This window comes from Tachypleus tridentatus, chromosome 10 (genome assembly GCF_004210375.1).
Source record: "Tachypleus tridentatus isolate NWPU-2018 chromosome 10, ASM421037v1, whole genome shotgun sequence".
NCBI lineage: Eukaryota > Metazoa > Arthropoda > Merostomata > Xiphosura > Limulidae > Tachypleus > Tachypleus tridentatus.
In genome coordinates, this window is record NC_134834.1 from 78,874,242 (window position 1) to 79,009,403 (window position 135,162).

Below are 135,162 nucleotides of genomic sequence, written 5' to 3' on the forward strand. Positions count from 1 at the left end.
TTGTCAGATTTCACACAAAGCTACAAGAGGTCTCTCCTTTGAACCACTGTGAAACATAATGGTAAGATTTGACTGTCACTCTTATGACACACCCACAACCCCAAAGAGCAAAGTGTGATTTGTTTGTCTTTCTTTTTGATAACTGGACTCGATCAATGGGGCCTCAACTTCACAGTCTAACACACTAACCACTGAGCCACTCTTTGTTTGCTGAATTTCACACAAAGCTACAAGAGAGTTATGTGCACTAGCCATCCCTAATTTTGAAGTGACAGACTACAGGGGAGGTATCTAGTCAACACCACCCACTGACAACTCTTGTGCTACTTTTTATCAAGGAACGGTAGGATTGATAGTCATGAAATAACACTCCCAAGGCTAAAAGGATGAGCATGTGTGGATACAGGTTTCGTTACCATAAGTTGCAAGTTGAATAATCTAACCGCCAGGACATGCCAGTTACAAAGGACTGTGTTCAGCCAAGGAAGCCAAAGAATAAAAAAAGTTTCTACATATGTATCTGTAAAATTGTGATATATGAAAATACTTCATTTTGTTTCATAACATTTTATTACTTTAACATCACAAGAATATACGTTTGTTTCATCATTTCAAATAAACGATATCTGGCTCAACTTCCAACTCTCGGATACACCACCATATACCTATTACAATAAAAAAACCATCAAGGAAAACAAGAGTTTCATACGTCTGAGATATTCCCTTACCGATGATAAAAAAGTAGTAAAATTGACATATTGGTGTTTCAGTTTTTATTTTTTACAAACTTACTGTAACAAAATAAATTTACATTCTAGAAGTAAGAGCATTGATTGTTTGTTCTTTAATCATTAAATGTGCAGGATTCAACTCTTAGGGAAAAAAAATCAATGTAAACAAGAAAGAAGTACGCCTTTAAATATAAAAGGAATATTAAACAATTTAAGTGTAAAAAATTGTCCATAATTTTTTGATAATTCCAGAATTTGAAATGGGTATTTTAATAAGAATTATACCTTTACAAATATCCACCACATTTCCTGCAGTAATTGCTTTCAACTTCTCTTCTCTCCCAACAACAACTACTCTCAAAATTTCTATCAAGAAACATAGCCCTAAGAGAAAATTTACAATGAAATTAATGGTTTTAATTCATGTATTTTCACACTAAAGACAAATGAATGCCATTTTAGTAGAATATGAACTTGAATAAATAATTGGGGGAAAAGGCAAAATACATTATAAAATCACTGATAATCTGTATTTACTGCTGGCAAAGCCAAATAAGGGAAACTAGTTGGTTTTATTATTGTACTATAAAAAAAGGCCATGACATAACTTCTAACATAAATCTATCAAAATACTAAACTTTTTTTTGTGATTGATAATTCTTAACAATAACCATCTGAACTGAAGACTCACTTTTACAGATTGGGCGACACTAGCTTTCTCCACTGAACACATTTTGCAATGTTCAAGTTGGAAATACTTCCACTAGATATCAGATTTTGTCACAATAATGAGATGGGTTAAAAAATAATAAATGTGAAATGCAAAAGTATGGTTGATGTATCCCAAAAGACATATATGAAAAGGGAGTGTCTTGAGAATTAAAGGAATACTGACAGGTTCAAACACAGCAACATAAAGCTTTACAGAAACCTCAAGTATTTGACACTTGTACAAATGGATACAGTTCTGACAGTTTTGAATGAAATGTTTGTGAAGCTAACTTAGTGTTTACCATGATAACTTCTAAGATGTTTAAGTACTACATCTCAGGTGTTCATATAAAATTAGCAAATAACATAAGAAAACTAACAGAAATGGAATACAAAGAGAAATGTTTTTGATGCCTGAAAATAATGTTGTATAAATCATTTATAGCTTTTAGCTACCTCTTTCATTATAATGTTGAGCTAGATATAAAATATATAAAGAAACATTCAATGTATTCACTGAAAACATAATTGTCCTACCTGACTTCCAAGTCTTTTAAATGGATCATGTCTGAAGACTTGATGTTGAGCTAAAATATTCTGTATACTTACAGAAGAATGAATAACAAAATATCAACTCAATTAAATTATACTGCAAGAAAAATACCATAATTTTACACACACTTAAAACTCATTACTTCATAAACAAACTAGTTACTTCATAATATATACATCTATTAAAAAATATTCATGATGCATATTGAACAATAATGAAAATAAATCTTGGAATGAGCATAGAGAGCTATCAAGTGAATGATATTTTCAAGTGATCTTTGAAGCTCCAAGTATAACACCTATATATGCAAGACAATTTTACATATAAAGTTTGGTGTTAGTTATTATTCTATATATAAATAGAGACAGTAGTTTTAGTGCCACGTGTGATGACTTTAAACCTACTTTCCATTTTCATATATACAATGCACCAAAATAAATAAACAAGAATGTTCTATCCAAGTGACATTAATCAAAATATATATAGCTATTATATTAATAAAAATAATAAAATATAATAATCTTTACAACAGAATATAAAGGTGAAATCAAACTTAATTATCAGCAGGGGAAGTATTCTAATAACAATATGACTGGAAGATATGCTTAGCAATTTGAAATTGGATTCCTCTTATTTTAATAAGCAAGGAAACCACATGTAAATAACTTTAATACCTATATATAATTCAAATATACGATTGCATAATTTTCAAAAATTAGTTTTGTCTCTGGCAAAATTAAGTACACAAAATTACTTTCCAAAATAAATTATTGTCTAGCAATGAAAATTATTTAGCTCTTTGAGTGAAATGGTATCTTGAAACAACAGAGAATTAATAATCATACCAGTCTATGATTATCCTGGTATAAACCAATTTGAATGTTTATATAAGATATGTGACTCATATGAGATGCAAAACATGTCTAAATTTGTTTGTTTTTAGTTAAGCAGAAAGCCACACAAGGAGATATTTGTATTGTGACCACCACAAATATTCAAAACTTGATATTTGGTGTTATAAACCAGACTTATAACTGTACAACTGGTGGCAAGCATATGTACTAGTGAGATATATTTCAACACCCAAAACAACCCTTATTATAAAACAAAGAAGTTGGATTTTATTTTCTATTCTAAAAAAACAATTGGCAAATTTTATGCCAGTTTCTATTTGCAGTTATACAATCTGAATTTCATAAAAACAACTAAAGAATCTCTATGATTAACTGAAAAAATAATTCAGCAACATTGTTAAATAAAACAAGAAGAAAAATATAATTGTAACTTCACTTCTTGTTAAATATAATCTACCAGAGTACAAATACAGTATTTTTTCTTTTACAAAGAACTACACAATCATGTATATATATATATACACACACATACACAAAATATATGCAATATGGAAGAAACCTAAACAGCAGCAGTTTTCTTCTTATAATATCTAGAACCAATTCTTTGCAAAAACAATTGAACTCAATAACCTAAGCCAAATGTGTGAACTATTGCCACTGAACATTTGCATTTGAATGGCACAAATATAAATAAATTATCATTAAATTAATATCTTTGAATAATGTTTGAAAATATCATGCTTATTTTTGGAATGTCATGCAAATATTCTGAGGCTTCTTTTTTTAACATATAACACAAAAAGTGAGTTATTTCAAGATCATAAAAAACATCATAACAGTATTGAAGAGCAATAAATATCAAGCATTAGAAAGGAGACTGCAGGTATCTGCAGTTTCCCCATCATTTTGGTCAACAGTGTCATGATCTGCACAGTTAGAGGAAATATTAGTACTCTTGAGACGGTGATAAGATCCCAAAAGCATAATCTACAAAGAAAACAAAAAAACCTAATTAGAGCTCTTGAAAAACACTGGAATGTAGAGAAAAGTTAACACTTTGCACATGTAAATGAGTTTGATAAATAGATAAATATATATAAATACACAAACATACTGCACATGAACACTCAGTTCTTTGACTAAAAATTATAATTTGTATATTTGAGTGATGGTAATTAAATTATTCAAAATGTTCATTCAAATACTTAATAAATAAATACCACAACAAAACTACCAATTATAAACTGTGGTGAAATATTCATCTTACTAAAATTCCACCATAGTCTAAAATCTAGAATCACTTAATTTGCATGAAATATTTTCCATTAGTTTTTGTACTGAAAAAAATATAACAAAACAACTATTTTACCAATCAACTTCACTAATAAAATTTCTAATCAGTTTTCACAGTAAACCTGAATAGCTATATTCAATTATTAATTTGATTTTTAAGCCCAGAAATGAAGAAAACTATTTTTAAGATTATACAATCTGTTCTCACATTATAGACATTCAGGTCATGGAAATTCACCCATTCAGAAATTATAAAGCATGACTGATAAATTTGAGGTACAAAGTAAATTTTCCCTTATGGAATTTTGCATTAAATATTAAACATTTCTAAATACAAAATGCAAAGAAAACAATCAATTTGGCCAAAACCATATGTTTTTAGAAATGTAGATCACACTTCCAAGAATTAGTGACATAGGTGGCACATTCTGTTCATATCAACAAACACTTCTGCTACGATTGTCATACAGTCACACACTTATTCTTTGCCTTGTTTTTTTAGACTACAGTGTATTACCCTTATTCAGAGGCCATCAAGTTCAGGTGCAAGTAGTATACCCAAGAAAGCACAGAAAGGAATTACTTTAGATGTTAAATGTGATGTTTTGAGGATGTTTGATGCCAGAAAGAAACTTAGCTCTATTACTAAAACTTTTAGGCTTGCTAGCTCTACAGTAGGAAAAATATGTGACAATAAAGAAAAAATTAAGGCAAGTGCTAAAGTAGATTCTCCTCTAAGTGGCAGGTACATTGCACTTTTATAGAAGTGAAGTGATACTTAATATGGAAAGGCTTCTGAGTGTGTGCATTGAGAACCAGATCAAATGTAATGTGCCATTAAACATGATAGTTAGAGGCAAAAAGTGGTAGCAGTTCTGAAGAAAAACCCATCCTGGCAAGTGAAGGATGGTTTGATAGGTTCATGAAGTGCTTTAATTTGCACAACATAAAACTAAGCAGTGAGGCAGCCAGTGTTAATATAGAAGCTGCATAAAGATATCCTAGTGAACTTAAGAAAATTATTTATGAAGGGGTTTACAGTCCACAACAATGGGGCTGTTCTGGAAATCAATGCCAGATAGAGTATTTATTATACAGAAGAGAAGTCTGCATCAGGGTTCAAGGCTTTAAAAGATCATCTGATTCTACTTGTGAGTGGCAATGTTGTTGATGATTTTAACTTTAAACCCTTACTAATGTACAGTTTCAAAAGTCCAAGGGCTCTAAAGGGATATGCCAAACATAATTTCTCATGGCTTGGTACTTAAATAAGGAAGCTAAGATGACTAAGTATTTTTCCTTCTGTCCTGCTTTTGAAAAGTGCTGTATCAAATGAAATATTTCCAACAAAGGATTGCTGATCTTAGACAATGCACCAAGCCACCCACTGAACTTACATGAACTTTCTAATACTGTAAGAGTTGAGAACATCCCTAAGAACACAACTGTATTCCTTAGCAAAATGGATCAAGGTGTTATCTCTCAAGAGATATTACATATAGAGAACTATGAAACAACTGATTAAAGCTCTGATGGAGAGGATAAGTCTACAGTTCATGATTTCTTGAAGGAATATAACATTATGGATGTAATAGATAACATCACATCATCAGATAAAGTGAAGGAGTCAACTATGAATGATGTGTGAAAAAACACATAGTTATAGTATACCAACAACTTTACAGGGTTCTCCAAGGCAGAAAGTACTGGGAAAGTTCACCAAGACACTGAAACACTTGCAAGATAGGATAGTTTTGAAGATATAATAGGAAACAATGTGGTTGAGTTATTAAAGACCCATGGAGAAGATATGTCAAATGATGATATGAAAATGTTAGAACAAGAGTGAGCTGCAAAAGAGTAGGACATTACTTAAACACTACCCAAGCAACTTTAGTTGATTGTGCTTCAGATAAGTGCTTGGTAGTCAAGCACTTATCCAAATCATCTGCCCTCATAGGGTGGTGCAAATCTTTAGTGCTAATGATCCTAGCTGAAAATGCAGCTTAAAAGTTACAAGAGAACTACATGATGTCATGTACTGTTACAAGAAAAAGATGCAGCAGGAAAAGTAAACAACCCTCAATACATTCTTCATCAAAAGAGCTATGCTTACACCACACCAACATGACGATGATTATGATTTACAGGGTGAGATAGATGTCACTACCAGTACTGAGTTGTCCTCTCCCTTCCTGTGCATACTTAATTATTTTACCGTTATTTTTGGTGAGTAAAACTATTAACCTATATCAGTTACATTAAATGTCTTTAAAAATATTTTTTTACAGTCATAGGTGTGCTTTTATTACCTTTATGGATCAAAAAAATTCTGCAAGAATGCATCTATACGTATAAAATGGGAATCATATCCATTCTGTAACATGGAGGTCAAATGTAATAATAACCATTCAAAAATAAATAATGATGTAACAGTTTATTTTCTCCAGAGGAGTCTTATTTACATCAAGAAAAATATTGAAATGTTAACATATTAATATATCTCCCTCCAATAAATAGCCTAAACTGTAAACTCATATTTTGAATTAGCACAGTATAAAAACCTTAGAGCTTCTACTTATAATGGTTATAAATATTTTAAATTTGAAAGCTAAGAATGTTTACATAAAACAAATTTGACTGAAGGTGTAACTTACCGTAATGAGAAAACAGACTGAAAAAGGAACAGCAAACAAAACATAACGAAAACGTGGTTCAAGCTCAGCACCTCCCCACAGTGGTCCAATAATACATCCCAAACTCACCATAGTTCTTCTTAAACCTTGACTTAATGCTACAGAAGGAATAAAAACACTTTTATTTGCTTTCAGTTTATATTTCAAAAGATTATATGATAATAACAGAGATGAAGAAAACTTTGAAAGCAACCTTCCCAAATTCTGCAAAATATATGCAACTTATAACTTAATTACATATATGAATATCATGAATTCTATGGTCAATGCAATCTGAAATAAATAATCATAACAATGACTACACTACTATTAAGTCTTCTTAAAATGTTTTACATAGCTATATAAATAGCATTCTTGTGCAAGATGAAAAACATGTACTTTTCAACAATTTGACTAATTTAATTCAGTATTTCTGTACTTTAATTCAAATTATCATATTAAAATTTTAATCACAGCACTGTTTGGAGACAAACCATAATTCTAGGCTAAAATTACAATAAAACAGAAGAGTCAAACTGTTACTACTATATTTTATATAAAACCATTAACCCTAACAGTGCAAGATGCAAAGAGTGTTTGAAACAGCACTGAAAGGAATGAAAGGTGAATAGGAAAATAATGATGAAAGTTTCAGTATACTTTGTAATAATATAAACTAAGATTAACAAGGTACAGGAATTAAGACAAAGTGTTGCAGACAACTAATTAAAGGAAATACACTGATTCAACACAATCCTTTTCATTACAACAAAGACTATAACATCACTAGAAACTTTGTAAAAGCTTCAGTTTTAGAACAAAACATTGTTTGAACTTTACCATACGTATAGAAGTCCAAATCAATGTTCCCGATAATTTTAGTAGCAGTACATGTTTATTTTGTACCTAATGAATATAATATCAAGGCTAAGAATACTATACCATTGTTATTTGTAAGTAGCATATGAATGAATTTAATAACTATATGACACATATTCAGAACCAATTCATTTTATACTCAAAACTTAACCTTCTATGGCCACTTCACATTTTTGTAAAATACCAGTTAGTAACTGGCTTAAAAGAAGTCAGGTTTAAGCTGTTGCTCATTTTTTGGCTGGCAACTGAAAACAACAGTAAAGGTGAAAAAAGAACAACAAACACCCAACATGTTAAACGGTGACCATCGTTGAGAATTGTAACGATGGCAAGAAAGTAAAACGTGGCTGATAGTGAGTTGAGTGTCACACAAACTACACATTGGTACATCAGTTCCAGATAAAAGAAATGATAAGTTAAAAAACTGTGACCAATGCATAGTCCAGTTAGAACAACTTCCTCCTTCCAAACTTTACGGAAGCTAGACGGCCAAAGTCCAGTATAGGGTTTGATTTGAAAAAGCTTGTTGTCGCGTTACTCACTCCAAGTGGACTGCCAGCTGGCACGGAGCCGAGCCTTGAAGACAAGACCATAGTCCATGTACGGAATAGGCACAGGGGTGATAGTGCCGGAGCAGATAGATTTATCTGCCGTGTCTGCAAGCTCGTTCCCGCGAATATCAACATGGCCTGGTATCCAGAAAAACTGGATAGAAGTAGCTGTTAATGAGAAATGGGCCAGTCGGTTTTGAATATCAGTGAGAATAGGATGTGAGCCAACGTAAGGCAATTCCAGGGCCAGTATAGAACTAAGCGAATCAGTATAAATAGTGCAGTTTGAGTACTGCTCAGCTGCAATATGATCCAGGGCAAGAGATATGGCATACAGTTCAGCAGTGAACACAGAAGCTGTAGAAGGGATTCTGCATGCAACAACTGAACCACAGCAAACCATAGCAGAGCCCACTGAATTACCTGATTTGGAACCATCTGTATAAATGGGAACTGAATGAGTGTTCGAAAGATGTTCATTAAATAAAAGACGGTACTTCCAATCTGGAGTATCTGCCTTTTTTAGATGACTGAAAGAAAGGTCACATTTGGGGGCTGAAATAAGCCATGGTGGGATGGGCTGACCTGTGGATTCTGCAATGTTATCCAAGGACAGACCAAATTCATGCAATTGCGCCCGGATGCGAAGGCCACACAGAGCAATGACAGATTGTCTGTTCTGAAAACATACAGCCCACCAAGGAAGGAAAACACATCCCCAAGTGGGATGCTTTGTTAAGGAAAAAAGTTTCGAAGTATACTGTAAAGATAGTTGCAAACGGCGAAGGTGCAGAGAAGGTTCATGAGATTCAACGTATAAGCTTTGAACTGGAGATGTATGGAAAGCCCCAGTGCAGAGTCGAAGTCCTTGGTGATGAATGGGGTCCAGCATCTTTAAGGCCGAGGGTCTGGCAGAGCCATAGACCATTGATCCAGTCGAGTTTTGATCGAATAAGAGCACGATATACCTTTAACATCGAACATCGATCTGCTCCCCAACTGGTAGAAAAGAGGACACGGAGGACGTTCAGTGCTCTTGTGCATTTGACCCGAAGCTGCTTTAAGTGTGGTATAAAGGTCAGCTTATCAAAGATAAGCCCCAAGAACTTGGTCTCCGGGACCACTGGCAGCAAAACTTCACCAATATGAAGTTCAGGATCAGGGTAGATACCCCATTGACAGCAAAAGTGCATGCATACGGTTTTAGAGAGAGAGAAATTAAAGCCGTTCGCCATAGTCCACTTCAGTACACGATTGAGGGCAGTTTGCAGTTGCCGCTCAATATATCTCATGTTCAACGACTGACATGAGATGTGAAAGTCGTCGACATACAGCCCATTCGCAATAGTGAGAGGGAGTTGTTCAGTGATGGCATTTATCTTTATACTGAAAAGTGTGACACTCAAAACACAGCTTTGAGGGACTCCAAGTTCCTGTACAAAAGAACGGGAAAGTGTCTAAGCCACACAAACTTGGAATCTCCTGTCCATTAAAAAATGTTTAATAAACATGGGTAAATGGTCACGTAACCCATATGTATGGAGGTCTCGCAAAACGCCATACCTCCATGTTGTGTCGTAAGCCTTCTCAATGTCAAAGACTATTGATGCAAGATGTTGACGTTTGAGAAGGGCTTCTCTGATAGATGTTTCAAGATGAATTAGGTGGTCTGTGGTGGAGTGCTGTCGTTGAAACCCACACTGGGTGGGCGAGAGGAGGTTGTTTGATTCGAGGAACCAAACAAGACGAGCATTAACCATCCTTTCTAAGGTCTTACAGAGACAGCTCGTCAAAGCAATTGGATGGTAGTTTGAAGGAATCTTGGGATCTTTCCCCTGGCTTAGAGAAAGGTAAAATAATAGCCTGGCACCAGGCATCAGGAAAAACATTCTCCTGCCAGATCCGGTTAAAGACAATCAGAAGCACATCAAGAGAAGCAGGAGATAGATGGTGCAGCATGTCATAATGAACATCATCAGGTCCAACAGATGTACTGGCAGACTGATGAATGGCCATTTTAGTTCCACCAATGTAAAGGGACAATTATAGTCAAAGCAACAGTCAGTTCAAAAGGAAAGAGGTGAACGCTCTGCCCAAGTCTTGATGGCCAAGAAGGTGGAGGAACAAGTAGAAGTGCTAGATACCTGGCAAAAGCTTTCACCTAGAGTATCAGCGATGCTCCAGACATCAGCCACCTCCTGACCATCAGAGAGTAAGATCAAGAGGGGGACAGAATTGTAGTGCCCATTAACCTTTCAAATCCTGTCCCATATGAACTTGGAACTGGTGGTAGAAGATATGCTAGTTGTGAACTTAATCCAAGATTCCTCCTGGTTTTGACGTCTTACCCACCTAGCATGTGCACGGTACTGTTGGAAAGCGACACGGTTTGAAAGTGTGGGATATCTAAGAAAAGTATCCCAGGCCCGTTTTTGAGCCTTCCGTGCTAAGTGGCAAGCAGGATTCCACCATAAACGAGGATATCGTGGAAAATGTGTCGAGGTTTTAGGAATACACTGAGCAGCTGCTTGTATAATACAGCCAGTTACCGCTGCCACACAGTCGTCTATTGATGGGTGATTTACGATGGCAGGATCAAGTTCTGCGAGAGCAGTGAAAGTGGACGAGTCTGCCTGATCCAGCTTCCACTAGGGCATGCGGGTTGGGTGACATCGACCACACCAGTCTCTCTGAAAAGGATAGGAAAATGATCACTGCCTAGTGGATTACTGTCAACCTTCCATGAAAAATGGGAGAATAATGAAGGGGAGCAAACCAAGAGATCAATAGCGATAAAGGACTGACTAGGTGCATGAAAATAAGTGGAAGAACCAGTATTGAAAAGAGAAAAATTGTGATCAGAGAGCATACGCTCTACAGATCGACCCCTCCCATCAATAACAGCACTTACCCAGAGGTATGATGTCCATTAAAATCCCCCAGGATTAGAAATGGAGACGGCAACTGTTCAACGAGAGCATCAAAATCTGATTGCTCATATGTCTCTCCAGGGGACAGGATGAGAGAACAAACAGTGATGGTATGACCCAAGGAAACACAAATGGCTACGGCCTCCAAGGGTGTGTTGAGTGACAAAGACATGGTGGGCACATGCTGATCAACCAATAGTGCCACTCCTGCATGTACTCGTCCATCACACAGCCTATCATTTCTGTACAGAGAAAACTGCCAAATGGAGACTGTATCAGCAGGTTTGAGAAATGTTTCTTTTAGGGAAAGACAAACAGGATGGTAGGAAGCAATCAGTGTTTTGATATCATCCAGATTAGAACGTAAACCTCGACAGTTCCATTGTATCAAGGTGGCCATTTTTAAGAACGGGTAGATGAAGTGGCTGGAGAACCCTTCTGTTTACGACCACATCTTTTTTCCTTACTGTCCTTAGTCGGAGGAGGTCTATCAACCTCCATGGATCCTGCCCTGGGTCGAGTGGGCAGGTCTTTGTTATTGGAAGGGGATCCAGTGACTGAGGATGTGAACGAATGATTGTTTTGCCTTGTGGGGTGGGAGAAAAAGATGTACCAGAAGAAATGCCTGTATTCAAAATTGAAGGACGTGGATCTTGAGGTTTATTGGAAAGTATGGGAGGAACAGAGATGGGTGTAGAAGTCGATTCATCAATCTTTTTAACCACGGAGGTCAAAAGACTTTTCATTTGTTTTGAAAATGATTCTCTTGGAGGCGCAGAGAGATCTGTCTGCACTCCTACTGTAGTTGTGGAATGAAGTACAGCAGCATATGTCCGAGATGGAGTGGTGGGCAGCAATTTCCGAGCCTCAGGATAACTAATGTTATGTATCGCTTTCAAATGCTGCACCTCTTTTTCCTCCAACCATTTTGGGCAAGAACGAGAGTAAGAGGGGTAAGAACCATTGCAGTTGATGCAATGTGGATCCATGTCACATTCATATGCATTGTGGTCCTTGCCCCCACAACGAGCACATGTCAGGGAACCACGACATGATGTCTTTGAGTGGCCGAACCTCTGACACTGAAAACATCGGAGAGGGTTTGGAATGTATGGCCGAACCCTGCAAATTAGATAACCTACCTTGATGGTGGCAGGTGCACGTGATGATGTAAATGTCAAAACGAGGGTATTTGTTGGCAGTGTAACTCCATCTTTGCGAGTGGAGATGCGCCTCACTGCAGAAACTCCTTGAGTGGAGAGACCAGCAAGAATCTCTGACTCGGGGACGTTCTTAAAATCCCTCTCAACAATAACTCCTCGTGATGAATTCAAAGTAGCATGAGGTGTAACCTCAATAGGTATATCCCCAATTGCCTTTGAATTCAAGGAGTTCACTGTGTTGGGATGTGGATGTTTCAACCAATACGTCTCCAGATCAAAGCTTCTTTACTGACTTTGGAGAGCCAGCAAGTCCCTCTAGTCCTTTCTGAATAAAAAATGGAGACATTTGCCGTAAAGGTTTTTCCAAAACAGAATGTAAGATAAGAAAATGAGGTACGTGTATTACAGATGTTGAAGATTGCTGTTCAGAGTCTTCAAGACGTGGTCGCTTACCCATTGACTGTTTTTCAGCAATTTTATTTAAATTAGTGAAGGATCCATAGGAAAAAGGAAAAATTTGGTACTCACTGACCCCACCCACCATGGAGCCCTACAAGGGGACGCACTACAAATTCATGCAAGGACAATGCAGCAATGCCAGGGTTTCGTGAGCACTATACCCAAACACCAGCATCAGGCACAATGTCCACAACACCCGTTGAGAACTTCCAAAACTGGTACTTGGTTGACTCTAGCCCAAGTAGACCAGCCGATTGACGCAAGGGGGGCTACCCAAAGGCCGCCCGTCTACAGGAATTCAAGGCCAAAGTGGTGTGTCAGGGTTGGACCCCTCAACCGTCAGGATCCTCTCCTCCCCTTCACGGGTCGCCACGCACGGCAAACACGTGGGTGGATGTTTAGATCCCAGAGAAGGTAACCAGACAGAACAGAACCTTCCCTGGGAGGTCCCTCACCACGAACAGGAATCCACACCGAGGGGCTTTTAAAGTGAAAGTATCACAGATTGTATTGCAATAACAGAAAAGAGAAAAATAAGCTATCTTGTTAAAGAGTGTTCTAAAGTAACTGAACTAGCCTTTTGAACTATGATGAAAAATTATTTAAAGCTGTGGATACAACTGTGATAGCAAACAGTATAACAAAAATATGTACATGCTTGACTTGATTTAATACATTGTTTTAAAACAAGTGAAGTGTGTGCTCTTTTTTATTGTTTAAGTTTATTCTCAACAAGTCACAGACATCTACTGTAAAGAACCTGGCCATATACAAGACCTGACAGTAAATCAAGTCTTATTCAAATTTGTTTAACTGCAAAAGTATGCCTTACTGTAATGAAAATAGTTTCATCTATGAGAATAATTAAGTGTAATGTGTGTGTATATATATATATATATATATATATATGTGAATGAATATAAAGAATATATCAACATATAACAGTATAAAATGTGAGCAATAACTTAAAAATCCTGATTGACAATTATAACAGCTATTACCAACCAGTTTGAGCACTACATAATCAATTTTGTTAATAAATCTAAGAACACACACATTAAATAAAATGCTTTCATTAATGAATTTGTTTCTCTATCAAACAATTTTTTTTTAAATCTTGGGCTTATAAGTATCTGAAAAAGTGACCCAAATAAATTTTAATAAACATAACACATTTCTGTATTGAAAGTAACAAATGAAGAATACATGTATCAAAGGATACACAATTTAACTTTACAAACATAATTATTCTATTAACAGAAGTAAAATATTCTAAGCAATACCTTGATTTTTAGTGCTTGTCACCTTAGAGAGAAGAGAAGTTGAACAAACAAACAAGAAAGGAATCCCAATTAAATCAATAACAATTCCCACAATGAGATATGGTAAAGATCCTTTATCATCTGAAATCACAAGGCATAAACTTTATACAATTTGCCAGATTTTAAAAAATGTTCATTTTTTAGAGGTTAAAAAACACATTTTAAAATCTGTTACCATGATGACAAAAGTGACTGAACATTTCTACTGATATCACTTCAAAGAGAACTTCAATGTACTCAGCAGCTATTAAACAATTGAACTCTAGAATAATCAGTGGGTCCATCTGGAAACATTAAGGTTTCAAACACTTCTCCAAATTATTTATGCATGAAATTATTTACAAGTCCAAGATTTTGTTGGTTACAGAGTATCTAATAATACACAAGTCATACAAAAATTTTAAACAAAATTATCATGGCTACTGCAATTAAATACCATTAATTACTGATGTAGTCCTCTATTTAACTTAACCAGATAAATAGCAATTTCACTTAGTTGTTTGATTATTTTTAAACTGAGTGTTAAAATAAGCAAAAACCAAAAATGGCTCATTATCTGAAACAAGTGAAATCCACAGGTGTAAAAACAAAGTTATTATCATGAGAAATACTTATTTTGCAAATAATGTGAAATAGTTAACTTAATAAGTTAATTATTGTAAATGACACTTTCAGAATGAAAGTAGAACAACCATTTTTCTTTTCTCACCAAGGACAGTAGCAAGCACATTATAAATTCAAACACATCTTTGATTCCTTATTTTAATTTTTAGCTGTAGTATGATCACATTTGAAGTTCGGATTTTATTAAGCCAACCATTTGGTGTTATTTTTAACTACACTTATTCTTTAGTTGGTTAATGGACAGTAAGCAGGTGCTTAAGGATTGGAGCATTACAAAAGTGACTGCTTCTTTTAAATGAGAAAACACTTGCCCCACAAGTATATAGGCCAGGCACAGTTTTGTAGTGGGAGATAATGAAAAATCACCTAACAAAATTTAAAAGACAGCCAAAATCAATACACTAAAGAGAAATCTTGCCAACTGACTCGTGAACTTTTTTAGGCTACAAACTGTTAATGGGATATTGGAAAGTATGTGGATGTGGAGTACTTACGTTTTTTAAAGGCCTGTATTAAGGTACCTCATAGAAGATTAGCTACAAATTACACTGATATGGATTGAAGAAAGAATAACTGATTGGAATATAGGATGGCTGGGTGAAAGGAAAACTTGTTATTAAAGGAATTCAGTAAAACATTGCTTTTGTTACTATAAGTGGGTCTCAATTTTCAAAAAATTTTGTTTTGGTTTCTTACTTACATTAAGGATATTGATAAGGGCATTATTAGTAAATTTTGCCAATGACATTAAACTCTTAAGTATTTTTAGCTACACTGAGGATGCAGAGGTATCACAGAAAGATTTGGATTCATTCATAATTGGATAAATAGTTAACATGTTACTTTAGCTATGGCAATACCAGGTACTGCATTTTTGTTATAACAGTTTAGGATACATGCTTTAAAGAAACGAGATTCCACTGAACAGCAAAATGTCTTGGTAAATCAGCAGATAAAACAATGAGATGGTGCTTTGTTACTAATTGTTAAATTAAATGAAACAAACAGAAACGTTTTTTCACACATAATCAAACTACAATTAATGTCTGATAGTGCAAGAACACGTTATATTTTTATTTTACATTTCAGATAAAAAGAAGTAATTATCTCTACAAAAACTGCAGGTTAGGCCTCACTCAAGGTAATGTGTATAGTTTTAGTTTCATTTTCTAATGAAACATATTGACTAAATAAAAGGAACTAATAAGACGGTTACAAAAATGATTACAGAAATGAAAGTTAGATTAACATTAAGATCTTTCAATTATTTTAACTTGAGAGACAAAAAAGAATAAGAGGTGATCATAGTGATATTTAGAAGAATATCTGGTAGATCAATAAGATAAGGGCCTCAGGTTCCTTGTTCTGCATCCTCAAGATAGCAGTATGAGAAGACACAAATTAAATATTTGGAAAAAAGACAGGCTAGGCTTCAGTTAAGATATTTATTTGTTGTAAAATTCACCAGCTAATGGAATTACATGTACTCAGCAATTAAAGAGGCCATCAGATTGTGAGAGTTTGAAAGTAGAAATGATATATTCCTGAAAAATAAACAGTTTAAATATTTACTCTTCTTTTCCTCAAGGGTCTACAAATCAGCTTTGAATGACCAAATGGTCCCTTTTTACTTATAAATAAATTTTTCTTGTGATTTTTCAAAATTGACAATTTTTTGCTATTTAAATTCTTATTTGTTCCAAACTTTGAGATATACTACTAAACAAACCTCACAATTACAAAAATAATATTTTGCTATATTTCAGAGCACAAAAAAAAGGAGACGTATATTGTAAACATAATTTTTCTACAACTTTTGTTCCAATAACAAGCATTTTACTGTATAATGAGAACATACAGGTTCAGTAGAAGGTTATAACAGACAGGGATTGAAAATGTCGAAAATAATAATTGCTGTATAAAATAGAATTTATTAGCAGTTACAGTACTTCCCATATGCTAAATATCTAAATGTTCAAACATAAGTAATCCAACTTAGAAAAAATAATAGTACAATATCCTCAGTATAATAGCATCAAGGTTTTCACATAAATTCTCATTAAAATTTTGATCGTTAACCATGAAATGTATTTCATCCGAATATACATAGAATTGTGCGTTTCCTTAAATATTTATTTTTCACCTTACAACTATCCAGTTAACATTATATAGACTTATCTGAATCAACTGAAAATTTCCAGTAATTACAATTAGATAAAATTATTCTAAGTCAGTAAATTTAGCACTTACTAGGTTTGGCTGTAGGTAAACTTGCCAAAGACCATCCTAAAGCTAGGCATAGTATTGATACTCCCATAAGTAGCATACTTCGGTCAGAAAACCTCTTACTTATTATTCGAATCACAACAAACACAAGGATGATCTTTTAAAGAAAGGAAAATATTCTTTAAACACAGTTCTTATAATCAGAACAAAGGTGAATATAAGTTTAGCTGTTAAAACTGTATCTCCAAAAAAGTTTTAACTGAAGAAAATGTTAATATTTCATTTTTAAAATATTCTGATTGATTACAGATGATTAAGTACATTATATTAAATGCTTTTGAATATGCAAATCAGTAAGTTACAAGACAATGATAACCAATATAAAGTTGAAGTGGAACAGAATATATCAGAACTACATTTTGAAAATTTATGGCATTTGGTAGATAGTATTGTGTGATAAAAATTTAACACTCTGAGGAAGACTTTGCAACAGTCTTTTCCAATGCAAAATATTCATAAACTCAGATTATAAAGATGTGTTTAAATGAAAGATTTAAAACTTCCAAGATGTGAAAATCTATTATATTCAAGGACAATGGCAAATAAAAGGATATTGATTAATGTGGGATAACAGGAAGAGATCTGCAATATTTCATGATCAAGCAAAGTGTAGCATCTTGTAACAGGGAAAGTTCATAAGTTCAAAGGTCAGTGGCAAAAGCTGTTCATGAGACCCAGGTAGTAGAACATAGTATAGCTAAGAAGTCTAAGTGCTTTAGACATGACTGTCTTACAATGAAAGCTTTACAACATAAATTATAATGCAGAACTTTTGTAAAAATGTATAGTTTTCAGACAAAGCATGATCAAACATGATGAGGATCCAAAATCATTTTAATATATGTATTCAACTTCTGTATTAAACTAATATTATCTTATTAAAATTTCCATGTTTTGATATAAAGTATTAGCTATTACACAGAAAACTGTTCTATGATTTAATAGTTATGGTTTTTAAAACTCATTCATTAATATCTTAGCTGTAAACACACAATTTAAGTAAATCTTTACTTACAGCTTTCTCAAAATTGAGTCTACTTTAGAAATTTTAAAATAATGAGCTAACATATAAAAATGTTTCACATGATGCCATTTTGTAGTAGTTAAAAGTAAGTAAGGAAAGCACACAAGCTCAAAAGAAATACTTAATAAAACAAAATGTATGATATCAAAGGTTTATACAGTCAGAATTTTCATTTATGTTTTAACTGTAATAAAATGTTCAAATTTTTCTCCAAATGAATATTAATTTAATACCATCACTCTGATAAAATTAGTAGAATGACATTACTGTCCTGTAAAGCCACAGGTGACTGCTTGGGGTTTTATGCTTTGAAAGGACTTGCTATAGTGACTTTAAAATAAGAATGAAAATAAATATGTGATATTTCAATCTTTTTAAATACCAGATAAGTTCCTTATCCAAGTTCTAATTATGAAATATGTCTTGTTTTAGTGAGAAGGAAAATCACCCTAAAACCATTGCTACTACATAACCTATTTATTAGTAAATTGAATAAGTCTAATTTACCCTGCTGCTTGAGACCACATACTTGCTAAGGCTATATGGTTAACACTTTATAGTGAAATCATAACATAATGATGATAGTACAAATATATCAGCACTTTTGTTCTATATGATTAAGAGTTGAAAATACATGACATGATAGATGTACAACAAATAGAGATATTAATATAATTATGTAACTGAGACTATAGACTTAAAAAATTTCCTTAAAGTGCTGGAAGTCCATTGATATATGCATTACTAGTTGCAGACTCTTGGACAAACTAAGGACCTCAAACTTTGGTTAGTTCAAAAGTAATACAAAACATTTCACTTTCAATTAATTATGCAAATAATTTCATTAGTATGCACATATTAGTGAGTTCAGTTTCAGGTTATTTAAAAACACAATATCTCGACAACTAATAACACTACCCAACTAACTTATACATCAATTTAACAACAGAGGAAAAACATGAACCTAATATCACAAATGTCTTACAATCAAAGAAGAAAAACTAAAAAAAATGCATTTATTTTCAATACAACAAATCAACCCTCCAGTTGACGTCTTATGGTTACAGAGTAGTTTTATAATCCATGATTTAGCTTATTCCCCTAGCATTTTAGGGTGAATGCTATAGGGAAAATTTAATTTTCAGTTTAGGACTATGATTTCCAATACCATTTTTGAGGGATATGTAGGGATGTTTTAACAAAATGTGTTAGTGAAACTAAAAATAGACATTTTACAGTAGAAAATACCTACTTTTCAAAAATGGTGTAAACGTTTTTAAAATCAGCTAGAAATATCTTAAAGAAATTTATATAGATGAGAAAGAAGTGTATAGTGTAGTAGATATGGTTTGTTGTAATTAAGCACAAAGCTACACAAGGGGCTATTTGTGCTGTACCCATCAGAGGTATTGAAACCCAATTACTAGTGTTGCAAGTCCATAGACATATCAATATGTGTCGCTAGGGGCTAGTAGATATGGAGTAATTGTGTCTAATAACTTGGACAGAGAAGTGAATGAATAAATAATATTTGGACATACCCACATATATAAAGAAATATGCTGTAAGAAAGAAACAGACAGAAAGAGGAACAGTCTTTCTTTAAAATAATAAAATTATATACGAGAACATATGAAAATACATAAAATTAAGAAAAAACAAAGAGAAATACATCTAAATTTTGTCGTTGCTAGTGAAGGTAGCTAAAAGAATACACACCATACATTTCACACACCACTTACATGAGACACTGCTATGATATAAAATATATTTATTCGATGGACTATGGAGGGTTAATCATATGTAATAAGAGCAAGGTTCCCTTTTCCATATCATCCTTGGAACTGTTTGCTCCATTACTGATTTTGTTAAATCTGATAGTCACGATGAAACACTATTGCACTATACTGCCAGCTTCTTGAAAGAACAAATCTTTCACTAACACTCTACTATATATGGATGTTAGTTTTCAAAACTGTTTCTAAGTAACCATATGTGAAAAAGTCAATGGAAGGCAATCAGGTGCCTTCAAATATGTCACAGTGAGAGATAATACAAACATCTTTTTCATTCTTCAAGATTTGCAGATATGCTGCTTTAAACATAAATATGTGATCTAACGCTTTTATCCTCACAGACCTTCTTGATATTCTGATCATACAATAATTTCTTCTTAAGTAATTAGTATAAATCTGATGCCAGATAGTCAGAATTGTTGTTACTTTCCCTGACCCAAAACCCTGCTCAAGAAAACCAACATAAAAAACTTTTTAACACACAGTTACAGCTATACAGCAAAAAGTTCATGACTTGAAGTTACGTAACTGGGATTCAAACAATGCACTACATCACTAGCACAAAATCACCACTATATTAACTTCAAACACTTTACTAGTCTAAGCGCAATTAGTGTAAGTACAAGCCAGTTTTTATCAGAAACCAAATTCATGAAAATTCAACTCAACTTATAACTGTGATCTATGTTCTGAGATGATTAATAAACATATGAGCTATTGTAAGGTTGCTGATCTCATTTTCCACCTATGACCTGCAGATGTCCTGTTGGCCTCAGTTACAAAAAAGCACATGAAAAGCTCAGTTTATATAACTTTTACACAGTGATAATCCCTGGAGGGGCATTTCATAATTTCAAAGATTATCTAGAAAAACAGTATGTGGACTGTGGTATTACCTAAAATAAATCTCTCTTTTCTTAGTATTTAGATATAACCAGAAATAATAAAACACTTTATCGTTTTTCTATTACTACTTTTGTGCTTCAAGGATGGTTTTTATAGGCAATTAGAGTAACCAATACATATACAAATTTTACAAGAAAAACTGCAAGTTTCCTGAACTAAATGTAGTTAACAAAAAATTCAAATAGCATTAAAAATGTTTTAATATATTCCTTAACCATGAACTTATTATAGAATTCTGTACAGTAAATCCCTTGGTGAGACGGTGGTAAGTCTGCAGACTTACAACACTAGAATATGGTGTTTGATTCTCCAGGGGGTGGAGGAAGAGATAGCTCAATGTGACTTTTCTCTAAGACAAACTTCTGCATAATATATTTTTGTAGAAAATTATAATGTTCATATTAATAAAAATGAGTATCTCACCTCAACACCTGCCACAAAATATATTATACTATTTTCTAATTCTCCAAAATTGTACAGCTCTTGAGTGAGTGGTGTAATAACTGTCTGAAAAATAAGAAATAAACAAATGAAACACTTTACTCCAAATATTGTAGCTAAAATAGAAAAGTTTAATTATTCCTTTTAAAACAACACAAGTCAAAATTTGGTAAAAAGTAACAAGAGATAAAAATCTGGTTCTGTACCTGCAATAATAATTTTAAAACAAGATAACTTTGATATATATATATATTTTCTTTGATAGCATCTACAATAAAATGTTTATCTATCAGTGGGTAGAAAATTGTGTATAAAATACAAGAAGTCACTTCATGATTATAGTGTTGTAGACATATGACACACACACAAATCTTAAATTTAATAATTCATTGGTCCATCGTGCACAAAACATTTACATTATTGCCAAACATATTTTATTGATCAAGATGTTGGTATTAAAGAGAACTTCAAACAGCTCATATTTACTAATTAACCCTCATCAGCACACCTTTGAAAAGTTACATCGTGGAATATCTGAGGTGCAACTAGACCCCATCACAAAATTACAATTACAGAAAGCTCTGGATCAAAATTCCAAAAACCAATTGCATTACCAGTTTTATTAGGGTTAGCATGCAATGAGAATAATGTAAGAATATATGTATTCTAGAAGGAATATGTTGACAAAGAAAGAAACTACTTTGTTCCTCAGTATACAAATAAGTTGTATTAAGCTATTCCTACTACAAACAGTGTATCAAAAATTATCAAAGTTTTATTACACTACACTCTGATATCCATTACCCACCAATATATGATGAGATTATCACAATAATACAAAATGCAACTCAAAGTAAATTTAACGAGTACATTTTGGGTTATCTTGGGTCCAACCAAACCCCAACACAGATCTATCCTTATAATAGGCTATAGATTGAAAATCCAATTAGCAAGTTTTTAATACGATTATCAAAAAAAGGTTTCTATACAATAGAGTGTTATAGCAGAGAAAACACTTGTCACGGAATGAGAGGCACATACATGCTTACCATAATGGTGTTATAAACAAACAGACAAGATAATGTACTACTTTGATGTAGTATCCTCTAAAACAGCCTAAATGGTGAAATAAATGTTTAGAAATTTATTTTGCATGCTACAGGGCAGCTATATGTACAGTGACAGTCAATGATAGTTTGGTGTCTATGTAGATCCCATATAAATATTAGATTACAGCTATCTACTCCTTCTGTCTGTTTGAAGAATAATAATGTCCTACTGATCCAAAGTTTCTGACTGATGATTACATTAGCTGATACAAATCTGTCATGATTATGTACAGAGATATACAACTGCAAAAGCTGTTGGAGTCCATGTGGATGAGGGTTAAGTAAACTACAATAATGAAAAAAAAACAACAAAAAACCTTGAAACAGACATACTTCTAGCGTTGTTTGGCAGAAAGAGGAAATAAAAGCCATGCCCAATAAAACAACAACCTCATCTCGAACATATTCTGAAAGAAAGAAAAGATGGCACCATTAAAAATATGTTTATTCAATAGTATCTATATCATATACAATGTAGAGTTTCTTCTACACCAGCTAGTTACTTTTACTAAGGAAATTAATAGTACATAACAACCATAAATCTCTAAGAACATTACATAGCTTCTCCTGCACAAACTATAACACTTGGATAATGTAACTGGACAATATCAGTAACTCTGTCAAACATATGTAGTTTCTCATATTCCAATGGGATAATCTTTATAATGAGTAGTATCTATAAGTCTAAACAAACATGTATAGCTTCTGCTACATTAACTACAATAGTTAACAATGCTAAGAAACAAAAAATCAAGTGATCAAACTCAAAGAAAAACTGAAGTTCACTGAAAAACAAAGTTAAAATCAATGAGCATAATGAATTTTAAACTAATAATATCAAATTGGACAACTGCCTCTATTTTACTAATTGGCAGATTTTTGTAAAAAAAATGTTTTAACCTTATTTATTGTAAGTAAAAGCTAAGAGAGACATGATGTAAACAACAAATTCAAAATGGGGGCAGACCTTAACACATTTTAGACTACTTAACTACACCTGTAAAATACAAAATCTCAAACATAACTACAGACAAAATTGGATTATTCTTAATTAAACTTCATTGATAAGCAATAAATCAAACAGAATGTTCCAACACATCAAGTACAATGTGTATCATACAATTATACATACAGGAATTCAAATACTTGTAGCCAAATGAGCAATACAATTTTTTGCTACACTGTTTTAAATTACTGACCAACAACCCAATTTTCTTTTGACTTTTCAAAAAGAAAAAGAAAAAAGCAATGGACAAATAACTAAGTGAAATCAGTATAAACCTAAATATGTGTCATCAACTTTTATAATACACTAAAGTTTCAATAAAAGTTAGAATTGGTACAGGTTGGAACTCACAAAAGAGTACCTTTCACCTCTCATGCCATTTTAAAACTCAATACTGGTACATGTTTTCTAGATAAGTGCTTGAACAAAGAAAATATCTAGTTAATTACAAAGCTATACTAGTTATTTATTCCACAAAACCTTGTTGGCTGTAACTACAACCAGTTAGCCATCATTTGTTACAAAAATGTGTAATTGTACATCATAAAGAAGCTCATACTTTTCAGAACAAAGCAATGATCACTGTTAACTGCTAAAGAGTCATAGATGTATAGATATACAAAGGAGATAATTATTTGGGAGTTTCATACTTGACTGATTCTGGTTCTGACAGGATATCCATCAATAGAACAGGTGATATGAATGTTTATTAGCTATGAGTAACATGAGGAGGAGACATTAATTTTTTTAGCATGAGGTAATATTGATATGAAACAAATTACAAAAGGTTTAAGAGCACATAGTAACACTTGTCTATGTTTGTACAAGTTTAAAGAATCACAAGTTTTGTGCTGATAATTATAATAAACCTGATCTTGTAACAGATGGATGTCATGATGCAATTTTATCAGTTTCATATTTAATACTTAAATTAGTTTATAGTACTAAATAGTAAACAAGTGCATTTGTCAAGATTGTATTACTGTTGGCATTGATGAGTAGCTCGTCAGCTTCAAGACAATTTTGATTTAACTGAGAACAGTGCATGGAGGTTTGGTTGTGAGTCGAGTTTGATTCCAGTTAGGGATGAACAAGGTTATTCATTGTCAATTGTATTGAAATTCTCTACTTTTAACTTGCTAGGAGTATTGTGAAATTCTGATTTATATAACAAAACAGTAGATCCTAGTTCATGTTTTTTGGATTAATCTAGTTATTTTTAACATCAACTCACTACCAAAGTTCCATGAAATTCAAGGTTTTTTCTATCATGCCTCTTATTCATTCCAGAATGGAAATTAATCCTTTTTTTTGGTGATGTTGTTGCCCATTATTAAATCAAATTAAGGTTGTATGCATTACAAAAACATTTTAAAATGTTGTAGAGTGGAATGCACTCAATCTCTTCAACAATTTTTAAGAAACTGGAATGTATGGCAATTGCCTATTGTAAAAACACAAGTGTAGAAGACATTTTAAAAGTCTTCCATTTTGTGTCTTCAAGACTTTCGACACATCATCCCCTATTTTTGGTATTCTTGCAACAGGCAGTTGCTGTGCATTCCAGTTTATTCATAATGAATACTGTACCTGAACAATGTATCAAACAATTTTGAAGTATTTTGTGAAATGGTGATTCTGTTACACTGGCAGACTGATCTTTGGAATGCTAAATAAAGTCCCATATGAACGCAGTCCACAGATAGTATAAATGCAATTAAGATATACATTGAAAACAAAGCCATTACCTTTGAGGTACTGTAGATGATGAAAAAATTTAATTCCTTTAACAATTTTATTTTGTGTGAATGAAAATACTATGAAATAAATGTGATAAATATTGTTTTTCTAATTGCAATATAACAATAGCAGGTAATTCTTTTGCTATTGCCCTGATGAATAACACTGATAACATGATCCAAAGTAACTATCAGTTTCCATACAATAATATTAACAACTTTTAACCTGTTTGTGTATCCTCAAGAACTTTTTCAAGCTTTTAGTAAATATTACAAGGCATTTGTAAACAAAAAAAATCAATTTTTAATTAAGCATAATTACTAAAAATTTCTCAATGAATATAAGGAGTCAGAACCTTGACTGCTCCAAGTATAAAACAATTTATGTTAAGATTAAATATGTTTTCATCTGAAATTTTCAGATTTCATTTCATTTGCATCATCTCTAAAATCCCTTAAATAAATATCAAACTTCTTCTTGTGAAAAACTTTGTATTTTTATGTTATTTTATCAATCTTAACTCTATATGGGGTTGATCAATTTGACCAACCTTGTAACCACCATAAAACTTCAAAGGTTGTTCAAAAAGGCAAACTAAAGTGAGTAGTACTGTTCTATCTTTTTAGTATTGACCAAGAAGTTACAAAGCACTTATTCTGAGTGTTTCTACTTCTAAACTTTTCACATATATTTCCTATGTTTATTTTACTTTTAGGGGCTGAAGTATGTGCCAAATATAAGGAATGAATCACTGCTCCTGCCTTTAGACTGTTTACGTGTCACCATAATATGGCCCTGTCAATAGTAAATAAGCTTATGTGGCACAAGTACAGAACTTTTTCATGGAGTTAATCACAATTTCAGCTCTGAGAACACATTGAGAAAAGACATCTTTTTGTTCACGAGAACAGTGGTTGCAAATATAATTGTTTAAGTATGGCTCTGTACAAGTTTTGGTCAATTCAATAAACTTGGTAGATATTTGGATGTTAATTATCTTCCCAGTTATCAGAAGTTAGAAGCATAGCTGTACAAAGTGTATAAGTGCTTAATTTTAATTACTTTTCATAAAATATAAAACAGCTTTTAAAAATATATACAAAAACAAAGAATTATAGTACTTTTGATGTTACAAACTTATTTGTATTCATGAGTTGTTCTTGCCAAGCCTCGTTTATTCTCTCAAGTGGAAGAGAATGATAAATCAATTTTTACAGATTTCAAAGATGCATTTTAGAGAATCAACAAATTTTAACATTTCCCTTAAATTGCAAATAAATTTCCAATAATACTTACCTCTGCTGACACTTACAGCTATTATTTGACCTTCAGGGTTTCTATTTCTTTGTCCATCTAAGCACTGTGCTGATTTTTTCTTGCTTGCTTCAGTCTTTTACACCCAACTCAATTGCTCTTGGTAATATGTTTTCTTCCTACATCAAAATGCTCTCTATCCTGGTACTTTTATATAAGCACTTCCTTCAGATAATTTTATCACTTTTTGAGACTGACCCAATCTGCAGTTTTAAATACCAGCTCTTAGTAGGGAGGAAGAGCAGGAAAGTGTGAGAGGTGTAAGTATTATTGGAAATACATTTTTTGTTTAATAAAATAACAACTTCCAAAACATACATACTTCCACTTACACCACAGCGAGAATACCACACTGATAAGGTACAGGGGCTGGTGAGGGCATCATCTATACAGAATACAGCTGCATAGATCATGGTCATACCAACAGAAGATCAGCACCAGAGTGGGTGGGAGAAGAGACTGCACTACCTTGGGAACAGGCATGCCTCTTTACATGGAAACTAAATTGCATACTTAGGATGGAATGTGACATGACCTGCTATTACCAGTGATGTGTTCTGAGCTACCAAATCACAATGAGAATGTAAGTAACATCAAAGTAGACAAACCCTTTCCTAAACCTGAAGAAGTATGAAGGGCAATACCTCAAACTTCGAATGATGGGATTGGTTGATTGGTTTGGTGTTTTATGGCACAAAGCAACTAGGCTATCTGTGCCAAACATCTGGTATAAAGTAAAATTATTAAAATTCATAAAAGAAGATGAAGATAAAACAAATCAAAGATTAATTTTTGAATTAAAAACATAAATAGCATTAACTCCAATTTTTACATCTAGTCTACAGCATTAAGAGAAAAACTACAGTAATACAAGTTGTAAAGGACTTTCTGTAGCATAATTATCATAACTTGCCAGAATAACTAACAGAGAATTTCAAAAATCAGTGTTAGTCACCTGAAGTTGACCTTTACAATCCTGGTTTCAAGTTATTTAACTTTATGGCCATTTCTAGAAAGTAAAGTTTCAAAAGACTTGTAGTAAAATTTTAATTATAAGTCACCAGGATGATTAACAGGTAGTTCAAACATCAGAATTAGACACCTGAAGTTGTCCTTTCCAGTCCTGATTTTGAGTTATTTGAAGTTACAGCCATTTTCTAATTTCAAATGGAACTAGATGGACTTTGGTTCTTAAAATTGAATCACATTAAAAAAGCTCTAATGTACAAATTAAAAAAAAAACTTAAATAGCATTGAAAAAATTAATGGTCTTTAAAAAACTAAAAATATTTCTAAGGTGGACAGTGTCACCAACACCAATAACACTGTCTAACGTTACAGATAAACCTTGGGACAAAACATGTTTAAAATGGTGCCGTCATTGGGAGTCATAATGATGGCAAGACAGTAAAATGTGGATTATTGTGACCTGAGTGTTACACAGACAACACAGTGGTGCATCATTCCCAGATAAAAGAAAATGATGTGTTAAGAAACTATGACCAATGCATAGCCTAGTTAGAACAACTTCCTCTTTCTGATCCTTATGGAAACAAGACAGCTAAAGTCCAATAGAGGGTTTCATTTGAAAATGTTTGTTTTCACGTTGCTCACTCCAAGTCGATTGCCAACTGGCATAGAGCTGAGCCTTGAATACAGGACCATAGTCCATGTATGGAACAGGCATAGCAGTGATAGTGCCAGAGCAGACAGATTTAGCTATGGTGCTGGAGAGCCAGTTCATGCAAATACCAATGTGGCCTGGTATCCAGAAAAACTTGATAGAATTAGATGTTAAAAAGAAATGGGCCAGTTAGTTTTGAATATCAGTGAGAACAGGGTGAGAATTAATGTAAAGCAATTCTAGGGCCAGTAGAGAACTAAGCAAATCAGTATAAATAGTACAATTTGAGTACTGCTTAGCTTCTTTGTGATCCAGGGCAAGAGAAATGGCATACAGTTCAGTAGTGAACACAGAAGCTGTAGAGGAGATTCTGTGCGCAACCACCAAACCATGACAGAGCCCACAGAGTCACCTGATTTTGAGCCATCTGTATAAACAGGAATGGAAGGATGATATGAAAGATGTTCAGCAAATAATAGACAGTATTTCCAATTGGGAGTGTCTGATTTCCTTAGATAATTTAAATATAGGTCACATTTGGGGACTGTAATAAGCCATGGTAGAATGGACTGACTAGTGGATACAGCAATGTTATCCAAGGACAGACCCAATTCATTCAACTGCACCTGGATACGAATGCCAAAAGAAGCAATGGCAGATCTTCTGTTCTGAAAAAGCATGACCCAAAGAGGAAGAAAAACACAACACCAGGTGGGATTCTTTAGTAAGAAATGAAGTTTTGAAGCATAAAGACAGTTGCAAACAGCAGAGGTGCAAAGAAGGTTCATGAGACTGTGTATAATCTCTGAACTAGGGAAATGCAGAAAGGCCCATGGAGAGCCAAAGTCCTTGATGATAAATGGGGTCCAGCATCTTCAAGGTCAAGGTCCTGGCAGAGCCATAGACCAGTAATCCAAAGTCTAGTTTTGATCGAATAAGAACATGAAAAATCTTTAGCATACAACATCGATCCATTTCCCAAGTGGTGGAAGAGAGGATACGGAGGATGTTCAGTACTTTTGTACATTTGACCAATAGCTGCTTGAGATGTGGTATAAAGGTCAGCTTACGGTCAAAGATAGGCCCCAAGAACTTTGTCTCAGGGACCACAGGTAGCACAACTTTACTAATACAGAGTTCAGGATCAGGGTGAATACCCCGTTGGCCGCAAAAGTGCATGCAAATGGTTTTAGAGAGAGAGAAGTTAAAACTGTTTGCTGTGGTCCACTTCAGCAAACAACTGAGGGCAGTCTGTAGATGCCACTCAGTATACCTCCTAATTGATGACTGACGTGAGATGTGAAAGTCGTTGACACAGAGACCGTTTGCAACAGTAAGAGGGAGTTGTTCAATGATGGCATTAATCTTTATACTGAAAAGTGTAACATTCAAAACACAGCCCTGAGGGATTCTAAGTTCCTGTAGAAAAGAATAGTAAAGTGTCAAACCCACACAAACTAGGAATCACCTGTCCATTTCAAAATATTTACTAAAAATGGGCAAATAGCCATGTAACCCATATAAATGGAGGTCTCACAAAATGTCATACTTCCATATCGTATCAATAAGCCCTCCCAACATCAAAGACTATTGATGCAAGATGTTGACGTTTGAAAAGGGCTTCTGTGATTGATGTTTCAAGTCAAATCAAGTGGTCCATGGTGGACTGCTGTTGTCAGAACCCACACTGGGTGGGTGAGAGGAGGTTGTTTGATTTGAAGAACCAAACAAGATGAGCATTAACCATCGTCTCTTAGGTCTTACAGAGACAATTCATCAGAGAAAGGTAAGATAATAGCCTGGTGCCAGGCATCAGGAAAAACATTCTCCTGCCAGACCCAGTTAAAAACAATCAGAAGAGAAGCAAGAAATAGATAATGCAGCATTTTGTAGTGTATATCATTAGGTTCGACCTATGTACTGCCAGACCAATGAAGGGTCAGTTTGAGTTCCACCAGTGTAAAGGGACGATTATAGTCATAGAGACAATCAGCTTGAAAAGAAAGAGGTGATCACTCTGCCTGAGTCGTGATGGCTAAGAAGGTGGAGGATGAAGCAGAAGTGCTAGATACCTGGCAAAAGCTTTCACTTGGAGTATTGAAAATGCTCCAGGTATCGGCTACTTCCTGGCCATCAGAGAGCAAGATCGAGAGGGGGACAGAATTATATTGCTCACTGAATTTTTCAATCTTGTCCCATATGACTCTGGAACTGGTGGTAGAAGATATGCTGGTTGTGAACTTAATCGAAGAGTCCTTCTAGCTTTGACGTCTTACTGGTTGAGCATGTGCACGGGCCTGCTGGAAAGCAATTTGATGCGAGAGTGTGGGATACCTATGAAAAGTGTCCCAGACCTGTTTTTGAGCCTTCCATGCCATGTGGCAAACAGGATTCCACCACAGATGAAGAAATTGTGGAAAATGTGTTAAGGTTTTAGGAATACACTGAGCAGCTGCCTGTATAATACAGTCAGTTACTACTGCCATACAGTCATCTATTGATGGCTTACAGATGATTGCAGGATCATGTTCTATGATAGCAGTGAAAGATGACCAGTTTGCTCAATCCAGCTTCCACTGGGGCACCCAGGTCAGGTGGCATTGACCACAGACAGTCTCTCTCAAAATTACAGGAAAATGATCACTGCCTCGTGGCTTACTGTCAACCTTCCATGAAAAATGGGAGAACAGTGAAGGGGATCAAACTAAGAGATCAACAGCTGTAAAGGACAAACTACATGCATGAAAATAAGTATAAGAACCAGTATTGAAAAGAAAAAGGTTGTGATCAGAGAGCATATGCTCTACGGATCGACCCTTCCCATCAATATCAGCACTTCCCCAGAGGGGATGATGTCCATTAAAGTCCCCAGGATTAAAAAGGGAGACATCAACTGTTCAATGAGAGTATCAAGGGCTGATTGATCATATGTCTCTCTAGGTGACAGGTAGAGAGAATAAACAGTGATGGTACAATCCTAGGAAACATGGATGGCTACAGCATCCAAGGGTGTGTCGAGTGGCAAACACAGGGTGAGCACATGCTGATCAACCAACAGTGTCACCCCTCCATGCACTTGTGCATCACACAGCCTGTCATTTCTGAACAAAGAAAACTGCTGAAAGGTGACTGTAACAACAGGTTTCAGAAATGTTTCCTGTAAGGAAAGACTTACAGGATGGTAGGAAGCAATCAGAGCTTTGATGTCATCCAAATTAGAACATAAACCTCTACAGTTGCATTGTATCAAGGTGGCCATTCTTATTTATGTGTAAGTGAATTGGATGAAAAGCCCTTCTGTTTACAACCACATCTTTTTTCTTTATTGTCTTTATTCGAGGGAGGTCTCTTGACCTCCACGGATCCTGTCCTGGGTTGATTGGACAGGTCTCTGTTGTTGGAAGAGGATTCCAGTGACTGAGGACATGAACAAATGATTATTTTGCATCTTAGGGTGGAAGAAGAAAATGCACCCAAGAAAATGCCCATACCCAAAACCAAAGGAAATGGATCTTGGGGATTGCTGGAATATATGTTAGGGATAGAGATGGGCGTTAAGATTAATTCATCAACTTTTTTAACTATGGAGATCAAAAGACTTTTCATTTGGTTTGAGAAAGATTATTTTAAAGGCACAGAGAAATCCATCTGCACTCCCACTGTAGTAGTGGAATGAAGTGCAGCAGCATACATCTGAGATGAAGTGGTGGACAGTAACTTCTAAGCCTCAGAGTAAGTATTGTTTTGAATCACCTTCAAATGCTGCCTCTCTTTTATTCCAGTCATTTAGGGCAAGAACAAAAGTAGGCCAGGTGAGAGCCATTGCAATTGACACAATGAGGGTCCCTTTCACACTCAGAGGCATCGTGGTCCTTACCACTGCAACGAGCATACGTCAAGGAACTACGACATAATGTCTTTGAGTGACTGAACCACTGACACTGGAAACATCTGAGGGGTTTGGAATGTATAGTCATACCTTGCAATTAAAATAACCTGCCTTGATGGTGGCAGGTGATGTAAATGTTAGAATGAGGACATTGTACAGCATCATAATAATATCTTTGCAAGTGGAAAGTATACCTCACTGCAGAAACTCCTTGGATGTAGAAACCAACAAGAATCTCTGACTCAGGGATGTTCTTCAAATCCCTCTCAACAATAGCTCCTCATGAAATATTCAAAGTAGCATGAGGAATAACCTCAATAGGTATATCCCCAATCACATTTGAATGCAAGAGGAGTTCACTGTGTTGAAATGTGGATGTTTCCACCAATATGCCACCAGAGCAAAGCTTCTATAGTGGTTTTGAAGAGCCAGCAAATTCCTCTAGTCCCTTCTAAATGAAAAAGGGAAACATCTGCTCTGAAAGGTTTGTCTAAAAGAGAATGTAGTATAAGAAAATGAGGTACAGGTGTTACAGATGTTGGAGCTCACCTATGGACTGTTTTTTCACTACTTTATTTAATTTCTATTTGGAGGATACATAATAAAAAAAAGAATATTTCAGTGCCCACCATGGAGCCCTATGAGGGGATGCACTACAATGTCAAATAAGGACATTGCAGCAAAACCAGGGTTTCATGAACAATATACCCAAACACCAGCATCAGATACAATGTTCACAACACCTGTTGAGAACATTCAACATTAATACTTGGTTGACCTTAGCCCAAGTGGACCAGCTGACTGACCCTAGGGAGCCACCCCAAGGATGTCTGTCTACAGGAATTAAAGGCCAAAGTGGTGTGTTATGGTTGGACTCATCAATCACCAGGATCCTCTCCTCCCCTTCATGGGTCACCACACATGGCAAACACATAGGTGGATGTTTAGATCTCAGAGGAGGTAAACTGAAAGAATAGAACCTTCCCTGGGAAGTCCCCTCACCATGTACAGGAATCCACACTGATGGGAAAATGATGGGATCCTGTATGCCATAATCAAACTGAGGAAACAGAAAAATACAGTCTAGAATTATAAATACTTATCTTCACCCCCCCCATCATGTGGGAAAGGTAAATTTCACTTATACCTTAATCCATATAAAAAATAATTTCTATTGATTCCATTGTCTTCTAATTATTTATATCTCTAAATTTTCAAATACTTTGAACTATAGAATGTAATATCAAATCAAATATCATAAAACAATCACTTTTAATTTGTACTTAAATGAGTCAAAAAGAGCATGGAAGCTCAACTATATAAAAAAAAGGAAAAAGTGTTAATTAGATGAAAAACACTATCATAAATGCACTAAAACAATATAAAGTAACTTTCAAAATATTATTAGATAAGTTACTAGAAGTTCATGTGCCTGTAAAGAGATTTCTGAAGGTTTCTGTCTTTTCTATGTTATCAGAAATTCACAGGCATAAACAAAGTTGTAAATCTGAACTAGCCTAAAATAGGAACACTTGGATACAAAAATCTGAATCTGAGAAGAAAAACACGAATTCTGAAACCACAGAGTTAATGAATACTAGGACAAACAGTATTCATTTCATTAATGTTCCATAGGCATCAAGAATGTTTTTTTTAAATCTTGTATATTTATTATAAGGTGTAATATATATACATACAAATACATACAAAAATTAGCAATCTACTGGTGCAATTTAAGGTTCAAATAATTAACTTCTGAAGATTTATACTCACCATCTAAATAAATGTTTTGCCTTGTTGGGTTTATAAGAGAAACACTGGAAGTATTTGACTGTGTTCTAAGAATACCCTTTGTTTTCCCCTTGATAAGATGTCTTGAATGATGTACATCATGACTAGAGGACTGGGTCTGAATGTTGCCTGAACCCTGAGGAGCAGCATCTTCCCTGATACTTGATGTTAGGGGCTTAGTATCTGTTTCTAATACTGAACATGAATGACTGATTATAAATTGTTCTGCACTCTCTATCATTAGATCTGAAGTGTTTTGCCCTGGTTCAGCATTTGTTACTTTATTTTTATTAATGATTTCTTCATTTGTGGTTGAATCAATATAATTCTCTCCAGTAACGGCTTGTCGTTGCATGTCTGAAAAAAAAGTTTTATTCCAACTACAATTATTATATCACTCAACACAATATTACATTCCTTTTACATTTTTACATTAAAAAAATATAGAACCACAGTGGTTCTTAACTAAATCCTTATTTACTAACTGAATAAAACTTCCTATTTCCTCCTCATTTAGCAGATGATAGACAAAAACAAATGTTTGTCAAAGCTTGGATAATATTTTATGACATTAAAACAAATATATCATATACATCTGTAATTTTATGATAAACAATTTATAATGTTAAACTTGAAGAAATAAGCACTGCTTAAGTTTTAAAATATATTTAAGTAAAGACTCTGTGCAACAATATTTAGTCTAAAATAGAAAATGAAATGAAAGCCTTCCCTTAAATAGAACTTTTCAGCATTAAACTTTAGATTTCTTACTTAAGTTTTAGCTACTACTCTTCTGCAATGTTTGCTTGTTTTGTTTTTGGAATTTTGTGCATAGCTATATAAGGGCTATCTGCACTAGCTGTCCCTAATTTTGCAGTGCAAGACTAAAGAGAAAGCAACTAGTCATCACCAGCCAGCACCAACTCTTGGGCTACTCTTTTACCAACAAATAGTGGGATTGACCATAACATTATAATGCCCCCACAGCTGAAATGGGAAGCAAGTTTGGTGCAACAGGGATTCAAACCCACAACCCTCTTTTGCAATCTGTTTGGAAGAAAACCTAAGATTCATAAAAACTAATAAATGTACTTCACTGAAATTTGTTAACACATTTTGATGTTAGAAATTCCAGATATTATAAAAATAATACCCTGTGTGCTGTGTTATTTTCTTTTGCATGTCTTAAGGTGGTATTTAAACTTTTCTATTCAACTTTTAATTATTCAGTTTTACAACTCCCTAAAAAGTTTCCTAACATTTTCATTACTATTCATTTTTGAGTGATACAAATCTAAGTGTTGTTTTTAAAATGTATCTTTAAAAAATATAATTAAAAATCCCTTAACAAAATGTCACATTTGTGCTACAGAAACTCTCTCACATAAATATTTCTTTGAACAGATGCTCATGATGCAGATTTTGCTGTATGGCCAAAAAATTATGCACTTTGTATTTTTTTAATAATATTTTTTTTCATTAAACAAATTTCTACAAATTTGAAACCAACTGTAAAATAATTAATACACAGTTCTGTGTTGGGCTTTAATAGTAATTACAAGTACTGACAGAAGTTTAGTTTCCGAGAAAAAAAATTCGAATATTCTCATTGCATAGTTATATCTTAATAGTCCAGAGATTTATAAGCATTAAATAATTTACCTTTAAGCATAAGACTTAGTGACATGATGTTGTAATTGTGAATACATAAGCAATATTAACTGATTTCAATAAGGAACAGGCAAATTCCAATATTCCATTTAATGAAAGTTTGAGCAATGAACACTAATTATCATTGGAACATTTTTTTCATTTAATGTATTTGAATTACATTCACAACCTAGTAGTCTATCTTGAAAAAAGCAGGTCCTCTAACCAAAAAATAATTATGAAGTAGAAAGATGATCTGGATAAATGTTTATTACTGAAAGCTACTGTCTATAATTCAGGTAACATAACTTAACAAATGACATAAAATCAATAACCTTCATGAATAGTTGAATAAGTAAGTTAACAATGAAGGGAAGCAAACACAAATGAAAACAAACGGTTCAAGCATTTAACTAGAGGTGATGAACTTTGAAATTACACTTTTACAGAACTTTAACCATTATTCATCAAATCACATTCTGTGAGTAAAATTCTGGATTTGATAACAATAATCTGATATTAACCTGTAATTTCTAACCCCAGGCACAATTTAGAAATGAGGCATACTTTAATATTTTTTATTTATGCAGATACTGTAATAGTATTTCTCAAAAAAAAAGTTTAGGTGGTTGGTTGTTTGGTACACACAATTTAGCAAAATAATCATAGTGAAAAAAATATTAATAAAATATTACAAATGTGTTTTCAGAAAATGCAAATTGGCCTACTTATTATTCAGCTTTTATCTGGCCTGCACTTACTAGTATTATATATATTGTTACAGATATGATTAGTGTACTAAAATATTGAACTTATGTGCAGGTTTTATTTGTTTGCTGCTTGTAGTCAAGTACAAAGCTATACAATGAGCTATGTTGTGCCCACCATGAGCATTGAAAGCCAGATTTAAGCACTTAAACCTTCAGACTTACCAATGTACCAGTGGGAGACTAAGGGAAATGAAAGCAGTTTTAAAACATTGTAAGTAAATGGTTCACATTAGGCCTATTTATTCATGAGTATTAACAATTTTTTTTCTTAATCATACAGTGAAATGTATAGTGTTCGAGCTGAATGCTGTACATTGAGCAAACTGGCCAAGTAACCAAATATTCAGAAACAAGTGAGACACACAGAAAAATCCAAATGCAGAATTTTGAAAAAATGTAAAGAAACAGGAGACTGAAAATGGTTCATATAATGATTCTAATGAATACACATATTTTACTTAGTCATGTTTAGTTCCATAATTGCAAATATTTTTGTACAGAGATGGAGTTTTACATAAAAAAAATTAATCTTGTCTGTACATGCCCATTCCTTCTTTAATACTGAAACTCTTTAATTTTAAGTACTGAAAAAAGGATATCTGAATTACAAATCCTAGGGAGAAAGGAAGTGAAACTGCAGTGTGTTTTCAATAAATTATAAATGATATGCTTGATATACTGATATGAGTGCCAGAACCATCAGAAGAGGGGGTGCATTGGGTGTGACTGTACTCTTTTTTTTTTCAAGTGAAAATTTTCCTCAGTATTAAGATTTTTATAAACAAAACAAACTCTCTATCTAATAAAAATGATGTTGCCAACAACAAAGTTTGATATACAAAAAAAAACAAACGAAAATGTATTTATAATAATTAAGACCAGCATTGAGAAGTGCCAAAGGCCCCTTTAATAACAGACAGAAAAGTATCCCTATATATATATATATCAATGGGACACTGGTTATACACACTATACGTTAATTTGAAATAAGCTTATTAGTACATAGTTTTCTTAAGAAATTACAAGCATAAACATAATGAATATAAGATTATACATTATGAATAAAATTCCTTCAAAATCTATGTAATCCCAATTATTAATTCTCACTATCAATAAAAAATCATGAGAAGAAAAACCAGAGACTATCTTGAAGTTCTAGTTAGATTTGAAATTTTTTCTGTTTTTCAATTAGATAGCTTAATGCTTGGGATACTGAATTCATCATTATTGTTATAATATATATTCTCATTGTTTAAAGATGGTGCTTCTGTAGAAATGCTTATGTTGGCTGGATGTCAGATGCACAGGCCAAATCCAGAAATTATGCAAACAAAAAACTGCAGTTATCAACTAGTGCCAAGTCACAGAAATAATTGCAATCCTGTATCCACAGTTAAGAAATACTATTTCATCCCACTTGTTCTTCATGTGATATCAGAACTGGAATTCAAATTTACTGATATACAAATTAAAGAACACAATTTGTTTTTTTTTTGTACACAAATTTTATGCAACAACTTTTAGCAAGTTTTAGTTGAACAATACTCATGCAGTTTTGTTGGTGTGGTTGTATTGTTCATCTAACACGTAGTGTGTACAAGTGTATAAAATGCATTCTGATGCTAAACATTAAGTTCTCTACATTAACTTCATGATGAATGAATGTGATGACAATGACAACACATTAAAGAAATGTTTGCTAATTTTCCTTTTAAGGACTATCCTTAAACTGTCTCCTTGCTACATTCTTGCAGTACAAGAGGAGTGCAAGTGAAACATCAATAGCCTGGTACAAATACACCCTCAGGATTTGCTTTCTCCTTCTCTCATCAGTGAGAAATCAGAGGTGGAAGCAGGAGTTACTTAAAGCTCCTGAGAATAAAACTCCAGACACATCACCAAGAACCATTAAAATCTGTAATCGGTTGTTGATCTTTATCATACTTACACTGCTAAAGCTATCATGTACTCTAAATGTATCCAGTGCTCAGTGCAAATAACCAGCAAACTATACACTGCAAACTCCACCATTACACAAGAACTACAATTGGTGGTTACAGTCTGTTATCTCTTGCCATAGTCCACATTCATCATTCACTTTAGCATACATGGACAGAATAGTCAATCAATTAGACCACCTGAAAGGTAGAACTGGAAAATATCATTTTGGAGTGACATTCAGTTACATTAGTTAATTAGTTTTTTATTGATATTGATAAATATACTTAATATTTTATAGTTTTGTCATTAATTGGTTCTAAAATTGCATCATTTCACTTTAAAAAGTGTTCTGCTGAGCTGCGTTATTAGTACCAATATAATGTTTTCTTTAAAGACCATTTTGCTTTATATTTTTATTTTTAATTACTTTATTATATATACTTTTAATTTCTATATTGAAATAATGTAGCCATAGAGTTAAACATAAATGATGTTCCCTCCAAACAATGATATCCCTATTTTCAAAATACTTTGTCAGGACCAGAATGTAATATGACTATATTACAAAATACTAGTCCACTAAAACACAGCCAAGACAAGGAAGACTGAAGGTCAGTTTTATATTACTGGGTATGCAATATCAGTGCAAGTTATGTTAGCTATGCATGACTGGAAGGTCAATATAATAAATGTATATCATTATGAGATGTAAACTAACTAGACTAAACATCTATATTTTCATGTTATATGGTCATTCAAGCACAAAAAAAGCATAATTTGTATTTATTTCCTAATTTTTTATGATGGTTGTGAGGTTGGCCAAGTGACAGACTGCACATAGTTAAGAGTACAGAAAATAATATAAATAAATTGGTCTTAGTGAAAAACAAACATTTGAAATGTATTTAGGAGGCTCTAGAGATTACACACATAATACTTGGGATTTTTGGGACAAAGAATAGTTTTTAATCATAATAAAATCACTTTGCACTTAGGCTAGTAATGAAAAATACTCTATGTTTATAAACAAATCTTTTTGTTTTATATATACAGTTGAATACCCAAAAAACAATAAATAACTAAACTGATACCATATAATTCCACTATATTATATTAAGCTTAGTAACTAAGATATATTTAGATTTTAAAAAAATATTAAACTTCGAGTAGACTAAGGACACAACCTATCTCCTTCAAATCTTGGATGTAAAGAAGGTGGTAGCCTTTTCACAGATTAAAATGGCTGAGAAAACAACTATGGGGGACACTCTAAGCTGTTGGTTAGTTCTTCACATACCATATATTGAAGTAAGTGTATGTAAGGAACTGTTTTCAAAAATGGAAAGAAGTGAATAGGGCCACTGTGTTTGATACAGTACACAAGCCATATCTCAGTATCGTAAATAAATACTTGGTTCTTATTTTATATACTAACTTGTCAATATGAGTAATTTGTGTTTCTAATTTGCATGAAACTATAGACTTAGTATTTTGACATCACAAACATCTAATTTTAAACAATGCTGCATTCAACATGCCACGTGACTCACTAAAATCTGTATTTAAATGTGTTCTTTCAATATTTAGTTTTAAATTAAGAAAGTAACTGATATATATTAAAGTTTGAATTATTATCTACAATTTGATTCCAAATGCAGATATAATTTCATAAGTTAAATAAAATTTTAAATTCAAATCAACAAACACAATGACATGGCCTTTGAACCATGACATGTAATGAAAGGGTTAATAAGGAAACAGTGCTTTGTATTAAAAACTTATTTATAGCTAATTTTCTTTAATTATCTAGGACTGGTGGTAATATGTAATATAAGTGACTGAAACATAATAAATTAAATGATAAAGACTAAAATGATTGCTTAACAAATGTAATATTCACTTACAACTCTAATTATTTAACTTTAATAAAAGTTATTTTATTTATAAGAAGTAAGATCATAAACTTTGGAAAAACAATATCAAAATTAACTTTTTCACTACTGACTCGGTAGCTTGCACCAACCAAGTAACCCTAATGTGACCATCACAGCTTCCATAGTACAATTCATTGTGTACCTCCATAAAAATTTTAAAACTTTTAGTAATCATTACAAATTTTTTGTAGAGAAAAAAAATAATCAAATTTTTTATTAATTTTTTTTAATAAACATTTATCTGTATATATGGAGTCAGCATGTTGACTGCTCAAGATGCAAAGAGCTTTTCATGTTAAAATTTTCAAATTTCATTTGCATAATCTCTAAAACATTTTAAATAAATATCAAATATTTTTCTTCACAGAAAATCTTTGTATTGACTATAAAGTTCTTAACTACTTCCCCTGAGAGTTTCTACTTGTAAACTTTTCACATCTATTTCCTATTCTTATTTTAATGCTATCAGCTGAAGCAGGAACTTGCTAATCATAAAGCAATGAATGACCACTCCTGCCATTATACTGTTTATTAATAAAAGTGCAATAAAATGTTTAAAATATGGCTCTGTAAAAAGTCCAGACTGATCCAATAAACACAGCAGGCACTTGAATGTTAAATTACCTTCACGAGGTGGACAAACTTTAGTGGTGTAGGCAAACAAAGTGTGTAAGTGTTTATGAACCTGAATATATCTATTATTATTTATTCATGAATACTTAAATTTTAATTATTTTCTTTAAAACATAATACAATAAATTAAAAAAATACATAGAAAAACAATGATTTCTAGTGCTTACAATGTTACAAAACTTATTAGAACTCCTACATCATACTTGCTAAGCTTTGCTGTAACCCTTGTTTATTCTCTCAAGTGGAAGACTTAACTTTTGTAGATCTTGAAAAAACCAAAAATTATCAAATTACTAGACTGGTACACATGAAACTCTTGTAACACTACAAACCAGGTTGTGACAGTACTGTCTCCAGAAATGTTTTACCCACGAATATCAATTTCCACTTTGCTAAATAATCATCAGAAGTACCAACAGTGAATACTCTTGTAAGAACATTACTTCTACCTGCATACAAATTTTCAAGTATTAGTGTTTACAATACTGTGACAAGAACATCATTAAAAACAACAGTACTAACACAAAAACTAAACAATGAAGACTCACATACCTGTGAAGGAACTTGATGGTTCTGAATTTTTACATAATTCATTTGTATTCTGTTCTTCTCTACTTCCTTCAACTTCCTCTACCTTGTCACCAAATCCAACAATATCATCATACCCAGAGTACAAAGTATCAAGAAAAGGTGCCAGTGGAGGAGATGATGACAAGCTCACTGATCTTGTAATTCTGTGTTTGGCAGAGACTGAGTAACAATCATTGCTCTCAGTTTCCTGGTTGTAATACAGTTGTTCCTCAATATCTTCTTCATGGGTGAGAGTTGTAAGGTTATGGTACATTATTAAGAAAATAAATTCCATCACTAACCACAGGCAAGCCATGAAAAGCTGAAGAAAAAAGAAAGTAAAGTGAATTTAATGAAATTACTTGCAAAAGCTTTGACATAATTTGTGAAGTATATACTCTCTTATTCTAATATTCATAAACTTTTATGAATGTTTGATGCAACTTTATTAACTGATCTGTATCAACCCATTTCAAAAACCTATGTTAGAAGAATGTACTCTTCATGAACTGGATTAGTAATAATGGTTTGGTACAGCAGTTACAAAACAATTTATAGTTTTAACAATTGTTTAATATCTTAATAAATCTTAAACACAAAAATAAAACTAACTCAGTTATTCAATCTATCAGAGGACGTGTCAGCAACCATACACATAGTATTATTCAAAAGAAACTATAACTAAATATAATAAACAATTCTTTCGTATATTTATTCAATAAGACCACACAATACAATCAAAACATCTGTAAATTATAATTGCAGTTAAATACGTTTTGTTTTGTTTTTTAAACGAGCAATCATCTCGTAATCAAGTGCCATGTTTTGAAGAATTAACAGCCTAGGTGAAGTATCTAGTTCTTTTCATATAGGTTTGAAAATGTGGAGGTGGTTTCAGTTTACTTAGGAGAAAATTTATCTCTTATTGAGCCCAGAAACAATAATGATTTCAACTTTATTCGTATATTTTAAGTGTAGGCAAATTTTTCTTGAAAAGGAAACTGAATTATGGACAATCAAATTGAAATTCAAAATTTCTGTCAATATTGGCCTATTATTTTTTATTTAGTAAGATGTTTCTCTTCCCTTTAAAGGATAAGACCAAAAAGTTTGAGTTAGGTTACTATATTTCATATTAGCAACTATAAAAATGTTAATAACAAGAAACAACTACTAAAGCTTGTCTTAACATTTTTCAAAGTTACATTAAATATCTATATGCCTAACAAACGATATCTTTATACTAACATTAGCACTACACCAATTATTCACTCTCAACTGAAACAAATGACACAATATCATTTTTTTTTCTGTATGAAGCTGGAAGTAAATTATAATAAGGCCTAGAAGCTTTAAGTGATGTGTAGTGAACAAAAACGCATTTACTTCAGTTGTACATAGACCTAATAAACACATCTATAAAAGCTACCTATTAACACATAACTGCTTTATGATTCACTTAAACAGCACTATCGCGATGATTAATTGCCTTTTACAATTACACTGCATGGTTGAATTTGGAATAACATGTCCTTATCAGGTAAATAATACACAGGCCTATAATAAACTTACTTATACTCAATTAATACCCAAAAGTGTGTGTAAGGGGTGGAGTATTTCACTTGTTTTTATTCAGGACTAAAGCCTGGAATGTTAATATGACATAACAGGTGTAGTATCTATAGGCAACTGCTCATTTGGTAATGAACTTTAATATATAACTACAAAAAGTACAAGAAAATTATATATTAAATGTTTATTTGACACCTTTAAATGGAAGCCCATAAAACAAACAGCAACTAAAAATGCATAAAAATGCATTCAGAAAATTTTGAAAGATGTTTAAGCTGAAACTATGCTTTTGTACATAGTTCTACTATTTATAACTTAAATATAGCTTCCAGAAATAATGGAAGTTCTAAATATTCCATTTACTCAGTATATCTTTATAAGTACTTTAAGTAATAAATAGAAACATCAAGTTGAAAAATAACAGCATTAAACTAATATTTCACCTAGCATATTATTTTTCTAAAAAAATATGTTAAGTATGGTGAAAGAGCAAACAGTTTATATAACACATAAAAAACAACTACCAATTTTAAGCACACATGGTACTAGTACAATTATTAAAAATATAACAAAAACTTAAAACCATATAAATTTTATTTGACTTTGGTGACAAACTCTGTTGAAAATTTGGTAGCTTTTTGTGTTGTTTGTGAAAGTAGTGCATTTCCTAACCTTAACCCATATCTAAGAAAATGTTTATAGTAACTAACTTTTATGACAAACTGTACCATTCTAACAAAATTTCTAGGAGTTTGAAGGAACAAATTCAAATTTGACAATGTACAACAAATTTTATTTATAACAATGTAGTCACTTCCACTCACACCTTTTTTTTTCTACATGAAAAATGCATTTTTCCTATTTTAGATCCATTTTAAATATCACAGAAGTTGAGATATTCTACAACACATGTAGATGGATAAAAGTTTTTAAAGTACCACTTATTTCCAGAAAATACGACAACAACTAATGGAAAACAAACGAATAAAAACTAAAGCTCATTTTTATTATTCATGTAAAAAAAAAAAGTTTTAAGACTGACTAAATCTTATTACAAATACAGAAGTCATGTGGTGTCTGTTATACAATAATATTGCAACATATACTGAGAACTTTTAGGATAAAGTGTATGCAAAATAAGGAAAATAGATGGAAAAATTATTTGACCAACACTAATTTCAGTTTGCTTTTAATTTTCTTCCCACGTGAACACTCACCAGCTATACATTCAAACTGGGAGATGCCTGTTGAGAAGCATAATTCAAATATTTACCACTAATAATAACAAATTTAATGATCTCTTAGTTCTAAGAATACAATTGGTAATAGGCAGAATTAGTCACATGTAAAATGTTTTATACATTTTGAACCTGATTAGTAAATAATCAAAAAAATCTTAACTTCATTAACATTAGTAAGTGTGACAAATTTACTGTTGTACATTTATTTTAGTGGCTACACTTGTTTCTGTATTGTTTTCTTTTTTCCATGTGACATATATTCTTGACCATGTGTTGAGCAAGTCCTGCTTGTTCTCAAAATTTGTAGAACGTTCTTGTCCATAAGAATCAACAATGTACTAGGTGTTATGTAATACTGGTGACTGATAGTATTGTTGCAAGCAAACTTTGGTGAATATTTTAGTCTTGTATAATTGATATATATATAAAAACTGATGCACCAAGAGACAAAAGATTATTACTATTATTGGACAGTCACAGTCAGTGTGCTATAGGTCTAGGAAGCTATAATTGTGATTAATGCCTATTAATTGGAAAACTCAAATACTGGGAGATGCCTGTTGAGAAGCATAATTCAAATACTACATAGCAAACATAGCAAAACAAGCATTAACAATTTTTTGTTTGTTAGTAGGTAGTTAAGTAATAAGTTACACAATGGGCTACCTGTTTAGGCCCACCAAAGGTAGTGAAAACCAGTTTTTAACAATATAACCCTTCAGATTTCCTGCTGTGCCACTGGAAAACCAAAGTTTTGCAAACAAAATTGTTAGCTACTAACTAACTATATAGATAAATACCTTTTGAAAACAGAAACATCTACACACTAGTCCATAAATGAAAATTTACAAAATAAAAGCCACAACAAAATATTTCTGTTAAAAGAATGAAAAGTAGGTTTTTTTTTAAACTTACAATTAAGATAAGTTACTGTTTCTGAATTTTAATATTTGGTTTTTACTTGGTTAAGAGCAGTAATTAACAAGGTGTTACAATGTAAGTGCATGTACATAGCTAAACATAATGGAAATTTAAGGGTTATATAGCTCTAACTAATAGTTCTAATTATAAAATTAACTGTAATTATCTGTTGAAATCCATTTACTGAACCATGATAAAGGGTACAATTTTTATACTGGTATAAATGAATAACTCAGATACAGAATAATAAACAGGTGGAAATTCAATAATCATAGTTACATAAGACCTACTCCAGGAGAGGTGTATCTGTCTAATGGAAAAGAGCCAATATAGAAGTCAAACTTTCTCAAGAAGAAGTTCATAGCAGGGCCAAACAGAAGACCAATCTGACGACACAAAACAACTGACGAAATTATGGGAGTTCGCTCTTCTTCAGACGTTGATCGAGTAATGTCTGCAAAAACTGCTGCTCCAGCACCAGATCCAATACCTGAAACAAAATGCTCATCTCAGTATTTCTGCTGAAAATCTCAAATACTTTAGCAACAACTCAAAAAACAATTATGCATATTTACATACAGATCAAATAAATAAGTTTACGTTTTTTTAATTACTGGATGAAAACAGTAATTCCGTGTATCTGAGTTAGAGTTCTCTGTCTAACAAAGTGTATTTATGAGCTTGTTCAACGTTTTTGCTTTGATCTATTTTTTTACACCATACTTGTGACTATAAACAGAATAAATCAAGCAATAATAATTTAATAACATCTAACAACAAACATTAAAACAAAACTACATCATTATAAAACAGTAAACAGTATTTCATAGTAAAAAAAAATGTTACAATAGTGAATCTTGATATGAAGATATTACCTACAATAAAATACTGTCTTAAGATGTCTTTTCCAAACGTGTATTAAAAAACGGTATTACTTCATTTATATCCAATTAGTGTACAGAAGGACTTTATCCAGAGCGTATTAAGTGAGGTCTCTTGAACTATTATTATTATACAGAAAAACTAGAGTACAAGTTTAAAACTTCTTGGAATGTACATTACAATAAAAGTTTTATAAATAATTCTTGAACTCATTTAATACAATGACATATCAAATGTTCAAATCTAGATTTAAAAATGTTTTCTAAAGAGAAGAAAACATTAGTTATTCCTATTTTTTATTTGGAATTATGTGATATGTGAATGAAATAATATACCTAAACTTAAAAAAAAATCACAAAACTGGAAACAATTCCAAGAGTAAATAAATTCATATTCAAAAACAAAGAGTTTCAGTTAATTAGGCTTTGTACAATTATATATTATTGTACCTTATCATATGGTATCTCAAACATTGGCTATACATTGTACATACCTGCAATGAGTCGGCTAAATACAAGAAACCAGCTTGAAATACCCAAGAAATACATAAAACTTCCAACAATTTCACCTATATTTGTCACAAGCAAAATAAACTTAGTATTCTGGCTGTAATCTGCCCATAAACCAATGACTGGGTTTGAAAAAAGCCCCGAGAAACTGAAGGCTGAAATGATGATCCCAAGCATGTATGATTGTGCATTGAACCGTTCACGGATGTAACCCCACAAAGTTGGGAAAACAACTCCTGTGGAAAAATGAAATTTGTCAACCATTAATTTTTTAATAAAATTAATTATTAATTTTTTATTATTTCAAGCACAAACATGATTATTGCAAGTAGCCATTTGGACTACGTCTTTTTTTTATTATCAAAATTTATTTATATCTCACTAAAAATTTTCTTTTCACACCTTTCAAGGCTTGGGGGAACAAGTTATCACTTTATTGTATAGGCCTATATAATATATAATAATTTGGGAGTTGCAACAGGTCGTAATATTTGTCTATATAAGCATATAGTCGTAACGTATACACCAAACTCTAATGATTACACTCAAATCGTAATGGTTGGCATCTCTGCAATAATCAATTTAACTCTTCTTTAATCATTTTTTTTCTCCAAGTATGTTCCAAAATGAAAATATTTTTCATTTAATTTTTTAAATGTATGCACATAAGCAAACTGTAATACAAAATATTTTACAATAGTTTGTTATCAGTTCTATTACATGAAAAAAAACAACAAAAAACATGTAAATTCAAGCTGTTATTACAAACCCAAGATATCTCATTAAATATAAGGAATATATTAATAAAATGATAGATTTACATTTACTTTCATGAAATGCTGTATAAATACAGAAATAAATCACACAACTCTATAAAAATATCTGTCAGAAAAATATATAAAATCTATAACATTTTCAACTAAATGTTTGTTGTAGTACAGCAGATTCAGAAGCAAGGTGTGACATATGGTGATAAATCACAGTTGGGACATAAATATCTGCTTTCTCCTCAAATTCTCTTTTAGCATCTTGTTTTCTTATGAGAAGCAGGCTACAAAAAAATACCCACTATTGCTGCCATCTATTGATGAAATTTTTTATAAAATGGAATTTCAGTCTCACATAACAGGTGAAAAACTTTCAGTTACAATAATCATAACTTAACGTAGTATAATATTTATTTAGAAATACACTTGGCTAGGTTACACTTGAGGTAACCAGGGAATAATTGGATAATAATCTAACATTCTTAATGTTTTGTTCTCATTAAAAATATTGTACCATTCAATGCAGAGGTTTATTCAAAGCCTATGATAACGATGTGGTTATCTAATGAATTTACCCTTTACCATCTGCATTGTTTTGATTCCTACACTGGTTAAAAGCTTTAACCCCCCTCCCTTTCTTGTTGTAATTCAATTTAAATGCCTATTTGAATACACATTCTGTAACAAATATGTGCAGGACATTCCAAGGCAAAGTTATCTTATTTTTTCATAATAAAACTCAAGAAGATCATGAAATTTTAGTATTTTTAAGGATGGTAAACATGCAATGTTGAACCATATTAGTAAACCAAAGAAATATGTAATTTTAACAGGATAAAAAACAAGTTATTTTATGACCAGCCACTGTTATAGTCACACCTAAGATGTAGTTAGCTCGTTTTAAATAGCTTGTTGCCAAAAGTAACCCAAGAACATGAATATAAAGTAAGAATTTTTCTTGAAACCATAGAAAAGTAACATTATCCTTCCATGAAAAGTACTTCTGACAAATATTTACCTCTACACACAGTTTAGTTATCTTCCTTGTGCATCTGCCAGAGGAATTTGCATGCTTTGGGGTAAACCCCATCTAATTTCACATTAATTGGACTAGTACATGATGACATCATCACGTGTCAAAACCCTTCACCAATAGGAGAATAATACACCTCCATATGTAATAACTCACCCTATGCACTTGCACTCATAGTAAATTCATTTTTCAAGATGGCAAAAAAAAAGAGAGAAAAGCATTCCAGGAGTGGACAATATGGGTGGAAATATGTGCAGATATGAGTATCCATCAGAAATATGTTTTTGAGTAAGGTGTTAAATTCTGAGATAACTCACTTCTGTACATAGTTTAGCTAGAATCCAATGTTGATGTGGTGGAAGAGTCGGCACCAATTTTATCTAAACAAACTCTCTTCAGAAAGTGTAAAATGGTAGCCAGTGGAGTGACCAAGAATATCATGGGTTTCATAGGGTAACAACAGTGGGAGACTGCATTTCATTTCATCCTATTTTTAAAAGCAAAGTGAGATCCAAAAGAGAGAATAGGACCTTCCTCCTGAGCTAGATAGCTTTTTCTATGACAGTCCATGGAAGAGATCCAGTCTAGATTAGACAATAGAATAAATATGCATACCATTAAGATATCTCAAGTAGCCCTGTGGAAAACTCCACCTCATAACAGCTATAGATAGAGCTAAGGTGTATAATACGAGTGTTTTCTGTTGTCCTGGCTCAATGTATGTTTTGAGTTAATAAACCATGGAAGGCAGCACTAGCCAACTTGGTGGAGTCCTATTAAAGGAAAAAGGAGTTCTGAAAGAGAAATAATATATATTCTTCAGAAGAAAGGTGATGTGATTGAAAAATGGTAACCAGTGAAAACCTAAAACATCAGGTGATAAAACAGCCCAAGGATTTAGAGAAAGAGATAAACATGTGAAGAGTTAACCACATACCCACCTGTAGGATTTCATCCCAATGTAAATGAAGGGATGCAAAAAAAAAAAAAGGAAGAAAAAACAAAAAAGGTGAGAAATTTAACAGAAAGGAATGTGAAAGATACTGTGAGTACCCACATTCTGAGAGACAAAAAGTGGAAGAGTTGAAAGACTCACCGAGAAAGGTAGAAAAAAAAAAGGTGTTTCAGGATAGAAACAAAGACAGGAGCTGTGAAAGGGGAAAAGTCCATAATAAGACACATCCACAGCCCAAGCAGAAGACAAGTTAGATCTAAATGGTCCAATAGGTAAGACAGAAAAAAGGAGGCAGGAACAAAGCACAACTACTCTCACAAGTCTTAAGAAGGAAAGATTAGTCCAGAGAAAGAAGAATATAAGTGCAGTGGAAGACGATGAGTAAAACATTTACAGGAAAGAATCCAAATAATGGTAACTGCAGACAAAAAAAAAAAAGGTAAGAGGAAACTAATCTGAAAAGGAAAAAAGTATACAAGAGATGTGTGAGGGCAAAACAAGAGAGAGGAAATATAATGGAGAAAATAAAGGTGGTTCAAATGTTAAGGCTGGGCTAGTCAAAAATGCATCAGCAATAGAACCAAAAGAGTGCATAAAGTCAAAAGCCAAAGGGAGAAGGCAAACAAGGGAATAGGAATACAGGAAGAGTTGAAATTTGGTCAGGCTGAGAAATTTACAGCCAGAGTCAAAGAATGGGGAATAGGGGACTAAAAATGAAGATGGCTGGAGTTAAGAAAGGTGGCATGAGGGGCATGTCCAACCATGAGAGACCAGAAGGGGAAGAGGCCACTGACAAAACACAGACTGTTAAAGAAAAGCAGTCTGATGCCAAGATTTAAGCTCCTGGCAAATGAGAGGCAAGAAAATCAACCTGAGTAATGGGCTCAACTTCTGGAAGGGGTGCCTCTCAAATGGGTTGTACAAGAAATTATCATGGAATAGACTATGTGCAATATGACAAAGTAATCTACCAGTAAGAGTAAGAATGGGAGCATGCTCAATAAATAGCAAGAAAGCTGAGTATATGGGTGTGAAAACCTATCTAGCATCCAAAAATCAGAAGTCCTATCCACAACTAAAGATGTATATCAATCAGAGAAGGATAAATCTATAAAAGGAAAGTTTTGATTTGAGAATTGGTAGGGGAACACCAGAAGTATGGGCATGACTCCCCATAATAATTCTTGAAGGAAAAGAGCACAAATAATGATAATGAGCCCCATGAAAGAAATCCTTGGGTTTGCATGAACCAATGTAGAAGATACACAAGTTCATGTCCCAAAGGAATGAGGGGTTCTGGGAAAGCCAGCATTCCAAAAGTGAAAGAACCTCTTGCATATGAAGATAATAAAAACATAGAAAACAAATGGAGGAGAGACTAGGTATCTGACACAAACTATGGCCAACTGTAGAACAGAAGAAAAAAAGACTATATATGGGGCAGAGTGAAAATAAAATAAGAGTAGAAGCAAAGAGAAGTTGAGTGAAGAAAGATTCAAAGGTGTAAAAGTGAAAAACGACTGACAACAGAAAATGAGACTAACAGCAGAAGAGATGAATATCCACAAAACTGTACATGGCTGAGCCCACAGAGTCACCTGATTTTGAACCATTTGTATAAATGGGAACAGAAGGTTGGTTTGAAAGATATTCAACAAACAGAAGGCAGTACTTCCAATCGGGAGTATCTGCCCTTCCCAGATGACTCAAAGAAAGGTCAGAGAAGGAGATGGTAATAACCCACAGTTAGATATAAAGCAAGCCTAAGTAATCCAATTTTTAATGTCGGTAAATTATTAAATGTAAAAATGAGAAAAACACCAATAACTGTATAAGGAAACTGCTTTCAAAACATTTTTGTAGAATTACACAGTAGTGAAATAAAGTTTAACATGACATTTTCGGACAACATGGGACATATTGGTCCACTTCAGCTATTTCATCTTCCAAATTAAATTAAAATAATTAAAAAATGAAATCTTAAAGCCAGCCATTCTCACTCACATACTTATCAAACTTCTTTAACTCACTTAAATTTACTGCTTTTACAACATCTGAAGGCAATCCATTCCAATAGCTAACCACCCAGATACAAAAAAAAAACTGAAGATAATTCCTAACCTATCAAAATTTATATCTGTGTCCCCCCAGGCTTACTGTTCTCACTGTCAAACATGAAAACAAAGATGATGCATCAATACTATTGATTCTCTTCACTATCTTAAACATCTCAATCAGATGATCATCCCTAAATCTTTTTTCAAGAGAAAAAAATTTGAGAGATTTCAGCCTCTCTTCATATGACAACTCCTTTATCCCATGCACCATTCTAGTAACTATTCTCCAAACCCTTTCCAACAATTCAGTGTCTTTCCTTAGATAAGGAACTCAAGACTGAACACAAAAGAGGAAAAACACATTTGTTAAATTGCTTATTTAAATAAATAAGCATACACTATATGGCTTCCAGTTATTGTAATACAATTATCAAAAAATGCCAAATGCAAATTAAAATGCTGTTTAATTTTTTTACACATCTCATACCATTTAGAAATGATTTTTTTCAAGACCATAGCTCATTACTCTAGTATACTTGTATCAAAACATTCCAGTTAAGAAAACATTAAATGTTTGTTTTAATTTAGCATACTTACCATATTCTACTCCACACAGAAAGTTGAATATGCCAACACATATGAATGTCAAACGACGCTTGGTTTTTACCCTCATTTATTACCTATTGAAATATCTAATTTCTTGACTGCAAAAGCTTCCTATGCATCTTGAACATTACCTGCATCATCAAAGAAAATTACAACAGTCATTATAAAAACTGTAACTGAACAAATGTAACATTAAATTACATTATGAATTTACTACATCTATAAAAATTTATAAAACTAAAACAATTTTCTTCCTCAGCATAGGCTTAATGTTTAAGAGTTATGGCAGACAGTTCCACCATGCTTTCACCAAGAACCAAGAAACATTCTTCTTACTTTCTGTAAGGATGGAAAAATGTACTCTTCTTACTGCATCTAAAATTTTCACTTGAAATCAGAGTTATTCCAGTGGTCCTCATTTTGCTTCATTTGATAGTAGTCTCATTTGATAATAATGGTAAACAACTTTGGAGATACACATCACCTTGCAAAAACTACCCACACCTATGGCAATGTAAAGTCCCTCATTATTATTATCTTAACATAATACAATTTAGCTCTGTTGTCATTTTGAAAACTCAAAAATTTGATAATAACTGGAAAGCTGTGGTCTAGTCTTTCAACTTCATTTCTCTAGATGGTTCCAAAAATGTTCTATATGGTTAAGATGTGAATACTGAGTGGGCAATTTCAAGATGTTAATATTGTTGTTATGAAACTTGGAAATGGTTTACACATGTACAAGTTTTGTAGCAATGAAAATCATTTTGTTCCAACAAAACATTAGCTGAGTGAACAAACACTAATGTTCTATAGAACATGTTTAGTTATAACTTCAAGTTGACATCTCTGAGTATTTGCTTTATAGGTAAATCTCACACCCAAAGCAGAAAATAACATAATTCACACTTGTCACAACACATTCAGTCTAATATTTCACCTGCTGCCTACAGTCTTGTAACTGGCCCACACTCTGAAAGTGAATGAAGTAGCTGTGATCACTTTTCAGACTTTGTGACAAATAAGACAAACAGTGACATACTGCATTTATCAGAAGCAAGACAGTGTTGAACATTTCTAGGTTTGAAGTACAGTTTGTGAATCATAAACCTTTTCAAGTAATCAGTCACAAAACATATTCAGCAAAAATCTTACATAAAGGTTTCAACACACTGATGCACTGGATATACAAAAGTCACTGTGAACTTTCTGGAATGGTGACTTTCAACCATTTTACCCTTTAAGCTGCATGCATATGAAACCACACAGTAATCTGACAAGTACCTTGCATTCTAAACAATTAACCAATCACAAATTACTCAGCTTGTAGTAGTTTAGTGTTGAGAGAAATGGCTTTTAGAAATTATGAAAATTAGAAATGCTTTGGATAGAAAATTAGTACTCAGAGGAGTTTGTTGTTTACCTAGTACAAGAAAAAATATTTATATGTAGAAGGAACATTGCTTCTAACATTTTTTCACAAACTGAAAAGATGAAGAATTGTTAGTTCTACTCAGCACTTTCAGTCAAACTGAAAAACTTGTACACTATACTATCAAGTCTCACAAATTAATGAATGCACAACATACTGTATAAGTATATGACCTAAATTTATAATCACTTTATACAAGCTTTTGGGCTTACAATCCTAAACTGCATTTCTCAAACTGAAGTCCACAGACCCCAATGGTCCACAAGAAAAGTCCAAAAGTTTAGAAAAATTATATTACAAATATGATTAATAAAATAAAATATATTTTTAAATTAAATTAATACAAATTGCAAATTTTAATTTTGAAATATAACTTTATATATTCACTGAATTAATTTTTTAAACAAAAATATCATTATGTTTGAGATCCATAAAAACATTTTAAATTGAAATGGGTCCTTGGGTTGCTAAAGTTTAAAAACCACTGACCTTTAAGTAGATAATAGCATAAAAACTCAAATACCTCTTTTGTTAATTTAGAAGCAAAATGTTCTACATAATACACTAAAAAGTAATTCCCAAGTAACAGAGCCAAGAGATAAGTTACATGTTAATAAAATTGTATGGATCTTGGACTGTTCACACAACAAGCAAAACTACTGTAAAATATTTATAGTAATACAAAACATATATATAAATTAAAGAAAATAAGTTAACTGATCCAGCCAGCCAAAATGTTGTCACTTTTATCACTAAAAATTCATTCATCAGTCTTCAAGGAATGCTAAAAATATACTGTTGTATTTTATGCAGCAACTTGGTGCAAAGAATTCTCAATCAAACACTCCCCTAACATAATGCTGAGTAAACATACAAATCTTACACTATATCAGAGCAAATGAGCCAGTGGTAACAGGATTTATGTCAACAGTTCAAAGATAAACTCTAAGGTACAGATAAAACTGCATAGTACACTATCTCAACTGAACAAACAAGATACAAATAGAATCCGAATAAAATCAGTACTTAACAAGCAAATATTACTGCAATGACACTTACTTTGTACAATAGCTAGCTAGCTAATTAGCTGAAATAAGTGTACACATAAAACCAGCAAAATGTATTGGAAAAAGAAACTTTTTTTTCACACAAAATTTCACTTATTGTAAATCTTGATGATAGAATTTCACATATAGAAATGTATACAGCTTGATATTCTATGTAACTAAAATCAGTTGATTTCATAGTTGTTCATAAAAAAGAAAATTATGCCTACACATACTAAATAAATTTGTAAATTTCTTAACTTCTGCTTCCATTTACTTTTTGAAAATATTTATTTCCAAACCAAATCTGATAAATGTTTTAGTAAACTAGTTTGCCAAAGCATATTTTTACATAATACTAGTTTACTCACCTAAAAAACAGGAATTTATTACACAGAAAAAAAGATACTGCTAAACAATTAATAAAATAAACTTCAAGTGACAAGGCCTACTTTTGAATAGTGTCACCCACATGTACACTTTTATAATTTCTACATATAGCTTCATTTAACATGAAATAATTAAACATGGCAGTCACATGTACAAAAAATTAAAGATTTTGTTTAAAAAATAAACTGTGTAAGATATAATCTAAATTTAAACCATCTTCCCACCAAAATATTCTTATATGGAAATAGGAAGGATTATTCTCAAAAACATTAAAGATTCCCCTCAAGAAACTCTGATGTAAAAAAAGTCTTAGTCAAACACTTTTGCAAGTTAACCAGTTTTAGCAAGATTTTTTAAATTATAGCCAAACAAATTTAACTGCTTGAATAATGAGTAGATTATTACATTTTTATATTATCTAATACTAAAAACATTTGAATTAATTTTTAGAAAGATGTTATTGTTTGATACTATAACAATATAATAATTCATATGCTACATGGTAGTTTAAACAGATTCACTCATAATATTAAACAATCTCATAATTCCACATTTTTGTCTGATCCCCTCTTTTTGTTGATTTCTCTCTCCTGAGCAGGTCCTCAGGAAAATTTACTACTTACTATAAATTCAGACAAACAAAAGACAAAAAGACTGTGAATCAAAATTATGCATAAGCTTTCATACACACACACATAAATTTATTGAATTTTAGTACATCATTTTAAACACTGTATCAAGATTTAGTAATAACTCATAATATCTGCTAAAAAAAACGTGGAATCATACATTTATCTTTACGTACTCAATATGTAAAGTTACTGCAGAATAACTTGCATTACATGAATTAACAACTTGGGTGGATACTTGGTAAATGACCATTAGTTATATTTAGTACCAGTAATTAGGATGGTTATCATAATTTGGAGCAAGTTTAATGGAGATAGCAATCCATTCAATAGAAAAGGGTCTTGGTATAGCAGAAGGTGTATGAGCATTGTGTCACTCAACCCTTGGAAACAGAGCTCTGTTGCTAATAGCAAAATAAAACTTTAGGATGTATTTATCAACATATTCATTAAAAATAAAAAGACATAATTAATTCATTACATAAATTACTAGTTAGACTACATCTGGAGTGTTGTGCATAATTTCTGTCTCCTACTTAAGAAAGAATCTGGACTGACTAGAAAGAGTTCAGAGGACAATTCAAGGAATGGAAATGTTGGCTTATGGACATAGTTTACATCTTATTTTCTCCTTTGAGAAGAGCTAGTTGAGGTTATCTTGATGAAGTTTTCAAGATTATCAAAGAGACTGACAAATAAACACTGGTTTCTGTGTCGTGTTTTGAAAACAGCAGAATGAAAGATATATTTAATATTTAGAAAATACTTGAAAAATTTCAATTAATACAGTTAAAGTTTCCTAACAAGGTGATTAACTTATGAGTTACCATTAGCAATGGTGGAGGCTGGCACCTTATAATTTAAGAGGGGAACCAATGATTTCCTAGAAAATAAAGGGTGGGTTTAACTTTTTTTTTCTCATTAATTATTAATTTCATGTTCTTTAAATACACCATTAATACTGTACATGTATTACAATGAATTTTAAAATTCCTTCATATACATTATAAACTATTTTAACTTTGGTAGACTCTACCAACATAAACCTTACAAAATATACTGTAGTGCCATATATTGCAGAAAAGTGAAAAAATATCTGAACATTCAAGATGACAGTGTAAATCAGGAAAACAACCAATTTAATAGATTAACAGCCAAAAGTTTGGTTATTATGTGACTATAAATTAGTTACTAAATCATACCTAATGAATTTTCAATTTTTATTGGGCTTTAAATTGGGGACACACCATGTGAAATATCAACAACAAATGTTTAACCTTTAACTTCTAGGATGATGTGTATATTATCTTCAGTGATTTTATTTTGCATTTTGAATACAACAACACACTTTTGCAAAAACATTATAGCTAAGAACAAAAGACGAACTGACCTATAGTTCCAAGGCAACTTTTAGCAGTACCTTTAAACAATGGAGAGACCACTAATTAATAACAGCAGAGATCTGTGTCTATTCTACTACCCTCCATTCCATTTTGATTATTTTGCTATAGCACTAACTTGCCCTTTCTAAAGTTAAATTTTTTTTCTAATTATATAGCTCAACTCTTGAAATATGTGTTACAATCAGCTGAGATTTTTTCTTCTGTTAGAAAATTGAAAATGAAGCACCTTCCCCACTACCAAAAAATGAGAAAGTTAAACACATTTTGACAAGAATTGTTGAAAATTTTTTTAATTATCAAGAAATGTTAGTGCTATAAAAATTGACAAAAACATACAAGATGAATAGTGGAGATAATAACATTAGATCTCCACATTACTTAAAAAGAAATCCTGTATTACCCAATAAGAAGATTAAACATGTGCTAAGGGCACTAGTAAAGCAGGGACACTAAATTAAAAGAAAAAAAATTGTTTTGAAAGAACTTGATATTTGATAGTTCAAAGAAAGCATGGAAATAGTCATCATTGGAAAATATCAGAACTTTGTTAATACTTCCTTACACTCCACTACAAACTCTTTTCGTATTTATGTTTTCTATGGTAGTTTTACTGTTAAGTGCATGCAAAGTTTAACAAAACAGAAAAAATGAAATTCAGTCACAGTGACTTTCATGACACCCTAGTGAAAGACAGGATACAAGTGTATTACCAAATGTAGATATTGCACTATGTATATTTCCAACACTGATGATTAGTAACTCCTCTGCAGAATGCTTTTTTTATTAACTGAAAAGAATAAAATCTCTCACAGAACAACATGTCAGGACAGACTTCATTCACTTTCTCTATTGTGTATAGAAGCAGACATGCTTTGTTGACTCAACTTCAATGAAATTATCTGTGATTTTGCATTCAGAAAATCTGGAAAGAAGCTATTTTAATTTCAGCATACATACAAGTTTTGTTTCATTTTGAGAGATAATATTTATTTTATGATTTAATAGTTTTTATTTTATATTACATATATATGGGGCACCTTAATCTTTTCAGTGCTTAGGACCTATAAAGGTATTAATCCAGCCATCCTTACTAGTTCATACTTAACTGAGCTCTACCACTAATAATAATAATAACAGTATAAAACTCACGAGAGGTTTAGAATTAAACTGTTGATAGATTTAACACTAAATTCCTTTTATTAGTATACTATAAATACATATACTAATTACTATTAATGGAAACCAGATTATGCATGTAAAATTAATATTTTGTATTTAAGTTTGTGATGATTATTACAGTATATAAAATTCAATATTATAATTTATAAACGTATTTGTGTATATTAACTGTAGGTGATAACAAGATATCAAAGCATGCCATACATTCGGCCATCCTCATACTCATGACTTGGTAAAACTGGAACGGCACCCGTTCAGAAAATGAAAGTGGTAAAAAATATTATATGTCTGTCCAACCATAAACGTCTGTACTGTAACCGTATTACGTACACTAAAATAAGAGATTTGTTGTTTGACCGTTTCACACGATACCAATGAATACTAACGCAAGTAACAGTGTTTTGTTATACTAAAACTAAAATACAAAACTTACTTCTTTTTGTTTTTACTTTTAGTGCTAAACCTTTGATGAATCAACCTTAATTATAATACAGATTTTGTTGGTTTTATTTGTAAATTTTCGTTTATTTAGTTATATAATTTGTTATAACTTAACGCCAATCCAAACTAGTGAGCTCTTACCTCCTGTCTTCTTCCGTGTATGTATATATAAATATATATTCGGTAGATTTCACTCAATGACCTGACACAGCCATTACTAAAGACATTTCATGAGTATGACGGAAATCTCGAGAAATATTCCGACTGACCCACTCGTTTCAAAAGAGATGTCGTCTTTTGGGAATTAGTTTTTCTTAATATAAAAAATAAAGTTATATTTTAGTTGTTTGTCGATGAGGTCCAAGTTACACTGTGGGCTATCTATACTCTTCTCATCAGGTGCAGGTTCTAAAGGTCTTGATAAAAGTGAATAATAACTCCATAACCCGTGCACTTTCGAAAAATGGACTTTCTTCTTCAGGGCCAATTTTTTCCTAAAGAAGGAATGTCCATTTTTCGAAAGCACTCAGGTTATACTTTTTTTATTCATTTCTATTAGCCTCTTATGTATACATACAAAGCCTTTTATTTTTTACTGCATTAGACAAGATTAATTAAATATATTAGTCGGCCGCAGTCCCAATGTAAATATTGTTACAGAGTTGTACGTATTTATGACATTTTTTTTTCTACCCCTTTAGTTAATCTGTACATTTACAAATATATAGAGAGAGTTTGATTTTGAATTTCGTGCAAAGCTTGTTTGTTTGTTTGTTTTGGAATTTCGCACAAAGCTACTCGAGGGCTATCTGTGCTAGCCGTCCCTAATTTAGCAGTGTAAGACTAGAGGGAAAGCAGCTAGTCATCACCACCCACCGCCAGCTCTTGGGCTACTCTTTTACCAACGGATAGTGGGATTGATCGTAACATTATAACGACCCCACGGCTGAAAGGACGAGCATGTTTGGTGCGACGGGGGTTCGAAACCGCGACTACGTAGAGAGAGTGTTCACATATTATTAACACAGGTTATTGGTCAAGGGAACCACTTCTCTCATTCTATTACTTACAAAACTAGATAATGCAAATAAGATGTCACATTTACTTTTTTATGGAAAATATTTTTATAACATGAAACACGATGTATGGAATATTAAAGCGATATTTTCTACTGGCAAGTCAGCTGATGCCACAGTCATAACAAATCCCTTTTGCAAAGTAAGGGTGAATACCAATCAACATGTAGCTCCATGAAAAGAGTTATATTGCTGTTTATTGTATATAATACTATGTTTGGAATAAGTTTTAACTCAATCAACTATTTGGATGTGGAAGAATAGCATCGCAAATGCAACAATCAGCCAAGGCAACAACGACAACTTCCTGAATTTGGCTGAATTAGGGAAACTGAATTAATGTTTAAACAAAAATGTGTTAATTTTATATATTAATCTGTACAACTGACTTTGTTTTCTCCTGTATTTACACACACATAAACAAATGTATACGGGCGATTCTTGAAGGCCAGATTCATTTTTGGATAATGCATACTATGCGATGGATCGTAAGCTTGATATGCACATTTGTACGTGTGTTTTGAGACGAAATATTTACTTTTCTGAATCTAATAAGAATTTCGAATGGAAAATAAAATCAAATAAAATCCATACAACAATACCAGAACGCCGAGCCATTTAACAAGTACAAATATTAATAGTTTCGTTTTGAGTTTACTTACCGGTTAATATGCGCATACATAAGTAGTCATTACTATTTTTAAAATCTAAATACGTTTATTGATTGCTGAATGTTGATTTAAATATCAAAACTTTCTTTGCCGTTAAAACTTACATACCTAAGAATGATCACACTAGTGATCGAAACGTCGTACCCGTTTTAAGAATATTTTTCCTTACTGTAAAAGTTGTAACTTGTGATGAGTAAAAATATTGATATCTAATGCAAATAAAAACTAAAAAGATAATATATCTTGGATTATTCAATGTAACGCTTATAGTAATATCTATGTTTATCATTTAGGTTTATGTGTGTTATTCATTTAACTCTTATAAACACTTCATCCACTGTCAGCAGAGGCCTGGCATGGGCTAGCGCGTAAGGCGTGCGACTCGTAATCCGAGGGTCGCGGGTTCGCATCCGCGTCGCGCCAAACATGCTCGCCCTCCCAGCCCGTGAGGGCGTTATAATGTTACGGTCAATCCAACTATTCGTTGGTAAAAGAGTAGCCCAAGAGCTGGCGGTGGGTGGTGATGACTAGCTGCCTTCCCTCTAGTCTTACACTGCTAAATTAGGGACGGCTAGCACAGATAACCCTCGAGTAGCTTTGTGCGAAATTCCAAAACTAACTGTCAGCAGAATAAATGTTGTTATTCTTTATCGAATTTTGTGGATAACGTTTCCGGCTTTTGAGCTAATACACTAAAGGAGAAGCAGCTATTTAACGCTATCTACTGGCAATATTTGTAGTGTTACATCTTTGCGATGAAATTTGTAGCGCCTCTCTTATTTTTTTACGTCACCATCCACCATATTGCCTGTACGTAAATCTGAAGTAATAACATACTCCATTTTAAGGTGACTAATACCAATAATGGTTTTCGTTTTATTTGCTGAATTTCTTTTTTTTTCTGAATTTACAGGTTTGTTTGTTTAAAGAGCACAAGGTTACACAATGAGCCTTTTGTTCTCTGCCTAACACACGTATTGAAATCCGGTTTTTAGCGTTGTAAGTTCAGATATGCCGCTGTGCCACTGAAGGGCTTTTTTCATGTGAAGTAACATTAAAACAAAGACTGTGGAGTTTCTTAACCTGAAGATGACCTTGAAGGTCGAAACTTTGTTCTCTCCTTATCAGTAAAAGTCTTGGTCTCGACTCTCAGGTCTCAGCCTTATACACTGAGATCTCAACTGATACATTGATTTTTTTGCAATATAAACTTTCAAGCTTACTGTCAAGTCACAGGAATACTTTTTTCTTTTTCTTCTTTTAATAAGCCACAAACAAAATTTAAAATGTGAAAGGCAAATAAGATAATAAAAATTTAATAAACGGCTTTGAACATGTATGTGGGTTTTCATTTAGCAAAGCCACCTCGAGCTATCTGCTGAGTCCACCGAGTAGAATCGAACCTATGATTTTAGCCTTGTAAATTCGTAGAGTTACCGCTCTACTAGCGGCAGACGGCGGTGAACAAAACACTGATTTAAAATAAGATATTCACGTTCATATTTCGAAGTTTTAGAGCGGAATAGCTAGGAAAGACGTAAAGTTCAGTACACGAGTTGCAAGAAAATACAAATAATGTGTAAAAATAAATATCTCAGGGCAAGTACAACATTTAAAAATATAAATCGAATTACTATAATTATTATTTTTCCCTTGAAATAATGTAAAATAATCAGCGGTCCAACAGATAGTTTGTTTTCCAAAAAAACTGGTGTTAACGATTATAATTCGGCAACTTGTGTTAAACAGAAGGAAGGGTAGTCCTTTAAAATAAATTTCCGAAAAAAATATGCACAGATTAAAATCAACAGCTAATAAATATCAATAATCTATATATGATACTACTCCTATTTAAAAGGTAATTAATGCTGTTGGCATAAAATATCGGTCTATAGGATGAGAACAGTGGAATCCAATGCTTCACATGAGAGCAAACACACCATATTGCCAGAAAGACAACGCTAGCGACATTGCTTGTTTGTTTGTTTGGGAATTTCGCACAAAGCTACTCGAGGGCTATCTGTGCTAGCCGTCCTTAATTTAGCAGTGTAAGACTAGAGGGAAGGCAACTAGTCATCACCACCCACCGCCAACTCTTGGGCTACTCTTTTACCAACGAATAGTGGGATTGACCGTCACATTATACACCCCCACGGCTGGGAGGGCGAGCATGTTTTAGCGCGACGCGGGCGCGAACCCGCGACCCTCGGATTACGAGTCGCACGCCTTACGCGTTAGGCCATGCCGGGCCAGCGACATTGCAAAAGAAGTATAATATATTCATGTTGGCGAAGTGAAAAGGGATGTAGCTGTATTTCTTTAAATAGCAAATTAATTTATAACAAATGGTAATAATGTAAATGAAATGAATTATAATGTTACATTTGGTAAACATGTATGCAAGAAATGAAAAAAGAACGAATTTAACCTATTGTATAAGAGAGGGTATAGATAAATATGAAGGTGGCAGTTATGTTAACGCACATAAGAATGAATTGTTAATATCCATCAGGACTCCTAATATTCATGATGTTTTAAGTGAAGAAAATATAGTTCATAAAAATAATATAAGAATGACACACGACACTAATGGAAAATAAGGCAATGTATAACGAAGTGTGAAAGAAAACTAGTATCTAATGATAGAAATCAAATCAGGATATTATATGATTTTATTTATCACAGTCTGGTATTTTCAGGTAGAATCGATTTCCAGACAAATATCAGATAGGCAAATCCGCTTATAACGACAAATTCGATCATTAAAAAAAATCTTTTCAGTAGTTGATAACTTGACTGGAATTTAATTGACTTATTTGAGAAGTATTTTTTTTTTTGTTTGTTTGTTTGGAATTTCGCACAAAGCTACTCGAGGGCTATCTGTGCTAGCCGTCCATAATTTAGCAGTGTAAGACTAGAGGGAAGGCAGCTAGTCATCACCACCCACCGCTAACTCTTGGGCTACTCTTTTACCAACGAATAGTGGAATTGACCGTCACATTATAACGCCCCCACGGCTGGGAGGGCGAGCATGTTTGGCGCGACTCGAGCGCGAACCCGCGACCCTCAGATTACGAAGCGCACGCCTTAACGCGCTAGGCCATGCCGGGCCCATTTGAGAAGTAAGGAGATTAAACATATTAAATGACAATGACGATGAAAACACCCTTTATTTAGACACAGCACAAAATAAAAACAAATTGTGTATATACCTATACGAACGAGTGGAAGATTGCCTATACTTGACCAGTGAACAGCTCACTAACTTGCCATTTCAGCCGTGGGGGCATTATAATGTTACGGTCAATCCCACTATTCGTTGGTAAAAGAGTAGCCCAAGAGTTGGCGGTGGATAATGATAACTAGCTGCCATCCCTATAGTCTTACACTGCTAAATTAGGGGCGGCTAGCGCAGATTGTCGATGTATAGCTTTGCGCGAAATTCCAAAATCAAATAAACTAGCTCATTTTTTTTCCAACCTGTTAAATTGCTGCCTTCGATATAACTTGCACTGCAATAAATAATTAACACATATAAAAGACGTTGTTTTTTCATTGCTATTATTATTATTGAAATGACAGTAAATAACACTTTTAGCTGTTTATTAGGAAATAACGAAACAAATATAGTACAAATAAATTTGTTTAATTTGTTAAAATTTGAAGATATCGTATTTTAAGACCATCTTATGTTATCAAAAGTAATAATATGCGTGTAGTCACTGTTTAAATTATTTTTTTTTATATTAACTAGATAATTACTTTTTGAAACTTGATTTGTGTATCTTTAATCTTAGATAAGCCATAGTTTGTTTGAAAGGATTATACCCCTTGTTTATTTTTGAATTTATTGGAAAACATGAATAACATTTTTTCAGTTTTAAATTATGGCTTTTAAGTCGTTTGAAAACAGTAGGTTTACTGAATAATCGCTACTACCTCCTCTCAAATTTTTATTTATTGTTTAAATAAACAAATACAAGTTCTTTATTAGATGGTTTTGTTGTATTTTGCGACATATTACAGTGTTAGCTGACTTCTTTAAAATTTGAGAAAGAAAGAAAAGTTAGTGTACTTTCCCAGTTGTACCGGTTCTGGCGTTTTCCCAAACTGGTGAAGATCAAGTGAACTGTGGTTTAGTAAGTAATTTGAATTATACTTTTACAGGTGTGTTTGATTTGTTAGGTCAAAACTTATAAATTACTATTTTATAATGCATATACTACTACTATCAGTAATGCTAAAGGTTAGTACTTAATCTCCAATACCAGTATCAATTTAATTTACTGTGATTGTGATTCATATTCATACTAAATTCAACCGATACTAGGCTAATAGTAATACTGATAATACGTAATATTACTGTTTTTCACAATGTCCTTGTTAGGCTTGGTACTAGGGTAGTGGTACTAAATCAGTAAATACTGAAATATGACGTAACGTTTCGTTATTGAAAGTGAAATGTGGTATAAAGTTAATATAAGTTTTCAAAAGAGAAATCTTGTTGTAGCTTACTAATCTGGTAATGAGTGTTACCTTCTCAGAATATATTACTTCAGTTCTTTGTGTTTAGACAATTGAATGGGTATGGATTTGGTGTGTTTAATTTTCAAAAATCTTTTGTTAAGGTGCTACTTAAAATGCTTGCTAAAATTAAGAAAATCACGTTGGTACGGGTTGTGAAATGGTTGGATATGACAAAGCAAAAGGTTATTAATAATGAAAGCTAGTCAAACTAGACCTTTGTTTTTAGTGGGATGCCTTAGGAATCTGTTTGGCTTTTGATTTTTCTTACACAAGTTTAATAATATTTATAAGTTATATAGGCCATAATTAGTAAATGGGTAGTTAGTGGATGATGCTAAAGTTGTAGGTGTATTGAGGTATTACAACTGACTTTGATCAGTTTGTTAGCTTGAATATTCTTTAGGTAATAACTATATTAAGTGTGATTAATGTTTTTTACCACAGCAACATGTATAATTCAGATTACCACAATATGGATTATGCACATCATATCAGATGGGGCCCCACAAAAAAAAAAAAAAGAAGGATGTTGGCATAGTGATGGTTTGTTGCCAATAGAAATATCAAATTAATAGAATTTAGGGCTTTGTTTTATTGATGTTCTGATTACAAGACAAAAAAGTTGTATGTTCAAGTTATTAATTAGGCCTTACTTAGAACAGTGTGTACTGTTTTGGTTTCTTTCTTTAAGAAAGTATTGATTTACTGGAAGTGGTTCAGAGGAGGGTTACTAGAACGACTTTGGAGATTAGAACAATCTCATAAGGATAGATTAAGGTCTCAACTTACTTTCTCTCAAGTATAGAAGTATAAGAGAAACATTGCAGAAGTTTACAAGGTTATTCAAGGGATTGATAGGATAGAAACCTGTCATTTCTTTGTGTTATGTGCTGATGCTGATAATGCTATAGGACATAAATTATTATGATTTGGAAAATATATACTAGGCTTAACTAAAGTAGTTTTAATTTTCTAAAAGGGTTGTTACTGACTTACAGAATGAGTTACACATAGCAGTGTAATAGATGCTATCTTGTTATAGGATTTTAAGATGGGAATTAATTATTACCTTAAAAATAAGAAGATGGGCTTAAATTTTTTACTTTTCTCAAAGTTGGGTATGTAAGGAAAATCTTAGTGTCTAATGTTTCCTGGTCCTATGTATGCTATGTTTTGGTAATAACTTAGCTGTTAGTACTGCCAATCACTAGTGAGTGAGTGTACATTTATTTTCATATATTACTGTTTATTTTTGTACGTATCGGACAACACATTTACGACACATGATTTTTGAACTTGTATAACAAGTCACATGTATACATTTCTGTCATTGTCATTTTGTCTTACTAATTTACTATTTTCTCAAAATATTCACTCTCTTCTGGGATGCTTGATGATACAGACAAAATGGAAGATATCTGCTTGGGACTTGAGGGATGAGGCCTAGTACTGTGTAAAATTGAACTGTCAATCAAAGTATGCCTAGTATCATGACCCTGTTAGGACAGTATTTTAACTAGGGATTCATTCTGTTAACATTTAAGTACAAAAAGGGGCCTGTTTGTCTGTCTAGACTGTCCCATACATTTAAAAAGTCACACAAAAATCTAGTCCTGATAATTTAAATATATATAAAGCTTTCTCTAACTTTTTTAAATTTGTTGCAACTACCACAACTGAATGCAACTTATTCTAAAGGTCAACTGCCCTGTTTAAAAAAGTTCAACTTTTTAAAATGAAGATAACTCCTATCCATCCAAAATTTGTATTTGCCCTCTTTTTCTACCATTCTTAGTATCAAATAAGAAAACTTGGATGCTGCACTGGAGGAACTGTCAATTCCATTAATCATTTTGAACACTTTAATCAGAAGCCCTCTAACTTATATTTTTTCAAGAGATAATAAATTCAGGGATCTTAAGCTTTCCTTGTATGACAATAATTCCATATTATGCATTATTGTGTGGGCTGACAGAATTTGTGTATGTGATTAGACTTTGTTGTTTGAATATTTGTCTAACAATAATCTTAATTCTAATTTATAAATAGCTTAAATAAGTGTGATAATTATACATCACATACTTAATCTTGTTCACATTATAATAACTATTAATGCAATTGGTTGTATAAATAATGCCTAGACTGCTACTATGTTTGTCATATTGCATTTGGCCTAATTAGCCCTTGTATTGAGCAAACGTCCTTTTCAGCACTGGCTAAGCAGGTATAATGTAGATTGCATATTATTCTTTAACTCAGTTAGTTTTCCTGTTGATGCTGTGTTGCTGATTCTTCCATTGCAAGGCAAAATGAATTATTATCAGTTGAAGTAAAGTTAATAAATAGGTATTGTTAAAAATGAAACAGTTGTTTTATTAATACTTAACTCTGATCTAACTATCTGTACTTCACTGCGTGTTGAGTCTTTAAATGTGCCAGTGAAGCCTTTTAGCTACAGATATGGCAGATATAGTGTGGCTGACTTATTATCACATATTTTTTGCTTTCACTCATGAGGTCGTGTAACATGACTAAAGCCAGCAATGGATCTTACCTTTTAAAGGAATATTTAGACAACTATTGTGAAATGCATATCTTGTGGTCTAATGAGTTGCTTGAAATTTAGTTGGACAGTTTAATTGTAAGATCAACTTGAGAAGCATGTCATATATTGATAAACAGTTGTTTGTCATTAATTGTTATTGTATCTTTTGTAGTAAAATCCTAGTTGTATTATTTTTAGACTGTGTGGTTATATGCTAGAGAATCATTTAGTGTTGGCCAAAATATAGGCTTGTCTACTTTCAATTTTGGAATCCCGTAATTATACTTTTGTCAGTGCACAAGTCCAAGTAATGTGATGATTTCTCTAATCATGAACTATCAACCACAGAGAGGCAACTGGTTTATAGCAACCTGTAGTAATGGCAGTATAACATCACTAACCTGGTATCTAATTATATAAGGTAAGCAAATTAGGGCAAGTTTTCAGTACTGTGGTGTTAACATATAATAATGAAATAGGTGGTCCTTGGCTGTCAAGGTAATGCATCATCTCCAAATAAAAACTTCTAAATATCAGCCTAAGGAAATGTAAATTTTATATATTTGTATCTGGGCCTTTATACATAAAAATAATTTGAACTTTCAGAAAAAAAACTTAACTGTATCAAATAATGTTAATGGGAGAAATAATAAATAAGAATGACAACATAAACAAAAATTCAAATGGTAATTTAAATACTGGTTTTATTCAAGAATTCTGGTTTATAGTAAATTTTTAAGATGTTGAAATGTGTTAGTGATATTTGTAAATAAAGATTTATTAATATCAAGTAACTTTTATTGTAAGTTTGTATCATAAATATGCATAATCATTTATTCAGTTTTGAGCAATCACATTAAATCAAAATAAGTTCTCTATATAATTTAAATCAAAGGTTCTTGATTTATGGTAGTTCATCTGGTAATAAGAAATGTGAATTATAAGCTGGAACTAGACTGCTGTGAGACATAGAATAATTTGTGCAGTAAGTAGGGAGAAAGAATTATGCTGTTTAGGAGTATGGGTGGAAGACATTTAATAGAATAAATGAAACAGTAAAAGGTGATAGTCTTTTATTTTGATATAGAATAGGGTAGATCAGAGGTGCTAATGGGAAAAGTACAGGAATTTCATAAGGGCATTTGAAAAAAAGGTCCATAATTTTATTTTGCCAGGGACACTGTCAAGACTTGTTTGGGAGGATGATATTATTAGGGGTGAATGTTAAGACTTAATACCTAAGGATGAGTAGATTGATTTGTTGGATTTATGGGATCAGTTTGATGAAAGAAGGAAGCTTTTTTGGAATAAAAGGTTTTCAGTTAAATAGAACTGTTGTTGGCTTGTTTATACGAGCTGTTAATTAAGCTGTTAGGGATAGTTTAAATTACATAACATAATGTTTTGGAACAGCACAGGACCTATTGGTTCATCTTAGCTGTTCCATCTTCTAAAGTAAATTAAAATATAAATAAAAAGTTTTATAGCCAGCCCTTACCACATTTTTTCTTAAACCCATTTAAATTTACTGCCTCTACAACATCCAAAGGCCAACCACTGTTCGACTAGTGTAAGACTAGAGGGAAGGCAGCTAGTCATCACCACCCACTGCTAACTCTTGGGCTACTCTTTTACCCACGAATAGGGGATTGAACATGACATTATAACACCCCCATGGTTGAAAGGGTGAGCATGTTTGGTGTGATGGGGATTCGAACTCATGACCCTCAGATTACAAGTCAAATGCCTTAACCCACCAGGCCATGCTGGGCCTAGAGATAAGTAAAAAATTAGCTTTTGATATGTACAATGGTGAGAGCACAGTCCATTATGTATAGCTTTGTGCTGAACAGTCATACATAATGGCATTATTTCAATTATTTGATAGTTAGAATAATTGAAAATAATAATCAGAAACATTAATTGATTATTTTACCCGACTCAGATCAGTGTCATCAATGTTCATGGGTAGTTTGATTAATTGAGTCAGTTGTGCTGTTATGTTGGTGAGAGATAGGATAAACTAAGTGCAGAAAAAGGGCTAAAAGTGTTCCTTGGGAACAAAGTACAGAAATAATTTCAAGTGTAGGATAAATTGTTACTATTTTAATGCTAGAAGTCCAAGAAATGGATGACTAGAGCATTGGTCAGAATGTTTTTGATGTTATGGGAATCACGTGGTAAAAACAAAATATTAAGACTTGTTTAATAAGGATAGAGTATTAAGAAAGAGAAGACAGTGACTTTGTGTGTAAAACCTGTTGCATACTATTGAAGTCGAGGGTATTAAAGATAATATATAGTGAGGAGTTTGAATTTATTTGAGTTTCTTTTAGTGAATATAGGGAAAGAAGGCTTTTAGTTGGAATGTGCTAAGGAACATTAGATAAAACTGTTGAAATGAATGAGAAATCTTATGCTGAGATTAAGGTTTCAACTGTTAATTACAGAAAAATGTTAATTTCTGCCATGTAGATTTGAAAATACTGGTCAAACCATGACGGAAACAGGCTGCTAGAAGCTATTCAGACTGGTTTGTTTTTGTAATTAGTCAGGGAAACTGCTAAGAACAATACTATTTTAGATTTATTGTTAATTTTCAATATAGTAATGGTTAAAGGAGTGAAAAATTGGAAAGTATCTGATTAACATAGGTTCATTGCTGAACTAGATTTACTTTTGTACTACATGTGGAGATCAGGAATAATGAGAATTTGGTTGCAAATTTCAAAACATTAATGTTTAAAGGATGATAATACAATTAGTTGAAATAATTGAAGGTACTGGTTGAATGTTCCTTATTTAAAAATATGGTTAGAAGTAAAGAACTAGGTAGATTTATAAACAGAAGAATAGCATTATAAAATTGATTGAAGTGATGTGAGATTTGAAGGATTATGACATTAAACAGGTGAAAAAAATTATGTAAAAAGGTTGAGAAATGGATTTTTTAACAGACATTAGGTGTAAGCAAAATGTTGGAGTGGAAGTACAGCTTTTGAGGAACGATAAAAAAGTTCATTTCTAATGTGTTGTATTACCTTCTCTCACATAAATAACTATTCTTATTCATTGCTGTCCCCTATATGCAATTTTTTATGGATGCCACAAACTTTGCCTCCCATCCATTGGAAGTGACTCATTCTAATATGTCTGTCATGCAAATTATCATGGGACAACCCTCTACCAATGAGAGTGCCACACATTCTTATCACACATGACTCTTTCTATACCATTCTGCCAGACTATTATTTTTTGTTTGACAATACTCATGAAAATTATCTTATTGCATTTGTTTAGATTAAAGGAAGATTATGATTCCAATTACAGTAAAGAATATTTATATAACTGGAGCTCTAGTGTATGTCATCAACATAGCTATATAATGGTTTTTGTTTGAATAAATAACCAGAATAAATTAAAGGAATGTTTTCTCTAGTTATACATTATGTTTATCAGTTTATTAAGAGCTAAGAGTGAGATATATTGTTTTTAGGATGACGATTAAAATAATTATTAACAGGTCATTAATTGGCAGTCCTTTCTTTCTGGCAGAAAGGTGGGTATTCAAGAAATAAGAGAATTGAGAGTGAATGTGTAACATTTATCTTTTTATTCATATATAATCGTTATAATGATAGGTCAAGGGGACATAAATGTACATGTTGGCAGGATGGAAGTCATCTTCAGCTAAGGCATTTTCATTTTTCTAAGAAGATGCATTAGTGTTGGGTACTGTCCAGAAAAATCATATCACAATATATTAGTAACTTTATTTATAATTCTGCAAATGTATCATCAGAGCCATCCACAAACATTTTGTTAGTCTAACATGCTTTCTAAAATTACTTTTGGTTCAATTTCTTAAGGTATATGGCTCTTAAGAAATAACAATAAAAATAGACTTAAAGCCAAAATTAGCATGAAGTATTCAATAGAAATTTATCATATGCATTAGACTACTTGAAAAATAGATTACTTTAAATATTTTATGTTTCTAACTTCATCTGTCAAAATGTGAGATATCGATCTGCCAAAATCATGTCAACAAGATCATACATGGTTTCATTTTACACATAGGAAAAAAAAATCAAAATAGTGTTTTGATATTGATACATTGAAATGGCAAAGGAATACTGCAGTTTATCAATATTAGTATATTGTTACACATCTAGTTGTCTTCAAGTATGGTGAGGTAAATTTGAGAGAAAACTTGGTAAGTATTTGGATAATAAAGTATTGTTTTTATACTTGTTTCTTGATCTCTTTAAAATCCATTCTAAGTTACATCATAGATGTAAGTTAGACCTGTGATCAAAAAGCAGATTTTGCTACTGGAATGAAGTTATGTAGGAATGGTTTTTAACATTATTATTCATAGAAAAAAATGTTTTACATTAATATGCTGGCCTGGGTGTCTAAATTTTTAAAGCAGTGTTTAATAAATTATTTGATGTGTTTAATGATTACAATTCATAAAGAAATAAAGCAGGCTATAACTGAACTTACAGTAGTAATTAGCTTTAAATATATTTGATGTTTTTACAAGTTAACTGGCAACTTTAAGCAAAAAAAAACATTTGTTAGTTGTCCTTTTCTAATTTCACATTTTAAATTTACTTAAGTTTTAGAATAAATTATATTAAGCTAGCCAATGTAACAAAAGTTGAAAGATGTATCATTGAAATAAAGGAAGGATTCATTGAATTTTACCTTTGAGTTAAAACATATGGAGTGTGTTTGATTATTCTGTTAAATGTGTTTGTTTGATAGTGTATGTCATGAAATCGTACTACCAAGTGCACATATATTATCTGTAACTTATTCTTCATACCACATTTGACCACACCCAGTTTTAATGTAGAGTTCAACAATAATTAATAAAATGTCCATTTTTCTTATGGAGATTTGAGATATAAGAACATGAAATAACCCATATTTGAGCTTTCAGTTTTTACCAACAGTTACAAAGTTTTCTTTGTGTGTAAAATTCATTGCATTTCTGAATGTGTCTGCAGACCTTCAACCCTTAATTATTTAACTCATTATACTGGCCTATTTATGGAATATTTAAAGAACTTCTTGGTTGGAATGTGAAGCTAAATATTTATCACAAAACAAGTTTTACAAAGATATTGTTTTTTGTTTATGTCACCAGGAAATAACAAGGCTAAAACTGAAACTAAGTGTTTTGAAAGTGCCTTTATTAAATAATGATTTTGTTGTCTTACATTTTGCTATTTAAAGGCCAGCACATTTAGAAACAATGTGAATCTACTTTGCTCTTTACTTTCAATAGTACTGTGTATCTTTTACTAACTAACAGTCTTGTTAAATAATTGTAATAAACTTTGTTATATTCACATGTATTTAGTACTCCTGCATGTTTTATGTCATTTACATATATTTCCCACTTCATTTAAATAATGGGGCTGTATTAATTGTGAATTAAACTGGTTTCTCCTTTTTTTAACATTAAAAATAATATTTTGAATTACAAATACATACAACTATATTTCAATATGTTACAATAGTTATTCTGATTTTTAAACATTATTTCTCAATAGCAGTCATGGCAGAGAAGCCACCAGCTTCAGTTAGTCAGTCAGTACTACTTGAACAGTATCTTATTTTGGCCAAAGCAGCTAAAGGTATTGCTGCAGTGGGATTGATAAAACAGGTTTTGGAGGCACCTGGCATTTACGTATTTGGAGAATTGCTAGACATGCCTAATATTAAGGAGGTAAGGTTCTTAGGTGTTTTTATTTTACCAGTGGGAAGTAATTGGTGTTAAATATAACTGTATTAGGATAGAACTAAGTAACATTAAAATTAAAAATGGAAGTCAAATGCAGTTATAAATAAGTAACATTAAAATCATTCTTTTTGGCTTTGGATGCTGTTTGATGTAAGTTTCTAGACTGTTACTTAAAATGTCTCCTTTTCACCATCAAATTACTTTTTATCTCATTTCATCATTTTGGGTGTTTGAGCTATATAAGATGACCTCAATTGGCTGAATGGTTTTCTTTCACCTTGTCTCCTCTTATTTCAAATTTTGTTTTATCCCAGGATGAATATATGGTGGATGTTTAATATTTAAGGTATACTTAATTAACACTCTTACAAACTAATCCACCAGTATAGAAGTATCACAGTATTTTTAAACATTAGAATATTTGGAAAGAAAATGGAATATTTCATGAATTCTCATGTTTAAATCTTTTCACAAACATTGGGTTTATCGATAATATAAAGTATTGTTAAACCTAAAATGACAGTTGTCATCAGTTGATATTGCTACCATATTCCCACTGTGTAAGGATTAAAGAACAAGTGAAATGTTTGACATGCATTAATTTTATCTTTTGTACAGCTAGCAACTGGTGAAAGTGCATCTTATTTTCATCTTCTAAATGTGTTTGCATATGGAACTTTTACTAACTATTTGGGTGAGTGAAAAGTATTTTTATTATTTATGGAAGTAAGTATGATGCTAAACAAAACAAAAACAGCAAAAGAGAATAATGATTTTAAGCTATTTGCTTATCTTCAAATCATATTAAAAATAACCTGTTTTATCTGTGAAGTGTTTTTACTTTCCAAACAGAAGGATATTTGTAAAGAAAATGTGAAATGTTTTATAAATTACTATTTTTCAAGTGAATTCTTGTTTGCAAGTCTAAAGAGGTTACAATGTCATTGGTTTGGCCACATTTGAAGTACTGGGTTCAGTTTGGGGGTTCTTACTTTAAAAGGACATTGAATTGTCAGAAAGGATGGTAAGGCTAAAAGGATGATACCTGGGGTGGAAAGTTTGTCATATGAGGATGGGTTAAGATCTGTAAAATTGTTTTATCTTGAAAAAAGATTGAGAGGATTTGACTGAGGTGTTTAAGATTGTTAAGGAGATTGGTAGTATTGATGCATAATGCTTTCATTTCTACATTTATTAATGGTGAAAATAATAAGAATAAGGAACACACACAAATTATGGAATGGTAAGAGTTTTCTTCAGTTAAATTAGCTTTATTTGTTTACCAGGGTGGTTGGCCTATGGGATGAGTTACTTTCAGTTACTGTGTATGCAGTTGGTTTAAGGACAGGCTATATAAGTATTTGACTAATATGGACTTGCTTTGAGTGTTTTTAAGACAGCAAATGTGTTTTGTTTTTTTGTTTTTTTTTACATTAGTAAGGTTTATAAGTATGTATAAAAACAGAAGTATTAATGTTCTTGTTGAATAGGCAAATAATGCCTTAATTACCTTCAAATAATTTGCATTTTATATAAAATTTCTGTAAGACTATTAAATGTTATTTCTTTTTGTACTTGGAACTAAATATACATTTCTTTAAACTGCTCAAAAATCACATTGGTGAGTTTGGGGTAAGACAAATAAGTTGTATTTTGGGATTGGTGGAAGAGAGAAGCCAAAGTTATTGATGAAATCCAGTCAAACTGGACCATTTTTAGGTTTAGAGATGGTGTTATTGAAATTTACTAGATTATTGTAGTATCAATAGCATAAAGGTCTCTGGTTTCTTTGTGTAACACTCCGAAGATAGTAGAACAAAGTAACATAAGTTTAAGATTTGTAGAAGACTTGCTAGGTTCCATTTAAGAGTTTTATTTTTAAGAGAGAATAGTTGGTTTATGGATTGGATTGCCCTTGGTTGTAGTATAGTCCAGCAGTTTACAAAATATTGAAAGGTGATTCAATAAATTCTTATAAAATAAGAAAAATGGGTTTAAGTTTTTACTTTTTTCTCTTAAGATTGGGTATGCAGAAATTGCCATTAAAGATAGAAATGGCCCCTTCTTGTCCTTATCTTATGATGATTCCATATTTTATTTTTGGTAAGGGTGTATTTGGTACATTTTTATATATGCCATGTGAAAACAAGTAGAATGGACTCTAGTTATTGAAACTGAAATTAACTTTTGAAATACACATGCACACACACACACACACACACACACACACACTGCAGTGAAAAGTAACTAACCTATCAATAAGCTAATCTCAGTAATAATGTGCATCATTTAAATGAGCTTGACTGTTCTTGAATTTGTCCAAATGTTACTTGTAAAAACTGTCAAATGTTAATACGTGTATCATGTTATCTTCAAATCATAGTTTTCTTATGGTAGGATGTTGCAACTTCAACAGGGCTTAATATTTCATAGTTTTAATGGTGAGGAGGAATAAGTTTATGCCATTGTTTTACAGACTTAAATATTAGGTTTTTAAAATGATTTACAAAATTTATTTCATATTGAATTCCTTTAGCATAATTGAATTAGCTATATTTTAGTTTTGATTAGATTTTAGATATTTGATTGAAACATCAAGTACATGCTGTTTATGTTTTATTTCCTTATTACAGAAAATAAAACTAAATTTCCTGAACTTACACAAGCCATGATCACCAAGTTACGTCACTTAACAATTGTTTCATTAGCAACGAAATCAAAGGTTTGAAGAAAGTTATTAAGTTATATATAAAGATAATTTTTCTTAGAACTTTAAAGCTTTTATAGATAGAGTTAAATTATACAGGTACACTGTTTATGTATCATCAGCAAGTAATTGTTTTGTTTTATCAGATAAAGAAATTTCAGTACTGTTTTTTTTTTTCTTTGGCTTAGTAGTGTAGTTAAAGAAAAGTAATGACGTGTTAGGGAAGCCTCAATCAAAGTAATTTTGATGTTATTGATAATAGAATATGTTTTAAAATTATCTGTTATCAACTCTTTAGGATTTAAATATTTATTATAAATAATGAATTGAGAATAATTAATTCTTTTACTGCCACTTTTGTAGCTAAACAGTTCTGTGAATTTGAAGTATATTTTTTAGACACTTAATGAAAAAAACTTGTATTTTTATACATATTTCCATTATAAACTGGTAAAGGTCTTCATGGTGTTACATTTTTGTACAGAAAAACTTGTAGAAATAAAATTGTGCGTACAAAATATGCATAATATTTGCCATTATTAGTATCAGTCGTGTGTGTGGATATTAACAAGTTTGAAAGGAAAATAAAAAAAAAACTTGTATTGATGGATAACATGAAGTATGGGAGACCAAAACTGGTTGAAGTGTTATACAGTGATTACTGGTTCTTGATTATGCATTGCTCATGGGTTAATAGTTGAACTAATGTTCATACCAATTTAATTGTGTTGATCAACATAAAAAAATAGCACTTACTGTATTGAACTGGCACTTTAATTATCTCAGCACTTACTTGAATTATGATAATAGAAATAAGAAAAAAAAAAGAGGAAGTACAAATGTGTAAATTTTCAGTATTGCACGTTATTTCAAGAATTAATATTGACACCTCAGACATAAAACTAGAAGTTTGAATACAAAAAATCAAATGTTTTGCTGCATTAGCCATGTGTCAGTATTTCTTAAACAGTAGGGTGAAACCAATACTTCATTTTCAAAAAAACTACTGACAAAGATGGCTGATTCAGCAAAATGTGTGGTTTTATATATTTAAGAGTAGTTTTTTCATATGATATATAATTTTTATATGTAACTATGGCTAGTCCTCCTAGAGGACATATAAGAGTCCTTAGGAATGAAGGAGTTGAAGCATTATAGTTGCATGTATTAGTGTTTTTCTCTTTCAGTGTACATGGAATTGTATATCAATGATATTATCTAACAAAACTCCTGTACATATACTAATTCAGAATGTGTAAGGTGTAAAACAAGTTTTACAGTTGTATTAATTCAAGGCCTTTTGGTTAATGTTAATAATATAAAATGGGTTTAAGTAACCTAGTTTTAGTCTTTTACTGTAAAATAGCCTAAAATGTATTAAAATATACACAGTTTAAAATGATGTAGATTAATTGTTATTCTTGAGTGAACTAAATTTTTACTGAATTAACAAAAATTCAAAATTTCATGACTTTTTTTCCTTCCCTCCCGTTACAAATGAGCGTCTGCGTAAGTTGGATAGATAATATAGCTGTTATAGCTGCTTTTGTTAATTAAGTTACTTGAAATTAGCCTGCAAAACTAATTAGAAATATAATCTAGTTGTAGTTAGAGACAGGAGAATATGAGTTTTCAAAAGCATCAATCAAAATCAAACTAGTTGGTGAAAGTTTGTCAGTTGAGAGTAATTTTACTGCAGGTTATTCAGTGACTTCCTCTAGTAGTAAAATCAACTGGAATAGCTAGTATGGAGAATGGAAGACAAATCTGAATAAAATTTTTTTTAAAGTTTTATGAGTAAAATAGTATAAATGTTCAAAAATTAGACGATGTAGTTGAAAATGTCACCAACTAAACCTAATTTGCCTTATTGCATACAAGAGTTGCCCATAAATATTCTGTTGTCTCATTTTTCTCAGCAAATTTTAAATATCTATTTTATATATATTAAAAATAATATTTAAGATTGCTAAATCTAGGTATTGTTTATATCATTATCAAACTTGCATTGTTGTTACTTTTATTATTAACTGCTTCAGGTGTCTTTGAATATCAAAATATTTTCAATATCTTCACTGAGAAAAATATTGTACTTAGTTGTTCACACTTAACGTTGACTCGTAATCACATTAACAAACATAAAATAAATTATATAGGAAGTATCATAAATTATATAGTTTTACTGTTTAATTTTGGTTTACTTACATTTGTGTAGTGCATACCTTATTCTACATTGTTGAAAGAATTGGACCTTCATAACTTACGAGAACTGGAAGACTTAATAATTGAAGTTATCTATGCGGATATTGTCCGAGGAAAGCTTGACCAGAAAAATAACCAATTAGAAATAGACTATACAATTGGTAGAGACATTCAAACAGATGATGTCAACACAGTAGTCTCGATACTTCAAGAATGGTGAGTTTCACAGGTTCAAGTGCCCACATTTTATGATGGCTTAATTTTTGTAAACAATGTCTTTTAATGTAAGACTTAAATGTTTTAAAGTAAAATTATGGAACGTTATATCAGTTATTAAGTTTTTTTAGTAGAATTTAACGTAATTCAGAAAATTGTTTTAAACACGACTTTTTTGAAGGTGTTTTTGTAAAATTTTCAGGTGTACAAGCTGCGAGACAATTCTCAGTAACATAGAAAGCCAGATTACAAAAGCTAACAGCCTTAAGGATTTCAACATGAAACAAAAACAACAAATTGAAACAGAGGTATGAATGTATTTTTCATTGTAGTATTTTTTCCAACTATACAAAACGTTGAAGAGTACAAATTTTTCTATCTTTAGTTTCTTTAAAAGCTTTAAATTATTGTACATGTTTGCAGAGAAAAGTTATATACAACAAAAGAAAAGTAAATGAACTATTTTAGTCCTGTTGCTCAATAAGTCTTATGTTCAAGATTGATTAATGACTTATGTGGATTATTTATAACCAGATGAATCAAGATATTGCTTTATGTTACAGAAGGAATTTTGTTTTATTCTTTCTTGGTAAAAACATTTAATGTTTCAACATTTGTTAGCATATAGTAAATTTTTATTTCATCTGTGACATTGTATAATACTTTTGCCTACTTGTAGAGTATGCAAGACAGTGTGGTTGAATTAGACTGTGTGATTTTATGTGTGCATATCATTTTCTTTTGTAGTACATTTACAGCTACTTTTAACTTGAGCATGTATTAAATTTAATTTTTACTATATTTATAAAGTTAATTTAAAATCAAAATGCTGTTATCAAAGTATCTTCAATCTAGTAAATCTGCATTTGTTAACTGGTCATGTCACTTTTAATTGTAGCTCTGTATCTGTGTTCAGTTTTTATGCATATGAATTCCAGAATTAAAATGAGTTTTTATAAATATTTATTTACTTTCCAAAAGAGATGTAGTTCATTATATAATTTAAAAGTAATATATTTCTTTATCCATTGTTTTTCATGTTAACATTACTTGCACACAGTTTTCTTGAGTGTAATATAACACCACTTTAGGCTGAACAAATGTTACAAAACTGCACTGTTTATTTGTAATCTCAGAAAGGTGATTGTCCTTAGCTGTATGATGTATTTGGAATTAAAAAAAACAAAATATTCAGTATTCTAAAAGGCCTTAATTTTTAGCCACATTGATTTATTTCTGGATTTTTTCAAATGTTCTTACATAAAACATGTATGTAAGAAGTTGATATATTTCAACTAAAACTAAGCTTTAATGTAATAGAATATCACTTTATTATGATACCCTGTTAGTCTGATTGACTTGTTCCTATAGGTTAATAACATTAAGAAAAACTTGAAAGATCAGTCTCAGGACAGTGAAGAACAAATGGCTACAGACTCAAGAGAAAGTGTTACTGATAAAGCTGGAAAAAAGCCATCAAAAACAAAAGGGTAAAAACATAGCATTACTTGTTACTTCAGTAAAAGTGATGCACTTGTGTATTCATAAATTTACATAATGCTTGCATTCCTGAATCTTAAATAAAAATTATGATGATAATAATCAAATGAATTGCAGAAAATTACTTAAGGCATCTCTAACCTAATATACAGCTTTTCTAACAAAGTTTGTAAGTGAATTCTAAACTTAATGTGCAGAAAATTAATATTTTTTGTTAGCTGTTTAAGCTTCTGAATAAGAAGTGTGTAATTAACCTTTATAATATTTATTTATGTCTTCTTGGATTTAACATTTCCAATTTATAAACTAATGCAACATTCTAAACTAATTGTTAATTGAAATTTGTATCATGTATATAAGCTGAGATATTTTCCTAACACTCTTGTAATACTTTCTCTACCTCAGTCTGTGAAATGAAATATATATAATTTTTTTTTCTATACCAAAATTTGCCTGATGAAAAAATGAATAAGCTGAGTGCTAAAGTTAACTGAAAAAATGAATAACCTCAAACTCTTTCATTTTTGTGTATCCTAAAAAAACATTCCCAGACACATTTCTCATCTAAATCCTTATTAACCTCATTTACTTAACAAATTCCTCTATGGATCTAACTTGGCTGTTGAGAGCTGAGATTGCCCAAAACAACTCCTTGTCGTTGATCTTAACATAGGTTTTGTTACTAAACATAAACATATATTTCTGTATCAGAATTTATCTATGAATAATACCTAAGTGCTTATTTCAAGTGGAAAGGTGAATAGTTTCAAAGGCTTTTCCAAGGTTAAAGACTATGAAGATGTGTGTGTATTTAAAAAAAAAACTACCTCAAGTTTTTTATATCATTACTTAACAAAACAGGTTGGCTAGTGCTGTAAAATGTATTGGATACAAAAATATCATGTAACAAGTAAATGTAGAAAAATTGAAAATAGTTTAAAAAATAAAAATTCTAAAATATGTTCCTTGTTTGAAGTAGTAAGTGAGGCACATTGGAAGAATCAATATACATTTCTTGGTTATTTGGTGTAAAAGATGTTGATTTAAAATTACTTGACCAGCATAATATTTTATGTATGACACTGAAGTATATAAAAATGTTATATTAATTTTGACTAATTACACTATATACCATCTGTTACTTGTAAGACTTTAGCCTTATGAACATTTAATTTTTGTTCATTTGTTTTTGAGTTTATTTGTGTAACTGGCATTATAGAGAGAACTTGTGAAGATAAGAAGTGTGAAGAGTATGCATTATAATAGGGTTGGCAGATTGAAGGAAGTTAGTAGTGTGAATGTTATTACACAAAGGTAAGAAAGAGAAGCCTGTTGAATTAAAGAAAAATTGTGTGAAGAGTTTAATTGAGTTCTGGTGTTTAGGACATAATTCAAAAGTGTAATATAAATGGTTTACTTTAAGCAACAACAAAATGGACTTGGATATTGAAGGTATTGATTAAATGTGATAAATTTGAAAATCTAAACCATTTTACTTTCTGATGTAGGTTGAGAGGAAGCAGTGGCAAGTTCTGGCAGAAATCTTCATGAAGAATTGAATAGAAGTTCATTTTTGAATTATGTAAATATTTTAAAGAAACTTAAGCTGCGTACCACTAAGCTAATGTTTTTTTTTGTATTGCTGCATTCTCCTTATGATTGCTGTAAAAACAATAAAAAAAGTACTGCAAAAATTTAACTTCCAACACTCGCATATTTTTTCGTACAAACTTGAAAGAATTCACAACAACTCCCAATTTTTATAACCTGCAGTAATTTTATTTATGGAAAATAAAATATTACTTAAAACAAAAATAAGCCCAAATTAAAGCACCAATAAAAATGATATAATTAGGTACTGTAGAACTTTTCTTAAATTAGATGTAAAAGCATATTTAAGTAAATAAAATACCTAGTGACTTTTGAGAGTATGAGGTTTTTTTGATTTATAGAAGCTAATTGTAAAAAAAAAAATAATTATAAAGTAATTATGTCTTAATAAACAGAAGAACTAAGGAACTTGGCTTGATATAACTACTGAAAACTGCCATGATCCATGTGGATTTATCAAATATCCTTGAATAAAGAGTATGATAAAAATGAGAAAATATAGTGAAATTTATACTTTTAAACCTCGGCACAATTTGACTTCAAGAAACCACAAGCTATAATGTATGAAATTATAAAAGTTATTGGTATAATTAAAGTTTCATTTTAATGTCTTTTTAATGTTTTTATTTCTTTAATAAAACAACTAACACTAAGAAATATGTATGGAGTTTTAATAACTCTCATCTGAACTTTGACTTTTACAATGGTAAAAAAGCATAACAGAAATACCTATCAATAAAATAATAAAATGTATTCCTAAGAGAAAAGCAGTTTTTCCATCAAAAGACCTTTCAGCAATCCTGGACTAACTGTTTAGGCATGTTACAAATTCTTTATTAAATATTGATTTAAAAATAACCAAAACAGTTTGTGTTTGAATTATTACTAACTGTAGTGAAAGGCTATTTTTACTAAAGGTAAAGCTTGTAAAGCAGGGCCAAATGGTGGTTTTCTTCATCTGTTAGATTTTTGGTTAAGATATCACAAATCCCACTCTTTTAAAAGTTTATATATGTAAAATAGTGATGAAACGTGAATTTTTATTAGAGTTTTAGTTTTGAACTGTAGAAATTATGCATAATTTTGTACTTGTCTTTTATTGAACATGTGACAAAACATTACAATTATCCTTCAAATTTTCACTGTTTCAATAATCAGGTGACTTTCTTTCATTCTGAATCGTGGACCATTGCAGCTTTACTTACCAATGGTTACATATTAACTGAATACAAGAAGTACACATGATTTCATCTGATATTGATGGAAATATTTTTTATGAGAAAAGGTACTTAAAACAGGTAGTAATGCACAATTTTATTTTGCTGCTGTTAAGCACGTGTGCAAGTTAATGTGTTGAGCTGAAAGTTGAGGGGTTGAAACTTTAAGATGTGATGCCTCTAAAAACATTTTCAGTTGTGGGCATGTGATAAAAGTGATAGTCTCATCTTTGGTCTATAAAGCTGGACAAAACCCTTGTTACAGAGAGCACAGTTGGTGTTTTCTTTCAGCTGCTTAGTTTAAAATTAGAGACAACTATATCTAAATCTTAGGGAGTTACTGTATCACCTGGCTAGTTAGCTCATGTGCATAAGGTGCTACTAGGATTGAAAACTTCATTGCCATTAATTGTGCAAATAAATATGTAAAATTAGAAGAATGACTGATGCCTCGCAACTTGGAAAATAAAGTCCGTTAAGGAGCATTCACAACTTTTATATTTTCGTGAACGTTTAAAGCCTACGTTTTTTCCTGATCCCCTCTGAAAGTCTATAAATCGACGAAATTCAAAACTAACTTCTTTTATGATAATTAATATACACAAAAACAACATTTGTTGTATCTGAGTGATTAAAAATAGCAGCTTAGTGGTGTAGATATCAGGTATTATAGTATTCAAGAATTGAAGCAGTTTCAACAGTAACTACTAAAAATGTATGCGTGTTCTCAAAGCAGTGCAGGAGCTAAGGCAGATTTTGGGATAACTTCAACTGCATTTTAGCTCTCCTGCTTTATCAATACTCCTGTTTGTTTTTGTTTTTTTCACTCTTTTGATTTCTTTTTACTGGTGTGACATTTCTGTCATTACATTCTTTCTGCATGTCAAAGTTTTTCCTTTTTTGTATTTATTTAGTTTTGTTGTTTATAATCTTTTTCTAAATCTCCAACAGCTTCTTTGATTTGTATTGAATTTACCGTTTTTTTTATTTTTCTTCATATCTTAAACTTTTTTAACTACTCTCTTCAGTTCCTGTCTCTTACTTCTGGATTCTCTTTTAATTTTTATAATTTTCATCATGGATTTTCCTTGATTTTCTTTTAATTTTCCATAAATTTCTCTTCGATCTAAGTTTAATTTTCTCCTTGATCTTCTCTTAGTTTTCTGTAACTTTCTTCCAATTTTCTTTCTATTTCCTGCCTCCTGGTGGCTAAGTTGTAAGTCTGAGAGTATGTAATACTACTAGTCAGGTTTTGATACCCAAGATGGGTATCATTAGCACAGGTTTAAAAAATGAATAGTGCTCACTCAGTAATCAGTTGATTAACGAATCTGTTATACGTTGTCCTTGTTCCTCATTAACTCGTTAACGTTTTTATGCATCACAGTATTATCCCCAAACCTCCTGAAAATATAGAACATCATTTCAAATCAAGATGCTTAGAAAACTTCTGGATATTACACATTGTGATGCTAAAACTCCTAGTAATCAATGCATAGTATTCAAATTAGAATGTACAAACAGGGTTTACAACAATTGAATATCATTTTTTTTCAGGTTAATATTGTGTATAATGTGCAATATTAATATAATACATAATACTTTGAGCTGTTATAAACTAGTAAATAAAAATTTTCTTTATTGTAATGAAAAATCTTCTGACATTCATTTTAATAAACATTCACTCTACGAGGTCTGTTAAAAAAAATACGCGGACTGACGTCATAAAACAAAATGTACTTCATTTAGACGTTACAGGTCTGGGACCCCTTCAAAGTACTCTCCTCCCCAACGCACACACTTATCCCAACGGTGTTTCCACTTGTTGAATCAGTCCTGGAACGCTTCTTTTGTAATGTCCTCCAGCTCCTTCGTCGCATTTGCCTTAATCTCGGGAATCGTCTCAAATCTTCTTCCTTTCAAGGGTCTTTTGAGTTTGAGGAACAAGAAAAAATCGCAAGGAGCAAGGTCAGGTGAGTAGGAGGGGGGAAGAACAGTGATCGAGTGTTTGGCCAAAAATTCACGAGTTCTGAGGGCTGAATTTCGCAGCAACGCGGTGCATCTTCAATTTTTCGGTCAAAATCTCGTAACAAGATCCAACTAATATCCCACACTCTTCAGCAAGCTCCCTGACAGTCAGACGTCGATTTTCCCGCACCAGGGTGTTGATTTTGTCGACGTATGGGTCGTCAGTTGACGTGGAAGGACGTCCAGGACGCTCATCATCTTCAATGGACTGTCGACCATCCTTAAAACGTTCATGCCACTTGAAACATGCCGTACGCTTCATAGCAACATCACCGTAAGCCGTGTTAAGCATAGCAAAAGTTCCAGTCGCAGATTTTCCAAGTTTAACACAAAATTTCACAGCAAGTCGTTGCTCCTTCAGGTCATTCATTCTGAAATCCGCCAAACGAAAGATTCGCACTTCACTTAAAACCGCGTAGCTAATACACAAATAAAAATATCTGCAATCGGGAAATGGCGTCGTAATCAGCTGATCTGTGCGAATCTAGCGACACCAAGCGGATTCCCCTGGAACCAACTGGAGCCGAGCAATTCAAACAGTCCGCGTATTTTTTGAACAGCCCTCGTATTTGCTATTAAACTAAAACGTTTTGGGCATTGACTTGTGGAAAGTTGATGACAGATCAGAAATGTTATTTATTACATACTTCTGATTTTGTACTGCAATAGACATATTAAGAAAAATGCAAAAATAAAAAACCAACAGCATCTGGAATTAAAATGTTTTTACGATGACAAATACAATTTTTACAGCATTGATACTGGAAATGCAACCACAATACATCAGTTAATCAGATAGCTTCTAGTTGCCAAACAAGTTGAGGCTCTCAAAGAAATGATTAGTTTTCATTAATAAGAAACAAACAAAAAAAAACGGCAAGGAATAATTAAACTAAGCTCTGGCCATTGAGCGTACTTAAATGTAATTGTAAATATGAAAGGCTATCTGCAAGGTTTTGTATGTACTACCAGAACGAAGTTGCAAAAATCGATCCTATTGCCAAAAATTGCATATACTTTGGAATCGTTAGCTGGTTCAGAATAGTTTTTAACATTGTGTTTGAATAGTGTATGTATATTCAGGAAATCTTGCTAAATGATCATAACAGTTTGTTATATTATTATTTGTATCATGTTATATTTGAACAACTTATGAATGTGATCTCTGTACGATCTTGAAATGTGGTATTAATCTTGTGATATAACAATATTGGAAGTTGGAAAGTCATCAATGATGGATTAAGAAAAGTACTGGATCAATTGAAGAAAGAGAACCTTAAGCCATCCTCCAAGAAATGGGCATTTTTCCATCAACAGTTCTGTGTCTTGCAAAAAGAAGTTAGCGGAGAGTGTCTACAGGCTCGACTAGGATTAAATGTGTTGAAAATTGGCTAATACTGTAAACCTTGAATGAGGGAGGACTTCTTGTACTGTTTTGTAATATCTCTAATATAGTTCACCATCTACACATACCACTGGTAAAACTAGACTAATAACTGAGAAAATACTCAATATTATACTTCTGCCAACATAAAATTATTGAAAATCCACTCGTAATAATGCAGGTGCCAGTGACTTTGCAGTGAGAGCACTGTTATCACAAGTATGTTTGTTTTTTTTTTTAATATTGTGCAAAGCTACACGAGGGCTATCTGCGCTAACCATCTCTAACTAATTTAGCAGTGTAAGACTAGAGTGTAAGACTCAGCGCCAACTCTTGGGTTACTCTTCTATCAATGAATAGTGGGATTTACTGTCACATTATAACTTCCACACGGATGAATTAGCGAACATGTTTGGTGGGAGGGGGATTCGAACCCACGATCCTCGGGTTAGGAGTCGAGTGCCTTAACCACTTGGCTATGCTGTACCCTATTACCAGTGTAGCATAAAAAAGAATATAAAAGTGCTTACTATAATGAATTCTGTGGAGAAGAGAAATTTTATAACTTAACGAAATTACTAACTGTTGTTTGAGCTATGGGTCATTTCCGCCGCTACCTTCATCAACAAACTTTACACTTCAGATAGATCGTGCAACACTGATGTCGCTAGATAGAAAAAAGGTTCTGGAAACTTCAGGAGTGCAGCTTCAACATTGTGCATAACCCTGGACAGAACCATTCATGTGCCAATGCATTATTTTAATGGCCTTGTATTACCAAAAAAATAAAGAAAACCCTGGATAATGAAGATAACCAACCTATAGTGCAACATAAAAAAATATTGAGATAATCGTGAAGAACTGATGTAGTCTAACACTTAAAGATGCTCAAGCAAAGGACGTGTCTTAAGCCAATTATTCAGTTAATTATGAATAGTGTAAAAAGACTCCTTGTGGGAGATAATGGCTGACTACAGTCTGAAGGCAAAGATACACTGGACACGTAAGATCCATTATGCCTACGAGAAAGTTTATGTCAAATACGTAAGGAAACTAGACAGAAATTACGTCTTCAGTTTATACTTTCACATTTGCTTCAGTCAGAAGCTCCTTAAAATTCAGAAAACTGTCCATCAGCTGAACGCTTTGGTGTGCAGAAATACACCATAGGAAACGCTTTGGTGTACAGAAATACACCATAGGAAATAGTAAAATATTTATGCCAACTTTTATAAAATCAATAGAGGATTAATGGAACCTTGTGGACTGTGTCGAGAGAAAAACATTCTGAAAGACAACTACATGAGAATTATGTTAAAAATACCACCTGAGAAAGCTAATTTCATTGTGTTTAATTCTCTACGACACAATAACGGTTGGAATAAATATGTCGTTGTAGTGAAAGATCATTTTCACGAAATGATGAGAATAATATGTTATTTACAACCAGGAAGTAGAGACACGCAACGATGGTTGCAAATGAATTTGTTTCAAAAATGGGGTACTTCATTCATGTCACGGATGGAATTTTGAACGAACAACACCAGGAAGTGTGGGATCAAGGTACTACTTCTATGTTTGAGGTATCAAACAGCAATACGTGAAGCTACAGGTAATACTCCGTCATCACTGGTGAGATAAGTTGGATTTTCTGTAACCACAGCATGAAAGCCACCAGTAAGCAGCACCTTGCACAGGAGGTGTGTCGAAGAACACCACTGATAATGTACGCAACTGTGTACGAGAGAAACTTAAATCGGTTAGTGATAAGATGCGAAGAGTAATACTGCTATCGTTAAGTAGGTATTGCGAATGGTTCTATTATATTGTCTAAGGTATCCGCTTAAATATCAGTAAAGCTAACGCGTAAGATTTGATTTTCAAGAAATAGAACATTTTCATTATAATTTAGTAGAGGAGTCCCTCCACCCCCACAAAATCCAGACTAATGTTGAAAGCCGTTACAACAGAATACATTTCTTCATAAAACACATATCTCGCACTTTTCTACCATTTAAAGCTGATGTCCACGTAATTATATGTATCAAGACGTTAGGTGTTACCAACTGGATTTAGCATCAATAATCTGTTCAAAATAGGTTCAATACTTTAACCGTATAATTAACAAAAGTAAGGATTATTAGATATATATATTTTTTATTTCATTCAGTAAAATGTGCTTCAACGGTTTTTCATGATATATCTTATCACCAACTGTTAACCAAAGCAAGCTACTATATAGATCAGAAATAAAAAAAATATAATCCTGTAATTAAGTTGGTATACCAGTCAACGAGTTTATAATACCATAAAATAAACTTATAATGATTCAAATGCATTGTTTATCAGTTTGATTCCCTAACTGTTATCCGTGTTCCTTTCCAGTGGTCAGTGATATGGCCCAAGGCTTCTAACGATACAAAACCAGGTGGGCATAGCATAGATAGCCCATTATGTAGCTTTATGCTGAACAACAAAAAACAAACAAAAGTGATCAATGTTTTCAACTGTAATTTCATAATACCAAAAAGTTGGACCAGCTTAGAATATCTGGTTTGTTTTTGTATTTATATTTTTCTAACTTAGAGGCTCAGTCAGAGTTTCGAAAAGTTGCCTATATAAACAGGCCACATCCCATAAAGAAACAAAAGCATATTGGTTATACTTTTATCCTAAATTGGGTTCAGAATACACACACTGGCATAGTCATCTAGAACAAATCAACCCAATAACACGAGCTAAGCTGAATAATTTCACAAGTTATTTCATATTTGAATCTAAAAAATTTTTTTGCAGTATGAATCTCAATTAGCATTTGTTAGTAAGTATTGTTGTACTCTTTAATAATGATAGAATAATATCGTCATGTAACTAAGTTAACGAGAGAGAAAATAAGCAATTATCTTTTTCCTTACCGTTTTATCAAAAGCTACTCAAACCTTTTTCCGATTTTATTGATTTAAAACCACGACGTAAATCACTAAATATGACATGAGGCTAAAGCCTTTTAAGATTCTAACATTAGTATTCGAATAACATTCAGGACATATAAAACTGGTATAAAAATATGGCAGAACTAAATCGCAGATCAAAATTAGTTTTCCTTGCCTTTAACAAATTATGAAGAGGTGTTTTGCAAATAAAATATCCTGCCAAGTTATTAGAAGAAGTAACGTAAATATGCATATTTTACTTCAATATTTTTTCAATATTGTAACAACGGGTCTTTCATGTTGCAGACTTCGAGACCTTGATATGGAACAAGAGATTGTATATTTGATAGTGAAGCTGTGTTACAGATATGCCTTAAAAGATTCTCATGTTGTTGGATAAGCGCTGCAAACCATCTATTGCACAGAGGAAATCTTCTTTGGAATTTTCCACGAAGTCTTTGGATACTCGGATTTGATTCAAATTACAGATATGCCTTAAAAGATTCTCATGTTGTTGGATAAGCGCTGCAAACCATCTATTGCACAGAGGAAATCTTCTTTGGAATTTTCCACGAAGTCTTTGGATACTCGGATTCGATTCAAATCCCTTGGAAGTGGCCAAGGCTTAGTAGTAAAGTAAAATATATCACTTCACAACAAAGTTTTCGCTTCTTGAACACTGTTGAGTGTTTCTTATATATATTTAGCTGGTGATCACGAAAATCACAATAAATTTACCCATCATGTATCGTTTCATCAAAATCTTCAGTTTCACCAGAACATTGCTCCAATAGGAAAACGATATCAGGGCAACTGGAATCCGTCAATGCTTACTGACTACTGTTGGACTGCAACGTGATGCGCCGGACATTGAATACAAACGAAAATCAGGAGCAAAACACTTTTAATTATGTTGAACTTAATAGCGTATTAGAAACATAAACGCAATTAAATACGTTATTGCCGGTAAACAGTTAACTGTCTATTTCTCAGAGTTCCTACGTGATGAAGCAAAACCAAAACTATATTTGTGCAAACCCACCAGTGTATTTGGCCATTAGCAAATCTTATTTTTCACGAAAACAATCTTCTTCTTCTCGTCAACGGATAAAGATTTGTTGATACTGGATTTGTCTATCCAAAGGATGTGCTTCCTATTACTTTGAGAACGATATTTGTAATGCCTGGCATTCTTATGTTACTGCTTCAATGTGGTGCTCTTCATGAAAGTGTACATGGAACAGTATGGGATAACTCAGTTCTTTTAAAATATCTCTTCAGAGTTGTGGCAAGTTGTCTGCAAAATAACGATGATTTAAACCTGACATTACAGTATGAGTTACTGAAGGATGCTATTTATTGTACCAGATTGTTATTAAACATTATTCCTTGCATCCTAAAACGTCATTAGAAGGAATATTTCAACAGAACGATCTTATTCTTGTGATATGTGATATCAACAATCAGAACAAATTTATATCGCTTAAACATTGAAGGTTTTACTGGTTTTGATTCGAATCTTTTTTTTAAAAAGATTAAGATGAACCGGAGCTGGTAGCTTCACTAAACAGTTACTATTTTCAATCTCCCAAATTGAAACATTTCTGTCGTTGTATCATTCGTAATACGCTTTGTTGCTCTTGGCAACTGCCAAAAGATATTAAACAGCTCCCTCTGCCAACAACTTTGAAAACGTATTTAAATATCCTGGTGGATTAAATATCAAAATGTTGCTCAAACTTGTGAATCTCTTGGAAAATTGTCTTTTTCTATGAGGCCCGGCATGGTCAGATGGGTTAAGGCGTTCGACTCGCAATTTGAGGATCGCGGGTTCGAATCCCGGTCGCACCAAAACATGCTCGCCCTTTCATCCGTGGGGGCGTTATAATGTGACGGTCAATCCCCTATTCGTGGGTAAAAGAGTAGCCCAAAAGTTGGAGGTGGATGGTGATGACTAGCTGCCTTCCCTCTAGTCTTACACTGCTAAATTAGGGACGGCTAGTGCAGATAGCCCTCGAGTAGCTTTGCGCGAAATTCAATACAAACAAACACTTTTACTGTGTACAGTATTGATATGGTTTTCATCTGGTAAGTGCATCTGAATTAAAACTAGAAATATATTTAAATTAATTAACATTTTTGAAGTCTAAAATTAAAGGTCTTTTATTTTCTGGATTTAATCTGTTATTTACAAGCACAAATTAAATTATGTAATTACAAGTTACAAATAGATTAAATAAATGATAAATGTTATTTCTGATTAAGATATCGGAATAATCCTCTCCATTAAAGGTAAAGTGTCGGCCACAGAAAAAACAATTTTCAGACATCTGAAGTGTGTGACAGGGATTTCATCAACGAGCTTGTTTGTATATTTTACTTTTAGCACAAACTTACACAATTGTAAACTTACAACCGACCTAGTAGGGATTTTTATCAACTGGAACAGAATATATAAAACTTCATTAAATAATGATCTTCGACTATGTACTTAGGTTTAAATATTGGTGATAAATATTTATTAAAGCTGCACTGTCTCACTAATAACCAGAAAATAACCATTGTAATTTTAACTAAATAAACATGGTTCAGCACGTTAACTACAAAGAGATATTTTCGGTATTAACCTTATCAGTTTCACACGTATTTTATATAAAAATATTTGTTGGTCAAAAATGAACGTTTAATAGCATTCAACTCATTGTTCAAATCCATCTTTGTTTAAATATATAAACGTTATTTCTAAATTAATTTGCAACTTGTAAAGATCAAACTGATTAGAGCAGGTTACTTTCAACAGTTACTGTTTCTAAACGATATTATAGAAACGCCAATTACTTGCAGAACATAGCAATTATAAAAGAACACAACCTTGTGTATAACAATCAGTAAAAACTTCAGTAAACGGAACAGATTGTCAGAAGTCTGTACAACATACAACACAATTTACCCGGTACGGAGTAAAAGAAATTGCAATCACCAATATATAGAATAGGCCCAAATGTTTCTAGACTTATTCATGTTCCAGATGTATAGGAATATATATATATATGTAATTTGTTATTTTAACGAGCCGAAACAAAAACAAATTAAACAAAAAAACCCTGCCTCATCTGAAAAGATACCAGGGTACAAGCTAAAATGTGGGATGATAAAATTGGTGGTGACTGAGGAAGTAGGACCAACATTGCGGTGGGGATACACCGTCTATTAGTCTTAACCTCCAATTCGCCAGTCTCACATAAGAAATAAAAAAATAGCAATATATATATAGAATTAGAAATAGACAGTTGTGGATAAGTGACTATACTTGTTTGGACAACTGGATGGAACGCTTCATGCTAGTATAGTTCGTTTGCTGTGCTGTCAATTAGTGCCTTTATACCAATCATACTGGGGGGCTGGAATGCTAGCATCAAGAGGTAAGTTTTCGACTTACTTTCCCCCAAATAGTCTTTCCTTATTTCTTTATTTCAATTAATTCTTTGCTTGAGATAGCAGTCACTTTTCCACAACTGTCTGCAGGTAGTAAAGGGGAATTTTTATCACATATGTCTATGTATAACGCAACTTTTTGCAAACCAATAGATGACGCCACAATATGTTATTCATGGTGTTATTTTATTTTCCTTTTGTTTGTTGTTAAACGCAAAGCTACAAAAAGGGCTATTTGTGCTGTATGTACCTTAATATCGAAACCCGGTTTATAGAGATGTGAACCCTCATACTTACTGCTGGGTCACTGGAGGGCTTTACTTTCGGCAAGAGATTTTTGAGAAATTTAATAAATGTTTTATTATAAGAAATGTTTATATCTCTATGAACATGTTCTTGGTATTCCAATTATTTGGCTTTGTCTTCACAATTGATAAATCACAGGATCAGAAATTTAACCATGTAGGAATATTTCTTCTAGAAATAGTGTTTTAGATGGTCAACTCTTTACGGTTTTTATCAAGAAGCAGTTTTGAACATAACATCAAAATATACTTAGGTCTAAATTCTAACCAAGGATCAATAGCACTTAATGACAAAGTATACACAAAAAATGCTAGTTTTTGTAAAATGTTATAACGTGATGCGCAAATGATGCAATTAATCGATAGTATTAAAATATAATTCAATCAAAATTTTTAAACAAGATAAAATAATAAAATCGTATGAACTTTCAAGTCTGCAAAGAAAGAGTGCATCGAGACATGAAAGTTTGGCTCAGTCACGTCGCTTTGATGTTTTGCGAATGGTCTCAGATTTCGATATTTTTAATTTTTTAAAGTTACAAATGCATTTTCAGGCCAGTTTAAGGTACATAACGATGCTATTAGGCTAAGTGTACATGATCACATTGAATTTCTCTTTTTTTTTACTAAAATTAACATTTAAACCTTATCTAATTGGTAAGTAACACAACCATACAATAAAATTAATCATGTTTATGTTCACTGCGTACTTCAGACGTTATTCAATATCCAAAATAATGATTCGATATGTATGTATATATATATGTTTCTTGTTCCCATTTATATATATATAACTTTTACCACTTCTTACTGTGCTAGTATAATGACTCAGTTTTCAACTTTATCTTTTCTTTATTGACCAGATGGTTAGCGTATTGGACAATGTATCTGAAATCTATGGCTCTCATCCCATTGCTGTAAAGCATTGTGCTCTGCAATTTGGTTTGTAAGTACGTAAAAAGAGTAACGGCCGAATATCGCTATTTGAATAAAGTAGTCCAAGTGTTAGCAGTGGGTGCTGTTGACTATCTGCTTTCCCTTTAGTCTGACAGTTCAAACATAGAGATAGCTAACGCAGATATCCCTCCAGTAGTTTCATGCAAATATCCCCGTCACACCAAACATGCTCGCCCTTTCAGCAATGGGAGCGTTGTAAAGTTACGGTCAATCCCACTATTCGTTGGAAAAAGAGTAGCTCAAGAGTTGGCGGTGGGTGGTGATGACTAGCTGCCTTCCCTCTAGTCTTACACTGCTAAATTAGGGATGGCTAGCGCAGATAGCCCTTGTGTAGCTTTGCGCGAAATTCAAACCAAACCAAACTAATTTATGCGAATATCCGAAACAAACACCCACTTCTTTAATTCTTTGACATATCCTTGAGTTTGCATCCTTTACTCTTCTGTTTAACATTCAACGAGATCTAACTTGAGGAACTGAATGGGCTACAGAGGAGTGTCACATTTCCGCTTCTCATGTAAGAACAATAAAAACAAAAATCACACCTTACTGCCAAAATAATTTACTTTTAAATATTGTTCAGTCACTACAATTAGGGGATTGGCCAGCCTTTGTTTCTCATGCATAGAATAGTATAATTTTTCATGTTTAGGCAGGTTTCGCAAAGGATCACCTTACAGCGGCAAATTAGCTTCGTTCAATAGTCCTCCGTCATCTCTATCGAGAGAACTTGCGAAAACTCGGATAAAATGACTTTATGGAATTAGAACTTTAATCATATCTTGTTATTGTGCATCATGTGCAGTCATTTTTGTGTTTTGTGTGGGATGTTTGATTGCGATATGAGTCCTACCTCTTGGAAACTACCGCAAATTAGCCCAAGCTGTTGGTAAGTTGAAATTCCAGGTGTCACAAGAAGTTCATATCTTTATTCAGAATTAAAGGCTTATGAATTATATAAAGCTTTCAGTCTTGTAGATTCAGCATTATATTTATACGTTGATACTTATATCATAATAACTGGATCTAAAAGCAGACACAAACTGTTTAAGTATTTGGTTTTTGCTTTTTCTCTAATTTTTGCACAAAGCTACACAAGGGCTACCAACTACGCTAACTTCTCTTATTTTGAGCTGATAGAAAACAACATTCACCGCCAACTCTTTGAATACTCTAATCGAATTTTGGGATCTTACTAATCGAATTTTGGGATTTTACTACCATTTTTATAACGCACTCATGGTCTCAAGTTCCACTTTTGTTTTGTTTTTCATGTAACAGGATGCAAATCAAGGACTCTTGGATCCATGACTCAATTTAAGTAAGAAAATATTAACTTTGTCCACACAACGGGTTTTAATTTTGTTCTTACGGCTTTAGAAGGCTTAGGTTCTTCCCATTCAATTTTGGAGGAGCAGAGCAGGTCATTAGGTTGCTTCAACTTAAATATTCAACGCAACCGACTGTCACAAACCAGTGGATTTTTTGAAAATAAAAAATATAATTAATTCAAAAATATTTCATCTTGCAATTTTACGTAGTATCGTTTGGATGTACACAAAGATAGTCTTAAATTATTTACGTTTTAATAACCGACGAAGTCACGTTTTTAATTTTTCAGTACACTAAACTTAAAACGATAATATATGTATAAATTTTGAATTTTTTCTTCCCATTTCTTTTATCTTATTTAATTTTAAAGAAACTTCTACTTTTTGGTTTTTTTGTAAAAGCTAGTGTTTAAACAACAATTTATGATATACAGTTGTGGATAAACAAAGAGTTGAAACGCTCTCACTTCAATGAACTACCAGAAAAAAATTACCTTATAAAGATTTGTTCGTTTCAGTGTAGAGCTTCACTATGAGCTATCTCACTCTGTCGTCTGCTAGGAATCAAACCGCTAATTTTAATGTTGTAAGCTCGTAAACTTACAGCAAATCACTGGAGGACACTTTTTAAAATGTGTTTTGCTTTTCAAAGTGTTTTTTTAATATTTCATATTTTCCACAGATTAGGTCACAGAAATAATAAAAACATTAAAAAGCAGTGTTTTATTTTCTCTGCCTCTAAATGGGTCTTTATATGAAAGAAAGAGACTCAATATATGTTTATAAACAATTGTAATATTTACTTTGAGACAGTCAAGTTCAACACTTGAACAAGTGTTTGAGATTGACTAGAGAAAGAGAGCTTTATTTATGCCCTCTTCATCGTAATCCTAGTCATTTTAAGTTGGTGCAACAGTATATATCACTAGAAACATGAATCTGGATCTCAATGATAATCTGGAGCCTCAAAATAAAATCTATGATCTCCAAAATAAAATCTGAACTGGCAGATAAAGTAAAATATGATAACATATAAACTGACCTCTGTCTACAGGATATTGTATCATCCATATAAAAAGGTTAGACCATTGTGTTTATTTATAATATCATCCATGCTACAGAGACATGAATCTGGATCTCAATGATAATCTGGAGCCTCAAAATAAAATCTGAACTGGCAGACAAAGTAAAATATGATAACATATAAACTGACCTCTGTCTACAGGATATTGTATCATCCATATAAAAAGGTGAGACCATTGTGTTTATTTATAATATCATCCATGCTGCAGAGACCTTCTCTAATGGAAAACATACGTGATGACCTTGGCGATTCACTCAGTTCCGTAAATAACAAAGACCAAAGACACTTAGTAATTTCTTTATCCTAAGTTCGACCACCAGTAAGTCTGAAAGTTTATAACTCTAAAACCTGGGTCTTGATACCTGTGGTGGGCACAGCACAGAGAGCCTATTTTGTAGCTTCGTACTTAACAACAGATAATCGTAGATATTGAGGTTCTTTACTATGAAAAAACCTCTAAACACATCGGTAAAATGAAAGAAAACATGTGACATACTGGCTTGTCAACGTGAAATGACCTGATGATAGAACAGTCCCTCCACTTAGCACGTTAAAGTAATCCCACATATATTTTACGAAAAGTAAGTATTTTCATAATATTTTAAACAAGTAAAATTTTGTGGTTACAAAGTAATTCGTACGCAGAAAAAAAGACTGTTACAGTTACCATAGGATATTCATAACTGATTTTTAGGAGAGTGAGTGAGAAGAAATTCACACCTTCTATCCAAACTGTGTCTAACTGTTCTAAAACAGATTCCCATATTGTTACATCTATTACCTTGATGTGCTTATTCTGAAAATAAACATCTCTGAAGAGTGACATTTGTGTGAAAAACAATCTTTTTCCGAAGATCACTTATTAAATTGTTGCTAGAGGGAAATTTATGTTTTATGTTACTTGGGTTGGCCTTATAAACTCAGTTTAGTTATTAAAAACTTACTTTGATAATCAATGGAAGATTTATGTTGCTCAGAGAGGTAATCTCTTTAAAGAAAATGAATGAGTTTTTAAATTATCAGATTGTTTTTAATTTAAAGTAACAAATTTAAATTCATTGTTATAACAATTTATAAATTTCATCAAGATAGTATACAAGATTACATTAAATGACTAATATAATTAAGTGAAAATAAAATGAAGGGTGTTTACATTAAAAGAAACATAAATATAAATATTAAATTTGAGGAAATCAATGTAGAAGAATATAAAACATGTTAACTGCTTTTGTTTTTATCCTTGGATTCAAACTAGTACTGGAGAATTAGTCAACTGCATGTTTCGATTTTATTTGTATTTAAACAGATAAAATAAATTCTACATAAACAGTAGCCTTAAAATTAGAATAACAGACAAATTTACTAATTTGAAACTGAGCCTCCAGTGGCTCAGCGGTAAATCTATAGCTCGGTACCTATGGTAGGTATAGCAAAGATATCCAATTGCATAGCTTTGTGCTTAAAATCAAAATAATTTATAGATTTTAAAATACATACATCAAAGTTTACACGAAAAAAAAAGTAGACTGTTGTGGATAATTTGAACGAAAACAGTTAACAATATAAATTTAAATGTAACAGGTGAATTTTTCTTATCAGTTCTCACGAATCCGGATGAAGAACGCTGTTTGAATTAAACAGTGTTTTGTGGAGATATAAATCACAAGTGACAAGAGTTATTATTATTATATAAGCAATAACACATAAATTAATTTACTGAACTCAAAAGCGTCACAGATCTTCTAAAGTGAGCATAAAACGATTAGCTAAAGCATAGAAAACTCGAACACTTTGGTCGAAATATAGTCTAACAATAGACGCACAGAATAAAACAGATACATGTAAATATGTTATATTATCCAAGATTAATAAGTAATGTTAATTACTTAATTAGGCTACTTTTTTTACCAACGTATAGTGGGATTGACCGAACATTATAACGCCCCCACGGCTAAAAGGGGCGAGCATGTTCTCTCACATTATGAGCCAAACTCCTTAGCCAACTGGCTACACACAAAAGAGTCTAACGTCTAAATTAAGTTTGTTTGTTATTGTTTGTTTTGAATTTCACGCAAAGCTACTCGAGGTGTATCTGCGCTGGTCGTCCCTAATTTAGCAGTATAAGACAAGAGGGGAGTCAGCTAGTCATCACCACAAGGGGAGCATGTTTGGTGTGACGGGGATTTGAACCCGCCACCCTCAGATTACGAGTCTAGCGCCTTAACCACCTGGTTATGCCGGGCCAGTTAATGGGTGTAGACATTTTAAGTATAAAAATATGTGACTCAGTTTTAATGAAAATGATTCATTTATGTAAAAGTACATATGACGTTTTGTGAAAAATCTGTATGCGATGGAGAAAACTGGATATCATTTTTGGATTGAGCGTACAGGAATTACTGTAGAAGATATAAAAATGTCAAGGCAAAAAAATGCAGGCCTGCGTTATTTATGTTTAGATTTTGTTCAATGTAAATTTGATATACTCGTTTGTGTACTTATCCTGGCATTAGGTAATGTAACTACACCTTGCAGAGGATCTTGGAATTTAATCGACTTTGAAACGCATTTTATAAATTCAAATATCGTTGGTTTAATGATGTATTCTGTAAATATAAAGTTAATTATCCTTGTTCGTTGCAAAGAAGAATAAACCGGCAAGAATCATTTTTGTTTTCATATCTAAAGTGTCTTAAACGTACTATTGCGTTTCCTGGACCGTACGTTCCTGGCTCTTTTAGAAATATCACGAGGGTTTCAAGCGTTACACTCAAATGTAAACAACGTTATTATTAATGTATTTCAATACAAGTAGCGTTAGAATGCAGTTTATAATCCAGATTCCTATAGAATAATTTGGTAAGACTTTGTTTCTTAATTTCGGAAGCAAATATTAAAAAAAAAATCCTAATCTTCACTTTTCTGTCAAGTGATATGCGATCGTTCTCAACTTCCCACATTTATATTATTTATAGGGTTGAGTTCTTGTTTGTTTGTTGTTTGAGCAAAGCTACACGAGAGCTATCTGCGCTAGCCGTCCTTAATTTAGCAGTGTAAGATTTGAGGGAATGCAGCTAGTCATCACAACCCACTGCCAACTCTGGGGCTACTCTTTTACCGACGAATAGTGGAATTGGCAGTCACTTTATAGCGCCTCCATGGCTGAAATAACGGAAATATTTGGCGTGATGGAGATTCAAATCCGCGACCCTCAGATTACGAATGGAGTGCCTTAACCATCTGGCCATGTTATATAGTATAAATTAACTTATAGTTAGGTATTATGCCATCGAACAAAGATTTAATGTTTATATACTTACAGATTTCTTTCCTTTACACCAAAGATAAAATTTAAAATTTATTCTGTGACGCAGAAGTCTTTCAGTGATAGTAGTAATAGGTGTAGATCTTTTCCTATTTTATATTATATAGCAGAAGGCGTTTAAAGCTGGAACATTTAAGCAGGTGTAGAAAGAATGTACGGCTGTCTCAATATTTGCACTTAATAAATCATTTCTCAGATGTTTTATTCTGTCAGTGATGCTATTTGTTTACCTTGTTGATATCTGTTTTCACTTCACTTTTGAGATTGTAAATGCTATCATTGTAGCCTTTCCAAACTTCTTCAGTCTTATATTTACAAGTTCTCTTAACATCTCAAATAGTTTCATTGGTTTTGTATTCAAGCAGATTTAGTTTCAAATCTTCATGAAATAAAAAGTTTCTTTCATGTAACTCTTCCCTTAAATTGCAGCCTTTCATCTCGTAACCATCCTTCAATATTCGATATATTTCTCCTTAGTTTTCTTTTCATTTTGTATTATAGTTCAATTTTTCTTAAATGATCTGTTTCTTTCTATTTGTTCTTCTTTCCACCATGTTAGGCAAGTCAGTTAGGCAAGTTTCCTGTCAGTGTTTCTGCTTTTATGGTTGGGTCTTCTTTAATGAAAGCTGATGTTTATCAAATGTATTTTCTAGTTTCACCAAAATAATTCCATTTCTTACGTCAATATCTTTTTTTACTCTAAATGAAATAAATTGAACGTCTAGTTTACTCCTTCTGCAGCGTTTCTGAAAGGTTTTACACTTCAGGACTGCATTTACAACCATACTAACTATACCATACTAACGTAGAAATCAACGTATTTGTACAGAGTAATACAATATGTGCAATATCTAACAAAGATCTAAATACGTCACGAAAAACGAAAACACGGTAACTGATTCACTCTGCGGTTAAAAGTAACTGTCTATTCAACTATTTTCACGATGCTTGGCTGACTTCATGTTTATAAACTATCCTCGAATGTGCTAGAAAACCTTACGTCAAATCTTTAGAACTTTCTTGGCCGTTTAAATATTAACGTAGCTCCTTCTAGCGAGCAAACAAGTTGTAGCATTTTAAAGTTTGATATAATGTGTTTAGAATTATTTTTTTTACAGTTAGTCTATTTTCAAAAATTATGTATTTATAATTAAGAACTATAGCTTTCTGGAGTTTTCCAACATTTATTTTCAAAGCTCTTTATTTTCTGTGTCTTAGTCCGTTAGCTTCAGGGATTATAATGATAAAATTGGGATCCTGATCCACGTGATGGACACTTTCTAGATAGTTCATTGTTCAGCCTTGTGCTAAAATATGTCAAAGTTTCAGTTGTTAAGTATTTCTTAGACAACCACAAGCCACCCTTTAAAATAAACAGCTATTCAAGTAGTGGTAATTAATTGATGTTTATATATAAATACATCCTTAATAAACGTGATTGTAAATCAGATTGCAAAATTGAAAAATAAATAAATAATTAAAAATAATTATTGTGTTACTGAAAATCTATAATAATTTGAATGTGTAAGATAGTTTTTTTTATAACGGGAAATGTAATTAACTAATAAATTAATATTGAAAATCTTTAAACACTTCATGTATATTTAGATAATTATTATTTAAGATACTGTCATTTTGGGGCTATTTAAATGGTAAAGGCATTAATTAATTTAATGATGAGCATCCTTTTATGACAAATTAATTATAAACGACTCAAGGAACTAATCAATTATTATTAAGAGTCCTTTCTCAGGACTTTATTTAATTATAACTGAATTAATTAGTTAGAGTTAGGCATCATTTATAGGATAAATTAATTATAAATTAATAAACTATCCAATTAATATTAATGTTGAGACACGTATGAGTCACTGTAACATGCACACATTTCATGTCTGCCTGGAAACACATTCTCTACTTTGTGGTGCTATTACGTAATCATCAATCACGGCCACCTGTTATGGAGCCTTGTAACGTGTTCATAACAACTCGCCTCTGATGGCAATGTTTGGAACTATGACATATTCATCTTCGATTACATCTCCCACCCAAATTCTTAAAGCAGAGCCACTTAGTGGTTCAGCGGTATGTCTGCGGACTTCAAACGCTAAAAACCGGGTTTCGATACCTGTGTAGGGCAGAGCACAGATGGCCCATTGTGAAGCTTTTGCTTAATTCAAAACAACAACAGTGCTTCAAAGCAGCCAATCGGCGTGATGCACCTTTTCCTTTTTTAACACTTAAGGTGTTTTCGATTAGTGTATATCTATTTCCTATATCAAAAGCCACATCAGACTATCTGCTGTGTCCACCTAGGGGATTCGTACTGCTGATTTTTAACGTTATAAATCAAACTGGACAGTAACTACTGTCCCAGCGTGGGACATTTTTCGATTAGATTTTAACACATACTGCTGATGATCTATTTAAAAATGACAAAAAAAACCATAAATCTGTTAATGTTATTCATGTTCTGTCATTATTCAACTATATATATATTCTTTTATAGATTTTTAAACATTAAAATAGCTCATGATCACGAAATGCGCAAATTTGTAAATATATTTGTTTTGGATAATTTTTCAACTGATTTTGTCGCTTATAAATTTGCCAACATTAGAATAGCTCATGATTAAAAACTGCAACTGTTCTTTTTAATGTGAGACAGAGTATTTTGTGTTTTAGAACAGCCCCAAGAGGCATAACGTCTACGGGTTTACAACGCTAAAAACCGGGTTTCGATACCCTTGGCGGGCAGAGAACAGAAAGCCTATTGTGTAACGTTGTGGTTAATTCCAAACAAATAAAGTTTCAGAACATGATATACATATTTATTTCAGCCGAGTTTGAATAAAGGTGAATTAAAATCTTTGTTTGTTTTTGAATTTTGCGTAAAGCTACAAGAGTGATATCTATGATAAACCGTTCTGAATTTAGCAATGTAAGACTAACTCTTGAGTGGGTTTGACTGTTACATTACAACGACTGAAAGGACGAGCATATTTGGTGTGACGCGGATTCGAACTCGGGATCCTCAGATTTCGACTCGAGTGCCTTAATCATCTCAATACGCCGGGCTGTTAAAATATTTCTAATATTTATAATATTAACTAGACAAATGATCTAATATTATACATTCCAGCTGTTGCTACAGCGTGTTAACCTGAGTAGTTAAAAGTGTTTTACTTGTGGTAATTAATTCACTACTTTGCATGAGAAAAGGTGTTTGTTTATTGGAACAGGATAGAGTTTAAATATATGACGCTGAAGAAGAATTGGCAGCCATCTTTGCCAAACTGAAGTGTATATTAATTTGCCTGCTAGTTATTTCTCGAGAGTCTTCTTACTTTTTACCACCTTTACACCACGTTTGTTGAGTGAATTCTACAAGATTAAGAGGTGGAATGCCTTACTTTTTATTTGTCTGTTGCTAGGCCACGATAAGCTGTCTGTGCTCAGCCAATCGCGAAACCGAAATTTTAGTATTATTAAACTTGTCGCTGAATCACCTGTTGGGGGCAAATATTGTTGAGTTTTTCAGCGTAACGGTTTGTTTTAAATTTCGCGCAAAGCTAAACAAGGACAATCAGCGATAGTCGCCCCTAATTTAGCAGTGTAAGACTAGAGGGAAGGCAGCTAGTCATCACTACTCACCGCCAACTCTTGGGCTACTCTTTTACCAACGAATAGTGTGTTTAGCACATTGTGCTATCTGTACCCCATTTATCATGCTTTTAAAAACCTTTTCTTCTTAATATCAACTATATCTAAAGAAATCAAGCAGCTTTGATAATCTTAAAATTGGCCTAAATAGATATACTAAATATCACTTTCAGTTAATCGTATTATAAATGCCAATGAGTCATTCAATGTTCTACAAACTTAAAATGCAAAATGTCTTTAACGTTAAAACTAGGACATGCGATCCCAGAATCCCGTATTCTAACAATACCGGAAGTTCCTAGCGTTCATTAATTAATTAAATCCTTTTCGGCCTGGAGAGAAAGCCACTGACAGATTTTGAATATTTTCTTCCCACACTAGCGAAACTTTAAACTGCACGAACCTTCGAACAGCGTTAGTGACAGTATTTAGATTTAATTAACAAATTCGTTTAGAATCTCTTACCATTTCTTTAGGGTTTGAAACTTGGAAACGTTTGTCGTGAGACACAGTCGACACGTTAGATTATTTTTCGAGTTTACACAGTTCTACAGTGTAATTCACTAAACTTTTTTATGCTATTTATTTGATGAAAGCTGCATACAGTTTACTGTTGTTTTTACTGATCTGCCAGCATTTGGCCCGACATAGCCAGGTGGGTTCGACTCGTAATCTGAGGGTCGCGGGTTCGATTCCCCGTTGCACCAAACATACTCGCCCTTTCAGTCGTGGGACGTTATAATGTGACGGTCAATCCCACTATTTGTTGCTAAAAGAGTAGCCCAAGAGTTGGCGGTGGGTGGTGATGACTAGCTGCCGTTCCTCTAGCCTTACATCGCTAAATTAGGGATGGCTAGCACAGATATCCCTCGAGTAGCTTTGCGAGAAATTCAAAAATCAAACTGCCAGCATTTAAAGAAATTTGACAAAATGTTGTTCGTTTATTAAATAAACTTTATTAAAAGCTAATAGAAGACTATCTGTGCTCAAATGTATTTCTTATGATTTTGATACTGAATGACCTTTATAGCTCGATGGTGACAACTCGCAAAGGGAGTCGATTGAAGACAACATTTTTATGAACAAAGATATTCGTATGGACGCTTAAAGCTTTTCCAGTTCTCTATGTTTGCAGATAAAGACAAATTGTACTTTAATGTAGTTTAATTAAGACAAAGTAGAAAATCAGTAAGTAAAAGATTTAGAATTTCCAGGTTTGAAACATTAAAATCCCATAATGCCTTAATTTAGAAAAAAGCTTCGGGATTGCAACGTCTGGTAAAAAGATAAAACTAACATAATAAAATATCATACAAGCTTTCACTGACTCTCACTATAAAATTTGTTGTTCATGAAAATTGATTGTATATATACGTAGCCTAGACCACTATTATGTCTGTCGTATACCAACGATATAGTGACCTTTTATATTAGACTAAAGAGCTCTTCGACACTGGATATAGTAGATGTAGTTCGCTCTCTCTCTCATAGTTATTTAGGTATTGATGTTTATATTCCCGGGAGGGCCAGGTTTCGTCGACCTGTTCCTTCTTCCTTTATATTTGTTTCAGCATCTGTCAAGTGTATTTATACTTACTCAGGCCGCTATCAGGGCAATGTTCATGCACTATCTACACATACAGTTGGTGCAAATAAATCATTTATCTTTATAGTTCCATAATTATTTGCACGTTTATTAGATAGGTATTAACTCTAAAACATTTACATAAATCCCTTTCAATATTTATTGATTAACCCTCAAATTTTAGATGTAGTGTGGTTTGGTTTGAATTTCGCGCGAACCTGCAAGCTGTCCCTAATTAAGCAGCGTAAGACTAGAGGGAAGGCAGCTAATCACCACCACCCACAGCCAACTCTTGAGCTACTCTTTTATCAACGAATAGTGGAATTTAACGTTAAATTATAACGCCCCACTGCTGAAAGGACGAGAGTGTGTGGTGTGACGGGGATTCGAACTTACGACTCTCAGATGAGGAATCGAGTACCTTAATCATTGGCTATGCCGGGCCAGATTTATCTTTCATCCAATGTAATTTCTCAATACTTTCCATGTATATTCATCGTTTTAAATGTTAACATTGGTTTGTTTCTTCTTCGTAATTAATTAGTAATTGTAACGACAAGGTAATATAAAATTATTGTTTCAAATCTTTTTCCCTAGTATCAGAGTAAATAGTGTTTACGTGTTATGGTTTTGTATGTGAATTTTCTTAGACACTCACAGTGTCTACTGTCACCTTTGTAGTAGAAACCTGGGAGCAATATTACTGAGTTTGAATACTTCTCTTGATGTCAAGACCTTGAAAGCGTCGCTGCATGTAGTTTCTCTTACTAGGTAACCCGATCGGCTTGTCATATTTTATCACAGCATTAAGTTCCAAGTGTCTTTTGTACTGTAGGTGTTTCGCAGGTATCAGGCATTGTGGAGTAGGCTTAACCTCGCAGTCATTGAGAGGCCCCGCATGGCCACCAGAGTCGTTCAGAACTCGACGCACATAAACGCTTACGCGAGTAGTCAAGGCAGGTCATTTAAATGTTTTAATTACTTTAAAAACGCAGTATTGCTTTACATTTTAGGGACTTTGAGGATTAAAATACAAAGTGCCACAACCATAAACTGTTTTTTACGTTAAACACGAGTTTTTTCACCTAGAAGGAGTTCAAGTTACAACCAATATTCATTTGACTATCCTAACTGTGAGCGGTGCTTGCCAGCGTAAACTTAATAATCTCTTGTAAAAATAGGCTTACTGGAATGAAGTTAGTTCTGTAAGTGTTTGTATTTCTTATTTGTAGTAGTTAATTTAAGCACGTATTGCAAAATTTATTAGATACTTTTTTCTTTTGTTTTATAAGATACTGCTATTCCGACTAGTAATCATACAGATTTTAATGAACTGTGTACTAGGATAAAAATTATTTTAATTCATACTATTGGAAAATGTATTGGTAGTGGTAGCTACTAAGATACAGGTTTAACTTTAATCTATTAATGTTGTTCTCTCATTATCAATAAGTTTATTGATAAGGAGAGAACAACGTTTCGACCTTCCAAGGTCATCTTCAGGTTGACCCTCGCGTAGCTTTGTGCGAAATTCAAACCAAACCCAAAGTGTTTTGTTTCAAGAGGAAATAAAACCAAAATTAAAAATAACAAGTATTTTCATTTCTTGCTTTTGAAGTTTCTATGTCGAGTTGTGTTGTACCCTACAGAATGCATTATTCTTCTCGTGATTCATGGCACGCGCACGTTTTATTGACGTCACAATAGTAAAAATTACAACGTGAAGAATCCCTTATGTACGTCATTTTAGTGTCTAATAACTTACAGACAAATAACACATTATGGTGTAGTTGTGCGAGTGATTAAAACATGTGACTACTCCGGGTGGCCTTCGGTCCCCTTTCGGAGAAAGTTAAAATTAAAGAAGAAAGCTGTAAATATGATAGACAACTCAGAGATATGTTGTTCAAACAAAAATAAGAAAATGACCATGGAACTAAATATGTGTTAGAAAAATATGACGAAATATAACGAAACTCATTCGCAGATTGTCATTTAAAGAAATATTGCAAAATGGGACAGCAGAAAGTTTACAGACTTACAAAGTTCAAATCTTAGGTTCGAGTCCCGAGGTGAACACAGCAGATAGTCCAATGTGTCTTTGTTGTTAATCAAACAGGCAAGAGAAATATTGGTAAAAATTAAATAAGAACTTATGAAAATTATTCACACGGCTGTGAAAATATGTAAAATAGAGTTTTGTAAAAACGCTGTGGAAGTTTAATATTACATATCGAATTATGATAAAATATTTTATATTATCTTTCCACTTGTTTAGAAAACTCCAGATGTTAGGACTGCCTTAGATATAAAGGATTGGGAGTTCAGAATTAAGATTGTAAATTACAAAATTGGCAAAGTGCATGAAAGTAGACGAAGGACAAGTTTACACTTTGTGGATACGTGTGGGTGGATAATAATTTTACACTTTGTGGGAAGTGTTGATGAATAATAAGTTTACACTTTGCGGGAAGTGTGGATGAATAATAAGTTTACACTTTGTAGGGAAGTGTGGGTGAATAATAAGTTTATATTTTGTGGGGAAGTGTGGGTGAATAATAAACCACGGAAAGAAGAAATGTGCTGTTCCAAATAAAGACTTTGACTGACAACTTGAGGGACAAGCTGGTTCGTTTATCATTTAGACCACCCGAAACTCCGTCAGTCAGTGCCAACAGATGTCAGACAAGCCTTGATCCGGTCACAACAACCATGACAGTTGGAGCAAGAAACGTTATATTGGCTACTCCAGCTCCTATATTTATGTTTATTGATACTATTGTATTTTTTCTGGATATACAGCTGGGCGTTCAAGATTTACATGACCACTTTTCCCTTTCCAGACCAACAGAAAAAAAAAAAAGATGATTATGGCCAAATTTGGTGACAAAATTATCAGACTTAGCTGTTTCGTTTCCTGCCAATATGAACATATATCTGTGTTGTTGTTTTTTTGACAACTCTGAAAAACTTAGTACCAGCTTAGATAATTAATAATTACTAGTATTTGTTCTATTGAGATGCAGATGTCACGAGGCAACTTCAGAAGAAAAAAATTAAAGTAATAAGAGAAAATTTTGTGGAACGTGTTGGGAATGTGTAATATCTTGTTTAATTGTCTTGCCTAGAGATTCCTATAAAAACGAACTATTCGTTCGGACTTGATTAGTATTTATTAATGTCACTTAAAATGAAAACATGTAGAACAGGTTTGGTTTGTTTTGAATTTCGCGCTAAGCAACTCGAGAACTATCTGCGCTAGCCGTCCCTAATCTAGCAGTGTAAGACTTGAGGGAAGACATCTAGTCATCACCACCCACTGCCAACTCTTGCAACTCTTGGGCTACTCTTTTACCAACGAATGGTGGGATTGACCGTAACATTATAACGCCCCCACGGTTAAAAGGACGAGCATATTTGGTGTGACGGGGATTCGAACCCACGACCCTAAGATTACTAGTCGAGTGCCTTAACCACCTGGCCATACGGGACCATTCAAGTAAAGTAGAATTATAACTCTGGAAAAGTTGTTGGCTTTTTTAAAAAGTGGAATTAATAAAGATTTTCCAAAACATATTTTACAAATTCCACCATTGCTAAAACAGTTAACATAGACTCTTCTTCTCACTGAAAAGGTCCGGCATGGCCTAACGCGTAAGGCGTGCGACTCGTAATCCGAGGGTCGCGGGTTAGCGCCCGCGTCGCGCTAAACATGCTCGCCCTCCCAGCCGTGGGGGGTGTATAATGTGACGGTCAATCCCACTATTCGTTGGTAAAGAGTAGCCCAAGAGTTGGCGGTGGGTGGTGATGACTAGCTGCCTTCCCTCTAGTCTTACACTGCTAAATTAGGGACGGCTAGCACAGATAGCTCTCGAGTAGCTTTGTGCAAAATTCCCAAACAAACAAACTTCTCACTGAAAAACAAACAAACAAAACAAACCTGAATGAGCTCAAAGACTGAATCCAACATAAGTACTACGAAAAGTTTTTGACACAGTTCATTTTATTACTTGGTCATAAACAAGAACAGTGCAATGCAAGAAATCAGTTTCGTTAAAGAAAGCCACGTAAAAATTTGCACCACTGTGTTCATAAAGGATATTATGTCTATAACTGTAAATAAATGAAAGATTCTTCAAGAAACGTTTTGAAGATTGCTGTGTTAGACATTTTAGAACACAGGAAGAGAAAAAGGCAGGCATGACTGTGCTAACGTGGATTTGTCTAGAAATGTACGTTTGTTGAATTGTGAAATTTGTTTGTTTTTTTAATTTCGCGCAAAGCTACTCGAGGGCGATCTGCGCTAGCCGTCCCTAATTTAGCAGTGTAAGACTAGAGGAAAGGAACCTAGTCATCACCACCCACTGCCAACTCTTGAGCTACTCTTTTACCAACGAATGGTGGGATTGACCGTCACATTATAACGCCCCCACGGCTAAAAGGGCGAGCATGCGAACCCGCGACCCTCAGATTACGAGTCGCACGCCTTAACCCACCTGGCCAATTGTGAAATGCGGTGAATATTAAATTCCTTGATAAAAATATCAAAACTTTCTGTGCCAATTGCGATATCTAGGAATACCAGAAGTGTCAGTGAAAAAGATGCATATTATAATAAGGTCAGTTGGAAGAGTGTTTTGACAGGATTTTGTAGTAATAAGTAGGTTAACAAATAAATTTAAGATGTTAACATTAAAATGGTTATCTTGAACGTTTTGTGAAATGTGATAGACATAATGTAGGAAGATCGTTGGTAAACAGAAGATCCACAAACAAGGATGAAGCGGTTTTAAAATAATTCAACTAAACTGTACGTGACATTATGTTCACAAAATAAAACAATACAGAAGATAACACAAATAATATTAATTGATACTATTAAGATTAGAAGCGGAATTATATCGGGGCAGCCTCAGCAATGCCCCGGGACCCGCGACTCCTTGGGGCTTGGTCTGGTCTTATCTACTCAGAAAAAGAAGTCTAGATAATTTCTTTCTCCTGCATTTCTTGTTCCGCTTCTGATTAAGATTATTTCAGTCTAAAACACTTATTCATGATCTCCAGATACTGTGGTATTAAAAAGGTTTTGGAGAGGATGAAGAAGTATTTTAATGAGATGTCATCACTCTGTGAAAAAATGATACTAACGTTATGTGTCATAAATAATAAGAACCCCAGATAATCATACCAGAAAAGTGTTTGAGTGCCACTGAAAAGAGTGCGTATTAATGTTTTATGTCCAATAAATACCCACCCCCCGTGGCATAGCGATATGTCTGTGAACTTACACCGCTAGAAATCGGGTTTCGATACCCATGGTGGGCAGAGCAAATATAGTATATCGTGTAGCTTTGTAATTAATTCCGAAAATACAAATAGATGTCCAATGAAAACAAGTGATGTTAAGTAAAGTCATTATTTAATTGAAGAGGGACTACTTTATTAAGAGCCAGAAGACTGGCATGGAAACTGGAAAACATCTTTTCACGAGAAAAAAGAGTACCTAAGGAAATCCATTCTGGTCAAGGATGGAACTTAAAACCAATGGTTTTTTTTCTATTTTAGTAAATTTTATGAATAAAGAAAACCGGTAACACAGACTCCCATTCATCTTTAGGTGGAATATGTGAGCAATGCAATTCTATGGCATGATACTGAATCATTCTGTCTTGTGGACGACATAGAGGAGTTGGCTGCTCACACAAAAGCACAAAAATAATTCCAAAATGAAAATAGCAATGTACCTGGCCAACATAGATAATGCTGACTCAATAAACCACTGACACTATCTTTACAGTTAAGATGTGTTACGACTGCTAATGAGCTATAGGTTGCTGATATATCAAGCCAAGTGGTTTTTCTTCAGAAATATTTTTGTTTGGCTGAGAACTGAAGGCGCCTGACAGATTCGATCATTCATTACAGGAATGTTACTGGCGATAAAGATTGGATCTGTGAGGTGCTGAAATTCGTAAGTGACAAAGTAAGAATTAGGCACAGTTTGAACTCTAAACAAGTGAAAGTTGGATAATTTAAAAGTTAATGAAATGTTAATATGTATTAAATTTATGTTTTGCTAACAAGATTGATACACACAATTTCCTTTTTTTACACAAATATATTTTAATATACAAACATAAAAAATACAACAATTTATAATAACGGTTTTTATTAATTGTTATGATCAAATGATGTTTTTTATACAAGAGTTTTACAAACAATACTGAGTTCTATATCGGGTCTAGAACTGAAAGTTTTATCGACGATCTAGGGTTACGACAAACAAATTATTTCTGAGTTGATATTGTCACGCACCTCGCATAAACTTTCAATCTCAGTTACAAATCAAGTGAATACATGTTGTACAACGCTGGACGAAATTAAATATTGGCTTACACTGCCTAACGGAATAACCAACTACACGTTTGTTTGTCTTGAACTTCGCGCAAAACTACACGAGGGCTATCTGCGCTAGCCGTCCCTAATTTAGCAGTGTAAGACTAGAGGAAAGGTAGCTAGTATTTTACCAACGAATAGAGAGATTGAACGTCACATTATAACGCCCCCACTGCTGAAAGGGCGAGCATGTTTGGTAAGACGGAGATTTGAACCCGCGACTCTCAGAGTACGAGTCGAACGCCTTAACCCACCTGACCATACCGGGCCTTCAACTACACGTAGGTTACGCTTTAATTTGTGAACGTATATTACAAACACGTCGTTTTTCATTATTGGTTTAAATTTTTGTATTTAGTACCTCCATCATATTTCCCACAAGTAAACCATTTATTTGTTCATGGGGAACCTTACGTGACAGCAATGTGAATATACAAAATGAGTTCCAAGTTTAACAATATTACACGTGCACAGCATTTATTGCATAATTCACCTATGACCATATAAATAATGGTTTACTACCTGACCATTATGTATTTCTAGACTTAGCAAAGTGAAGCTTTTGCCACTGTTACTATATATATATCTTTTACTTTTGTTTCCTTTTGCTTGGTAAGTGATACTTGCCCGCTAAACAGCCTAATTAACGGTACGTCAAAAAGACTTCTTAAATTCTAAAACAACAATAACTGTGTGTGTTTTTCTTATAGCAAAGCCACATCGGACTATCTGCTCAGCCCATCGAGGGGAAGCCAACGCCTGATTTTAGCGTTGTAAATCCGGAGACATACCGCTGTACTACCGGGGGACAACAACAATAACAACAACAAACCTAGTTTGTTGTTATTTCATAACTAAATAAAGGTTGATGAAGAAATTTTAAAACTGATATCTAACACCCTGTTAATTTTTACTATTTTAAAGCTGTTTTTACTTCAGGCAATGATGTTAAGAGATGCACGAGTTTGGTTTTTGCAGCATTAGAATCCAGACCTACTTTAAAAGATAAATATTTCCGACTGAACTGTATATACATGTAAGTTTGTGGTGATATTGTCAGAAACTGTACAAGTTCAAAGTTTATAAAACAACTTCTTGTTTTACACAATATATAAATTGAAAAACACAACGTATCTCATTTCCACCCGTTTCATGAACTTCAAATATAGCAAATTTTAAAGCAATAAACTGAATAAAAGAAAGAACTATTATTTCCCTCAAGTAACACAGAAGTCATCTAGTGGAAGGTTTCAAAAACCAGTCCGAACTACGTATATGTTAACATTAAAGAACTGTAATCTTTAACCCACGTAAATTTATTCACAGGTCGAGCAATTCTGGCTTGGAGATTTCTTGTAGCAATAAAGTTTAGAGATTACATAATACGTAATTTTTTTTTGTATTATTGTTCTAAAGTGCAGAAAATCCTTCTACTTTTACTTTCCTTTGCTATTAAGAACGAAGCTCACAATAAGCTATCTATGCTCTACCTACTGCGGGTATTGAAACCAGAATTTTAGCGATGTAAGCCGTGAGACTTGCCTCTGAGCTACTGGAAAGTATGTGTGTGTTGTTGGAATGGGGGGTGAAATAATCATTCGCACCGCAAGATGATATTCAATAAATGGAAGCAGGGGTGTCGCTAGAAGTGGCCATTGGGGGGCTAGTTTGAGTGCTTGATTCAAGCGCCGCAGGCGCGAAGCCATCATAGGAAGGTCCGAGGGCATGCTCCCCGGGAAAGTTTTTAATAAAAACATGAAAGAAAAGCCTGAATTATGCATTCCGAGACCACTTTTTTGGCAAATTTCAGAATGGCACACTGAGGTGTTTGTCTTATTTTTTTAGTCATAAATAAATATATAGACCTATATATATATATATATAATATATAACTTAAAGTTATTAGGCCCAGCAAAGTAGGCCTACAGTCCTGTCATCAACATATAAAATATACAGTCACTCAGGAGAGTGCAAAATATATGTATAGTGTCTATCATCTGTATTGAAATATCATGGACAGTGTATGTTCAGTTCTCTGGATTTCAAGAATTAACTTCACAAATAAACAGTGGGTGGCACCATGGCAGGCTGGCAGCACCATGGCACTAACCTAGTACCATTGGCGCCAATGGTACTGTGAATGTGACGTTGACAAAAAGAATGTGACGTTGCAAACAGAAGTTGCGATAAACAGTCATTCACTATGTCAAGCCTGAAAAAGCAAAAGTCACTGCATGGGCTCTTTAAACCCCTTCATGAGGCTGAACCTGATCAGTCTGCTGCAGCCAATCAGATTGAATCAGAATTGTCAACTGAATTGTCAGAGTCATCACCGTGGCCTTCTACCAGTATTGCCACTACCACCTCAGATCCAGTCTAAGACATTGGAAATTACATTTCTGATGATGTCAGCATTGGTAAACAGGTAAGTCGACTCCTAATTTTATTAATTTTGTATTAAAAATCATGCAAACACTCTGATGAGCTTTAGGTTGAATATTCATTGCTGCTAGTGATTGTAGGCCTACAGCCACAGGATGTTAGGCCTGCTCTGTGAAGTACAGCTCTAATCCTTTCTCTTCGAGGTTATTGTACTCTCATAACAAACTTTCTTATATGCAAAATTAATTAATTAGAACTATGTCTTTCTGTCTCTTTTAGATAAACGCTGAAACCAAAAAATGCCTCCTTGAGAATGCCTGGAAGCCAGGGAGTGATTATGTTTTCCCCCAGTGTGGTCCAAGAAAGCTGCGTTTTCAGCATCGTTGGCTTTCACAGTGGAGCTGGCTACGCTACAGTCAACATGCAAAGGGTGCTTTCTGCAAGTACTGTTGTCTTTTTGCTCCTGATGGTGCTGGTGTTAGAAGCCAGAAATTGGAACAACTAGTGAAATTTCCATACATAAACTGAAAGAAGGCTGTTGAAGACTTCAAGGCACATGAATTGAAACAGTACCACCAAGACAGCAAAGAAAAAGATAACAATTTTCTACAGTTCGTAAACACAAGTTCATCTGTGCACTTGCAGCTTGATGCAACTTACAAGCAAGAAATTGAACAGAACCGGCAATATTTAATGCCTATTATTGACACTGTATTGCTGTGTGGAAGACAGGGTTTAGTTTTAAGGGGAAAATTGATTCTGGTCCAATGTTTGTTGGTGAAGCTGATAAGGAGCCCATCAATAATGATAGGAATTTTCAGACAATTTTGCGCTGCAGGGCAAAGGGTGATGTCAAGCTTTCAGCAAGCCTTAAGAGTACAAAGAGGAAAGCTACGTATCTGAGACCTCAAATTCAAAATGAAATCATCAATGCCTGTTATACTCATGTTATTGATGCTTTGGTCAACAGGGTTAATGCTGCAAAGTGTTTCTCAATATTAGCTGATGAAACAACAGATATTTCAGGCATTGAACAATTTTCGCTGTGTGTTAGATATTTGCATGCCAATGACAACTCTGTTGCAGTGAGAGATTTTTTTGCAATTTATACCTGTTTATGATGTGACAGGCAGAAACTTGGCTGATATTATCATAACCAATCTGATAAAATATTGTATTGACATGGCTTACCTGCGAGGCAAAAGATACGACGGTGCTCCCTTTATGAATGGGAAATTTAATGGTGTCCAAAGACACATAACTGATAAATTCCCACTTGCACCCTATGTACACTGCAGTGCCCATTCCCTAAACGTGGCAATTTCTGATGCTTGTAAAGAAGTTCCTGTGTGAAATTGCATGAAAGTAATTTCTAACATTGAAAACTTTCTCAATACACCCAAACGAAAGCACGTTTTGGCTCTTTTGGTGGAGAATAAAGCACCTGAATCGAAAAAAAAAAGTTTGAAAGGTGGGTTGAGAGGCATGACTCAGTCATTGTCTCTCTAGAATTAATCCATGCAGTTGCAGATGCCCTTGAGACCATATCAGGTTGGCAAGACAGAGATTCTGCCACGCAAGCCAATCAATTGTTGTTTTCTATGACACAGCCAGAATTCATCATCACTCTACTTACCATTGCTAAATTGTTTTCCTTTAATTTACTTCTGTGCAACTTACTGCAGCAACAGAACATTGATTTAGGTGCTGCGATGCATCACGCAGAAATAGTGGAAGATTTAATCCGATCACTCAGAAATAATACTGTGAATAAATTTAACAACAATTTCTGTGAAGTTCAAACTCTATGTAGTGAGCTTCAAATTGGCATCATAATGCCAAGGCAGGTTAAAAGACAGATGTACCGTGCTAACCCACAAACCACTAGCCCTGAGGAGTACTTTCGTATTGTTGTATTTGTACCATTTGTTGATCACTTTCTTTCACAAATATGTGACCGTCTGTTCAGTCACAAAACTCTCCTTACAAACTTCATGTGTCTACTACCATCAGGATCTACCACAGAACGGTCAGAACCTCCAGCACAACAATGTGACCAAATTAAAGAGTTGGTCAATATATACAAGGCTGACATTGACAGCACTTCACTAGCTGCAGTAGGTGAACTTAGGGTTTGGTACAAATCACTTGTGAACAACAAACCAAAAAATGTCATAGATGCATATGCAATGTGCAATGCAGAAATGTTCCCAGTCATTTCTAGACTGTTGAAAGTATTTGCCACGCTGCCTGTGTCAACGTGCTCAGTGAAGCGTTCGTTTTCAACTCTCAGACGACTCAAAACGTATTTGAGAAATACTACCACTGAAGATCGATTGAATGGCCTGGCCTCATTATACATTCACCGTGATATTAAAGTTGAACCAAAATGTGTTGTAAATGTCCTGGCAAGAACGAACAGGCGTTTGATCCTTTCATAGATATTCGATTATATTTCTCTAGTTCTGACAAAAGTTGCTGTATTAAAAGTGTTCAATCAGAAATTTGCATTTGACCATTTGTTGTGTGTGAAACTATCTGTCATGCAATCACGGAACTTTATGAAACTTCACAGGTGGCAACTGAACTTGTCTAAAAAGTTTGGGTCCATGGGGGATGGGTTAACCCCCAACCCCTCCTGGCTACGCCCTTGAATAGAAGTGTCAAACTCATGTTGATAGTGGAATTAAATTCGATATAATTAGCTATATTTCCTTAAATGTTACTGTTTTACACTGTTTTTACTTTAGGTCAGGGTTGCATAATATAAAATCTAAGCGCATAGTCAATGCATATATATTTGTTTCTGCATACTTTAGAACGTCACATGTTGTGAGAAACTGACTTGCTTCATTTCAGTTAAATTCCATATTACTTTGTTATTTCAGCGAAATTAATCAAGCCAATTAACTGACTGAACACGGTGTGTAATGCAAAAAGTCTTAATTCATACCAAGCACAAACACATCGTATGTGTTAAGTTGTTTTCTGGTCGCTGAACTTTCGCCTTTCACTCATTTCGTACACTGATTTACTGGTTTTATTCCCTCAGTATGTCTTCCTGTCAACCAACTCGTTTAATTAAGATCCCGTATATGGTTTTCATTCTCATTAGGTATTTCATAGTCAAGGGAAACAATGAATTTACCCACATAGGAGAAAGCGCTACTTTGAGATATCTTTTGAACTACCTTTGGTTTAGTTTGTTTTCGCATTTTGCGCAAAGCTAAACGAGGGCTATCTGCGCTAGCTGTCCTTAGTTTAGCAGTGTAAGACTAGAGGAAAGATACCTAGTCATCGCCATCCATTGCCAACTCTTGGGCTACTCTTTTACCAACGAATAGTGGGATTGACCGTAACATCATAATGCTCCTACGGTTAAAGGGGCAAGCATATTTGGTGTGACGAGGATTCGAACCTCCGACCCTCATTATGCAAAGCGAACGCCCTAACCACCTGAATATGCCGGGCCCTCGAATAAGAGAGAGAAAAAAAGTTCCGGTGTTTTAAGCCATTTAATCAGAAATTACTGTTTGACAGAACACCTTCAGACTTATTTTAATTTGAAATTAAGTAATTCATAGAAATAGAGGAATGATTGCTTAGTGAATAAAATCACATTCTTTTTTATACTTATCAACAATAAAACAATAGATAACATTTTATGAGCTTTGGCGTCCGTCTTGTTTCACTATATAGTAACCTAAATTAATTTAGGTAGGCGAGTAAAGATAAGACATTTCGTCGAATTTATTATTCAAAGTTATACAGTTATTCTTAAATAACTGCACATATATATATGAGAATGAGGCCTAATGTATATTTAATGAATCTATTGAAAGTTTCTGAATATTTATTTCTGGTTGATGTTGTCTTAACAATTATTTCATTCCAAAACAAATCTGTCTAGATCTTTTTGCTATTATGTAACAACAAGTTACTGTAGTTGAATTTCTTAGCAGTAAATTGTAGAGCTACGTTTTAAATATCTTTTTCACGTTTATTAGTTGTTTCAGATTCATACCTATTATTTTGAGACACGAGATTTCGTAGTGTGTCAACTAGGCGATACAACGTTCCCGAATGCACAGCTCCATGTTCATGTAAACAATGTATGATCTCTACTTAGTTTTTCTCTGTTTTAAACCTTTTTTCTCTGCAAAGTATGAAAGCAGCTGGATAAAAAAAAAATTGTTACCAAACTTCATTTCAGACTGCACAATCCAACACTGAAGTGCTGTAGCGTATGATAAAGTAACCAAATGTTTACTTTATCAAAAATATTTGTCCATTTTTTGAAAATGATTTGATCCGTATCTGGAAAGCAAATATTTTGGTTACGACCTAGTCTTCACTTAAAACAAGTCGTTTATAGTATTGCCATCTGTTGAGCACTGCATGAGATTCATTATTAAAAATCCTAAAATCGTCAATGTATTTTAACTCGCACATCACACCCTTTCAACGTATTATCTTTACACATCTATCTTACTTTTAAACCCATAAATTTTGCCAGCAAACCGTAACAGATGGGCATGTTCTATCTTTGGGTTAGATGATAAACATGTCAGACAGGGCTCCCACAGTGCATCTACTTCGTTTTTGCTTAGGGCTTAATTTCTAAATTTATAGGAACCGGACGAGCAAGCGTTCTTGGGAGTGCTCTTAAGTAAGAAAGGCTAGAGAGGGAGGTAGGAGATTGTAAGAATTTTTCAAAAAATTCTTAACCTAAAATCACTGGGAGAAACAAACCAGTACTGAAACCAAGTATCTATATCATTACTGTAGAGGTTTGTAAGTGAATGAGAGATAACGCATGTGCAAGCTTACTGAAATGTACAACTGGTAAACACATGCCCCAGTTCTGTCAAACTGACATACGTTTAAAACGTAAGTCTTTTTATTAATATAAAGTTTTATGCTATTTTATCCGCCCCAATATTAACATGAAATAAAACCAATAAGACTGTTTATTTTGGGTCAAGCCCATAATTATAAAACAGAGCAAAGAAAATTATTTATAGAACGTTAGAATATTGGTTTATAGGGGAAAAAATTATACCTTTACCGGCCCGGCATGGCTTGGTGGGTTAAGGCATGCGACTTATAATTCCAGTGTCGCGGGTTCGAATTTCCGTCGCACCAAATAAGCTCGCCCTTTAGCTGTGTTCTAATGTGACGGTCAATCCTACTATTCGGTGATAAAAAAGCAGCCCAAGAGCTGGCGGTGGGTGGTGATGACGAACTACCTTATCTCTAGTTTTACACTGATAAATTATGGACGGCAAGATCTGAGAGCGCTCGAGTAGCTTTGCGCGAAAAACTATACCTTTATCCTTAATTAAACAAAAACTATTTTTGTTTATTTGTTATTAAGGACAAAACTACACAATAAACAATCAGTGATGCGCCTACAGCAGGTATCGAAAGTCAGGTTTTAGAGTAAAAAGCCCAGAAACGTATCACTGAGACACGAAGTAAGACGGTAAAAAAATATAAAATTAACGTGATATGACGATAGTCTTAGTGATATTGCCATCTAGTGAATATTTTCGGATTCTGAAATTCTCTTTCGCTCATACAGCTAAAGTGATATTCTTAATGAGACAAAAATTTATTTTACTTTTCTCAACAACGATAAATTTATACTCAGAGTGGTGTGTGTGACATAAAATAAAATAGATCTTCAAAGTTATAGAGAAAGGCTGTTATACAAGATATTAAACAAAAACAAAATCAAGCATAATAGGTTCACCTGTTTCAAATAATACATGAGAAACTGATCCAATGATAACTGCTATGGCAGACGACTATATCATGTAATGTATATCGTGTATTTACAGATGTAGAGATGATAGAAATTTTTGTATCGCTTGTTTCTATGCAGTTTGAGCATAAAACACTTGATCCAGAAAAACGTTGAAGTTCCACAGTTCTACTGTTATTTGGCATTTTGGTTTTTGCCTTCCATGTCAGAAAAAACCAGCTTTGCCTGCGAAAATGCTACACAGTTCTTTCAATGGCTAATTGGGTGATGTCTGTAAGTAAGTCTTCGTCGATGAATGTTGTTAAAGAGTGACCAGTAACGTAGTGATGCAATCGTAAGACAAGTCAGCATATGTTTTTTTTATCTGTATGGAAAGGTAGTTTCTAAAAGGTCTAGATATAATTCATTGTCTGATTCTCTAAAGATTCATTTTGAGAGCAGAGAAAATGAAGATCTAGTTACTGATTCAATAAATATGAAGGTCGGCTTGCCGACACAGATGTATACTTCTTTTTTTTTTTTAATTTCGCGCAAAGCTACTTGAGGGCTATCTGCGATAGCCGTCCCTAATTTAGCAGTGTAAGACTAGAGGGAAGGCACCTAGTCATAACCACCCACCGCCAACTCTTTGGCTACTCTCTTACCAACGAATAGTGGGATTGATCGAAAGATTATAATGCCCTCACGGCTGAAAGGGCGAGCATGTTTGGTGCGATCGGGATTTGAACCAGCCACCCTCGGATTACGAGTCAAACGCCTTAACACGCTCACAGATATATACACTATTTTATTTTGTGTGTCTATAATAAACATTGTTTTCACTGACCGTGAAACGTGTTTAGTCTATTTCTTTCTAACACTACTGAAAATAGTCAAATTTCTTGCTCGATACTCCCATTATAATGCGAACTAATCCTATATTTTTGCATAAATCACTATAAAGGTTCGAAGAAATATAAGTATATGTAATATGATTATCTCCATTTCCTTTAGAGATTACTAAACTGTTTACGTCATCAGTGAGCACAAATCTTACCGTCTGGATTGAATCCCGATTGTTAACGTCATAAGAATTTAAGCTTACCGCTAAGCCGACACTGGAGAGAGAGGGAGGGAGTTCAACAAGAACTCAGGAACATATCTAAGAATACATAATAATCGAACATAGCAGATGATGTGTGTAGTTTTATTATATTAAAAGTCATAACAAAAGTTTCGGTTTCCACTGAAAAAACAAAACTATGGATCGCTTCGAGCTAAATTAAACCCTGCTATTACGTTTTAAAATTGTTTAACTTATTTCTAAACATAAACAAACAAACAAAACAGCTAAAAACTCTCACTTAAGAATTCTTATGTGTCTCGGCAATATGAAGTTTGAATGACTGACTACTAGACGACACTAGAGAAAATCAAAATACTTTTGGATTTGACAGAGGAAGATACTTTATCTTTCTTACGTAACTATGAAAACATACACTAGTCAAGAATCCGTGTAAACTACTGTAGTTAGACTAATTTACTTATTTTTTGTTAATAGTAACAAATATACCAATGACAAATGGCCCAGCATGGCCAAGGGGTTTAAGGCGTTCGACTCGTAATCTGATGGTCGAATCCCTGTCGCACCAAAGATGTTCGGCTTTTCAGCCGTGGGGACTATATAATGATGACAGTCAATCCCACTACTCGTTGGTAAAAGAGCAGCTCAAGAGTTGGAGGTGGGTGGTGATGACTACCTGCCTTCCCTCTAGTCTTACACTGCTCAATTAGGGACTGCTAGCGCAAATAGCCCTCGTGTAGTTTTGCGTGAAATTCAAAAGAAACAATAACAAATCAATGACAAATATAAATAACTGTGATATGTTTATCTTTATTACCTTTCGTTAAATTTATTAATAATAATCATTATTTTTAGTATATTAATATGCACGAATAGTTTTAACATGGTAAAAGATGTTGTGTTTCAATGTGATGCACTTTTACATTACTTGATAAAAGTACAACAGAGCATTGTAAAATTACAGTATTTAAATTATATGTAATGAGTTCTAAAACATTGGTTTTGTGTGAACTTTAAATAAGATTATATATACAAATTCACTTTGCATGCTTATATTGAGACAATCAATATTTGTGAACCAACTTATCTTGTTTCATTGTCTTACAGAATTTTCCTGTGACAAAAACTGAAATGCTAATTTATTTCAGAACAATAATAAAAATGATTACTATAGAAGACTAACGTGAAAAGTATATTTTTGTAAAACGTAAAATATTTTCCACGATCTCATTTTGAAGATTTCTTATATTAAGGAATGTATAAGAAGATTAAAACGAAATACCTAACTGTTTATTTATTTTTCTTTAATTAGCCAAAATTGTGAAAGCTAAATCCACCTTAATTAATTTTCTGTACAACCCAAATGTGTATTTCATATCATAAAAATAATGGACGAATCTCTTTAAAAAAACAAATAAAAAAGGAAGACTCGATTCCAAGCAAATTTGAAGAATTTACTTCTTTAGCTAAGCGACTTTGCGATTGTATTCGCCATATACAAACTGTGATGTCAATATGTGATTTTTCTGGAATCAGAGAAACAGCGGCAAATGATGAAGTACCGTAATAATTAGAAAACAAAACACAATGTTTATGACAGTGCCAAGCATGTTAAGAATTTACGTAAACTCAATTATGTAAAATAAATAGATACTCTAACAATTATTTAGCAGTAGAAACGAAAACAAAAAACAAAACCCAACAACAGTAAACTATCAGGATGATCTATAACATTCAGTGATTCGATAAAATAGTGGTTCTGAGTCTTCCCGGTGGTTCAAGTGCTAGTTTAAAATATGTTACTGACGCGCAACACTAAGTTCAAGGCCATACAAAAGAACAGTTTGGTTTGTTTCGAATTTCGTGCAAAGTTACACGAGGACTGCCTGGGTTAGCCATCCTTAATTTAGCAATAAAAGAGTAGAGGAAAAGCATCTAGTAATCATTACCCTCCGCTAACTCTTGGGCTACTCTTTTAACAACGAATAGTGGGATTGACCGTTTTCTTTTTACGCTCCTATGGCTGAAAGAGAGATTATGTTTGATGGGAAGAAGATTAGAACCCATGACCCTCAGATTGCAAGTCAAGCGCTTTAACTAGGTAACAGAATAGGTAAGAACAATAGGTGATCCACTGTGATCTTTCATCCAGCCGAAGTGGTTCTCGGACGAAAACAATTGAGAACCACTGCAGTAAAATAAAACACTACTACCAACTTAGAGACCTCTATAACGCCAAATTTCCTTAAGAATCATTATAAACCTCCTTGCAAAACTAAGGGCTTTTATAAAACTATTGAAATTTTCTAAATAAAAGCTTCTCTACAACATAGAACCTTTAAGAAATCTAAGTTGCTTGCGAATTACTATAATTTTTAAAACATCTTTTCAATCACCTCTATAAAATCAAAGACTCTTGAAACAAGAACTTCCATGAAACCTTGGAATTACAATATAACTTATAACCTCTAGAATATTGATGAATCACTTCAAAAGAAAAAAAAAAAGTGAGAACCTCTTAAAGGCTCAGGGAATCCCTAAGAAGATTTATATAAACTAGGGTCAATAAAAAATATTAACTAAAACGTAAGGCCTGTAAAAACGAACAAACAAAGATGTCTATACAAATTCCCCTCCCCAGTTGCACAGCAGTATGTCTGCGGACTATACTGTTAGAAACCAGGTTTCGATACCCGTGTTGGACAGAGCATAGATAACCCATTGTGTTGTCTTGTGGTTAACTTCAAACACATAAACAAACAAACAAACTCTATAGAAACCGAAGGTACTAGGATTTATAAGTCTAAGGGTAATTATAATACTCAGGGTCCCACTAAAACCCATATGAGCTTCTATGAAATTCAGGATCTCTGTGAAACCTGACTTCGACATGCTCATGATCTCTGTGAATTAAAGGACATTTATAGAAACCATAAACAAGGTTTTATTTTTTCTTTATAATTTAAGGCATTTATAAAATATGACGTTGTTTTTTGTAAACTCGTAGCATTAATTAATTAATGATCGATATTACTATCATTTTTTTCAGTCATAGTTTTCTTTCTGCTCATTTAAAACGAAATTTGAGTCGATGTATTAGGGTAGGTTGATAAGGGTTAACATTTCTCACTTTCTCTCTCTCTCTGTGCTCAGCTAAAACTTTTAAAAACATGTACTTGGTTTCCATACTTCAAAAGCTGCAGTCATGCTGCCTTATAGAACTTTACTAATGAGCTGAAAATGGCATTTCCAGCATGACGCTTTTACGATAAGTAGAAACCCGACATGAGCTGATGAAACTTGAAGAAATATCACTTTAAGTAAACTGTATACGTACACATGGCAACTAATAGCACTTGTAAACAATCAGTCAAAGTTAAAAAGAAAAGAAAAAGACAGAAATCACAGTTCTTATCTCTAACTTTGATAAATTCGAAAATATGGGTTCGTTCCTTCACAGATCGCTGTATTCGTATTAAGTATATAGGAGAAACTTGGAATGTAGTAAAGATGGTCATTATATAAACGTAATGGTGTAAAACATTCTTGTTGGTTGACTTCCAGTGCAAATTTGGCAATGTTCCATCAAGCCTTGTTTATCGAAGCTTTCAACTGTCGCTTTAGTTCCACGAAATACTAAAAAAAAAAAAAAAGTGTGACCCGATGTTATGAACCCGTAGATAAAGAAAAAGATAAAACAACTAATTAGTTTAAATATTACGTTTGGCAAGATGAGGTAAATTTTGTTGGCAGTCTCTACTTGTTTACTCAAAATAAAGATTACAATGAAGACACGTCTTTGGGAATCCATATGTCTTAGAATATCCTTGCTTTGCTGCATTTCATCTCAGAAACCAGATTTATTGAAATTATAATGTCCGTTATCTGCTCATTACATCCCGTTATTCAATGCATCGTATAAGCGTTTTTTTCCCCATCCTCTACTACAAGAAGTAGACAAACTTGCAAATAATGTCTACTCTAAAGCTTGAATAGAGCTTCGATATGTTTATGTGCTCATGGGCATAATTTTCAGGGGGAGGCGGTCGAGTCGCCCGTACTTTTGTAACTTTTTTGATAACACATAAAACTGCATCCTTCTAAACAAACACTTTTTGAAGTCAAAGTTATTCCACTATGTATGCGTACTTGAAACTTTGGTTTTAGCTTATATTTTTATTTGTGAAAAATTATACAAGGTTTCACCTGCATACACAAGCAAATACACGTGTTACAAACTTAACCCACACTTTGTTTCTTAAGCATGGATTACTTTTTAAAATTTGGTTCATTTTCACTTATTTACAATGTTAGTATTTATTTATTTTCCTTTGACTAGATAATATTTTGTTAAACGAGTAAGATCATGGATGAAATCCAACGTAAATAGATTATCTTTGTTTTCCTTTTTGAGACTAAAGCGTATTTGTTTGTTTTGTTGTTAAGCGAAATTGAAAATCATGGGCTATCTGCGTAGCAACCAAAGCAGGGTTATAAGTTCTTGAGTTCACAAGGTACAGAAATCTGTCATTTTCTGTTTTTCGTTATTAAGTGCAGTGTGTTTTAGGCTAAAAATAACACAGAGATATATAGTACGAAACAAAATATGGAAGTATGAGATTACGGAAACGGTTCAGTTAGTCCACCTAATTCTAAGAACAGATTAAATGGCTGTTTTACAATTTGTCGCGAAAAGCTACACAAATCATAGCCTACATAATTAGTTTTGAACAAAAGATAAGAGGGAGTGCAACAACGCCCTCTACCAAGTTTTGTGCTCCTGTTTTCTAACCGAACAGTGAGATTTGACTGTTATTCTTATCGCGCACTCACTGCCTCAAAGTGCAAAGCACGTTATATTGTCACAATGGACATGAACTAGAACCCTCGGCTTTCACAGTCCGAGTATGCCAAATTACTAAGTCACGCCTAGTCTCTGTTAAGAACAACAACAAAAAGATTTAAACGTCTAGATACAATATGAAACTTGAGTATACTTTGTATCGTCTATTGTTTTATAATACATTTTCTCCATTACACTACTTTGTTTTCCATTGAATGGTGTACTTGCGGACAAAGTTGAATATATTTGATACATGAACCGAAAGCTATTTAGTTTTTTTGTATAACATCAAGGCTTGAAATAAGTTTTATTTATACATAAATATACATAATACTATTGCGGTTGGACCGAGATGGTCAGGTGGGTTAAGGCGTTCGACTTGTAATCTGAGAGTCCTGGGTTTGAATCCCCGTCACATCAAAACATGCTCGCCCTTTCAGCCGTGGTGCCATTATAATATGACGGTCAATCCCACCATTCATTGGTAAAAAAGTAGCCCAAGAGTTGGTGATGGGTGGTGATGGCTAGCTGCCTTCCCTCTAGTCTTACACTGCTAAATTAGGGACGTCTAGCACAGATAGCCCTCAAGTAGCTTTGTGCGAAATTCAAAAACAAACAAAAAGACTAAGTTAATTTAATGGTATTCCACTATTTCCACCTCTCCCCGTTACACCTAAAATTACAGTCTTTTACCAAAAATAAATTCATCACGCTAACCTTTTTTTATTTTTGTAACGAAGAGAGAAGTGTCTGCAGACATGTCAAACACACTCGACATGTTCCAGATGCCAGGGACATGATTGAAGTTATGTGAAAAAATACAAGTCAAAAATAGATACTGTATTTCTGTGTCTTGTAAAAGCATATGCTTTTCCGCATTCTTGTTCAAAATAAATAAAATGCGTCTTTTTCAGAACCTTGAGTCTATTTTCTCAGGGACGGTTTCCAAGGTTACCTGATAAATATGCTATGTCATCATAATTACATTAGCTGGTTTTAGCGCACAAATCTACCGCTAAACAAGGAAGAGGCCCGGCATGGCCAAGCGTGTTAAGGCGTGCGACTCGTAATCTGAGGGTCGCGGGTTTGCATCCTGGTCGCACTAAACATGCTCGCCCTTTCAGCCGTGGGGGCGTTATAATGTGACGGTCAATCCCACTATTCGTTGGTAAAAGAGTAGCCCAAGAGTTGGCGGTGGGTAGTGATGACTAGCTGTCTTCCCTCTAGTCTTACACTGTTAAATTAGGGACGGTTAGCACAGATAGCTCTCGAGTAGTTTTGTGCGAAATTAAAAAAACAACAACAACAAAAAACAAGGAAGAAGCTATACATAAACAAACGATTCAAAATAACCAGAATACAGAATAATTAGTCGCGTTGGTACTGTATTTGAATGCATATTTTTGACAATTTGCATGTTTGTTTTGTTTATGAATTTTACGCCAAGCTACTCCAGGGCTATCAGCGCTAGCCGTCAGTAATTTAGCAGTGTAAGGCTAGAAGGAAGACAGCTAGTCACCACCACCCATTTTCAATATTTGGGCTATTTCTTTAATAAAAAATAGTGGGATTGACTGAACTAATAACGCCCCCACGACTGAAAGGGCGAGCATGTTTGGTGTAACGGGGATTCTAATCCACGACCCTCAGATTGCAAGTCGAGGGTCCTAACTACCTGTCGGGATCCTTTTTTCGACGACACTAAGTCGTTGGAAATATCTGAAATTTGGAAACTGAGTTTCAGCTTCGAGAGATGCTTATCATAACGAGATTCGTCTGTCTATATTAACAAGTTTATCAGAATACAGCGGAGGCTGCACTGTTGGAGTTTGATTGCAATATTGGTACTCATCATGAAGCTTTACTTCATAATACCTCGTAGTCTTTTGGTTGTTGTTTTTTCTATTCGATTACTCTTGTTAAACCTGATTATGTTAAAGTAAGTGTTACATTTAAGGTTACGTGTACGAGAGGCAAACGTAATAATAATGGTGAATGTTTCATGAACCAGTTTTGTAAGAAAACAACAAAAAATTGTATACAAAATTTAAAGCGAGTATTATAATCATTGTCACCATTATTTTTGTACAGATTAATTTTATTTGTTTGTTTATAGCTATGCACAAAGATACAAAATAGATTATTTGTGTTCTTTTCACCACGGGTATTAAGAAATGGTGTTATGCTTCTACAGGATTTCTGTTTTGTTTCCTTATAGTTTTATCTGGTATATTTTTCAGTGCTGGTCTATACGTATAATAACGGGTTACATTTACCATATTTTTACTCTTACATTTTATTGACTGTTGTATTACAATATTATGTAAGTTTACTTGTAGTAAATTGACTGTTGTCACACATTTAACTCTTGCCAATGATTCAACAATAAGTCTGAAATCTTATATCGCTAAAAACCGCGTTTCGATCCCTATGGTCCTCAGCTGGTACAGCGGTATGTCCACGGATTTACAACGCTAAAATCAGGGGGTCGATTCCCCTCTGTGGACTCAGCAGATAGCCAAATGTGGCTTTGCTATAAGAAAAACCCACACAAACACACACGATCCATATGTTTGGCACAGCACATACAGCTTTAAGCTTAGCAACAAAAAGCAGCTAAAAACTACATTATTGATTTATATTGTGTTCATAGTAATTACCTTTTATGATTTGAGGATGCAATTATCAATCGCGTTTAATTTTAGGTGACTAATAAACTATCAGTGTAACTTGTTTGGTCACGAAATTTGACTTGATCGCATATAGGTTTGAGTACTATATATATTAAAATGATTTTCTATGAGATCACCAATAAGTCACACGAAAATCACAGCAAATATAAAGTTTCGGTGGAAGAACATGTATCATAAATATACATTTCAATAATATTAGCTTTTCATACATGGTGGGATACCATCTGCAATCGATCACCTTTGGGTAGAATACGTAATAGTCCTCTCAAACGCAAATATCCATATCATCAGATAATAATGATATCTTCACTTAGGACTTCTAAGTCGAGCGATTCCTTGTACTTAGTGACATTGAGAACTTGGACCAACTTTGAGCAGAAGTACCATTCAGAAATGGAACTATTACAACTCATACCCCAAATCTAGTAATATGTATATGTGAGAACTTATGAACACAAATGTCAGCAACAAAAATCATTCATGTACCTCAGGCAACAGCAAATAAGATAATCAAGAAGGATCTTCGTCTGGAAACGAGGCCAAAAGGTATGGGCCGTCAGTCATATCTCCCATTCAACTGTCGCATACGTCAAACAGATGAAGAATGAAAAAGATATTTATACAATTCCATATAAATACGTATGTCAAATTTTCGAGGTTTTGTGTGATTGGACTATTGAAGTGGTTGATAAAAATCCCTGTTTTTCATACACTAAATATAGAAAGCTACAGTGAGAATTGGACATGAGAGCCTTAAGCTGGAGCTCTTCGCAGTGGAAGTTACACGACAAGATATTGTCAAGTTAAATGGTCGTAAAATATAGCATACCTGGATGTGGTGACGTTATTGTTTTGTTTGTTTGTTTTTTGGAATTTCGCACAAAGCTACTCGAGGGATATCTGTGTTAGCCGTCCCTAATTTAGCAGTGTAAGACTAGAGGGAAGGCAGCTAGTCATCACCACCCACCGCCAACTCTTGGACTACTCTTTTACCAACGAATAGTGGGATTGACCGTCACATTATAACGTCCACACGGCTGAAAGGGCGAGCATGTTTGGCGCGACCCTCAGATTACGAGTCGCACGCCTTAACACGCTTGGCCATGCCGGGCCTTGTGGTGACATTAACTGTGTACGATTTAGTGAAGAACCAAAATGGTTTTAACATAATGTATCCAACATATTTTTATTTCTGAAATATATTCATTCTGATATCTTTAGTTATGAACAGTACAACCTTTTCTGTGAGCTTGATAGATCTGGGCTTTCTACATATTTTGGCCTTCTGACTGTTGAACACTATATAGATATTGTAAATGATACATAACAAAGTATGCATTTTATTAGCTTAATTGATGTGCTATATGATCTTAAGCATAATCCCAACTGATGAATATTCTGTACACATTTTAATAACTCAAATTATATATAATTGATACTTGAAACCGCGAAACTTCGTAATTAGAGATCTGTCCCCCGCTGGGACAGCGGTAAGTTTACGAATTTATAACACTAAAATCAGGGCTCGATTTCCCTCGGTGGACACAGCAGCTAGCCCGATGCGGCTTTGCTATAAGAAAAACACACACACATACACAAAATTACAGAAGTGAGCCAAAAACAAAGACAGCTGTACGTTTCACAAAATAAATCAAATTATACATATATGATATCTATAGAATGAGGTACACCATGAACATATATTAATATTCTGCATAATTTACGTGCGTGCAAGGGGGTTTGATGGTGGAAATAAGCCCCACCAGCATTTCCAGGATATAAAACCAACAATTTATGCAAAAGAGAACACCAAGTCAGTTCTTTATATGCTTTATCTAATAGTCAAATGAATATAACAAGCAAATTGATTAATTAGTTATGAGTTAGGAATAATTTATGATGCACATTTATAAGTTTTGCATGGTTAATTAAAAAAAATACATTAAACATTTTACAAACATGAATTCGTATAGCAGGGAAGTAAAACTGGCAGTTGAGTTAGTTGAATACAATTCATACAATACATGTGAATACAATTCATAAAACTGAAGCAGAATTTTGCATATGCATCTACTTTAAATTTATTAAAGCCTTTTTCATAAACTATATTTTTAAATTTAAACTTTCATGAGCTGCTTTTTTGTTATTTTTAGACTTCTTGTTTTATGGGTTCCCTGATTGGTCAGTGGTAAATTCACATACGTACAAGGCTAAAAATTTATTTATAAACCTATTTGTTTGTTTTCCTCAAAATAGCGTATTTATTTCTCATTGCATGCCCTAAAGTACATTGAAGATGTATAATTGTTGTAATTAAGGCCATTTGTGTCTACTAGCTGTATCGGAATTTTCGTACACTATTTTATAATCGGTAATTATAAGAAATGGATGTACATGCTGTGACACTATGAAGATATTAGAATATTCTAAAAAAAGATGGCGTAAAGTTAGGCATTTTTAATACCTAATAAATGTATTATCAGAACATTAAATTAAACATTGAATGAAATATATTATTAGAACATTAAATTAAATATTGAATGGAATGCATTATTAAAACATTACATGAAACATATTATTAGAACATTAAATTAAATATTGAATGGAATACATTATTATTAAAACATTAAATTAATCATTGAATGGAATACATTATTAAAACATTAATTAATCATTGAATGGAATACATTATTAAAACATTACATGAAACATATTATTAGAACATTAAATTAAACATTAAATGAAATATATTTAGAACATTAAATTAATCATGAATGGAATACATTATCAGAATATTAAATTAAACATTGAATGAAATACATTATTAAAACATTAAATTAAACATTAAATGAAATATATTATTAGAACATTAAGTTAAGCATTGAATGAAATGCATTATCAGAACATTAAACTAAACATTGTTTTTTTGAATTTCATGCAAAACTACACGAGGTCTATCTGCGCTAGCTGTTCCTAATTTAGCAGTATAAGACTAGAGAGAAGACAGCTAGTCATCACACCTACCGCCAACTCTTGGGCTACTCCTTTACCAACGAATAGTGGGACTGGCCGTAACATTATAACGCCCCCACAGCTGAAAGGGCGAGCATGTTTGGTGCAAGGGGAGTCGAACGCCTTAACGCACCTGGCCATGCCGGGCCATTAAACATTGAATGAAACATATTGTTAAAACAGTAAATTAAACATTAAATGAAATATATTAATAGAACATTAAATTAAACATTGAATGAAATGCATTATCAAAACATTAAATTAAACATTGAATGAAATACATTATCAGAACATTAAATAAAATGTATTATTAGAACATTAAATTAAACATTGAATGAAATATATTATCAGAACATTAAATTGTCTGATGGCTTTGTTTTAACTTCTACTTTATAGAAACACTGCAAAATAATTTTATGGCACATACATACATGTATATGTGTAATTACAGTTCGTTGCTGTGTTCTTTATGGTATTTGAAAAGCTGGCGTTTAGGAACATGAAATGAAAATTATTTTGGACAAATGACAAATAAATTATGTAGCATACTAAATGTGTTATCGTCTTCCTCGAATAACTATAATCTATAAAGACATTAAATAATCGTTTTTTGACACGTACTAAATGCGAAATATAGCATACTGAACGTTTTATAGTTGTCTTTAAAAAACGTGTCCCTAGCGGCATTAAGTAAGACTTCTTTGACAACCACTAGATAAGTTATTATCACCTCCTTAGCCCGCGTAAAACACTAGTTACTTTTAATAAGTTTAGAATTTGCCATCACATACATAGTCTAGTACATCTGAATAATATATTCGAACTTGGCTCTTGGTTTCAAGTTGCTGCAGAAGAGCCTCAGACTGGTGTTTAAGTGAACGTGGAGAAAATGACTGAAACTAAAGCTTCGATATTACACACTTATTTACAAAAACGTAAAATGTTTTGGAAAATAGTTGGCAAGGATAATACGTTTATATATCTATGTCTACTGAATTCTGCTAAGATCAAAGCAGTAAAATAAAGTTCCCGACCTACAACTAAGACTAAGAAATAATCCGAAACTTTCTTGGCTTTGCATCAAACTCTTTGACCAGGATTTCAAAGATAGCAGCACACTAATTTTAGAATTTTAGTATTAATGAAAGCTAAGCCAAATTTTGGAAGGACTGGGGGAATGCGGACAAACATTTCAGTCATTAAAATTTACTACTTTTTCTAACACGCCAATGTTAGCTTATCCAAAATAAGGCATTGTATTCAAATTAGATAGGTGCACCCATTATTGAAGTATCAATCTTAAACAATTGGAAGTTTTGATTTTACATTCAATAAGAATGTTGTAGCAATACAAATCTGACGTGCCAGAATGAGGTGGAATAGTAGCGTGGCACATTTAATAAACTATTTCTCTAAAAGTTGAGAACTATTCTATTGATAGAGTGTTTTGATTTGGTTCATGTTATGAATGAGCACATGATTAACAGTTCAGGAAGTTTTTTGAGAAGTTAGATATATCTTGGACACTGCTTGCTGGTCAACAGGCTAAACATAATCACTACCGTGTGATAAATGCTTCATGTATGCACGAAACCTCTTGCACTTGTAAGACAAATTAGAAGTAAGAGAAGGGGCGTTGTAAGTGTCATTTCCTCTCTTTAAATCGAGTGGATCATTAATAGACCCATGATCAAATCTTAGATACTACCACTAGAGAAAACAGTACTTATCAAAACTTCCAAACAGGATATTATTAGTCGAAACTTTGAAAAAAAACGAATTTTAATTATTACCTAATTATAAAAAAGTTATTCATTTATTACACTTATGGTATTGTAACGGTTACTACCCATGACAACGATTAATATGCAATCGTCAAAATTCGTACTGTAAGTACGTGTAGAAGGTTAAGAATTATTTACACGACTTCACTGTAAAATTAAAAAGAAAGAAAACTCACCTTCTAGGGGCTACCCTAGTTTCTCAGCAAGTTGTCCTACTGACACATGAACCAATATTTTTTTACTCTCACCGTAAAATACCATCATCACTAATGAAATGGGTAACAGTGGACCATAAGATTTTATTACCTTCCTTAGGTACGTCAAGATAGTATCTATATATTAATTAAAAAAAATTATGGCTTGAAAATAGCTTATAAATTTCGTCATACATTAATTTTGTTTGCACTCTGTTTCTGTTAAAATTCCTTCTCTCGGCTTTCACGTTAAAGTATTATGGATGACTAAGCCTTTAAAAAAAAAAACCTATGTGAAGTTGAGTAGTGGAGTTTTTCTTGATTCTGTAGTTGCTTACAGAAGAACATTACACATGCAAGAGAGTGTTCTTGAAGTCTTTGTAGAGGCTTTATTATAACTTCTACTGTTCTATAGTAAAACATTATGTAAAGACCATCAAAATAAATTGTGTTATCGATATTATTCTACATTTAATTCAGGAGATTTAGTGTTTTACGATGTTTGTTTGTTTGTTTTGAATTTCGCGCAAAGCTACTCGAGGGCTATTTGTGCTTGCCGTCCCTAATTTAGCAGTGTTAAACTAAGGGGAAGGCAGCTAGTCATCACCACCCATCGCCAACTCTTGGGCTACTCTTTTACCAAAGAATAGTGGGTCAATCCGTAACATTATAATGGCCTCACGGCTGAAAGGGCGAGCATGTTTCATGCGACGGGGATTTGAACCTGCAACCCTTGGATTACGAGTTGAACGCGTTAGCCTTAACACACTTGGCCATGCCGGGCCTCTACAGTACTAATCAAATGATTGTGCTTTCTTTGTTCTTGCTCTTGTCTGGGCTGAAACTGATTAGCAAATTCATTATCGTATGAAGCTTTAGGGGGGGGGGCTGCTTATTGGCACATTGCCATTTTTAGAGGGTCAGGGCACGTCTATAGGAAAGTTTTGAAACTAATACTACGAGATTCAATGATAAGCCATTTTAACTACAAATACTGCTTATACACAGCGTAATATATTGAATCAAAATAAGCTATATATGCAATGTCATGCATAGCCTGACTGTCCTTACTGCTTCCTTCAGCACTGCTGGAAACTGTAAATTTCTTCTAAAAGATACAGATAACATACAGATATTCTATTTATTCGTAAAGTAACCTACTCTTGTGTATGTGTTGCTTTGTGTATTAAGGTTGAGCAGTTTCATAATGTACTTGCAAATTTTACAGTTTTTTATGGAATGTCTTAATTAATAGTGTATTCATTATTTGCTACCTTCTGAAATCCACATACAGTTCTGCATACATTTTTGTTGTTCTAAACGCCACCTCCCTGGCGCAACGATGTATCTGTGGACTCACATCCCTAAAAAGCGGGTTTCGATACCCGTGATGAGTAGAGCACATATAACCAATTGTGGAGCTTTGTGTTTAGTTCCAAACAATCGATCGATCAATCTATCACCCACTCTAAACTTTTATATATATGAAAAACGTGTGGTGGTCCTTTTTTTTTTTACTCCCTTTTAAATGTAAGTTTAGTTTAAATATTTACTAATTTTTATTGGTGGTATTGAACAAAGTCTTTGGCTTTAAAAACTGTGTTATTTTTAAAACTTTGTAGTGCAGACTGTAAGGATTTAGCACTTTGATAGTAATTGTTTAGATCTACTACAGTGAAGTTTGTTGTTGTTTACCGAAAAGATACTTTCTGATAGAATTAATATTCACATGTTTGGTTTGTTTTTCACGAGTATGTGCTAATTTAACGTATACTATAATTTGTATGTACTGGTAAGTTTGCAACTATGTGAATACAATACGAGCTAGATAGAAAATTAAATCATTTGTTTGATACCCGTCTTTTTTGTTTTTGAAAAGAAACCGTTATGTTGATATATTCTTTTTCGTATTATTACATTTAACTTGGTTATATTATGATTAGAATACCATATTTTTTATGACCTGGGACTCAGAGCACTCGATATGCAATCTGTAGATCGCTGGTTCGAATTCTATTACAGAGGACTCACCATTTCAGTCGTTACAACGTTCATGTCAGTTTCACAACTTGTTGGTTAAAGATTAGCCTATGAGTTAGTGATAGGTTGTATTCAATAGCTGCTTTTCGTTTAGTCCATCTTTAAATTTGCAGACATATAGCGTAGATAGCCCTCGAATAGTTTTGCGCGAAAGTTTACCAACAAAATATTACTTTTTATACACTTGTTGTATGATTCAGGTAATAGTTTAATTTCTGATTAATTTTATTTTGATAAACTTTAGTTTTTGGTTATACTCTTGGTATTGTCTTGCTACCCGATGCTATAGCTAAACAGTAATATGTGTCGTAGTAGTTTATCTCAGCTATAAGAATCCCCTGAAGTTATACCGTCAAATATATTTAATAGGTTTTATTGATCACAAGAAACTGTTAGGAAATACTTTGTAACGTTTTGTTATACCTGGCCATATTAACTTTATGACATTAAATATACGACAGCACTTGAAGTTAAGAACTAGTATTTACATATTCTATAAATAAGGTATACCCTATTCTTTCTATACAGTTACTCTTGTTAACTGTGGTAACTAAATGTTTCATACATTACTTATCAATTTTTACTTTTGTAAATAAATAGGTTTCAATTATAGAAAATACTTTGCACTGTTTCAATGGTATTTTAGGCAGACTTAGTAGAGATTTGTCATTAATGGCTTACTCCTGTTGTCTGTAC

The 135,162-nt window shown here is 33.1% G+C and overlaps 2 protein-coding genes across 12 annotated transcripts; one reads left to right on the forward strand and one right to left on the reverse strand.

Annotated features, from left to right (window-relative positions):
• Window positions 1-3,096: 3,096 nt before the first annotated feature.
• LOC143229664 (uncharacterized) lies at window positions 3,097-58,683 on the reverse strand. 5 transcript variants are annotated; one of them, XM_076462293.1, is made up of 12 exons: window positions 58,374-58,683; window positions 51,704-51,843; window positions 46,279-46,530; window positions 45,194-45,393; window positions 41,152-41,491; window positions 33,654-34,028; window positions 22,641-22,714; window positions 21,181-21,264; window positions 16,996-17,128; window positions 14,083-14,202; window positions 6,800-6,936; window positions 3,097-3,836 (listed from the first exon to the last, which is right to left on the reverse strand). In XM_076462293.1, exons 2-12 carry the CDS (start codon window positions 51,777-51,779, stop codon window positions 3,708-3,710), a joined length of 1,920 nt encoding a protein of 639 aa, XP_076318408.1. In that variant the 5' UTR covers window positions 51,780-51,843; window positions 58,374-58,683; the 3' UTR covers window positions 3,097-3,707. The 5 variants fall into 5 exon arrangements, with proteins under 5 accessions (XP_076318408.1, XP_076318411.1, XP_076318409.1 ...); XM_076462296.1 differs by lacking the exon at window positions 58,374-58,683 and adding an exon at window positions 57,996-58,123; XM_076462294.1 differs by lacking the exon at window positions 58,374-58,683 and adding an exon at window positions 53,862-53,980.
• A 5,073-nt stretch (window positions 58,684-63,756) lies between these two features.
• Window positions 63,757-81,133, forward strand: CSN7 (COP9 signalosome subunit 7). 7 transcript variants are annotated; one of them, XM_076462301.1, is made up of 8 exons: window positions 63,757-64,118; window positions 72,622-72,794; window positions 73,428-73,503; window positions 75,443-75,531; window positions 77,732-77,934; window positions 78,137-78,242; window positions 79,306-79,424; window positions 80,943-81,133. In XM_076462301.1, the coding sequence occupies exons 2-8, from the start codon at window positions 72,624-72,626 to the stop codon at window positions 80,983-80,985; spliced, it is 807 nt and encodes a 268-aa protein (XP_076318416.1). In that variant the 5' UTR covers window positions 63,757-64,118; window positions 72,622-72,623; the 3' UTR covers window positions 80,986-81,133. The 7 variants fall into 7 exon arrangements, with proteins under 7 accessions (XP_076318416.1, XP_076318415.1, XP_076318418.1 ...); XM_076462300.1 differs by having other exon boundaries at window positions 63,760-64,118; window positions 72,619-72,794; XM_076462303.1 differs by lacking the exon at window positions 63,757-64,118 and adding an exon at window positions 64,131-64,225 and having other exon boundaries at window positions 72,619-72,794.
• Window positions 81,134-135,162: the final 54,029 nt, after the last annotated feature.

Excerpts from the sequence above, each read along its gene's own strand:
- LOC143229664 (XM_076462293.1), bottom strand. The coding sequence starts at position 51,779 with ATGAGGGTAAAAACCAAGCGTCGTTTGACATTCATATGTGTTGGCATA. Across the intron at positions 34,029-41,151 it reads ACCATCAAGTTCCTTCACAG|ACATGCAACGACAAGCCGTT; the intron begins GTATGTGAGTCT and ends CTTTTTTTTCAG. Across the intron at positions 6,937-14,082 it reads GACAAGCACTAAAAATCAAG|CATTAAGTCAAGGTTTAAGA; the intron begins GTATTGCTTAGA and ends TTCCTTCTGTAG.
- CSN7 (XM_076462298.1), top strand. Across the intron at positions 72,795-73,427 it reads ACATGCCTAATATTAAGGAG|CTAGCAACTGGTGAAAGTGC; the intron begins GTAAGGTTCTTA and ends TCTTTTGTACAG. Across the intron at positions 75,532-77,731 it reads CATTAGCAACGAAATCAAAG|TGCATACCTTATTCTACATT; the intron begins GTTTGAAGAAAG and ends ACATTTGTGTAG.